Raw genomic sequence first — 144179 nt, 5'->3', positions numbered from 1 at the left:
ACAAAAAAAATTCTTTAAAAAGAACCAAATAAACGTCTCCGCAGCCCCCACACCCAAATTAACTTCTTGTTTAGATTGAAAGGTTAAAGACATGGCAGGACACTCTTGATGAGTTCTAAGAAGGTCACAACCTCAAGGCCACAGTAAGCTCATAATGTTTGACCTAGGAATTCCTTCCTAAATAGTTTTATCTTCCTAAATCAAGGAAAAGGAATCATCCACAAGGTGTTAAATTCTTGGCCTTTTATGGAGAAGGATAGCTTGGATAAATTCTGCATTCAGTTACTTTTACATTAAATGGGATTTACTGGGAAGGAATGAGAGAATCTTGACTGGTGGGGAATAAACTGAGTAATTTTTATAGTGGTTTAAACAATGCCAAGTACTTTATGACCAAATAGCTGAAGAACAGCATTGTATAGCTCCTTAATTACCCTCACTTTTTCTTCCATTCTTGTTGGGCAAAAGGAGAAAACATTAGCTAATAATTCATTTCACAAGAACAAATGTGATTGCACTGACTCATTAGGGCTTGTGGCCAGATATGTGTGAATGCTGAGTGCCTTGAGTTGGAGATAGTAGAGAACGAAGGGAAATCAAGAATGGACATGTGATGAATTAACTGCAACTTTGTATCTTTATTTTTTCCAGATTAAAACTACTGTGAATCAGTTTGTTTTAATGAAAAGCACAATAACATATGGAGAAATAAGATGGATTTTCTCTTACCTAGATTAGTTTGAACAATAAATTAGTTATTAATAGCCTGTTAGCATGATACTGTTATCTGAGGCACTATAAATAAGAATTATATAATAGATTCAGGAAGTTAAAATCTCAAAAAGGTATTACTGCTGTGCCCTCAGTTTCAACAATAGTGCCTCACTTAGAGTATGTGTTCAGGAAATACTTGTTAAGTGGGTTCTGCCGCAGAGGAAACAACTGCAATATTTCTCAATACATACACATTTTAACAAGAGAGACAGAAAGCAGTATTATCTGGAAAAACCAAAGAATTCTTGCTAAGACTGTTATATGAAAACTTTTCAAAAATGAAATGTCCCATGATTCATCCCTATGAATCACTAAGCATATATAGTCCCTTCCAATGTCTTATTGGGTGCAACTGGAAACCCAACTAAGCTGAGAAACTAAGATGTCTCCTAGCATTGTAGAGAGAGACTGTTGCTTATCCAAGAAGAAGAAATGCATAATATGGCATTCTGATACCTAAAAAGGTGAGAGAGAACAGACCTTTCTAGAAATCCAAAAAGTAATATCCAGTATTATCTGTGGTGCCCTATACCTGTATTATTCTGTTCATTGGGGTTCCTATGAATCATTGGACATGTATAGTTCCTTGCAATGTCTTCTTGGGTGCAACTGGAAACCCAACTAAGCTGAGAAACTAAATATTATGCATGTCTACAGATAGCAAAACTGAGAGCAAAGCATATATTTAATTTGGTATAGGATGAATAAACAAAGTGATTTGTCGATGTGTTTTATAAAGTGTTTTGTTTATCTTGATACATGGTAGATGCATCTAGGACCCACGTCTTTATCTCATAGGATGAAAAGATTGGTTGTGTTATGTACAACAGAGCTGCAAGTCAATCTGTCTCTCCATCACATAGCTCAACAAACCCATCCCATGAGAGCCAATTGGATACCCACCAGAACACCCTATGCATCTCCATACATTATGCCAACTCCATACACTATGCCAAGAGGATCTCCATGTACCTGGAAATGAATTCTCCTCTACAGTGGCTATCTTTGATATAGCTTCCAGGTGGATTACTCTCAGCAGTGGTACTGAGGCAGAACTGGAGAGTCCTTCCTCTCTAGCTTCTGACTGTAACCCTGGCTGGGACCAGGAATCTTTAGGGCAGAATTAAATAGGAATAGACACTTGGCCCCAAGCCAGCTACATAAGTGCTGGATGTTCCTGGTTGATGTAGAATTAGTTGGTAAACATAAGGAACACAGCCCTACCATGAACTCTGAGATCTTAATTTGGCTGTAGAGAGGAGATAATGGTATGCTATCTTGTATTCCAAGCCCACTTGGGATATGAAGAAGGAAATTCTCCATGTCTACATATTTTAAATTCATCTGGAACAAGGCAACACCTAACTAAATAATTGGCACTCTAAGAAAACTGTACATGACTTGAAAAGGCTGATTTTTTTTTCAACCGGGAAAGTATTATAAAGAATTTGTTAGTCTACATGAATAAGACTTAATATTAATAAAAGACATATTGTGTGCTAGACACTTTCCTGTGTTCTTTGTAGAGACCCACTGAATCATTACTATATCCCTACAAGATAGATACTGTCATATGCCTTCAGAAACTGAGACAAAGAGAGGCCAAATTTGCTCAAGGACATTATTAATTGATAAGGCCAAGATTTAAATCCAAATAGTAAGTTGCATACCTTTGCTCTTAACCATTAAGCTAAGTCATATTTCTAGATTACAGTGTCTCCAAGGGATATCCCACAAAAGTATAGAAAAACAAAACCACCTCAAACCAATGACAGTTGTGAGTTAAACCTTACATTTTGTGTAATTATACTTGGTACATATGAAACATACTGTGTTTTATTTAACTTGTGGTTGCAAATGTTTGGTTGGTTAAAGTATCATTTAATAACTCTGAGGTTTGATGATGCTTTCATTTCTTGAAAAGACATAGTATGTGTTGATTTGATAACAGTATTTATTCTATAAAATCTGTATCCAAATATCTTGAGGAAGTCATTAAAAAATATACTCCTTCAAAACAAACTAGATAAAAGATGCAATAATCTCTAGTTTGCTCCATGCTTTCTAAACCTAGCTTTCTAAACTCAGTGGCTTTAAAATCCCTTGGCCTGGTTCATCAACAGCTAGGTACCCAACTCCAAAACCAATTCTGGTCACAAGAAGAGGATTACAGCAGAAGCTGGATAAAAGATGTCCCCTGGCGGCCAGGCGCGGTGGCTCACGCTTGTAATCCCAGCACTTTGGGAGGCCAAGGCGGGCGGATCACGAGGTCAGGAGATCCAGACCACGGTGAAACCCCGTCTCTACTAAAAATACAAAAAAAAATTAGCCGGGCGTGGTGGTGGGCGCCTGTAGTCCCAGCTACTTGGAGAGGCTGAGGCAGGAGAATGGCATGAACCCGGGAGGCGGAGCTTGCAGTGAGCCGAGATTGCGCCACTGCACTCCAGCCTGGGCGACAGAGCGAGACTCTGTCTCAAAAAAAAAAAAAAAAAAAAGATGTCCCCTGGCATTGTATAGAGATCGTTGCGAAGGGCTCCATTCTGTGCTTTTATCCGCTTCTTTAGTAACTGTTTCCTACCAAGCAAAACTCTTTATACTCTGCCTCTTTAGTGAATCACTATCCTATCTTAAAGCTCCATCTCTGGTGAATGAAGCTCTTACTTATTTCTGTAGTTTCTTTTTGATTAGGTTGCTGCTATTTTATAGTTGCATCATTATGCAAAGAGGACAGGAGTTAGAGTTAGAAGTACACTGTTGGTAGGAGTGTAAATTCGTTCAACCATTGTGGAAGACAGTGTGGTGATTCCTCAAGGATCTAGAACCAGAAATACCATTTGACCCAGTAATCCCATTACTGGGTATGTACCCAAAGGATTATAAATCATGCTACTATAAAGACACATGCACACGTATGTTTATTGCAGTGCTATTCACAATAGCACATACTTGGAACCAACCCAAATGCCCATCAATGATAGACTGGATAAAGAAAATGTGGCACATATACACCACGGAATACTATGCAGCCATAAAAAAGGATGAGTTCATGTCCTTTGCAGGGACATGGATGAAGCTGGAAACCATCATTCTCAGCAAACTAACATAGAACAGAAAACCAAACACTACATGTTCTCACTCATAAGTGAGAGTTGAACAATGAGAACATGTGGACACAGGGAGGGGAACATCACACACTGGGGCCTGTCGGGGGGTGGGGGGCTAGGGGAGGGAAAGCATCAGGAGAAATACGTAATGTAGATGATGCATTGATGGGTGCAGCAAACCACCATGGCACGTGTATACCTATGTAACAAACCTGCATGTTCTGCACGTGAATCCCAGAACTTAAAGTATAATAATAAAAAAAGAAGTCCTGGAATGAGCTCCTAGATTTGATAGTTGCTAGCTGAGTAAACTGTAGTGAGTTACTTAACCTCCCTTACTTTTAGTTCCTACACCTGCAAGATAGTAGTGCTCATAAAAATGGACTTGGTAGCTCTGAGTAAACTACTAGTACCTTCAGATTAGAAGTTGCATCTGATGCATTTTTGTGTCCCTAGCAGCCAGTCCATATAGTCAGTGTTCCTAAGTGAGTGTATGCTGGGTTCGTACAGGAGAGAATAAACAAATAATCTTCATCTTGGTGTTGTGGTTCTTCCTAAAACAAAGTTCCAGACTTCCTCAGTCTGGCATCTCCTGTTGGCTCCCAATTCCTGATTTACCCTGACATGTAAAGGTAAATCAGTATTGCTAAAAGTTTTTGGAGCTGGATTCCATCTCACCAGGTAGTATGCAGAACTGAAGACCTGATTTGATATTTTCTGTCTGTTTTATTTTTTTCTCCTGCATTATCCCCTACTTTTAAAACAAGCAAAGCTCAAATCATCATCATAAAAATTAAATTCTGCTCTGATGGACAGCTTTGTTTCTTTTGCATTAAAGAGTCAGCCACCACTAAAACCTCTAAGGCAATCTTCCGGGCAAATGCTGATGGTTGTACTGAAATACATGAGCAAACAGGCTCGGAGATGGGCTGATAGTTTCCTTACTAGAGTCACATTGCATTATGAGTTGGCAAAAAGTTAGGTCAGACACGGCCAACACCTGGAAAAGTCACAGAAGCATCCAAATACTGTCGTATATGGCAGAAAACCAAAGTCTGGAACTGAATTCCCCCCATACTATGCACTCCAACAACGCACAGTTGGAGAAGGAGACAGCAGCCCTCATTACGCTTGCGAGTGCATCCTCGGGAAACATGGCACCAATGTAGCATCAAGACAGAGATGAAAATCCATGTCTCCTAAGCTGGCGTGTCCATGCGATTACCTTAATGCATCCCAGATTTGAACCCATCATTGATGTTCCCGTTAGTTACTGGACTGATTCCACTAGTGCCACCAAAGCACCATTCTCCAAGTCAAATGGCAGTGTCAAATCTCCACCAGCAGGCCTTGGAGTGTGTCCAGCTTTCAGATGTTGAGGCAAATCTAATCAAATGACAGCACTTTGGGGAAATGCTTTGTCAGCAGAATGGATGAAAAGGCAATTCTACAAGATTTTATGATAATCTACAGAGGGTAAAAAGGACAGAGAGTGATAGAGCAAGATATTGCAACTCCAGCAAATACTTACTGAGCCACTGCCTGTGTCTGTCATTGTTCTCAGCGATATTGGGCTTCAAAACATGACAGTGCACAACCTTTGCCTTCAAGGAGACTGCAACATAGAAGGGAACTGCTTCTATAGGAGATGAAGAGGAAAGACCACTTAAGAACTTTGAGGTTAAAAGAACTAGATGAAAATCACAGCTCTGACTCTTACTTGCTTACGTTATGAGGCAAATTATTTAAATTTCTAAGCTTCTGTTTCCTCCTGTATGTAATAATAATAATAATAATAAAAGCATACTCTTTAGTAGACAGAAAAGAGAAAACTTGTTTGCTATATGGATTAAAAATAAAACTGGGTTAAGCGAACTCCAAATGGATGGGTAGAGTAAATGTATAGTTAATAGCAAATTGTAACCTTAGAAGAAAAAAGTAAGAGACTATCTTTATGATCAAGAGTGCACATCCTCCACATGTACTCCAGAACTTAAAATAAAAGAATACAGAAGAAAGTTTTTTCAACATAACTCCAAAAAAAACATAAACCACAAGGTGAAAATGTTATGACAACATTGCAATTAAGGGTATCAATTTAATAAGAGTCAACAAAGAAAAATTGGCATATGAATAATTAAAAAAAGGTACTGAATAGGCAGATGACAGATTGAGATAAGATATTGGCAAAATTGGACATCATCAAGGTACAAATACCTAGAATTCACTAGAAATGTCCACATATTAACAAGAAAAATACAGAAAGCTCAATAGAAAGCAGACAAAATACGTGAACAAACTACTCTCAGAAGGAGAAACCTCAGTGGCAGTAAGTATTGAAAGAACACTCAAACATATTTGTAATTAGAGAAAGTAAATTAAAACAATGAGCCATCATTTGAAATGCATCATATTGTCAAAAATTAGAAAACTGGATCCTGCTACATGTAGGAGAGTATGTGAGAAAACGGGATCCTTGTGCACCATCGGTAGGTGGAAGGCTCATTTAGCTATTCTGCAGCTGCTTAGTCAAATAAAGTACAATTGTACATGGTGACCCAGCAAACCCACTCCTAGGTGTATTTCCCAGATAAATTCTCATATAGGACTCTAAAGGGATATATTCACTTCAATGTTGTTTCTGCTAGTGGAACTGGAAGTTATCTACCCTCCTCCACTGAAAAGGGTGAATGGACACAATGAAACAGTGCTCAGATATTAGAATCTATTACAATATTACACTCATTATATTAGCTATCAGAATATTACATGCATCAACATGGAGATATCTTCTTTTTTTTTTTTTTTTTTTTTTTTTGAGATGGATTTTTGCTCTTGTTGCCCAGGCTGGAGTGCAATGGCATGATCTTGGCTGACTGCAACCTCTGCCTCCCAGGTTCAAGGGATTCTCCTGCCTCAGCCTCCTGAGTAGCTGGAATTACAGGTGCCCACCACCATGCCTGGCCAATTTTTTTGTATTTTTACTAGAGACGGGGTTTCACCATGTTGGCCAGGCTGGTCTCGAACTACTAACCTCAGGTGATCCATCCACCTTGGCCTCCCAAAGTGTTGGGATCACAGGTGTGAGCCACTGCGCTCAGCCAACATGGAGATATCTTAAAGGCAAAGGGCTGAAGATATGAGAAACAGAATGATATCTACAGCTGAACGTCTTTCATGTAAACCCATATGAAACAACAGTACCTCCTTTTAATAATGACCCAAAACTCAAGAACACAAACATGTTGTGATGGTTATATACCCCTTTTATTTATCTTTGTATCTCTAGAACCTAACACAGTAGTTGGTGCCCGATACATATTTGCTGAGCAAATCCATAATTCAATGCAGAGAACAAAGATAGGGGACATTCAAAGAGATTCCATACCTCTGAGTGGATGTGACAGCAGACATCATTTGCAAATAAGATATGTTTCTCAGAACAGGGGACAGAGCCAGTTGATGGGGAAGGTCTACACGTTCAGCTCCATATCTTTTGACTTTTAGGTACAAATAATGAGCCAGTAGTCCACCTAAGTCTACTACTCAGAAGGAATTTAGAGTTGGGTCTCAGCTGCCAATAGATGATAGTTTTAGAAGTAAAAGGAAGAGAATAAAGTAGCAGGTAGAGGGGCAATGGGACCAATGGTAATGCTGGTGTAATATGAAAACAGTACAAGAAGGGAATGATGTGTGGTTAAAGGACATAAGAACTAATCACTAGAGGGGAAAAGATTATTTAATCTTCTCTGTGGATGGAAGAGTGAGTTGAAGTGATATGAGAGGGACACAGTAGTAACCTCTTACTACTGTATATAGAGGCAAAACTCCTAAATAACCCAAGCCATTTGTTTCAAACTGCTTGCCTTATTGTTTGTTTTAACTATTGAGGAGCAAAATTAAAACTGGCATATTTGGGAAAAGAAAGGGAGAATGAGCAGAAAGGTCAGAAATCAAATTAAAAATAAGAATAACAATCTCTATCCCCAAATCCATAGATGGAATTATCTAGAGGAGCCTTCTGAGGCCTGATAAATCCCCAAACAACTTTAATTTAAAATATCCTGAGAACTGCTGTTCTTACTTTATTCCCTAGGTTCCGATCTGCTATCAGCCAGTCAGAAAGGTATCCAAGATAAAGACAAATTTAAGATTTACTATTATTGAGCCCAATTCTCCTGTTCTAGCTCCACAGGGTGCAACAAGTGTTTCTCCCAAAGTAGTAAAAAGAAAAAAAGAAATTCTTCCACTTGTGCCCTTGTAGGAGACCCCACATTTCAGAAAGCCTCAGCAAAATTCATAGCTTTGCTCCCAGGCAGGTTTATCCCACATGACATATTGGCCACGTCAAAGAACTGCACCTCTCAGACACTTAGAATTCATGCCTACTAAATATTCCTAACATGCTATTTGCTGGATTTAAGATTATTATTAAGGTGGTCATCCCAATAATTTAGCCACAAAAAAGGTTTGAAGAAAAGAGATGTTTTGCTAGAGATGTTACGAGGAAAGAATATAGAGTGCTTAGGAACTGATTCGATTTGGGGGGAACATTGCGATCTCAAATTCAAAAATGTGTGAAGGAGAATAATAATTAAATGACAGAAAGTATGACAGACTGAAGGAAGAGGAAAAGAACTCATTGTTATTTAGGAAAGGGGTGATGGCAGATGTCCCCTCATTATCATCAGACAAACAGAAAGGTTCATGCTTTGCCCAAATTCATGTGCATTGAAGCATTTGAAGAATTTTATGAACTATCATCAAATAATAGGAAAGTATGAAGAAGCACACATATCAGTTCCTGTCTACATGAGAGAAGCTTTACAATCATTGTTTAAAACTAATGCTAGATTTATAATGAATGGGCTGGGAAGATGAACTCCTCTTGCTTCAAATTCCAGCCGTAGTCTGTACAGGGATGTGAGAAAGAAGTACTACGTAAGAGTGTTTCTGAGCATCAGGTAATAAAAAGCTCTAATGTCACATCTGAGTTTCACTGTAGCTAAAAAAATGGACATCATTGGGTGGATGGCCCTCTAATGGGCTATATCTTTCAAGCACTAGGGGATCCGGGTATTAAACTGAAAAGAGGAAGATGAACAGTCACTTATGGGAACTGGTGTTGTCATGCCCCTCACTACAAACTATTGATATGCCCAGTACTGCAAACCACTAGTATACCTGAGGAGAGAGAATCAATAAAGATGATACTGTTATTAGAAAAAAGAAATTTTTAACTATGATCATAGCCTGGGTTTTTCTCTGAGAATTTAAAGTTGTCCATGAGATTAATGTGTACGTGTGCATGTAACGTATTTCGTGTGGTTTTGATACAACAGTCACTTGTTGAACATCAGGGACAAGAAGAGACAAAGCTGTACTTCAGCTGACAGAAGAGGGATGCAGTTTGAAGGTAAAAGCACACAACAGACTCTGGTTTCATTCTATACCCACTAAAGCCATCTTTGAGTAACTTTCTGCTGAGGTCTATATGGGCCTGTAAATTAGTCAAGTGGGGATCGTAGGATAAAGCCCTATAGGTAGAGGGTGGAGAGTAAAAATGGACACTATGAAGGTTGATGACAGGCCTGACTATACTAGTGCAGATTTATGAAAGGCCAGTAAAGAGAAAATGGGTGTGGCCCGACCCACAGCATTCATCTACTGAGGTCAGCACAGAAGTAGCATAATTGAGACAAGCAGGGATTCCAAAGGTCCCCATGGTAATCAGCAGTGTCAGAGTACATGGGATCCAAGGGGAGCTGGTAGGCTCCAATAGGAGCAAGTTGACTTGGGGAAAAAAAAATCTCCATAGATGGCAATTCAGGAGAAGTGAAAGGACTCCTGTTTTACCAAAACATACGAGGGTGAAATGGCTTTTGAGTATATATGTTAGGGGGGAAAGGATAAAGACACTGATAGTTGATTTGTTCCCTTTTAGTGCAACATACACTTGAACATTTTTTTTGAGACGGAGTCTTGCTCTGTAGCCCAGGCTAGAGTGCAGTGGCAGGATCTCGGCTCACTGCAACCTCCGCCTCCCGGGTTCAAGCAATTCTCTTGCCTCAGCCTCCCGAGTACCTGGGATTACAGGTGCCCGCCACCGTGCCTGGCTAATTTTTGTATTTTTAGTAGAGATGGGGTTTCACCATCTTGGCCAGGCTGGTCTCAAACTCCTGACCTCATGATCCACCCGCCTTGGCCTCCCAAAGTGCTGTGATTACAGGCGTGAGCCACTGCGCCCGGCCCACACTTGAACATTCTTGAATGATACACCCTGACACCGCTGGAATTTTCCCAATTTAAAACTACTTTCACAGCAAATTATATCACTTCCATAGATGTATTGTAGATACTAGCAACTTCATCTGGATGTTTTGAACATTAAATAAGATGATGTATCCTATAGGTATAGACATGGCAGTTTGAACAGGCTCCGTCATCACTAGCTAAGAGACCGCTTCCATATGTTAGCCCCATTGCAAGCAATTTTTAAAATAGTTTACCAAAAACTTCATAAATTTTGAGTGACTGTAGGCTTTCAAGGTGGATTATGGTATTAATTAAGGTAGGCTGGGTTATGTTATGGTGACAACTCCCACATTTCAATGACTTCACACAATATATGATATTCTTGTTCATGCAAAGTTTGCTACAGGATAGTTGCTCCAGAGTGGCTCTCTTCCATAGGAAGACTCAGCAGTCTAAGCTACTTTGATCTGTTCATCCTGCAGTCTCAATACAGGCCTCTTCCATAACCACTAGCTAGAGGAAAGGAGAGAGGGGATGTCACACTGGTGATTAAATGCTTTGAGCAGGAAGGACACACATCTCTTTCTGTTCTTAATCAATTGGCCAGAGGAATTCAGACCAACTACAAAGGGAATAGGTAGTCTTCCACGTGTCTGGCAAGAGAACAGAATATTGGAGAGCAGAGTAATCCATAACCTGTCTATCAAATCCATAAAAAGACTAAACCATGGTAACATTCAGCCCATCAATGAAAACAGTATACACTGCTTGTTCTTTGGACTCCTAAAAGGTGAAAGCTATGCTCATTCTTATCCTTGAATCCTTCCCAAGCATTTGTGCAGAGCTGTATATTGAGAGTACTAAGTTTCTAGCTACTGTAGGCAGTGACTAGATAAGAAGATAACGAGGAATACTGAAATTGAGATGCAATTGATCTAATGATATTTAACAAATCTTTACATCTTGAGATAGGTAAATGCATACATAAGTTATTTGGATACGTAAATAGGATAAATAAATATAGGAATAAATAGATTAGTTTTTGACCTGAGATTTTAGTGAGTCAAACTGATACTAATAATTTAAAACACACAATCACAGATTTTACTATTAGGAAGAATTTTTTCACTGTCAAACTTTCCTGAAACAAATTGGATAGGCTTGAAAAATAGGACGTGGTCCACCCTTAAAGTAGCCACATATATTCTATGACAACTCAACAAGAAGCTGCCAATGAAAATCAAATTTTAGGTCAGCAGCAGTATGGCAGAAAGGAGGGGCAGGGAGCTGGACTATAATGCTAGGTGTCTTTAGAGTATATTCCTGAAATATTTCTGTAAAAGCTCATACCACGCAAATAATTAAAAGCAAAAACTTCATAAAACCTTAAATTACCCATCTCTATTATTTGTTCTACATTATACGAGAATTCAGTTGTTAAAGTAGAAATAAATTTAAGATAAAATGCATTGATATCAATTGTTTTTCTTCTTAGGAATTTTCTAAGCACTTGGCATCTTTCCAATAAGATATACTAGGTTAACACACCATTGATGTATATTTAAGAAACTTTTATGTACCATCAGCGTATTTAAGATCCTTCCATTCTTGTTCGTATTTGGAGAGATGAGGGAGTAACTTCCATATGCTGAGAACGCCAACCAAATTAATGATTCCGAAATCATATAAACTACTGCCATATCACAATTTGAGTAAGACAAAATCCAAAGCAGTTTAGGTAACATAAAATACTGAATAATCATGAAAATTAGTGGATTGTGAAATGAATTACCACCTACCGTCACCGATGAAGCTGGCCCAAGACTCTCCACTTTATTAAAGAAGGCATAAAGTATATGAGAGTGAAAGAATTTACAATGCCTGAAGCTCAAAATACACCCACTCAATTGTTTTCTTGCTGCTGTTTGCAAACTATTACAACAGAATATAATCTATTTTACTGGTCATTTGAGTTTTTGCAGCAAATAAATCCCTACACATTGCTTCCTGCCCAGCTTTGCCCTTTCATCATTTAAATCATGCAGCTTGGATTTGGACTGACTCATAATCTGAAGCTCCTGGATATTTAAATCTTATCACTGATGTCACGTTAGGTTTCCAGACAGTTGGCTAAATTAATTCTATTCACCTCATTCTCCATCTCTCCAACTGAATCAGTGTGGTATCTGTGGAGAAGAATCTCCTGCACCTTACTGTGCTCATTTTCCAAATAGTACTGAGCTAAAAAGCAACTAGTTATATGCTATGCTCTGGTGGATCCCAGATAATATGAAAAAATTCTAATATTACAAGTCCAGAATACAGGATATCACGTAAACCTATTAAATACTGAATGAAAGCATGAATACCTGCTCTTCAATGGGGGTGAGGGTCCACCACTCAGGATTACATGTATACAGGTTAATTGTCTCAGTAAGATTGCTTTCGGCCATGAGCAACAGAATGCTCATCCAAGAGTATTGAACAACAGCGCATTTAATTATCTCACGTGAAAGAAACTTTCAAATAGGTAGAAGGGGGTGATAAGCAGTGGCTCCACACAGCAGAATGCTGGGTTGATTTCTCTCTCATTTTCCTCCTCTCATAATGCAAGATGTCTGCAGAAGCTTCCAATATCACATCCTTATAGCAATGATTCAAGTGGGAAGAAATAAGAGGGTGGGAAAAAGGGTTCTTCTTCCCTGTTTCTCTTCTAACAGGAAGGAAGCCCAAGCTGATATCCTCTCACATCTTATTGATCAGAACTGCGTCTATGACCACCCATAGGGCATGGTGGACTGGGAACATACCTACTATTTTCAACCATTGAAGGCACTGTCCCCAGTAAGAAAGATGGGAGACAAGATGGCTGCTGAGGTGCAACCAACAGTGTCCAACACAAAACGTACCCGCTTTCAAACATAAGGGAAGTCACAGGGATCAAAGCCTTAATTGCCCTAGTGATGTCCGTGATAACTACATTCTTCACTGTTATTTTCCTTATGGAGACATAGATGGGGGTAAGGTGATGTCATTTTTCTTATCTATCTAGAAATCTAGTGGACTATGGTATCCATGAACTGAGATCATTTATCAGAGCTGTTATGGCTTCTTAGCCATATTTTAAAAATTGATTACCAGGAAGATATCCTGTTAGGGAATAGCTTTTAAAATGAGTTCACTGAGCACCAACAGCACTGACCCCTCCCCACCAAGAAAATAGATATAAAGCTTAAAATCAAAAGAGAAAATCATATTCCTAAAAATAGTACCAAAATCAATGTGCAGAGGAGATAGCACGTATGAGCAGGAGAGGGGCTACAGAAGAAAATGGTGTTTTGTGGTCATATGATCAAGGCAATAAAGAAAGTAGAGTGAAAATAAAAAGTCTTCTGAGAGGAAGAAGGAAGCTTTTGGAGCAAAGGAGTTAGGCCCTGAGAAATCAACAGGGAACATATGCCATGTCAGCCTCAGGCCCACCCATAGGAAAGAAGCAGATGTGAATGTCACCTAAAAGGCAAACTGGATTAGAATCCTTCACATGCACCAGTAGGGAGACAGTTACCATCCACTCCAAAGAGCAGCAGCCTATGTCATTGCCTCTCTATGTTGGGCAGACAGACTAGGATCCTGCGATTGGCCCCTGTAATTTCTGCCCCTTGGTATTCCCACCCCATATGATCCTCTCTCCTGGAGTGTGGGTGGGACCTATGACTTGCTTCTGGCCAACTGAAAATGGCAAAGGTGAAAAGATTTTGCAGAGGTAATTAGGCTCCCAATCAGCTGGTTTTGAAACCAAACGGGAGACTACCCTGCGTGGTCCTGACTTAAATGGATAAAAGCCTTTGAAAGAAACAGTGGCCCTCCTTGAATGAAAGACTCTCCTTGTTGGCTTCATAAAGTAAGAGGCCATAGAGAAGACCATATTGCCTGGAACTATAGGTGGCCTCTGGAAACTGTGATCAGCCTTCTAGCCATGGATAGTAAAAAGCTGTCCCCCCACCCCCCGCCCCATTATACAGCCACCAAGTAATCAATTCTGCCAACAACCCAAAGTACTTTGAAGGGGATTGCTCCCCAAGTTGAGCCTCCAGATGAAGCACAGCACAAACAAAATCTTGATTACAGCCTTGTAAGACCCTAAGCAGAGGACCCAGTTAAGCTATGCTCAGACTCCTGACCTATAGAAACTATATGATTAAAAATAATGTGTTGTTTTAAGCTGCTAAGTTTGTGTAATTTGTTTTACAGCAATAGAAATCTAACGCATTATGTTTACTACCCTGGTATCTCCCCTCTACCATTAACATCTTATTTTTACACTGAAGATCTTTTAGTTACTACCAAATGCTTTGCATGTTTCTCAAAAACAAGCAGGTCATTATTTTAATAGTTAAAATATAGGCTGGAGAGCAAATAGTTGTGAAGAGTAGCAGAGAGGACAGAGCTTCAGTTAGTAATAATAGCTAGGGCCAGCCGTGGTGGCTCACACCTGTAATCCCAGTGCTTTGGGAGGCTAAAGTGGGAGGATCACTTGAGGACAGAAGTTTAAGACCAGCCTGGGCAACATAGCAAGATCTCATCCATACACAAAATTACAAATATTAGTTGGGCATGGTGGTGCAGGCTGAGGCAGGAGGATTGCTTGAGCCCAGGAGTTCAAGGTTGCAGTGAGCTGTGATCGTGCCACTGCACTCCATCCTGGGCAACAGACTGAGACTCTGTCTCTAAAAGATAATACTAGTACCAATAATAGTAATAGCTAACATTTATTGAGCATTTGCTATATACTTTGAGCATTTATACTATTCTAGTTTTTATATACATATTTGAATTCACTAAAATAAGGCTGGTACCTCTAACTTCATGTGTACAGATAAAGAAACTTGGATAAAAAGAGTATGAGAAACTTGTCTAAGTTTACTCAACTAGAAATTTGTAAAGCTAATTTGTTTGAGTTGAGGTACTATGCTCCAGAGCCTGTATTCTTAGCCACCATGACTTATTCCCTCCCTCTCAATACAAATATATGGTCATGCATTAGCCACACCTAATAAAGACATCACTCAATCCCTAATTATATGTGCATCATTGATAAATTGCCGTCAGGAATAGACCTCCATAGTCATTTTGCTCTGATGAACCATTCTCGAGCTGACTGCTTCCCTTCGCATGGCATCTCACTCTCACTCCACACCCACTGAACTCTGCAGAACACGCCAGTAGAATACAACTTAAGACATTATATTTTTAAAACTGCAGAATGCATGAACTACTGTCTATGTATGAATCTGAGACTAGCTAGAGAATTCCATGCTATATGAAAAAAGCATAGATGCACTAGTTGGGTGTTGGTAAATTAGCCACCTAATGTCTCTGGACTTCAGATATATAATCTGTAAAATGGGAATAAGAGTATCACAAGGGTGTTGTGAGCACCAAACGAAAAAAGTGTGGAAAAGAGATTTATAAACTAAAATTCTGCACCCATGGATATGCTTAGCTTATCATCAGAGGAATGAGTGCACATTGCTTTCACCGTATTGCACAGAATAATTCTGAAGGAATGAAAGTTGGAGGCCCTTGAGAAGGCTTCTTAGCATAAGAATTTTATATTTAAGATTGAGTTGATAAATAAGAAAAGAGTACTGCTCTCCTACCAAATATCAGCAATGTTTCACTCTGGTCATAGTGCAGACACAATGTTGAAGTTAAAATTTGGGGTTTGTTCCTTCGGGACGACTCTGTCATTTTTTGACCTGTTAGGTTTCAGGATATGTTTCAAAGCAAGAAGAAAAATTATATTTTGAGGTGACTGTAACTACCTTTTCTGTTGCTGAGATTGCATGTATTGTATCTATTTAACCCCTATAAAGGGGGCATGAAATAAAGGGATCATGGGTGTATCATGAGAGCCTTTTCCAAAAGGCAACATTTATTTTGAAGTGTTTGGATTGCCGAGACAAAGATTTCTCTCCAATGTACAATTCATCAACCTCCTTACTCACTGTAAAATCAATCTGTTCTGTTTGTATGACATAAACAACAAGTCATTTCTCAGGAATGAGGCAGACCATATGTGAAGGTGTTTCAGAAAAGCACAACAGGGAATACGCCAATCAAAGAAGCATCTGCATTTTATTTCAATGTCAAATCACATGTGTGTTATAAAAAGGAAAGTGTATCAGTTTTATTAAAGAATAACCTTCCTGTTGTGATGTGTATAGTTAACCTATACCTCCCCTAAGCAGTACAGTCAGGTCAGCCACATAAACAACTGTCCGAGAACACAAAAGGAGCTCAGCCTGTGTGGTCAGCAATGTGCATTTTGCAAACATCTGGGCATATGCCTATTCCCTACCTTTGTAGCCGGGAGGAGACTTGCCACAGAGGTAATTCCATCATATGCATTTTCCCCCAAATCAGCACTCCCATCAATGCACTGATAAATATCAAAGCAGCTTGAAATTGATAGAAAGAGGAAACTATGAGAAGACTAGCAGACTTCTAGGGAGAATCTACTTTTTATGATTGGGACTGAATTGAAATGGAAAGGAAGTGGGTTCTGGTGTCATTTCCACTTCTTATTAGCTGGATGACCTAAGGCAAGTCACTTAGCTTCTGTAGGTCACAGCTTTATACTTGTATAAACTGACAGGGCTGAACCAAATAATCCCAAAACCTCTTTCTGCTCTACAAATATGTGATTCTCTGGTTGCTTACCCACGAAGTTACATTTGAATACTAATGGAAATATTTTAAGATTGTCTTGTTACTAACCTTCTCCCCATTTAGGAGTTAGGTACCTCTGAAAACTATGTTAACTTCTTTAAACCACTGGAGTGACATCTACTGTTTTGAAACAGTCTTCAGTGCAATTTCCAGTGGTACTTAACACATAATCTGGCTTACTTCTTTGGAGAAATCACTGTACAAAGATTAAGGTACTGCATTAGGAAACAGGGAACCCAATTCACTCCACAGGGAATGGATTCTTAGCTCTGTTTACACAGGCAAATGAGTGGCTATTTGCATAATTAACTGAATGGACACTGTAAACATTCTCCCTGAAGTCCTTTCACTCATAGAAAATAATAATTAAAGCTTCCCAGTGGACAGTATCTTTTATGACCTGAAATGCATATATATACACACACATATATGCCATTTATCTCTATATACTCATGTCTAATATATAATTTTTAGGATTCAACTGTTCATTTTCTTTTCTGTAGGACAGAATATACATGTGTCACCTACAAAGTATCAGTAGGGCTCATACAGCTACTGGTTTCAAGCAGGCTAGAAATTATAAATGTTAATAAGAGGTAATAGAGGAAGTATAACTAGCAAATCAATAGCCTTGGCCATAGGGAGCATTAAACCGAAATCACTGCAGCTTAGTACGTGGGAGAGAAGAAGGAATCTCTAGTTCTAAGTAATAGAATATAAAATTCCAGGGAAGGATTTGGGTGGCCTGGTTCATATCACATGCCAACCCCTGGGCCAATCACAGTGGTCATAGGAACATAACATATATCACGCCCAACCCCATGGGGTATGGGTAAGGTGAAGGGAGATCTGTTATCAGAAAAGAGGGGAAGCAAAGGCACTTTTGGGAAAGAAACATGTCCACCAAGAAGAAATGAGAGCCACCACAGACAATCTGACTCAGAACATCTAAAGTCATCCTCAAATTTTGTACCACTGACCTTTTCTCCAGAACTTTCTTCTGGAAATACCAATATTTCTTATTTTACCCTAACTTTTGTATATTACATCAACAAACATGTATTCAGTGTTTGCAATTTATAAAAGTATTGAGGAATATCTTGGGCAGTTCATATCTTCCAACGCATAAGCAAAAGATAGTCAACCTGTCATACAGGAATATATCTCCAAGTAAAAATGTAAACATCTTGTGAATAGAGGTCTTGCAGCTGAGAAAAAAGGCAGTCATGATGCAGACTCTCTCAGGGACTATCCCAAAGATTGTCACCTAAGATTACCTGACCCTGCTGGCAGCTGACCGACTAGAGTGAGATGTGTAGGAACAGGGATGTCATTAGGGGCAACTCAGCTGAATATCTTTTTGGTTGAGAAAAAAAGTACGATTGTCTTAAAATTATGTTTCAGAAGCCATTTTTAAAAAATTATTGGCAGCTACAAATGAAATAAACTTGCATTTGCTTAACTAAGAGTCCTATACATCAAAAATATGTATTAGAACCTCCTGAAGCTTTCACAGTCTACCAAATTCACCAACATTGGCATATACAAATGAGTGCTGGAGGAAAAGGGAGGAGTGAGTTGGGGGTAGGAGATAGAGCATATCAGACAGAAAGAAAGAAAACATACACATTTAAACTTGCTGCACTGCAGCAAATGCTTCCCACCCGACGTCAAATAATATCTTTGAAGCTGGGTAGTACAGTATTCTGTGTTAAATGCATTTTATGGGGATTTGGAGAGGATTTAGGTAAAGGCTGCCCCAATAAATGATTTACCAGCTCTAATAAAACATCAAGGAAATTGTTCAGATTGTATCTCAAACCATTTAAAACAGACATTTATAGAGGTTTCAGCAGCCTCCATATATCCCATATTACCCTTTTTTTTAATGGTTCAAGAGAAGGGAGAGATTGGAAGTCAATAAATAGGTATAATAGCCAAGGGGGCTGGGAGAGAGAGAGAAGTGATCACGTATTTCTCCTTCTATTCGCTCATTCGGTAAGTATTTGCTGGTCATATTATGTACCAGGTACCCTAAAGCTAGGACGTGGTGACCCAGGAGTGACCAGATAAGGGGGATTCCTGCCTACAGCTTCTGTTTAGTCAGAGGAAACAGAAATGAACAAATCAATGAAATAAACAGGAAAGATTATTTTATATTGGGGTTAAGTACTTTAAAGGAAACCAACAAGGGGATGAAAAAGCAAATTGCCAAAATAGAGGTGGGTCCCACTTTGCACAGAGAGTCAGGAAAGGCTTCTATGGGAGATAAAGTGGATGCTGCAACCTCCAATTACATCGATAGGAACAGGCAGAACATGCTAGATAAAGTAGAAAGGTGCTGATGTCATCAAGCATTCAGTGTGTCTGAAGAACAGAAAGAAAGGCAGATACAGAAAGTGATAAATCATCTCAGAGTGACCTATGCCCTGTATTTTAACACTTGGAAAATGTATTTCCTTAAAATGTATTATTAATAATGTTAATAATAATTGCCTTTATTAAAAATCTATGTGTTTTAGTTGCTGTAAGAATATCTTCTGTACCTTATCTCTCAACTTTCACAATATCCATCAAATCCCAAAACACAGATATTATTATTCTAGTTTGACACAGGAGAAGGCAGCCTTAGAGAGCTCAGACAAATTGTTCATGATTACACAGCAGTGGCAGAACTGGAATTCATACTCAGGTTCATCTATCTACAGAGCCTACACCTTTTTGTTTCCTTTAACTTGTTTTGTTCAGCAAATATTTGAACCCTATGCGAGGAACTGTGCATACAGAAATGAATGAAGCAAAATGTTGTGGACTGTTTCTAAAGATGGCCACACAGTATCTTCCATTCCAACATGCCCCTTTGCAATATCACCTTTCCACTCCTGCATCAGGAGGGAAGTCTATTCCTTCTCTTGCTAGCCTTGAGACTTATTTTGACGAAAAGAAGAGCTTTCCATTATGTCTTGCCTGAATTTCCAGCCCTCAGAATTGTGAGCAAAAAAAAAATGGTTCTTTCAAGAAACGAAGCCTTGAAAGGGGTTTAGTGATTTAGCATGAACAAAATGCATAAGGAGCTCAGCCTGGAGAGGGAAACAAGCATACAAATATCTTTTTTTTAAATTTTATTATTATTATACTTTAAGTTTTAGGGTACATGTGCACAATGTGCAGGTTTGTTACATATGTATCCATGTGCCATGTTGGTGTGCTGCACCCATTAACTCGTCATTTAGCATTAGGTATATCTCCTAATGCTGTCCCTCCCCCCTTCCCCCACCCCACAACAGTCCTCAGTGTGTGATGTTCCCCTTCCTGTGTCCATGTGTTCTCATTGTTCAATTCCCACCTATGAGTGAGAACATGCAGGGTTTGGTTTTTTGTCCTTGCGATAGTTTACTGAGAATGATGCTTTCCAGCTTCATCCATGTCCCTACAAAGGACATGAATTCATCATTTTTTATGGCTGCATAGCATTCCATGGTATATATGTGCCACATTTTCTTAATCCAGTCTATCATTGTTGGACATTTGGGTTGCTTCCAAGTCTTTGCTATTGTGAGTAGTGCCGCAATAAACATACGCGTGCATGTGTCTTTATAATAGCATGATTTATAATCCTTTGGGTATATACCCAGTAATGGGATGGCTGGGTAAAATGGTATTTCTAGTTCTAGATCCCTGAGGAATCACCACACTGACTTCCACAATGGGTGAACTAGTTTACAGCCCCACCAGCAGTGTAAAAGTGTTCCTATTTCTCCATATCCTACAGACAAACAGAGAGCCAAATCATGAGTGAACTCCCACTCACTATTGCTTCAAAGAGAATAAAATACCTAGGAATCCAACTTACAAGGGATGTGAAGGACCTCTTCAAGGAGAACTACAAACCACTGCTCAATGAAATAAAAGAGGATACAAACAAATGGAAGAACATTCCACGCTCATGGGTTGGAAGAATCAATATCATGAAAATGGCCATACTGCCCAAGGTAATTTATAGATTCGATGCCATCCCCATCAAGCTACCAATGACTTTCTTCACAGAATTGGAAAAAACTACTTTAAAGTTCATATGGAACCAAAAAAGAGCCCGCATTGCCAAGTCAATCCTAAGCCAAAAGAACAAAGCTGGAGGCATCACGCTACCTGACTTCAAACTACACTACCAGGCTACGGTAACCAAAACAGCATGGTACTGGTACCAAAACAGTGATATAGATCTATGGAACAGACCAGAGCCCTCAGAAATAACGCTGCATATCTACAACTATCTGATCTTTGACAAACCTGACAAAAACAAGAAATGGGGAAAGGATTCCCTATTTAATAAATGGTGCTGGGAAAACTGGCTAGCCATATGTAGAAAGCTGAAACTGGATCCCTTCCTTACACCTTATACAAAAATTAATTCAAGATGGATTAAAGACTTAAATCTTAGAACTAAAACCATAAAAACCCTAGAAGAAAACCTAGGCAATACCATTCAGGACATAGGTGTGGGCAAGGACTTCATGTCTAAAACACCAAAAGCAATGGCAACAGAAGCCAAAATTGACAAATGGGATCTAATTAAACTAAAGAGCTTCTGCACAGCAAAAGAAACTACCATCAGGGTGAACAGGCAACCTACAGAATAGGAGAAAATTTTTGCAACCTACTCATCTGACAAAGGGCTAATATCCAGCATCTACAATGAACTCAAACAAATTTACAAGAAAACAAACAACCCCATCAAAAAGTGGGTGAAGGATATGAACAGACACTTCTCAAAAGAAGACATTTATGCAGCCAAAAAACACACAAAAAAATGTTCATCATCACTGGCCATCAGAGAAATGCAAATCAAAACCACAATGAGATACCATCTCACACCAGTTAGAATGGCGATCATTAAAAAGTCAGGAAACAACAAATATCTTTAAAATAATGTGAGTGTTCCCATATTTATTGCAGCATTATTCACAATAGCCAAGATACACAAGCATCCTACATGTCCATTGATGGATGAAAGGATAAAAAACACAGTATATATAAAGACAACTGAAATACTATTCAGCCTTACAAGAGAAGAAAGTTCTGTTATTTGTGACAACACAGATGAACATGAAGGACACTATGTTAAGTGAAATAAACTAGGCACAGAAAGAGAAGTATTGCATGATCTTATTTATATGTGGAATCTAAAAAGTTGAGCCTACAGAAGCAGAGAGTAGAAGGATGATTACCAGAGGCTGAGGAATGGGGAGGTTGGAATGTTGTACGTCAAAGGATACAAAATTTCAGTTGGACAAGAAGAATAAGTGCAAGAGTTCTATGGTACAAGATGGTGACTGCAATTAATAGCAATATATTGTATACTTGAAAATTACTAAGAGAGTGTTCCCATAAGAAAAACATAATTATGGCAGGAAATGCATATGTTAAATACTTTGACTTAACAATCACAAAAAGTATACATAATTCAAAACATCATGTTATACACCATAAATATATACATTATTTACTTGTCAATTAGAAAATAAATGACTTTTAAAATTTAAAAGTAGTGTGAGTGGCATCATGAGAGAGCAGCAGAGAAGCATTTAAGTCAGTGTTGAGCAGAGGTGGACAAACTTTTTTGGGAAAGATCCAAATAGTAAATAATTTAGGTTTTGTGGGCCACACTTTGTCTCAAGGAGGTAATTCTGCCATTGCAGAGGAAAACAGCCAAAGACAATATATAACCAAATGAATGTGTCTGAGTTCCAATTAAACTTTATTTACAAACGCAGAGGGAGAACAGGATTTGGCCCCAGGAGCTGTAATTGCCAGCATCTGGCCTTCTTAGAGCATCAGAGGAAGCCAACTGAAGGCATAGTGCCTGAGAGTAGCATCTTAAAGGATCAATCAGAAACTGAAGCTCTGAGATCCTGGGAAACCCTTCAGCCTTTTAACTTAACACATAAGATAATAACCACATTGTGGCACTGCATTTTCTAGACTCTGAAAGGTCATTCCCGAAGGGCAACAGGGAGCTGAGTTATCAGAGAAGACCTGGAAAACAGGGGAAATGGAAGAGCTGGGAGCCTGAGGGCTTAATGAAGCTTTTCCTCCAGCCCTGGTGAACACCGAATAAGAATTAAGAACTTAGCATATGACTCACTAGAAGCTCCAGCCCTCCCACTGCATTAGTCTGTTCCCACATTGCTACAAATATACTACCCAAGACTGGGTAATTTATAAAGGAAAGAGATTTAATTGACTCACAGTTCAGCATGGCCAGGGAGGCTTCAGGAAACTTACAACCAGGACAGAAGGGGAAGCAAACGCGTCCTTCTTCACAGGGTGGCAAAAAGGAGAACGAATGAGTGCTCAGTGAAGGGGGAACCCCCTTAGAAAAACACCAGATCTCATGAGAACTCACTCACTATCAGGAGGACAGGAAGGGGGAAACTGCCCCCATGATTCAATTACCTCCAGCTGGTCCCTCCCACAACACATGGGGATTATGGGAACTACAATTCAAGACGAGATTTGGATGGGGACACAGCCAAACCATATCACTCATCTACATACATCAAAGTAAGCACCTAAAACCTCCGTTCTAGAAGTTATATTACTGAATCTAATCTAACAAGTATGCCGCTACTCCCCTTAGGGACTACCACAGAGTTTCTGAAGAATAGGGAGCATGTCTTTTTCTCACTAGCAAATAGCATCTCTTGTACATGTTTTCTTTCTAGGAGAGCCATGCGTGTTTCTTGTCTTTGAGCTCTGTAGCTTCCCTTTATGCCTGATGCTTCTCAGTCACAGACCTGCTTCTCTTAATCTGGAAAACAACTCACTCTTTAGCCTGAATACCACACTCTGGCAGCATCAGGAAAAGCATTGGTGAAAGCATTTAGAGTTCTAAGTTAAGAACAATGGGAGTTCTAAGTTAAGACCAATGGGAGTTCTAAAAAATGTGACTGGGCACAGGAAATTTGAGCTGATACCATGTTTTCAGATGGTGGTTCCAGCATGGAAGAGTGAAAGCAAATTCTGAGAACCAAATCAGATAAATGCCCAGTGGAAAAAGAATTTCAGGAATAGATCTTGGGGTGGACAGGGAGGCCATGGGTAGGTATGAATGACTTTGACTAGGTACCATCTCTTCTTTCCCAGGTCACTCCTTGTGTCACATGGCCAGTCATTCTTCCTCACCACCACTGAGGGACACCACCATTGCAAAATTCTGTACTCCATACCTGAGAAGATCCATTGCTCACTCTTTTATGCTTTTTTTTTTTATGTTTGTTATGAAACGGGAAAGGTTCCCTTGTCCCCTTGCAGGGCATGTCCCCTTCTCCTTACCTCTGAGAAGATCCATTGCTCACTCTTTTATGCTTTATGTTCGTTATGAAACAGGAAAGGTTCCTTTGTCCCCTTGCAGGGCATGCAATGGGGGTGTGGCTTGCTTCTTCAGTGCCCCACTGCTCAAACCTCTAGGGGACCATATAGATGGGCAGGCTTTGGGGCTCTGACCCCACGGCAGTGTCTAGGGGTGAATGTTTATAGCTAAAGCCCCAGTGGGCATGTATTACAGAGTGCTCTTTTAGTTTAGCTTCCATAGGCAGCTTGTGTTAATCAGCTCAATTAGACCGTCTTCTTTGTCGCAAGGACAGAGGACTTTCTGTATCCCAGGTCCTTGCCTTGGTGTGCTGGAAGAATCAGATCAAACCTAGGTTTGGAGAATAAATGCAAAGTTTTATTGAGTGGAGGTAGCTCTCAGCAGATGGAAGAAGCCAGAAAGGGATGGAGTGGAAAAGATCTCCCCTGGAGTAAGGCAGCCCGGGCTCTCCTCCAACTGCCCCAGCCAAACTCTGTGCCATTCTGCCAGTCAGTGGCCTGCCAGCCTGTTGCTGCCTGTCAGTGTGTCCCTCTCGACATCCAGCCACCCATGTGTTCCTCTGCTGATGTGCTCCTCTCTACATCCAGCCACCTGTGTGTCTGCCTGCTAGGGTCTTGGGGTTTTTATAGGCACAGGATGTTGGTGTGGCAGGCCAGGGTGAAAATGCAACATTTGGGCAGGAAAACAAAAATGCCTGTCCTCACCTAGGTCCATGGGCACAGGCCTAGGGGTGGAGCCCTAGCCGGGAACCACACCCTTGCCTGCTTCTGTATCATTTAAAGGGACCATGCCCTTCCCTTCCCAGCACTTCTCTTCCATATCAGTTATATGCACATTCACGGAAACAGATACACCCATAAACACATCACCAAGTAGAGAGAGCAGTAATTATGACTTGCTTAGATCTTAAGTGAACTAAGGGATCCAGCATGTGTCAAACCCAACTATCCCCCTAATTCCATCTCTGGACTCTGCCTACACCAATTTGTTACCATTTCTCTATTACAATCTTCTCCCCAAGACTTGGCTCAAACTTTTTTTGAGAACCCTTCTCCATTCTCTAGTAAATTTAGCCATCATCTTCTCTGTGTGTGCATGTTGCACTTTGAGCGATTTTTAAAAATACCATCATCAGATTACACTGATGTTTTTAAACATTAATATTCCTCATTGGACTATGAACTTTCTCAAGTCAGAGTACACAGTCTATAGCCTACAATAGGAATGCAATCAATATTCTGAATAAACAAATAATAAAATAATAATTCTTGTTGGAGTCAATAAATTTAAATTGGAAAATGAAAAGAAAGGATATAGTGACTCACCAAACAGAAAATCGGTGTTCCTCCAGTTCCTCCAAGTAAGATATGTCCTGTGAATAATCTTCAGCTTCTCCAATTCTCCGAACAGTTCATTTTCCTTTCACAGAATGATCCGTCAGGCTATCTCCCTTGTCAAAGAAATTAACAAATATGAAAAAAATGAAGTATTTTATTAATAGCAGATAGAAAGTTCACCTTGTTTCAGAGACATTTTCCCCAGAATGACTTATAGAATCGTTGATCATAAAGAAGCATCGTTAGGCATGGGTTTTGCATTGAAATTATTGTTTTATGCTCCAGATACCCTCACCAAATTTTTATCTCTGTAATGGCAGAGACCATGACATGTTCACTTTTGTATTATTTCACGTGGGAAAGCTTATGTAAATGTTGTCAGAATGGAAAGACAAACATAATGATGGTCACAGTGTTTGTACTGAATCAGGACTTCTGGATGCAAGTGAAATAAATGCAACTTGAACTAGCTCTCAACAGAGTAATTTGAAAGCAGGTTTGAACAAGTCTATGGAGAAGGCAGAGAGAAGGAAATTCTGCTGAATTTCAAGAACACAAGAATCAAGGACTTGAAGGCTACCAGGACTCTCTTTGCCTCTGTACTGTGCTCTGGCAGGTTACTTCATTCTAGCATTGTCACCAATAACTCCTGAGTCCCCCCGCCTGCGATTCTCAACAGCATCCATTTAAGCACAGGAATTGCATAATGTCTACGGAGCTCCTTACTGGAACTTGAGAAAATTATGTAACCTGTGATGATGGGTTCAGAAGGCAGACTGAGCCCCGTGGCTCAACTAAGGTTCTTGGGGCCCTGCTACGGCGGGGAATAGGGAGGGGGAGCAGCTAACCTAGCAGGGCTCTTCCTCCCTCTCCCACCATAAAAGCTCGGTTTTTACCTGTTGTATTTATTGGGGTCTTTTACTATAAATGATACTGACATGGTTGGGATGTTATGTAATCCCCAGTGTTGAAGGTGGGGCATAGTAGGAGGTGCTAGGATCAAGGTGGTGGATCCCTCATGGCTGGCTTGGTGCTGTCCTCAAGATAGTGAGATCTGGTTGGTTAAAAGTGTGTGGCACCTCTCCCGTCTCTCTCATGGTCCTGCTCTCACCATCTGATGTGCCGGCTCCCACTTTGCTTTCTGCCGTGACTGTAAGGTTCCTGAGGTCCTCACCAGAAGCACATGCTGCAGCTATGCGGATACAGCCTGCACAAGCATGAGCCAATTAAGCCTCTTTCCTTTATAAATTCCCCAGACTCAGGTATTTCTTTATATCAACGCAAGAATGGCCTAACCCACATGCTGATAAGGAGTTTGAAAATCATTAGTCTAGAGAAGTAGAAAATCAGGCATGACTTGCATTTGTAAGATAGTTTTGTTAAAACTCCTCTTCCTTTTTCTTTAGAGCCTTGTCAAATGTTTTAAATGATTATTTGTAAGAGGTCAGTTGGTTGAAATTCCCTGATATTAGTCCATACAAGTTTTAGCACAACTTCGTAGTTGGAATAGCTTGAAATCACAAAATGTTGCTTTGGGCTGGCAGGTTGTTGTAGCCAAGAAAACCTAAGCATGAAACTTGGGTGAATTAGATGTGTCATCAAATCCCCAGTGAACTCAACAAGTCTCATTTCTTTTACTGTGAAATCAATCAATTTGATTACCTTAAGAACAAAATCCAGTTACGACAGGTATCCATTTAAAGTAAGTGCCTTTCATTGTGGTCCTTTTTATCCTTTTTAGCTTCTATAACATACAAGTATTTTTGAGTAGACTATTCAGTGTTGATATTTTTAATTACTCCATCCCTAAGTAAATTAAAGAGTACCAAGATTATTGAAAAAATACGAGATCTTTGAATTGTCCCAACTAAATATATTTGCTTGGCACACCTTGCCAGGTTGCTGAAAGAAAGCCTTTGTAACTATTTAAAATTTTAGTTTGATGGCATTTCCTTATGAATTGCTTAGATACTTTATTCAATCTCATTCAGTAGAAGGTTGAAATGGCTACCAAGAACTGTACCATAAATTTGGTTTACCCACCAAAGCCGCTGATTTGATAAAGTAGAGGTTGTTCATGACACAGTGCATAAATTGCTTTCTTTTTGGTTTCTCTATGAATATCTACATAGTTTCTTCAAACTAAATTCATAGCAGAAATTGGATGTAGCATATTTCTTTGTCTTCCACAGCACTTAACATGGTTATAAAGCATATAGTAGATCTCAAGAAATAGCAATTAGAGGCCATTTTATTAAGTACTCACATTATAATAACAACAGTTGACATTACCTCTAGTTGCCAAGTCATAAAGAAAAACACCCGTGAATACTAAACATTGCAAACATTTCTTGAACTTTTATTTTCCTTTAAGAAATATCTAAATTAATGCACTAAAAATTCCTTCAGATGGATTTTTGGGAAGACATAAAGTCATGGTAACTAGTTCATCTCCAAAGAACTGATCAAAAAGGGAAAAAATACAAAGAAATAACTTCTGATTCCAAAACAAAAGGTAAGTGTGTGCAGAGAAACTCCCAGGTAAGTACCAGGGTGTATGAAGCCTGTTCACATGGAAGCGCTTTCATAATCTAAACAGTCTTCCAAGCACAAATGTATATCTTAAATATATGCCTGAAAAACAATGCCTGAGCCATATTGTCAACACTCAGAAGACAGAAAATAGATTTTCTGCCTCATTACAACTATAAATTCTGTCTGTATTCTGAACCCTAAGAACATCATCATTAATTTTTTTCAACAGCAATGTCTTTAAAGAGATTAATATCTATACTTTAAAATAGAAATTGGTGGTATCAACTTATTCCAAAACATCGCATTGTATATGTTGTGTGTATTGTCACTCATATACCGACCTGCCACAGAAATCAAAAGCAAATCTTTAAATGTAAGTTGCTAAAACTTAGAATCTGACTTTCAAACTCATAGACTAAAAATCTGGTTTGTGAATATTGGTGGTCAAATACAACATCGGTCATGAAACAATGAATGAACATTCTTCCAACACAATGCAAATTGAGAGGTGAAAGTATTTTAAGGAATTTTGAAAATCTAAAATATCTAGTGCTATAGCAAAAAGGGTAGTCAGTTGGTGATCAGAAGACACATTCAAGTCTTTTTACTACTTTGTGAACTCACATGGATTATTTAAAGTCCATGAATTGAAGTTTTACATTTGAAGAATAGAGATAAGACACTCATGAAGATAAACATATATATTACATTAGATATATTATACATATATAATTTGTGTAACAATTTACACACATATATAATTTATGTATGTATATAATTCTTACAGGAGGTGTGAGAATAGCATGTAAAATGCTTTACAATACTAAGGATATAAGTATTGTCTAGTACCATATCCTATACAGCATAGGTGATCAATTGAATATTGAACACCCTTCCATTTCTTGTGCAGTTATTACGGCATTTCTTTGCAGCTGCTATGGAGAAAATGTTATAGGAGCCAAGTCTCAAAGTTAGCTGAGCCGACGACATATAACCCTATTTAATTGTGTCCTTTGGTAGGTAGCAAAGCTCAGGGTTCCTATATTGCCTAGGTTAGAAACTTTAAAATTAGTTGAGGATCCAGAGTGTTCTGCCCCTTTGCCATAATTCCTTTCATGAGCCAATCAGTTTACAGAGAAGGATGAGGGCCACGAACTGATGAGAGGATAAGTCTGTGAGTGCAGAGAGAGCTGGCAGTTCACAGGCAGTAATACCAGGGCACTGGAAAAGTATTACAGTGTCAGCACAGTTAAGCTCCACTTAGCAGCGTTTCTTCTCCAAATCCCTCACAGGGTTTTTGTGTGGGTCTTTGGGGAGAATTGTTCACCTGCTCATCTGGCCAGATGAAGGGCAAGGGGATTGTTTTCATCAAAAGAGAAAGCCTTAGAAGGAGGAAATGGTGAATAAAGGGCTGAATCCAGAGGATTACAAATGCTTTTGAACTGCCCTGGGAAGATCAGAAGTGAGCAGCCGTGGAAGTTTTAATGCTGGCCTAAGTGAGGCTCACCATTTTTTAAGAAGGCAGGGGAGGAAAGCTTGCGGTGGAAACGCTCTCATAAGAGGCTTGTGTTAATAAGATCACAGAATTGCAAGTCATAGATAACAACAACAAATACCAGGTGTGCCTGAACTATCAAAGCAAATAAATATGACATCATGTTCATTTCCATCAGTGCTATTATCATCATCCAAAAACAATCATAGCTCCTAATTAGATTCAGCCTAAATCCTGAGACCATCCAGCAGGAATACTCTTTCCCCTTTCTTTAACTCATGCCTCATGTGTTCACCAGAGAATTTTACAGGACAGACTTCCATTAATGTACCCAGGGGAAAACAAGTCATCCCTGGCTAGGTAGCTCAGGATATGCTAGAGAGACCCCTCAAGTACTGACTCCCTTGGGCTTCTGTTTCTGCCCACTGGAAGATGACTAGCATCTCTGGCCACTTGGCATCACACATGTAAACTGTTCTCTGATCATTTACATTTGAAAAACCGATGCTTCACATTTGACGTGCAACACTAACCGTATTTTCCCACAGCCACACAGCCATTTTATGAACTGCCTAGGTTAGCTTTTTTTTTTTTTTTTTTTTTGAGATGGAGTCTCGCTCTGTCCCCCAGGCTGGAGTGCAGTGGCGCGATGTCGGCTCACTGCAAGCTCCGCCTCCCAGGTTGACGCCATTCTCCTGCCTCAGCCTCCCAAGTAGCTGGGACTACAGGCGCCCACCCCTACGCCCGGCTAATTTTTTGTATTTTTAGTAGAGACGGGGTTTCACTGTGGTCTCGATCTCCTGACCTCATGATCTGCCCGCCTTGGCCTCCCAAAGTGCTGGGATTACAGGTGTAAGCCACCGCGACCGGCCTTGGTTAGAATTTTTTAAATTTAGTTGAAGATCCAAGTTAATTCCTGATACTATAAGAACATGAGAAAAAATAAAATGCTTAAATTGGAGTGTGGAGTCTCAGACTGAGACTGTTTATTGTCAAGAGGGTGGTATTTCTATGCTTAGAAGGTGGTATAAATGCCCTTACCCGTAACACTTGGTTGCTTATAACTTGGATGTGTCCTGGCTCTGTCATCCTACAGCACTGACGCGGCTGAGATGCAGTCCCAATATGCACATGCTGCCTCTGAAAGCCATTCAGCGTGAAGACACCTTCCCAATGTGCCTGGACCCCAGGGAAGAAGTTACTTTCCCAAGCAATTACTTCATTAAGTTTTAGAACAAAATATTAAAAATAAAATCAAAAGAGAACTCCTTGATTGAACATGTAAACTCAGAAAATATGGGGAAGAGTTTTAGTTTTTTAGAGTGAACATATTCATTCTCACCTTACCTGCTTTAGCCTTGCTTCTAATCCCAAAGTTTAAGGTCAACTACTGGCATGATAATTTTACAAAAATAATTAAAAGGCTAGTATTAGACCCCTAATATCGTAGAAGTCCCACAAACATCTTTTTTCATTAGTTTCCCACTGAGTATATGTAAAAGGACCTGAATACATAATATGTACTAAAAGAATGTAATATTGCTTCACCCATTTTTTACTTGCTAGAAGACTGCCCCATGGTTTCCATACCCTAGACCTGAAATTAAGATTATAAAAATCAAGAAGTAGAAAACATACCTAGCTAACAAAAGAAAAAGATACATAACTTATGTTTTTCCATGATTGCTACAAATACGGATTCTAGAGCCAGACGGTCTGGGTTCAAAACCCAGTTACATACTTTAATTAGCAATATAATTTTGGTTAATTTACTTCATTTTCCCATGCTTCATTTTTTCTCATCTCTAAGTTGGGGATAATGATGATAATACCAATATCTATCCCATTAATTCTCAGTGAGAATAAAATGAGTCATTTTTGTTGTAGACTGAGAAAATTTGCCAGCACCTAGTAATGTCCTAATTCTCAGTAAATGGTACCTCTCATTGTTGCAGATTTCACTAAACTTTTCATTTCAGAGCTTTTATCTTTAATACAGCCTGTTATATAGAAGATCTGCAATATAAAAAGTCTGCAATATAGAAACTATCACAATTGTACATGCTGTAAGTAGTCACCTGAACATTAAAAACACAGTCATTTATTTGATTAAATGATGGCCCACAATTTAGAGGTTAAAGAAGAACAGATTTACTTTAATGTCAGTAGTGACAGCAAGATGTGAAAGATGGCTCTGTAGAACTATATGCATTTAGCCAGGAAGGTATAAAATTAAGATAATGATTCAGATAACTTGTACACAAAGGGGCCATGTTGTAGGGACAGTCCGGGTTCTTTTACCTCAATTTTCTAGCAAAGCTAAATTTTTTAAATACTTAAAATTCGAAGTCACCTGGTCTAGGCAGATACAGATTTTTAAAATGTTAAGTATCTAAAAACCGGATCCAGTAATACAAGTAACATTAATTTGGCCAATGTTTTGGAAATCCAGGCTACTTAATTTATATAAGTTTACCAAGATAGTTTCTATACAGACTTCATGGCAGCCATGATCGTGCCAAATAAATCACTGAAACACAGCACAATCAGCACATTTTCTAATCGTCCTGCACAAACTGAAAAGAGTCTTGTAGACTGATTAATTTAACTAAAGTCTTCAATAGCTTAAAGAAGTCTGATTCCAATGTTATAAAAATTTATTGGCATTGCTGATTTCTCAATCGTCAGCCGCTTTACCACATCCCACACTTCAAAACCTGCTTTGAAGACCAAATTACTTTCTACCTGGAAATACATTTTAAGAAATCATAGTTTATAATCAGGGGCTGCTGTTTTCGAGGTCTTTCCACAGCCAACTTCTACAGCCTTCATCTTACCTGAGACTGTAGTTCATCGTCTTCTTTTAAGAGATTGGGATCATAGTCCATAAAACAGGGACCGATTTTTTTTAGGAATGCTCCCTAGGGTTAAAAACAAAAAGGTGGAAAAAAATACATGACACATTTTCACTTCAGAGGATGTGTAAGCTTACGCTGCTGAAATCAAAGAGCTTATATATGCCTTGACAAATGGGGGTAGAAGAAAGAATTCTAAAACGAAGGCCCTAAGCTGTGCTAGGTCCCTGGTTTTAATTCAGCCAGTGTATGAACTTCAAGTAGAACTCTACCCTCAGACAACACGGGATGTAATTTACAAGCAGTAGCTGTGTCTGGCCTACTTTCCTACCTCATCTGGGTAGGATTCTCTATCATCAGCTATGTTTCTGGGATCACATTTTCAAGAAAGCCTTCCTGCACCTTGTATCAATGGTCCAATATGAAACTCTGAGATTACAGAGATTTGGTCCCTGCCTGCAACCAGTGCTTCTCACCTTACTTACTCTCCCAGGAAACTGACTCATAAGTTTTGCAAGATAATATTAAAAAACAAAAAAGAGAACTCCTTAATTGAACATGTAAGCCCAGAAAATAGAGTTTTAGGTACCTTTGGCATATCTTGTGTGATTTGTTCTATATCAAGGTTTCTCAGCTGCGGCGCTATTGACATCTTGGGCTGGTTAATTCTGTGTTGTGGAGGCTGCCCTGTGCTTTTGTTTAGCAGCATCCCTGGCCTCTACCTTCTCAATGCCAGCAGCACCCTCTACCTAGCCCCCAACCACTAGTTGTGGCAACCAAAAATGTCTCTAGACTTTGCCAAATGTCCCTTGGGACAAAACATGGCCAGTTGAGAGCACTGTTCTAGACTGCAAACTCCTTAAGAGAGAAGGTGTCTTTTCACCCTTGCTTTTCCTATAGTGTCTTGCACAGTATTTCCGAACCAATCAGACGTTGCTTAAAGGAAAATAAATAAATAAATGGCAATAGCACTTATAAGCAGGCATTCCTACAGCTTTATGCCTCCGAAGTCATTGTGTTGACCACTCATTTCAGTGACCCATATGGCAAGGTCTATCCCCAGGGTCTTGTGACAAATATCCTGGCCCAGAAGATGCTGGTGTTTGGAGTGCCTCAGGAAAGCCACAGCTTTGATGTGGGGGTTGACCTGACAGTTTTTTTTTCAAAACAGATAGTGTGTGTTGTGAGCAGTCAAAGCCTTGTTTTCTGTCCCCCTTTCTCTCTCCAGGAATTGAATGGTGTCATCCCCTGTCTTTTGAAATTGCCCTTGTAGACTTTTTTTTTTTTTTTGAGACAGAGTCTTGCTCTGTTGCTCAGGCTGGAGTGCAGTGGCACAATGATCTCAGCTCACTGCAACTTCCACCTCCTGGGTTCAAGCAATTCTCCTGCCTCAACCTCCCGAGTTGCTGGGATTACAGGTATGCGCTACCACACCCGGCTAATTTTTTTGTATTTTTAGTAGAGAGGGGTTTTGCCATGCTGCCCAGGCTGGTCTCGAACTCCTGACCTCAGGCAATCCGCCTGCCTCGGCCTCCCAAAGTGCTAGGATTACAGGTATAAGCCACAGCACCTGGCCCCTTGTAGACATTTCACAATGAGATTTAAGAAGCGTAAGATTCTGAGGACATAGACTGTATGTCTGCATGCTTCAGAAATCTTTTCCTCCCAAAGGGTGACCCCGCCAGCTTCTTGCTCCCCAGTCTAGGTCTGTGTGGCTCAAGCATTTTGGAAAGTGATGGTTTCACTGTGTTTCTTGACACCGCCTCCAGTGTACTGCGCCAAGATAAAGGCAGATACTGAGAAATATCCTTCTTCATGGAAATTCAGATGGGTCAGGTGCGTCTTATTTGAAACACCTGATACTTCAGTCACATAGACCCCTGGAAGAGCTCCCTTTCTCTGGGTCTAAAACAGCATTTGTTGGTAGTGAGATTGTTATGGTCAAAATGATAATAAGAAAGGGAGGAGAAGGAAAAGTAGTGTAGAAAACATTTTTAGTTAGGTTTTAAATATATTATTTAAATATAAAATTTTGATAATAGTAATTTATATTAATCATAAATTAATTACATATTAAATTTATTAAATTAATCATTATAATGACTATATGTTTGCATATAAAACATTATATCTAAACATATATAAAACATACATAAACATGTTAAAACAAATATATAATTATATATTGCATATAATATGTAATTATAATCTAATGATTAATTTAATATTTATATATAATTGACATATATTATTATAATTATAATGGATTTAATGGTTACATTAAACATTATTTAAATACTATAATATTTATATATTTAGTATATATTTTTAATGTATTATTCTTTTTAAAGCCTTATAATTTAAATTCTTAGTGTATAATTTCTAGCTGGAATAACAAATATAAATATGAAATAATAATAGAATGCATTTTTTAGTATTTTCTAAGAACTTTGTATATATTATTTTGTTTACGTCTCACACACACACACACACACACACAACTGTTAAAATAGTTACCATTCCCCCATTTGATAAATTTGGAAATTGAGACTCAGATCAAAGAGCTTCCCTCAAATTAGACAGTCAATTAGAGGAAAATGTGAAATTTAATCCCAGTTCTTTTTGACCACAAAGCCCATGCATTTCATCCTTCTGCTGTATCCTACTTGAGAAGCCACACCACATTTTCTACTTATACACACATTTAAACATTGGACACATTTTATTACTGCTGGAATGAATTACCACAGACTTAGTGACTTAAAACAACATCTTTTTATAGTCTCACATTTTTTGTGGCTCAGCTGGGCATAGCAAGGCTCAGCTGGTTTCTCTACTTAAGTCTCACAAGGCCAAAATTCAATGTGTGAGCCAGGGCTGCAGTTCTCATCTGGGTCTTGGAGTCTTCTTCAGGCTTACTGAAGGTTGGCAGAATTCATTCTCTTCTCATAATTTCCATGGAATCCTCATGGCCTTCAAGTCAACAGCAACTGGTTGCATCCTTTCCATGCCTGAATCTCTCTCTAAGCTTTTTTTCTGGCACCAGCATAAGAATGTTCTCTACTTTTAAAGGTTCATATGATTAAGTTCAGCCAGATAATCTCTCTCCTGATGTGTAAACATTCTGGAGATTAGATCTTGGACGTCCTTGGAAGACCATCTTAGAAATCTTCTTACTAGAAATAATTCCTAATTTAACAGGACTTACATCCTTATATGTTAATAAAATGTAGTGATGGTGTGCATGTTAAGGCAATAAAGTCTCTGTCAAAGACAGAAACTCCTAAAAGTCTTTAATATTTTCTTGGTTCTCATGTAAAATGTTCTTTGCTTTAAAACAGACCTTCCTATTTATAAAAACATATATAGCAATACATGCATATTAGACAATTATTTATATATGCTATGTAATAACTGTATGTGTCATATAATTATCATGTTATATAAATGTATCTATAATATTTTACCAAAGTATGATCGCATCATGTATGTTATTTGCATCCTTCTTTACACGTAACATATTGTGTTTTTTCCTGGCTATTAAATATTCCCCAATGTATAATTTTTAATTACTGCATAGTAATACATAATATGGTTTTATTTAACCAACCCCCTTTGCTTAATATTTATATCATGTTGTACATATTTTACAAAATTTTATTGTCCTTCTGTGCTTATTTCCTTAAAATGAGTATTAAGGGTCAGGGATACTAAATCAAATGCTTAAGGTTTTTGTCTTTGCTCTATAAAATGAATTATCAAAGTTTATATTGTAACCAGCCAATGCAGGAACGTGTCTAATTATCCACCTGCTTGCCAAAACTTGTCTGCTTAGTAGACAAAATAATAAATCTCATTGTGGTTTTAATGTGAAATCCTAGAAATCTAATAAATTTGAGTATTTTTATGTTTGCTGAGCATTTATGTAGATTTCCTTCCACGCCGTTCCCCCCAATTTTTCAGCTGGAATATTTAATATTTTCTTTGTAATTTTTATCTTTCCATATTAAAGATATTAACTCTGCCTAACATGATGGTTCAAAATATTTTTCTTAGTTTGCAGTGTGTCTTTTAATTTCTTTGAGAGTTGTGTGTATATTTATAAGATATAATTTTCAGTCTCATATAGTCGTGTGTATCAATGTTTTCTTTCATTGTTTCTCCTTTTACTTATAAGCTTACAAAACCTTTTCACACTAAATAGTCAAACCATACATACACAAAATATAAATAAACAAATAACTTGTGGGGTCCTTGTATGATTTTCTTGCGTGCTTTCCCACTGCCAGGTGAGTAGCCATGGCACCTGGGGTCTGAGCCAACACCTCAGGCTCAGACATGCAAAACACAACTGACCCTCCTTGCTGTCCGAGGGCACTATCTCTTTTCACGACTTTGCTATTCTCCTTCCACCCAGACTCAAAATTCTCTGTCTTCCATGAATTTTTCTACTCTATTGTCATCCACATCTAATGCTTTGTCACATTATCTTCTACCTTATTCAGTAGTTTAATGGCCATTTCTTCCTCCCTTTCGCCATAACCCTAGCTTGAGCCTTCATTGCTTCCTACCTCTGCAGGTACAGGCAGACGGGGGATGAGGGGAGAGAAAGAGAGACATTCAACTGAGATAAATTCATGGCATATGCTTTTTTTTGCAAATTTTAATTTTCCATTCAATAAGAAATTATGGTCATCTCTACAAGTCATAAAATATGCATCCACCTTTTTTAAAATGACCTTTTTCTTCTTGATCCCCCTTCAGGCCTTCCATCCATAGTTCCCTAAATCCTTTTCAATTTACCTGCCCCATATAATCAGACACACACACACACACACACACACACGAACATACGGACATGTACATTTATAGTGGTACTTATCACTGCACAAAAAGGAGATTATATATAATCTCTTTTTTATAATATTTTTATATAATATAATATTTTTGTATATAAAATAAAATGGATTATATGGGGCAGGTGAATTGAAGAGGAGTTAGGGAACTATGGATGGAAGGCCTGAAGTGGGATCAAGAAGAAAAAGGCCATTTTAAGAAAAAAGGTGGAAAGAAATTGATTTTCTTATATGTTGCTTGTCAAAATGTATTTTTAAAAGTTTTTTGAAAAGCAGACTAGTAACATCTATTAGCATTTACAATAAGCAACTATTTGACTCAGGAATTCCACCCAAAAAACTAGAAGCTGGGGAGCTAAGATACAGGAAGACTATTGGGAGTTCACTGCAAACTCCCTTCATACAAGCTCTCACCTTGTCAACCAAACCCTACATGGTGTTTAGAGGACAGGGTAAGGGCCACCTCACTCCTTGCAGCTTCTACAAGCTCACATCAAATGAGGATGTCCCTGGCAATTCTGTTACTACACACCCTGCATTTCCCCTGGCTAACTCCAGAAAACCAGAATCCAACTGATATTTTTTTAATCAAATTGTTGTTACACTTAATATACAATAAAATGTACATATTTTAAATGTACAATTAAATGGGTTTGACAAATGGATAATTCCATGTAACTCCCAACACAAATAAAATCTAAAACATTTTTTGCATCACACTAAAAAATTCTCCTTTACCCTTTATACACACAAACACACACACTCCTAGCCAACAGTGATCTGATCCCCAGCATGATAAATTAGAATTCTGCTACAATATCTCACATAGATATAATAATGCAGTATTGCCTCTCTTGGTTCTGGCTTCTTTCACTCAGAACAGTAGCTTGAGATTCGTCTGTGTTATTGCTTGTATGGGAAGTTCATTACTCTATTGATGAGTAGTATTCCCTTTAACGAATGAACTATTTATCGATTCTTCATATTTAAGTGTTTCAAAGTTTTGACTCTGAGTATGGCTGTTATGAAAATTCATATCCAAATACTCTTGTAAGAAAATGTTTTCATTTCTCCTGGGCAAACACATAGGAGCGGAATTGCTGGGTCATTTGATAAATATGCCAGCAAAGAAAAAGAGTTTTCATTTCACGAATTTTCAATTTCTGCCATTCAGTGTATATTTAGGACTGTATGTCTTCCTACTGATTCGTCCCCTTGCTTTATCTTTGTCTTGAAGTCTACTATTAGATTTCTAACATTAGATATTAATGTAGCCACACCAGCTTTCTTACATCCAGTGTTTCCATGACATACATTTTTTAGTCCTTTCACTTTCAACTTATTTCTGTCTTTAAATTTATAGAACATCTGTTGTAGACAGCATAGAGTTGAGTCTTGCTTTTAAATCCACATTAGCAATCCCTGCTTTTTAATTTATTTAATCTTGAATATTTCATGTAATTATTGATATGATTGTGTGTAGACATCTTGCTATTTGTGCTTTGTCTCTTTGGGTTTTTTGTTCTGTTGACCCATTCCTGCCTTATTTTGGGTGACTCATTTATGTTTTTAGTCTTTCATCTTGTTTCCTGTATTATTTTCTTGGCTATAGTTTTTAGGTTGGTACTGTTTGCTTTAGGACTAATAGCATGCATCCTAAAATTATCCCACAATATTTGCAGTCAATGTTATCGACTGCCACACTTCATACCTGACAGTGCACATTACCCACTTCATACCTCTCACTACACAGTATACAACAGTATAATTCCAGTTCCCACTCCCTCATCCTTTGAGCAACTGTCGTATCTTTTATCTACACATGCCTTATAACCCTATCTTACAATGCCATTTTATTCAAAAAGTAGACTACATTTTAAGAAAATTATTAGAAAACTTAGTGTTTCATATTTACACATATACTGCAATTCTGATATCCCCCCATTCCCCTGTATAGATCATTTTGTATTATTTTCTTTCAGCTTAAAGAACACTTTTAACTTCTTTATAGTGCTGATCTGCTGGGGAAAAATTATTTCAGCTTTCCTTCATCTGAAAGTGTCTTTATTTCACCCTCCACTTTTACAGGATTCTTTTGCTAGATACAGATTTGTGAATTGACATTCTTTGTCCTCAGTTTAAAATATATCATTATATTGACTTCTTGTCTCTATTTTTTCTGACAATGTCAACAATTTCTCACATTATTGTTTCCTTGTCTATAACATGTTTTTTTTCCTTCTTTCTACTTTCAGGATTTTCACTTTAATTTGGATCTTCAGCAGTTGACTATGATATCCCTAAGTATGGTTTCCTTTGTATTTACTCTTCTGGGGTTCAGTGAGAGTATTCAAGCTACAAGTCAAAATATTTCCTCAAATTTGGAAAATTTTCAGTCATCACTTTTTAATGCATAGTTTCTCCCATTTTATTATACTTTTCTTTCTAGGATTCCTATTACTGACATATATGTCAAACTATGTGATGTTGCCTCATAAGTCTCTGAGTCTCTCTTCATTTTTCTCCCACCTTTTTCTTTTCTTCACTTCTGATTAGTTAATTTCTATTGTTCTGTGTTCAAGTTCACTGATTTTTTCTTCTGCCATTCTAATTTGCTATTAAGGCTATGCAATAAATTTCTCATTTAATTCTTGGATTTTCAGTTTTGTGTTTGGTTACTATTTTATAATTTCCATATTGCTACTGAGACACCCTATCTATTCACTGATGAAGGCCATGAGTGAAAAGTATTTTCTTTAAATTTGTGAACATATTTGCAATGGATATTTTAATATTTTTCCATGCTAAATTTAATGTCTGAATCATTTTGGTGTTATTTTTATCCACTTTTTTCCTTGCCTAAGGCTTATATTTTCTCATTTCTTTGCACGTCTAGTAACTGTAGATTGTATAACGGGCATTGGAGAAGACTCTGGATTCCCTTATCTTCCTCTGAAAGGTGTTGATTTTTTTTCTAGCAGGCAGTACAATTTTTGGCTGATTCCTTTAAACTCCTGTAGTCTTGAATTTACATTTTGTTATAGCAGGTCTGAAAAACAACAAACAAACAAACAAACAAACAAACCCAAGGGTTTCCAAGCCACCGAGCCACTCTTTCTTGACAAAGCTCAACCTCTAAGCTCTACATCTCTGCTTACAGTGTCAGGGCTTGTTTTGGGCTTTCTTTGGGCGGGTGTAGAGTAAGCTACCTTAGAGCGTGCTCTGTATGTCTAATATACAGACACTTGGTATCCTAATTTTCTGACCAAACTGATAATGAGGTATTAACATGCGTCTTCTCGTTGCGCATGAACTCCCCCTCTGTTTGAATTCTAGTATGTCTGTTCTTCTCTCAGGTCTACGGGAGCCTCTAGCAAGTAGCCACTTAGCAAAGCCTTGGTATGCCTTACTATGGTTAAATACAGCATAACCCGCAACCAAGAACCCAGGAGGGAAGTTTTTATACTGACATCTTCCTGCTTTCTGTTCTACTTTGCAGATTGCAGCTGTTTCAGCTGCAATGGTTTCCTGAGCTCAGTGGGAATTTCTCTGCTTGGACTCCATTCTACTGCTCTACAGTCAGGATACTGCACCCAGGTAGAGGGCCACTGTTCACCACACAGGGTTTGCTTATCAGTTTCTCTTCTTTCAGGGATCACAGTCATGCCTTCTGATGGCAGTGCTCCAATGCAGTTGCTCCATATATTCTTTCCATTGTAATGGTTGATTATAGCAGAAGAGCTAGCATGGAACCAATTATTCTACCACAGCTAAAATTGCAGGTTGTAATATTGTTTAATTTTTTAATTAGAAAGTAGAAATGAATATAAGAATTTGTCATGAACTAACTAGCACCCATGTTATATGCTAGTAATGCAAATATTGGTTAATTACTTTGAAAGTCCACTTTAAATCCACTTTATTTTATGGAACTATTATTCTATTTAACTATCAGATCCTTGTATATTGAGAAAAAGATTAAATGTTTACAAGTAACATTAACCTTCTGATGCCTTGGGAACGTGTCAGCTGGTATCACCCAGAAAAAATAAATGGAAGTCATATTTTTAATAACACATGCGGTGCACAAGGAAAACACTTGTCAAAACTGTATAATGTTACAACACCCTATCTCTGTATAAATGCATACGTTTATAAAAGTGTATTTTCCCTGTGTTGTGCTAATCTTTTTTACTTGGCATGTTTTTAATGGTTTTTCCAAATGACCTTTGTAAAATTAATCAAGGATCTGACACTGTCCTTTGGAGAAATATGAAGAAAGAATGCTGCTTATAATAACTTTTGCATGAAAAACCAGTCAGAAAATGACAAAACAGAGAAAACATTAATACTGAAAAAAAAAAAATAAAGCTTGAAAGTGGAGCCAACTGAAAAATGTTGCCATTTTGTCAAAAATATTTTTATGGGTATCTGAAAATCCATTTTCCTTTTATTTTCTATACCATGTCTTTATTACTTGAGATCAGATAGATTTCTCAATACAATTTTCTACGTAAAATATACCACAATTTTTCAAGAGCTCTAATAGTGAGAAGCATCTCAAATTAAAGATGAATAAAATCTACAGAAAATATATGTAAAAATATATGAATACAAAGAACTCAGAAAAATGCTTGCAATTAGACAAGATGAAAATTTAAAAAGAAATTAAATTTAGTTGTAATCCATTCCCTATTCTTTTCTTTGAGAAAATTACTACTGAAGTGAGGGATTCCACCCCCCGTAATTTAAATGTTAAGCTGCCAGATGTGTGTCTCATGCTTGAAGAGTCGAAGCTTTGCATTATTTAGCATATTAAGAATCACAGAATTTTAAAAAGGGCTCCTTTATTGCCTCGAGGTTCTAATTAAGTAAACCTTAGCCTGGTACATTTAAAACTTGGAATACATGAGAATTTGCTCTTTTTTCCCATAGTCAAGTCACATCTATATAATAAATATGGAAAATCTTTAAAATGATATAATTTTTCTTTTGCTTGAGGAATTAAACCTATCTATTATTTTAAGAAGTTTTTAATAGAGGCCAGCAATCTAAAAGACAACTAAGGATTCAAAATACTTTCTAATCATTACGAGTTGCTTTTCTTATTTATACCCACGAATATGTGTTTCATAAACGCAGTTTCATGCTATCAATCTTTCTTCTTCCTTACTCTCTGCTTCTACCGTGGTCCCAACCGTTCCATTCTCGTGAGACAAAGGCAATTCTAAGAAGCAACAAGAAGGTCATTGTTTTGGGGATCGATATTATGCTTTTCTGTGTTTGTGTGTGTCCATCTGTGTTAAATATCTGATCACACAGCACAAATTAGGTGCCCTTTCAGCAGTTTATGGAAAGAGTTTCAGTAGCTAACCTGAAAACTATAATCAAATAGAAGTTCTGGAGGCACACAGCATTCATAAATCATACCCTTAAATACAGTTATTTTTGCCATTTTAGAAAATGTCAAAGGTGTCAACTCTGTCCAAATATACCGCTTAACAGAGACTATTTTAGTAAATTGACTTGAAATGCATTCAGCTAACTGACAGAAGCACATAATCTAGTTCACAGTACAAATGAACAGTTTAAAGGCCAAAATAAGCACCAAACTACAAATTCTCAATAACTAACATGTTGCAATGACCATGGTTGTAACCACAGAACAAAATCTTAGTATTAAGGAGTTTATCTACATGAGAAACCAATGCTTAACATTTTTTAAATGAAATGTGACTTTTAAAAATCTAGTTTCCAGTTAAGAAAAAAATGTTCTAACCACATTCAAAACTATAGCCAAGTATCAAATTGGGATATTAACAGTGAATAACCTAGAAATTACCCAAATGCAGGTAATGAGTTGATAACATTCTCAGCTAGTTGCACGGTTTGAACCTATGAATAGCTCATGGATGCTGCCAACATAAGTAGATAAATGTTTGTCGTAATGGCAAGAAACAAGAAATTCTCTTTTCATCTTGGGAAGTACAAATGAACAAATTGATCTTCAAAAATGTAACTGTCGACAAAGGGCAAGTTTTATAAAAATGGAGCTTAGGTTTGGCCAGAATTATTCTCTCCAAAGCCTAGGATGTTTACTAAAAGGCAGGATTACCTAATATTTTATGAACTGGTTTTCTAGAAATGTGAAGAAACTTAGTGGTTTAATATTTGGGGACATTTTAATATAGTTGGCAGCAGGAATGCCAGAAAACCATCCCTACATTCACTCTGTCCAAAACACTGACTGGCTGAGTGGTTTGGATTGATCTTTCCACATTGGTCCATAGCCCAGGTCACACTTTGGTGCTACTTATGAATTCCAGCAGTTTTTTGATTGAGAATAATGCATTATATTTATAAAATATTTTCCAGTTGATAAAAATGTTTGCATATTTTACTTATTTAATTTATTTTGATTAACTTTATTGCCTGTAAATATTTTTGTCATCATCCCAATCTAGTAGCTGTGATCCCGGCTCACTGCAAGCTCCGCCTCCCAGGTTCACACCATTCTCCTGCCTCAGCCTCCTGAATAGCTGGGACTACATGGGCCTGCCACCACACCCGGCTAATTTTTTGTATTTTTAGTAGAGACAGGGTTTCACCGTGTTAGCCAGAATGGTCTTGATCTCCTGACCTCGTGATCCACCCGCCTCGGCCTTCCAAAGCGCTGGGATTACAGGCATGAGCCATCGCGCCCGGCCTGCATTCTTAAGATAGAAATAGTTTCCTACATGTATATCTTACCTAATAAAATATGATTATAACGTAAGAGCAGGAATATACTTCATTATTCTTCTAAAGAATAATCTTTAAATGTCATCCATTTCTGCCATACTTAAGGTTCTATCCTTTTATGAAAGTCAGCTTCTTTTTTTCTGATTCTCAAAAATATTAAACTCTCCATCTTAAGCACAATAAAAGAATGCAGAAATGTTTTTTTTTTTTAATTTTCTTTATTTTTATTTTTATTTTTATTTTTTTATTATACTTTAGGGTTTTAGGGTACATGTGCACAATGTGCAGGTTTGTTACATATGTATCCATGTGCCATGTTGATTTCCTGCACCCATTAACTCGTCATTTAGCATTAGGTGTATCTCCTAATGCTGTCCCTCCCCCCTCCCCCCACCTCACAACAGTCCCCGGAGAGTGATGTTCCCCTTCCTGTGTCCATGAGTTCTCATTGTTCAATTCCCACCTATGAGTGAGAACATGCGGTGTTTGGTTTTTTGTCCTTGCGATAGTTTACTGAGAATGATGTTAATATGCTGCTCATGAGCTTTCCCCGGTTATCATCAATTAACACTTTCACTGAACTTAGAACATCCAAAGCTATTTGGAAAAATACATTATTTTACCCATTACTAAGTTCCTATTGCTAAGAGAAAATTACACATAGAGATAGAGGGAGTCATTTCACCACAGTGAAACAGAGTGTAGACACATGCAATTGTGTCTACCATTATGAGAGTCAACTCACTAAAACAATGACGATTTTGTGAGCACCTACCATGCATACAAAACTTTACAAAAATGTAATACAAACATATGATATAACCTCTGAGTCTTTGTTTCTTCACTGAGAAAGGGGAGATATCAGGCCCTGACATTATATAATATTAGTAAATTACTAATATTTACTAATATATTATGTAATAATATTAATTTATAATATAGAATAATAGTAGTAATTTATTAATATTATAATAGTAATTTACTATTATATAATTATATCATCAATGTTAATAATTATTATTATTGTATGTTATTGATACTATACAATACTATAAATTATTAATATGATTGCATATTATATTAGTAAATATTAGTAATTTACCAATATTTTATAATGTCAAGGCCTGTTATCTCGCCTTTAAAGTTGAGAAACAAAGACTCAGAGATTAAGGAACTTGACACAGGGCATTAAATGAGAGTCAAAATCTCAGTTTAAGTCTCTGCCTCCCATATTCAGGTTCCATTCCTCCATTGAATCTGGACTCATCTGAGTTCTATCTGTCTATCCTTCCTTGCACATCTCCCACAGGCGACTGAGATAAGGGCTACAGGGTGATGCTTTTAAAGTAAAAACAGCACAAAAAAGAATAAAAACAGAAATGTGAATCAACAATCCACTGCAGACTTTATTATTCATACTAGACAGAAGAAACATGGATAATAAAACCCTGCAGAAAGTAATAGTAACAGCTAACGTTGTTGCGTTCATACTGTGTACCAGGCTTTACAACTTTCAAAATCTCAAGTTAACTACTAATTTTAAACTCTACTTCACAAATCTACTTTAAAACACTTCAGTGAGTAACAAGATTTACCAATTTAAAACTTCCTTCCTTCCTTGAAGATTATGCTAAGTGAAATAAGCCAAGTACTGCATGATTCCATTTATATGAGGGACCTATAGTAGCAAATTCATAGAGGCAGAAAGCAGCATAGAGCTTATGGAGGCTAGGAGCGGGAGAATGGGGAGTTGTTTAATAGGTACAGAGTTTCAATTTTGAAAGATGAAAAGAAATTCTGGAGATGAATGATGGCAAATCCACTTAACAGTACCGAACTGTGCACTAAAAAATGGTTGAAATGGTAAATATTATGTTATCTATATTTTACCACAATTACTATTTTTTTAACTTCTGTAATCCCTCAATCCCTCAATAAAATGCTAAGAAACTTTTAAAATGATGAAAGGCCCTTAGTAAAAACAAATAACAAAAAATAATAGGAGGGCTTCCAGGTGGAAAAAGATGGCACAAACTCAATTCTGCTTTGTTTTCCTCACTAATTACAAAATAAGCCCTGGAATTAATCCAAGAGGCCATCAAAGGAGAATTCCAAAAGGTGTGAAGGGGTAGGCAAAGTAATTAGAGACCCCAGGACTGGGGCAACAACTTCGGGCAGGGCATCTTAAACTCCATCACCAACAGAGGACCCCACTCTGGCCTGACATTTCCTGACCTTACCCTATCAGCAGAGAGTGGGCCAGGTTGGCATGTTCATCCCTTCATCAAAGGGAATTTGCCAGGACAACACCAGGTGAGTCCCACAGCAACTGTAAGACTTCTCTACTTCCTTGCCTCCAGGGAAAGCATTCTCCTTCCCTACTACTTCAGAATTCCTCCCCCACTGAGAGGTAACAGGTAGCCAAATGATGGCCTATTCCAAGTGCCTGACACAGGAAGCCTCTTTTTTTTTTTTTTTTTTTTTTTTTTTTAATTATACTCTAAGTTCTGGGATACATGTGCAGAACGTGCAGGTTTGTTATATAGGTATACACGTGCCATGGTTTGCGGCACCCATCAACCCCTAATCTACATTAGGTATTTCTCCTAATGCTATCCCTCCCCCAGCCCCCCACCCTGCCGACAGACCCTGGGATGTGATGTTCCATTCCCACAGGAAGCGTCTTATCAGCCTGAGGCCAGAGACTGCCTTCCCTAATCCAGAGGCACCAGGTGGCCACACCCAGGGAAACTCTGTCCTCTTAGGCATCACCAGCAGAGGCCAGTGGGAGCCCTAGAAGCACAAGTTGAATCATAGAGCCCAAAATAGCACAACGTTGTTCAGTTACTGAAAAAAAAAAAAAAATCAGCCACAAATTCTATATACAGTGAGTGTCCTTCAGGAATGAAGAAATAAACATTCTAAGATGAAAGGAAACTAAAAGAATGTGCCACTAACAGAGCTACCCTTAAAAAACGGTTAATGAAAGTTTCTCAAACAGAAAGGAAATGATAAACAGAGAAATCTTGGAGCATCTGGAAGACAAAAAGCAAAATAAAAGAGGCATCAAATGTTATGATATACAGTATTCTATGCTGTCCCTCATGAGTTTCATAAATCATATTTGATAATGAGAATGAAAATTATAACACTAATCACTCAAGACAATGCTTAAAAGTAGAGAAGGTAAAGAAACTGAAATGGAAGTAAGGTATCTACAATTGATTCAAAGTGGTAAAATGTTGACATCAGGCAACTGTGATAAGTCACAAGCATATACAGTTACACCTGGAGCAACCACTATGAAAGCTACAAAAACAGATATCCTCAAAAACTATAAATAAATCAAGATGGAATTCTAACAAGTGTTAAAGCATTGCACAAGAAGGCAAGTAGAAAAACAAACTAAGACACAAGCAAAACAATGAGAAAACAAACATTAATTAGTTCAATGAAACAGGTAGATCAGAAGTAGAAAAAATGGGAAAATATATACCACCATGCCAGCATTAATTTTTAAAAAGCAGGATTGACTATATTGATATCAGATAAAATAGACTTCAAAGCAAAAAAATTACCAGAGAGAGTATTATATAATAATTAAATTATCAATCTATAGGTAAGACACAACAATCTTAAATACTTATATACAAATAGCGAAGCTTCAAAAATGAGTGAAGTAAAAACTGATATTGATGAAAGAAGAATAGAAAAATTACAAATTCTAGTTAAGGATTTCAACATTCCCCTTTCACCAAATGACAGAGGTACTAGACAAAAAAACTAGCAATAATATAGAAGATTTGAACAACACAATCATCAAACATAATATGAGAAAGAGATTAATAGATACACACATATACATACACATATGTAAAGCACTTCACTCAAGAGCAGCAAATGTACATTTTTTCAAGTCCCCATGAATTATTCACAAATGTCATACCTGCACTATAAAACAAACTTCATTTAATTTAAAAGAATTAAAATCATACCGAATGTGCCCCATGACCATAATTAAATTGAACTAGCATTCCATAACACAAAGACAAGAGAAAACTTTTTAAACTCCTGGAAATTAAACAATATACTTCTAAGAAATCTGTAGGTCAAAAAAGAAAGTCTCAAAGAAAATAAAAATAGATTTAGAACTAAATAAAATGAACATGCAACATATCAACTTTTTTTTTTTTTTTTTTTTTTTTTTGAGACAGTCTCACTCTGTTGCCAGGCTGGAGTGCAGTGGCACAATCTCGGCTCACTTCAACCTCCCCCTCCTAGGTTCAAGCGATTCTCCTGCAACATGTGAACTTTAATGGGATGTAGCTAAAGCAATGTTGAGAAAAATTCATAGCACTAAATGCTTACATCAGAAAAGAGGAAAATCAATAATCTATGGCCTCACCTCAAGAACCTAGGAAAAGAGCAAAATGAATCCAAAGCAAGTACGAGAAAGAAAATAATAGTTATAAGAACAAAAACCAATGAGATTGCAAACAGGAAAAAAAATAAAGTCAATGAAACTTAAAGGTGATTCTTCAAAAAAATCAATAAGACTGATAAATTTCCAGCAAGAGTGACAAAGATAAAAAGAAAGAAGATACAAATCACCAACATCAGGAATAAAATGGGATATCATTATAGATACTGCAGCCATTATGAAATAAAAGAATATCTTGAGAAGTTTTATGCTCTTACACTCAACAACTCAGAAGAAATGGACCAATTCCTCAAATACTCCAAACTACCAACATTTCACCAACATGAAATAGATAACCTGAATAGTCCTGTAACTATTAAATACATTGAATTTGTAATGTTAAAACCCTACATCCAGATAGTTTCCCTAGACAATTCTACCGAACAATTACAGAAGAGTAAACATGAATTTTACACAATCTTTTCTAGAAAATATAGGAGGGAACAATTCCTAACTCATGTTATGAGGCTGTTATAACCCTGACACCAAAATCCGACAAAGAGAGGACATAACGAGCAAAACCACAGATCGATATCTCCCAGAAGATTAGACACAAAACTCCTCAACAAAATATTACCAAATTGAATTCAACAAGGTATAAAAATAATGACATACTAAGACCAAGTGGGATTTCTTCCAAGTATAAAAGAAGATGGATCAATTATTTGAATCCACCGTATCAACAGCCTGAAGAAGATAAATCATAGGATTATATCTATTAAAACATAGTGAAATTTGATAAAAATCCAAAATCCGTGTATGATAACAGGAATAGAAGGTAACCATTAACATCTCAAGTTAATAAAAAGCATCTCCAAAAAACTTACAGCTATTGTATGTTGTGCTAAAAAACTGAATGCTTTCCTCCGAAGATCAAGACTAAGACAAGTACATCTACATGCACTCCTGCTATTCAACACAGTATTGGAACTTCCAACAACTACGATCAGGCAAGAAGAAGAAGTAAAAGATACACAGGTTAGAAAGAAAAAATAAATACATCTATTGCTATTGGCAGATGATGTGATTGCCTACATAGAAAATTTCAAGGAATCTAGCCAAGAACTTCATAGGACCAATACGTGACTTCAGCAAGGCTGCAGGATACAAAATCAACACACAAAAACCAATCACAGCTCTATATACTAGCAATAAACCTGTGGAAAACAAAATAAAAAAACCAATACCATTTACAGTTGTTCCACTGATAATGAAATACTTAGGAATAAGCTTAACAGAACATGTACAGGATCTTTGTGCTCAAAATTGCAAAATTCTGATGAGAGAGATCATACGAGATCCAAATAAATGGAAGGACATATCATGTTCATGGATTGGAAGGTTCAACATAGTAGACACTGCTTCTCCCTAAATTATTTTGTAAATTTAATGAAAGTCCTACCAAAATCCCATTGTGTTTTTCAAAAATAGATACAGAGAAGCTTTTTCAAAAATGTAAATGGAAAGGCACAGGTTTTAGAACAGTTAAAGAAATCTTGAAAAAGAAAAATAAATGGGAGAAATTATCAGATATCAAGCTTCACTCCATATAGCTACAATAAATCAAGCCTGTGTGATATCGGCATAGGTACAGACACATAATGAAGAGAAGACAATAGAGAAGCTAGAAATAATTCCACAAAAATATGCCCAACTGCTGGTTTTTAAGAAAGATGAAAGAGTAATTCAATAGCAGAAAGGCAGCCTTTCAACAAATGGTGCTGGAGGAATTTGGCATCCAAAGGAAAAATAAATTGACTAAAACCTCCGTAGCTACATTAAAAATAACTCAAAATTGATTTTCATTTACGGAAAAAAATAAGAGAAAATCTTTAGGATCTAGGGTGAGGCAAAAAGTTCTTAGATTGACCCCTAAAGCATTATCCATAAAATGAGAAATTGATAAACTGGACTTAATTAAAATTAAACATCTTTGCTCTGTGAAAGACCCTGTTAAGAGGATGAAAAGGCAAGTGACAGATTGGGAGAAAATAATTGCAAACTACATAATCAACAACTATAGGTTTTAACCAGTATGACAGGTGTTACGGAGAATAAAAAAAGTACTAAGATGATGAATTCCTGGTCTTCCCAACAACCAGTTCACCACACTTGGTTAAAACTTTATTTCATGAATATTAGCCCCACGCATGACACCTGATACCTGAAAATCTGAGAAAGAAAATAAAATATGTTTTATTGAAAGCCTAGGTGAAGGTAGAAGAATGTACTATTCATTATGGTCCAAAAGAAAATATTTTAATGCCAGTGAAGATGCATTTGCTGACAAAAAAAAAAAATGTATGTCATTCTAACTACAGAGAAACTAACTAATAAGAATCTGTTTGGAGAGAAAGCATGAATTAGAATAAAGGAAAAAAATTCATGTTTTAGGTTTCTGTACTGTTTTTCACTAAATTATGCTTTCACAACCTTTTCGTCTTAACTATGAGAACCGCTGGTATCTTTAAGACTAGTTTCTTAATTCCCATACCTTTATTTCTAAGCAGACGTGCTGTAAGATTTTTTTTTTTTTTTTTTTTTTTTTTTTTACGGAAGCTTCTATTAGGTTGGTGCAAAGGTAATGGCGGTAATTATCATTGAAAGTAATGGCAAAAACCGCCATTACCTTTGCACCAACATAATACCTTACAAGAATCTACATGCTCAAGATTCTGAGGAAATAATTAAGGTCCTACGCCCATTTCACTAATTACAGCAAATTATCTCAACGACAACAAAAAAATAGCTATGGCTTTGCAAATGAAGGTGGGTCAAACGTTTGGCTTCTAGTAATAAACTACTCAAGGACAATGTGTTATATATTAGTGATACAAAGAATGAACTTCTCACATGCATGATTGCCAGGGTACCACCATTCAAGAACAGACTTGTTTCTCTAAAATAATGATTATAATTTCAAAAGAGAGGCTGATTTTTCTCCTACCTCATGCCAAAGGATGCCAAATTTAACACATTCAAAATCCTAGTTTTCTAATTTGGATTTCCTATTGCATATGATTCCTCCAATCATATTGAGTGGATCATTCTGGACCCAATAGTGTCTCTTTCTGCCAATCTTGATTTCAATTATTTCCACATTGAACAAAGTCAACTGCATGCTTCTAAGTCAGATACTGGAAGAGGGAGAAGTCGGTCATACCATTCAAGTGTCTAAAGCCAGCCGCATGTTTAGAAAGCGTTAATGAGCCCATTTATTTGTGCAAGGTCTCACAATTTCACTTATTTTTCACTCCCTCTTGTAGTTTCATCAGTTTGAAAAGGACAGTACTGAGCCAAAGGAGATGCTACCTGCTATGAACGTACAGAAGAGTCCATAATAAAACCCACTATATAAACTGAAGCAATTGTGAAGCCAAGTCAGATAGGCTGCTACTTTGCCATGTCTAAAGAGTAAATTCTCACCAGCCAATCATGGTTTCTTTCATCATAACTCACGTGTTAGTAAAAATTGACTGAAAGTACATTTTATTCCCGCAGTTCCTTATTTCCAACTTACTCGGACTGTGCATTTAGCTATGAATACTTCTGGGAATGTCCAGATTGAATAGTGAGACCAAAGTTAAGTGTGTCTTGTCATAGCTCCACATTAACTCTTCCCTCCTAAACTGCTGCTCCCGAGGCCAGTTAGAAGTGCTCTGATTTTCCCAACCTGTTAGGTCAATTGCAGTGGATCAAATTGAGTCAAGAACTACAATATTCTTTGTGGTCAATATTCACTTCTGCATTATCCTTTTGCAAAGACATTTGTCTAATTCTGAGGCATTGAATATCCACAGATTAAATGAGAGAAATTGGCCAAAGAAAAATAGATTATCATGAATAGTTCATTCTTGTGAATGATTGCTGATTATACATGGCATGCTTGCATTTGTTAACATATCCACCACAATAGATTAAAGAACACATATACACACACATTCACAAAATGGGATTAGGGCTGTGGGAGGGCAGGGAGAAAGTAAGTGTTCATTTTCCCTGCTTTAAAGAGTGCACTCAGAAAAGTATGTATTCTGAAAAAGGGTATCAAGCATGAAGAAGAAGAGGAGGAGGAGGAGGAAGCAGAAGAGGAAGAAGAAAGAAGAAGAAGAGGAGGAGGAGGAGAAGTAGGAGGAGGAGGAGAAGAAGAAGAAGAAGAAAAAGTACTTTTGAAAATGACTTCATTGGTGGCTGCCAAAAAATTAATCATTTGACTTTTGAAATGGTCTATGTTGACTCACGGGAAAAAATGGCAAACCTGTTTGAATAATAATACAATCCAATTGCCCTCTTATGTTTTCTTACTGCACTGTTTAACTGCACAAATACAGAGGATAAATGGATGATTGTGATGAATATATAAGACCAAATAACATGTTGAGAATGTAAAATGTCCTGAAAACACAAGCTGCAATCTGATGTTGTTGATCTAATCCACACACACTTCGTAATTGGAAACATATCTCACACACCAATGTATTGGAGTAGATCAGGAAACAGATATTTGTAAATGTTCCTCAAACCTCGATTTGGATTATTCACATGTGACAACTTCATTTTTATTGCCTCTTCCACTTAAAAAAAAAGAAAAGTTTAAAAGATAGCATTAAGAAAAACTCAGAATGTTTTGGTGCCTTCCAAATAAACAGATTTTTGGTCTTCGTTCATGAGAGGAAACAATGCAGCAAAGATTCGAACCTGCTGGAAACGTTTTAAGCCCGTCTCGTCTCTCTGTCCCCCAGATCTTTTCAGCACACCCTCCTCCCTTTTTTCTTAGCGTCAAACTGGTTCTCTACTTCCTTTACATCAGTGGGAACACTTCCCTTCTGGGTGTCAGAATCTCTCAGAGGGGTCAGGGGCTGCCCTGCAGAGGAAATGACCAGCTGTGAAATGTAAAAGAACAATTCCTTCCACATGTTCCTTTGCTCCCAGAGCAGGCAGGAGTTGTCAGCTAGCATCACTTTGGAACCAGGCAGGCCTCTGCCTCATAGTCCTGTCAAAACTAATTTACAATTAAAGACCTGCATGACTGTTTAAAGCTTTTTCAATTCCAGCAGTTTTCAGAAATGACTTTGAGACTGAAGTGGATCAAACAAAAAACCATTCTTGTAATGAGCTGTGAAGGATGGTGAAGAATCTCACAAAATAAGCCAAAGATTAAAACAAATTATAATAATGTTTTAAAAGAAATCTGTTAATGGTACAAATACTCACTACACCTCCAATTAATATTTGTGTGAAATTTTCCCAGCTAGGCCAGGCAGGTGCAGTGGCTCACGCCTGTAATCCCAGCACTTTGGGGGGCCGAGGCGGGCAGATCAAGAGGTCAGGAGATCGAGACCATCTTGGCCAACATGGTAAAACTCTGTCTCTACTGAAAATACAAAAATTAGCTGGACGTGGTGGCGTGTGCCTGTAGTCCCAGCTACTCGGAGGCTGAGGCAGGAGAATCACTTGAACCCAGGAGGCAGAGGTTTCAGTGAGCTGAGATTGCACCACTGCACTCCAGAGTAGCAACAGAGTAAGACTCTGTCTCAAAAACAAAAAAGAAATTTTCCCAGCTAAGCCCCAATTTAGGAAGTTTAATGTTGCAGCTATTGGAAGTCATATTCAGTTTGCAAATGAAGTTACAAGGTTACAACTTCATGGCCAAGAAGGAAGGGAAGGGAAGGGAAGGGGAGGGGAGGGGAGGGGAGGGGAGGGGAGAAGGGAGGGAGGCAGGGAGGAGGGAGAGATGGAGGATGGAAGGAAGGAAGGAAGGAAGGAAGGAAGGAAGGAAGGAAGGAAGGAAGAATTGATTTACCCTGAGCAATGGAAGCTTTAAAAAAGATTTAAATTGCTTTAAAATATTTTGAGCATTTCTGTGAATTAAAATATTTTGATGCACTTCCATATCTTAAATAAAGGCATTTAAAAATTGCAGGTAATTAGCTTTTTATGCAGATTAATCACTTTGAAACATACTGTGGTTCCCTGAGGCTCAATTTTACACTGAGATAAAGGACTTAGATCCACCTATGCTACTTGAAAACCAAGACATTCAAGACAAAAAATGCCATAGTTGAAGTCTAAAAATTGCCTCAACATTTCACCAAATGGTGATTCTGTAATGGCAATTTCACATTCTTAAAAGCTTGGATATATTTTATAGAAGTACTCATTCCTTAAGAGCTATCTGAAAATAATTAGAGATACACATGATAGAAAATTATTTGAGACAGCTTCTCCACAAACTCAGCTCCAGCTGTCAAAAGCAAAGTCATATGTGCTGTTTTCAAATGCCAGATTAATGACTCTTCCATAGAAAAAAGGAAACAATTGACTGGCAAAGTATTAACTGAAAATATGTGTCTCTGGTTTGGGATCGTTAATCGTGTCTGAGAACAACTTGCTTCCCTTATCTTACACATGTGGGAATGGTGGCCTCAGCCCTTCAGGGAACATGATATGGAGACTTGGCTAAAACTGACCACAGATACAGAACCATTCAAAGTCACACAGTAGGTCTCTTACTGTCTGAGCATACCAACTAAGCTCTGCTGTCCAATTTGTCCATGGCTTCCTGTTCCTGAGCTTCAGTATGGAGGGACTTCATCTACTTCCATCTGTGCCTCTATGGCTCCCACTGCAGCTATAATTAATTTGTCATCTTTTCATTCTTCCTCTACCTTATGGCTTACAGGTATACTGGCTTATGTCTATCATATCTATAACAGTATATATTAGGCAGAGCCCACTCACCAGGTCACCAAATAAGTCACTGACATTGAACCACTGGTATATGGCCAATCGATTTTTGACAAAACTGCAAAGGCAATTCAACGATAAATGAAGAGTGTTTTCAACAAATGTTGTTGGAACAATTAGACATTCATATGTGAAAATAAATGAAACCTTTAACCTTAACTTCACCCTTTACTCAAAAACTAACTCCAAATGAATCATTGGATTAAATGTAGAGTGCAAAACTATAGAACTTTCCAAATAAAATGCAAGAGAAAATCTTGTGAACTGGACTGTAGGCAAAGGGTTCAAAGACATGACCTCAAAAGTACAATCCATTTAAAAAATTATGAATTGAACATCAAAATTCAAAACATTTGCTATGTGAAAGACAATATTAAGAAAATAAAAAGATAAACTTCATACAGAAAGCATTTACAAAAATGTATCTGTATCCAGAATGGATAAGAACTCTCAAAATTCAACAGTGAAAAACAAATAAATAAACCATTCAATTAAAATAATGGGCATAAGACTTGAACTGATACTTTACTAAAGAGGATATATGGCAAATAAGTACATTAGTCAGGAAAGAATCTAAATTGAAATCATGAGATGCCACTACACACAAATTAGAAGGACTTTTAAAAGACTGACAATACTAAGTGCTGATAAGCATGCAGAGCAACTGAAACTCCCATTTGCTGGTGAAAATGTAAAATGATACAGTCACTTTGTAAAACAGGCAGTTTCTAAAAAGTTAAATATACACATACAATACAATCTAGCAATCGCACTCGTAGGTATGTATTCTGAATAAGTAAATACTATATTCACACAAAAACTTGCCTATGCGCATGTATAGCAACTCTTCATAACTGCCAAAAATTGAAGCAATGTAAATGTCCTTGAGTTAGGAAACAGACAAACTGTGGTACATCCATATAAAGGGGTACCACTCAACAATGACTGGGAATGAACTGTTAATATGCGCAATTACTTGTATGACTCTCAGTGGTACTATGTTGAGTAAAAGAAGCCAGTCTCAACCAGTATGCATACAGGTTGCATACTGCATGACAATTTAAAAAGTCAAAACTGTAACGACAACTATGCCAATTTTGGAAAGACAAAACTACAGTGATGACAAACAGATCAGTGAGTGCCAGGGATTAGGACGGGTGGAGGGAAGGAGGTGCCTGTAAAACACAGCACACAGGAGTTTTTTTGAAGGGTTGGGGAATGGCAATGAAATATTTCTTTATTCTTATGGTGGTGGTGATTACGCAAATCTGTATTTGTACATAGAATTGTATACTCTTTAAAAAAGTCAATTTTATTGTATTTTAATTTAAAAAATGCAATAAATAAACAGCCTACTTGACTGCTTTCCATAGAAAAGAGTTCTGATCCTAGTTGGTACTCAGAGCTATATTCATTTATTCATTCTGCAAATGTTTACTGAGAAGCTATGATTTGGGACATCATAGATTTATGTATCTTGTAGGCCCTGGGATACATAAATAAGCAAAACAAAGACTACTGTCCTGCAATTGTAATCTCTCTAAGAATAATTTTTTAAGACTTAAACCAGTAAGTGGAAGTGGGAATAGATAGAGCTGGTGCCTTCAGAAGCAGCTCTAGGCAACTGTATTTTCATTTTTATCCTGGTAATCTGAAGCAAAGTGAGGTTCACAGACCAGTGCCATATGCATCACATGGGACCTACAGAATTAATGCCCACCTCAAACTTGATGAATTAGAATTTTCCATTTCGCAAGATCTCCAGGTGATTTCTATGCACATCAGGTCTGATTAGTGCTCCAACAGTTTATCTTACTGCTGTGACCACTCTCTTCCTTCTTGAGACTTAAAGATCGCTGGCCTCCACAATGTCTGACCTCCTAGTTCTGCTTTTTCAGAGTGTTCTTTTGCAATTCCCTGCATCTTTTCTTTTACCTGTCCCTTCAATTAAGAATGTCCTACTCTTAGGTCTACTCTTTTCTTCCTTGGTAAACTCATTCATTCCTGTGGCTTTAGCCTGAATATCAGGATGACATCCATATGTTACTTCTGAGCTTTAAATTCATCTTTTCAACTCCAAGCAAGTCATTGTCTTCTTAATTTCCCCTAACACCTTAAATTCAGTTTGTCCAAAAGTAACTGGTTAACTTTTATCTGATACCTGCTCCTTTGGGTTTCTTATCTCCAATAAGGGCAACGCTATTTTCCTGGAAACCTGGGATACAAATAGTCTTGCCTACGAGTTTCTTTGCTTATGACACAACTTTGCTTATGACACAAAGTGTCATCTTTGCTTATGACACAACTTTGCTTATGACACAACTCTTCACTTTCCAAGTCCTGTTAATGCAATTTTATCATGTCTCTTGATTGCATCCCACAGCAGTGTTCTACCTCAGGTCCTTACCATCTCTTCTCCAAGCTAATGTAATGTCCTTCTTACTGGATTTCATGCCCTAAAATGATCCTTGCCCAAATCCATCCCAAGTTGTACACTGGAGCCCAGTGGTTCCTTATAGTTCTTCAAAGACACCTTATAGTTCGTGACTTCTTAACTTACCTGCTGGTTTTCCTTTTACCCCCAGATAATTCCCAACTATGCTTGCCTTTTGAACTCTAAACTATCCTTCTAGCCCCAGAACAAGATTGTGAAACTAACACATATGTCCCCAGATCACATCAGTACAGGATTAAAAAGGGGGTTATATGAAAAGTTCAGACCAATTTCAACTGACTTCAAAAGCCCACTCATTTATTTGCAGGAGTCCACCTGCATACTCACATGAGCCCACGAACCACTAATTTCCATCCATATATACTCCCCTGCAGTGGCTCCGTAACACTCTGAATTACAACGTTGCCACACAAGGAACACAGTAGAGCCGTTGCCTCTTATTCATGGTGGATAAGTTCCAGGATCCCCATTGGGTATCTGAAACTGCACATAGTACCAAACTCTGTCTATACTATACGTTTTCCTATCCATACATACCCATGATAAAGCTTAATTTATAAATTAGTCACAGTGAGAAATTAACAACCATAACTAATAATAAAATACAACAATTATAACAGTATGTTGTAATAAAAGTTATGTGAATGTGGTCTCTCTCTTTCTCAAAATATATTACTGTACTATACTATTTTTGGACCACAGTTGACCACAGGTAACTGAAACCTCGGAAATTGAAACCTTGGGTAAGGGAAGACCACTGTATTTGTATATAGCACGCCTAATTGTCTCAGAGGAGAGTATATACTATAATATACAGTTCTGTGTCTGACAGAATTTCAATGAAATGGTTCTCTTTTAGCAGTTTGGGGAGTGTTTCCAAGCACTCCTCCCTCTCCCTGGGAATTCCACTGTGAGATGACTGGGCTGAAGAACAAATGTGATTCCTAGACATCACACATTTCCCACAATCGCCCCTCTCACCTAACAACTGAGTCTCTATGTAGCCAATTGCATCTGCTTCAATTCTTCTCCAAGTTTGAATTCTCTCTGAGAAGGCTTGCAGACCCCTTATGTAAACAGAGTGCTGGTGGGCCTTCTCGTCACCTCTTGAATATGTGGACACATGCATATCTCATGGTGGAGCAGGCTTGGGCTCAAGTAAGCCCTTGAAGGCCAAGGACTGGGTGTTGCTTTGATTTATAATTCTATAGCATTTGGCAGCATGATTCGTTCTCGTGGTTGCACAACAAAATTCTGAATTGAATTCGGCATCACAAAACAAATATAGATCCTGCCAGAGAACATTGCTCATGCAATGTAGGCACATTCAAAACAAAATTATCAAATGTGTGAAATATTTGCCTAGACTGACTCCTAAAAAGTAAAACAACCCAAAAGATGGCGATAATCCAAAAGTTATATCATGAGTCTCTTCTTCTGGCCTTTCACAAATACTTTCCAGCCTCTGACATCCACCTATTTGCAAGGCTGACCACCACTTAAAACATCAACCATAGGATTAAGTCTGGAATCCTGCAGTATGTGTATGTGAGTGCACATGTGTGTGCTTGTGTGTGCACACACATATGTGCCTGCAAATGAGCATTAAGGTCACTTTTTCATGATTCTAGGACAGTAGTTGACTCGACAGATTACATATGGAGCCTATCAATGTGGACAGCTTGTGAAAGATCATAAACATATTTTTCATACAGAAATGTTGCAGCCATAAACACACCACGTGGTCATCCCTTCCCTAAGCTTCGCTCCTTTAATTGTAAATAGCCAGAAAGTCATCAAGCCAGAGTTTAATAAACTTTTAATTTGAAATGAATTACCACATGTTGTGTTTGTTTACCCATTATTAAATCTCTTAGCAACATATCAGTGGCAGAAACAGCATACTGTATCACAGCCCTGATATATTAGAAAACAAACCCATGGGGGATATTAACTGCTAATAATATGCTTCCAAGAAAAATAAATAAATATAAGCAACAGTAAAGCCATGTATTTGAAGAGATTTTTGTGTTCCGTTTTTCTATAAATTTGTTTAGAATAAGAGCAGAAGATGCCTCTGCAGTCCTTGAATGTGAGGCTTGAATAAGTCTCCACGCTCAGAGCAGAGCAAATGAATAATCTTTTTCTTTCTAAAGCATTTTCCTAAACAGAAAACATTCTTCCTCTCGTGATATACAGTATTCTTGGATTGAACATGCTGGTATTCATGTTTTCTGGAGTGCTACCTATCCTCCTTTTAGGGGAACTGGGGGCAGCATTCTAGAAGTCAAGTTTATAGCTCAGTGCAGTAGATGTGGAAAATATAGCCCACATTACCCTGAGGAAAAACTAGAAAGCAAAAATGGTCTAAGAGTAATTGGCTGTCATCTTCTGCTTAGTATCCTGACACTAGGTTAAAACGTCAGTGACACTGACAGTTTATTAGTTAAGTCAAACTCACTTTCCCAAAAGTTAAAAATTCTAAAGTAAGAATATTTAGCTCCATATTTAATCCAAAAACACTGGGAAAGAAAAAGAAAAAAAACCCTACTTTGCAAATACATGTATTTTACAGTGTCTCATGTGGCGGCTTTACAGTTGACTTTTGAACTTGATATTTAAGCAAAAAAAAAAAAAAAATCTATGGTTTTCTAGGGTTTTATCTAATGAAATCATAATCATTCCTTTTGTATTTTGTGAATTATTAATTTTATCTTAGGAAGATTATCTTCAACCATCAGCAAGGGCTTCGTCCTTTCCTTCCCTTTCTGTGCCTTAGATTCCCAGGTTACACAGATGATATGCTAATGTTAAAGTAATTTGTTTTCACAGAACAAGGGCATCGCAGGCCCTCAGGTTGGAAGGCCTGACTAATCTAATTCCACATACAGGAATGGTATAAAAGTGATTCTCCTGCAGAGACAACTGAATGAGAATTACCCACAGTGTCCATGAACATCCTCCACATAACTGCCCCACAAAGGAATTCGGAATGAGGCTAAATCTGACACTGGCTGGTCTGTGCTTTGGGAACCCATCCCCCCTTTTCTTGAGACAGGGTCTCACTTTGTCACTCAGACTGGAGTGCAGTGATGTGATCTCAGCTCACTGCAGCCTCGACTTCCTGGGTTCAGGCAATCCTCCTGACTCAGCCCAAGTAGCTGGGACTACAAGCATGCACCACCAAACCTGGCAAATTTTTGTATTTTTTGTAGAGACAGGGTTTTGCCATGTTGCCCAGGCTGGTCTTGAACTCCTGGGCTCAAGTGATCTGCCCACCTCGGCCTCCCAAGGGGCCCCTTTTATGACACTCTCTGCTCTTTTTCAGACTGCCAGGGCCTTAGGCTTATTTTATGCCCCACCTCTTAGCTTCCTTTTATCCACACTAAGTACACTGACACACTCATTGATACCTACCTTGGATATTTGTATTTAAAATTTAAAAATTAAAGCCTTGAACCTATTAAATTTCAACATAAAAAATGCTTAAGGCCAGGCACAGTGGCTCACGCCTGTAATCCCAGCAATTTGGGAGGCCGAGGCGGGCGGATCACCTGAGGTCAGGAGTTCAAGACCAGCCTGACCAACATGGAGAAACCCCATCTCTACTAAAAATACAAAATTAGCTGGGTATGGTGGTGCGCACCTGTAATCCCAGCTACTCAGGAGGCTGAGGCAGGAGAATCGCTTAAACCCAGGAGCTAGAGGTTGCAGTGAGCCGAGATTGCGCCATTGCACTCCAGCCTAGGCAACAAGAGCGAAACTCTGTCTCAAAAAAAAATTTTTTAAATAAAAAATTAATGCTTAGGCCAGGCGCGGTGGCTCACGCTTGTAATCCCAGCACTTTGGGAGGCCGAGGTGGGCAGATCACGAGGTCAGGAGATCGAGACCACAGTGAAACCCTGTCTCTACTAAAAATACAAAAAAAAATTAGCCAGGCGTGGTGGTGGGCGCCTGTAGTCCCAGCTACTCGGAGAGGCTGAGGCAGGAGAATGGCGTGAACCCGGGAGGCGGAGCTTGCAGTGAGCCGAGATTGTGCCACTGCACTCCAGCCTGGGCGACAGAGCGAGACTCTGTCTCAAAAATAAATAAATAAATAAATAAATAAATAAAAAATAAATGCTTAAAGCCAGCTTCAAGTTGTGCATTTTGAGGACCACTAGCTCCACACTTTACCCACCAAAACCAGACCATGTTGTCAGTCATTTCTTACCTTCTCTGGCCGCAAATCCTTGTTCTAGCATGTGAGAAACAATACACTTTGGTCAAGTTGCTTTATAACTGTGATGATTGTTACATAGCTTCAGCATATATCTGATTTCTAATTTATCTTTAGAAATATTTGTCTAAAGCCAGTGACATAATTTGATATATATGTATTCTGTGTATAAAATTTCAACATATCTCCAGGTACGCATCACTCTATAAACTGATATTTAGTTGTCTGGAGGTGGAGGTGGTGGTATCTCAGTTGTGATATGATATTGGCTTACTCACAAGAAAGGAGATCAGGTGTGAATACGGAAGCCCAGGCCTCATAGTAGACCTGCCCTTAGGAAAGCAGGGGTTACTAATACTTTAGCCTGGCAGAGAGCTGTACTTGGTCCAAGAAGGCATAATCTCTAAGGGACTTGGGGAACTCTAGTAACAACTTGAGAAATATTTATCGCCCTCTATGAAGCTGATAGACAGAAGAAGACAGGAAGACAGATGTCACCTGGGAGGTAGAATCGTGTAGGCGTTGTGTCTGGCCATTATGGCTCCATGTAGGGATCCGTCATTCTTCTCCTGAAATATTGCCGTTTCCCTGATCTGTGTTCTCAACTCAACACGCCTATCCCTCTACACATTCCTTCTGATTAAACTCAACCACTGGACCGGGTGCGGTGGCTCACGCCTGTAATCCCAGCACTTTGGGAGGCCGAGGTGGGCGAATCATGAGGTCAGGAGATCGAGACCATCCTGGCTAACACGGTGAAACCCCATTTCTACTAAAAATACAAAAACAAAATTAGCCGGGTGTGGTGGTGGGCGCCTGTAGTCCCAGCTACTCGGGAGGCTGAGGCAGGAGAATGGCATGAACCCAGGAGGCGGAGCTTACAGTGAGCAGAGATCACATCAATAGACTCCAGCCGGGGTGACAGAGCGAGATTCCATCTCAAAAAAAACAAAAACAAAAACAAAAACAAAAACAACAACAAAAAAACTCAACCACTTACCAGTTTCAGCTACAGTCTCTGTGTTCACATGGCCCTAATGAACATGTACTCCCTCCCTCCCTCCATCTCCCTTCTGAGCTTCACGACCATTTCCCAATGATCTCTTGAACTTCTTTTTTTTCTTTTTTTTTTTTTTTGAGATGGAGTCTCACTCTATCACCCAGGCTGCAGTGCAGTGGTGCAATCTCAGCTCACTGCAACCTCCACCTCCTGGGTTCAAGCGATTCTCATGCCTCAGTCTCCTGAGTAGCTGGGATTACAGTCACCCGCCACCACGCCTGGCTCATTTTTTTGTATTTTTAGCAGAGATGGGGTTTCATCATGTTGGCCAGGCTGGTCTCAAACTCCTGAGCTCAAGTGATCCACCCGCCTCGGCCTCCCAAAGTGATGGAATTACAGGTGTGAGTCACCACACCCAGCCCCCTTCACCATTTTTATTTGGATATAATATAGAAATATCAAACCCTGTAGATCCAAAATCAAGCTCCTGGTTTTCCTCTACTCTTATTCCTCTTCCTATAATTCCTGTTATCTGCTGGTTGATATCCATATCTATTGTGTTCAAAGTTTAGGAATCAACTTTTGTTATCCTCCACCATCCATATTCAATCACTCAACAACATCATGTTTATGGCCATTCTATTGCACCTCTTTAACACTTTATGAATGTTCATTCTCTTCTCTAACTTTATTATCTCTGCCCTAATTGAGGCCCTCATCTTTTGCTTGGACTACTCTAAGCTTTTCCGACCTGTTCTGGTTTTAGACATGCTCTGCTCAAATAAATCCTCCTAAAATTTATCAGAGTGATCTATCTAAAGTTGAAATGGAAATACATCACTCCCCTTTATAATGGCTACCCACTTAATACTGATTTCACTGATTTCTGATCTGCCACAAGAGACATAAAAAGGCAGTGGAAAAATGGTAAAGAAAAGGTATTACTACCCTAGAGTCTTATACATGGCTAAATGATCTATCAAAAGTGAGGGAAAATAATAAAGACTCTTTCAGACACACAATGACTAAGAGAGATCCAAACTCTAAACGAATTACTAGAGATTTATTTCAGCAAGAAGAAAAATGGAGCCAGAGTGAAGACATGCTATCTTAAAAATACAATGAAGCACCAATGTGTCATTAAATTAATTTTCTATTAAGAGTAAAAAATACTAACTGTTGAGTTTAATAAAAAAGTGAAACTGAAACCATAGCCAACAATAGCAATAGGAAGAGGAGGTGTTTTCAATGGGCAAGGCATGCTAAAAGTCCTTGCCACATCCAGGAAAGAATGGAAATATGGACCAAGCTTAGAACTTTAGAGATGTTTTATAGTTAAATATGTAAGTGAGAAATTAAGGATAACATTTAAAGTAATGGACAAAATCTGTAGATTATACAGACAGAAGGGTATAAGCAAATTAATTTTTTTAAAAAGTAAAGAAATAGGATGGTAAATTTAAAGTACAAAATTAGATGCCATCAACAAGTACAAATATAATAATAATAAGAGTAATTTCCAAAACTTTAAACTTACCTATTTAAATGGCACATGTTATCTACTTGTCTTTTCTTCTATTTTTAATTAGTATATGTGAGTTTTACATATTTTGGAAGTACATGTATATTTTGATACCTCCCTACAATGGCTAATGATCAAATTGGGGTACTAAGGATATCCATCAACTCAACCATTTATCTTTTCTCTGTGTTATGAATATTACAAATCTGATATTCCAGCTATTTTGAAACATACAATAAATTATTGTTAACTATAATTTTCCTACTGTACTATCAAATACTAATATTTATTCCTTCTATCTAAAACTGTATTTTTGTACCCCTTAACTTGTCTTGAATAGAAAATAAAATCCAGATTTATGCTACTAACTGATACATGCCCAAACTGTACTACAGATAAATGTTACAATTTAAAAATAAGGTGTGGCATAATAATGTGTGCCATGAAAATACTAAAAAATAATAATTCAGGTGGGTAGTATTCATACCAGATGAAATAGAACATAAATTCAAAAGTATTAACAGACAAACAGAAGTAGAAAAGAATTATAACATCCTCCAAAGTATAGCAATTATAAACGTGTATGCACTTAACAGATTTAAAATATATAAAGTATTACCTGACAAAATTACAGGAAGGAATGGATAGATCCACGAAATTAAAGTATCTAAGACTAGAATCCAGGCAATAGTATTTCTAAAACTTCCCACAGAATTCTAGTGTGCAATCAGATTTATCTTAGGATGGCACTATTTCCAGAATGAATAGACAGGTACATATTCATATAAACGTTATTTTATTAACAGCATACCTACACTGCCCCAACACAATATTTCAGCAAAACATTGTAACGGAATTAGATAAGAAGAAAAAATGCCAGGTAATTCTACTCAAAGTAAATAGGAAACAGGAAGACTGTTACTGATTTTAAGGACGAAATTACATGGGCTTCCTGGGAACACCCAATTTAATAGTTCTATCAGTTAGGTAAGTAGATAGGTAGACAGACAGACAGATACATTACATAGATATAAAGAAAACTTCAAATATGAAGGGGAAGAACAATTTATGGCATTATATGACACAAACAACCTGGAAAAACATCATCGGGAAGAATAAATTTGGCTACAAACAACGCACTACAAATGTGCTGGAATCCTTATCCTTTTTGCATCCCTAGAGGAAGCAATGCCCAACGCACAATAGAAGCTCAGTAAACATTTTTTTTTTTTTTTTTTTTTGAGATAAGGTCTTGCTCTGTTGCTCAGGCTGGAGTGCAGTGGCACGATCTCAGCTCTCTGCAATCTCCGCCTCCTGCGTTCAAGCGATTCTCCTGCCTCAGCCTTTCAAGTAGCTGAGATTACAGGTGCGCGCCACCAAGCCCGGCTAGTTTTCGTATTTTTTTAGTAGAGATGAGGTTTCACCATGTTGGCCAGGCTGGTCTTGAACTCCTGGCATCATGTGACCCGCTGTGATAAGGAAAATTACCAGAGCTCCATCCCCATGTTGATGAGATGAAGCTGCACACTCCACTCCAGCAGTGACAGATTGTGAACTGAGACTTGGGTGGCAGCTCTGGTCCATTCACAACACAGAAGATTTTATTAAGTGCTCTTTAAATTTCCCACTAATTCTATAATTTTATTCCTTGTTTCTAAATATCTATTTAATCTGCATCATCAGAAATAAGCATTAAGATGTAATAACTTTTACCATTCTATGCTACTTTACTCATTAAATTTTCCAATGGCATGAAAGGAAGCTGAAGGCTAGAAAGAAGCAGCTTTAGAAAACATTTTAATGCCTTGCCACTTAAAAAATCATATCACAAACCTGAAAATAGAGATTGCACAGCCAGTGGTCCAAGTCCAGGCAAATCAAATCTTCAACTTTCCTAAAGTTGCTGAGTTTCTGGTCATAATGTCCTCGGAGAAGGGGACACTTAAATTTTCCCTCCACTGTATCAAAGTTGTTATCACACAACGGGAACACTGCCCAGCCCACAGCCCGGTCCAGGCAAATGTATGTTCCACGAAGGAGAAAGAGTTCAAACAACAAAGCCATGCCAGGGCTCACATTTTTCTTTTGAGGGAGCACCTATGAAAAATATTAAGAAAAGAGAAGATTGGGACGCTTGTGGTTTTAGAAACACGTTACATTCAGTGATGCCTATAGACAATCTAGAATTAAGTAAAACGTTGGTCTATACTCCTGTGGTTTACCCTTGAAAACTCACTATTGGATATATTTACATAAACAATCTTCCAGCCCCAGGTAATTGAGCAACCATGAAAATGTGACCTACACAAATTTGACCCTGCCAGTTAAAGATTCTAAACTTTATAGGTTTTAGAAATCAAGTTTGCAATATGTTCACTCACATAGTAGTCTGTGTCTTCATTCCTCTTTGATTGAGCTGGTACCTCTACTGTATAACTATTTCTATCTTCCATAATAGTTATTGTTTTGAATGCCTGCCATTCATTTTTGTGTCATTCACTTACCCAGCACAACTGCATTGCACAGAACAAATGCTTTTTAAAAAGTGATTAAACAAATTATCGCAAATTATCCTACCCATGATGATAACTTGAATTATTATTCCAAAGTCCACCTCTGGAAGAAAAAATAGAGTCCTATTTAATTTTGTGATTTTTCTGTTTATTTCAGTTGACACTATAATGCACACGCTGTATAAGCAAGTTGTCAGTGCTAAACAAATAGAACTGAGTGTAAAGATGGGTGAAATAATCAGAATGACCAAGCCGCTGATCAAGTCCCCAGATGTAGAGATAGAGCTTATTCCATGACCTTAAAACAAAATATAGAGAAAGGCAAGACATAAATAATCTTTTTAACAAAATGGGTTATAGCCTTGGATTTCTTTTTAGAATTTTGTGTGGATAATTACAAGTAGACAAAGATTGGGACTTAGACTATTTTTAAACAATATATTTAACCAAAAGTGTGTAGGTATATTGTATATGATTTTTATAAATATTCCAAGACTTAGTTTAGGTATAAAATGAAACAGAGGCATCTGTTGAAAAATGCCCTAACCCTGTGGCAGCTGCTATTAAACCATTAACAGGATCAGGTTTTATTTAAACCAGATTTATCTTTCCTTTTACAACAGCCTATGAGAAAGCTAAAAACATTAGGCACAAATTACTGACAAAAGAGAACCTTATTCAAGCTGTACTTTTCATTTGGCTAGTTGGCTGTGAGTAACCTTTGTGATACGAGAATAAAAGTTAAATCAGGAGAAGGAGAAGAAATGGAGTCAGAATCCTGTTTTGGGCCATCATTTAAAAATCAAGTTGAACTGATGCTATTGACAATAATTTCATCTATTTTTAGCCCTGCATTTAGAAGTGAAAACTAGAGCCCCTGCTACACTAAACTCCTATATATTCAGCTATACATTCAAAGCAGACGGAATTAAGAATTTGTCCAGTACTGACCCAATTCTATCATTAATTTTGTTGCAGTCTTAGGAAGTCACTTCTCTTTTTTTATATGTAAGTTTCCATGCACTTGAGTTCTCTCATCAATAAAAAACAAAGCTATAAATATCTTCTTCTAAAAGTTAATGTAATTATCCACTTAGTAAATACAAAAATTCTTAGTAAATATGAAATGTGCCTTTTTAAAATTTATTTCTTCTAGGACCATCCCAACCACTTCTAAGATGACTTAGTAATAGTTCATTTTAATAAACAGAAAAATCACATAGTCAAGGTTAAAATACATCTGTAAACATGCAAAACAGCAGCATCTTTTTTTTCTGAGTGTATGAGAAATAGTTCAAAGCTATCAAGCACAATAATTAACACCATGTAGTCCTGTGTCAACTCAAGAGGAACTTCATCTCAACGCGTTCTACAAGATGGAGGAGTCACACACAACTACCCTGACAGCCCCTAAAATAGTTAAGCATGTGAACCAGACCAAACCTAGTCACCGATACTGAGAAGGAAAATAAAAGCCATAAATTATTAAATAAAGGAAATGACTTTATCTGATAACAGTTATAGCTATTTGTTGGTGCCTTTCCTTTGCTGCATATTGTAGGAGAAATCTTCTTCCCTGCAATGTGTAGCCTGTAATTCATTCCTTTCCTCTTTGGCAAGAAAGACCACTAAATTTCAGTGTACTTTGCAGAGGATCCTTTTCACAAATCTGAGTACTTCCATAGCTATCCTATGATGTGACATTCCCATAAGGATTTTTCAGTAGCTCTGTAGTTAAATACCATATGTTAAGAAAAATACATGTGTTGGTCTCCCCCAGCTATCAATGCCCTCCGTCATGAGAGTCCTGGTAGGTGGCGATCATAATAGCCTTAGAGTCCCTTTATTTAATGAGTGCCATGAAGAACACCTCTGTGATGCTGCTCTTCTCCCTCCTCCCACCCTCCACCCTCAAGTACTGGGCTGAATACCTGAGTGATGAAATAATCTGTACAACAAACCCCCACGACACGAGTTTACCTATGTAACAAATCTTCACATGAAGCCCAAACCTAAAATAAAAGTTAAAAGAGAAGAGTACCCCTTTGGAAGGAAGAGCTGCTACAAAGCTGAATTCCACTGCATAGCATAAGAGTGATGCATTTGATCTTCCGCATTGCAAAAGGTACATGTGAAAGGTGAATGGAGAAAAAATGGAATCCAAGAAGCAAACGGGAATTTTGAAGTCTTACTGTTGAATGAAGGATTGGAAAAGAAAGCAAAATTCCTTACACTTTAAAAATGTATTCTCTTTGAAGCAATTGTGAATGGGAGTTCACTCATGATTTGGCTCTCTGTTTGTCTGTTATTGGTGTACAAGAATGCTTGTGATTTTTGTACATTAATTTTGTATCCTGAGACTTTGCTGAAGTTGCTAATCAGCTTAAGGAGATTTTGGGCTGAGACAATGGGGTTTTCTAGATATACAATCATGTCATCTGCAAACAGGGACAATTTGACTTCCTCTTTTCCTAATTGAATACCCTTTATTTCCTTCTCCTGCCTGATTGCTCTGGCCAGAACTTCCAGCACTATGTTGAATAGGAGCGGTGAGAGAGGGCATCCCTGTCTTGTGCCAGTTTTCAGAGGGAATGCTTCCAGTTTTTGCCCATTCAGTATGATATTGGCTGTGGGTTTGTTGTAGATAGCTCTTATTATTTTGAGATACGTCCCATCAATACCTAATTTATTGAGAGTTTTTAGCATGAAGGGTTGTTGAATTTTGTCAAAGGCCTTTTCTGCATCTATTGAGATAATCATGTGGTTTTTGTCTTTGGTTCTGTTTATATGCTGGATTACATTTATTGATTTGCGTATGTTGAACCAGCCTTGCATCCCAGGGATGAAGCCCACTTGATCATGGTGTATAAGCTTTTTGATGTGCTGCTGGATTCGGTTTGCCAGTATTTTATTGAGGATTTTTGCATCAATGTTCATCAAGGATATTGGTCTGAAATTCTCTTTTTTGGTTATGTCTCTGCCAGGTTTTGGTATCAGGACGATGCTGGCTTCGTAAAATGTGTTAGGGAGGATTCCCTCTTTTTCTATCGATTGGAATAGTTTCAGAAGGAATGGTACCAGTTCCTCCTTGTACCTCTGGTAGAATTCAGCTGTGAATCCATCAGGTCCTGGACCCTTTTTGGTTGGTAAGCTATTGATTATTGCCACAATTTCAGAACCTGTTATTGGTCTATTCAGAGATTCAACTTCTTCCTGGTTTAGTCTTGGGAGGGTGTATTTGTCGAGGAATTTATCCATTTCTTCTAGATTTTCTAGTTTATTTGCATAGAGGTGTTTGTAGTATTCTCTGATGGTAGATTGTATTTCTGTGGGATCGGTGGTGATATCCCCTTTTTCGTTTTTTATTGCATCTATTTGATTCTTCTCTCTTTTCTTCTTTATTAGTCTTGCTAGGAATCCAACTTACAAGGGATGTGAAGGACCTCTTCAAGGAGAACTACAAACCACTGCTCAATGAAATAAAAGAGGATACAAACAAATGGAAGAACATCCCATGCTCATGGGTTGGAAGAATCAATATCGTGAAAATGGCCATACTGCCCAAGGTAATTTATAGATTCAATGCCATCCCCATCAAGCTACCAATGACTTTCTTCACAGAATTGGAAAAAACTACTTTAAAGTTCATATGGAACCAAAAAAGAGCCCGCATCGCCAAGTCAATCCTAAGCCAAAAGAACAAAGCTGGAGGCATCACGCTACCTGACTTTAAACTATACTACAAGGCTACAGTAACCAAAACAGCATGGTACTGGTACCACAACAGAGACATAGATCAATGGAACAGAACAGAGCCCTCAGAAATGATGCCGCATAGCTACAACTATCTGATCTTTGACAAACCTGACAAAAACAAGAAATGGGGAAAGGATTCCCTATTTAATAAATGGTGCTGGGAAAACTGGCTAGCCATATGTAGAAAGCTGCAACTGGATCCCTTCCTTACACCTTATACAAAAATTAATTCAAGATGGATTAAAGACTTATATGTTAGACCTAAAACCATTAAAATCCTACAAGAAAACCTAGGCAATACCATTCAGGACATAGGCGTGGGCAAGGACTTCATGTCTAAAACACCAAAAGCAATGGCAACAAAAGCCAAAATCGACAAATGGGATCTCATTAAACTAAAGAGCTTCTGCACAGCAAAAGAAACTATCATCAGAGTGAACAGGCAACCTACGCAATGGGAGAAAATTTTTGCAACCTACTCATCTGACAAAGGGCTAATATCCAGAATCTACAATGAACTCAAACAAATTTACAAGAAAAAAACAAACAACCCCATCAAAAAATGGGCAGAGGACATGAACAGACACTTCTCAAAAGAAGACATTTATGCAGCCAAAAAACACATGAAGAAATGCTCCTCATCACTGGCCATCAGAGAAATGCAAATCAAAACCACAGTGAGATACCATCTCACACCAGTTAGAATGGCCATCATTAAAAAATCAGGAAACAACAGGTGCTGGAGAGGATGTGGAGAAATAGGAACACTTTTACACTGTTGGTGGGACTGTAAACTAGTTCAACCATTGTGGAAGTCAGTGTGGCGATTCCTCAGGGATCTAGAACTAGAAATACCATTTGACCCAGCCATCCCATTACTGGGTATATACCCAAAGGACTATAAATCATGCTGCTATAAAGACACATGCACACGTATGTTTATTGCGGCACTATTCACAATAGCAAAGAGTTGGAACCAACCCAAATGTCCAACAACGATAGACTGGATTAAGAAAATGTGGCACATATACACCATGGAATACTATGCAGCCATAAAAAATGATGAGTTCGTGTCCTTTGTAGGGACATGGATGAAACTGGAAACCATCATTCTCAGTAAACTATCGCAAGGACAAAAAACCAAACACCGCATGTTCTCACTCATAGGTGGGAATTGAACAATGAGAACTCATGGACACAGGAAGGGGAACATCACGCTCCGGGGACTGTTGTGGGGTGGGGGGAGGGGGGAGGGACAGCATTAGGAGATACACCTAATGCTAAATGACGAGTTAATGGGTGCAGGAAATCAACATGGCACATGGATACATATGTAACAAACCTGCACATTGTGCACATGTACCCTAAAACCCTAAAGTATAATAAAAATAAATAAATAAATAAATAAATAAATAAATAAATAAATAAATAAAAATGTAAAGGATACACTTTTAAATTACTTTTTGGTATACTTTTAAATTAAAACAATCCAGAGAGGACTAGAGTAAATGATGCAAAAATTATAAACATGCATATTCACAAAACATTGTTCATTTATCTGCACTTTCTGATTTTTGTAATGATTATTATCTTTACAGAAAAGAAGTACATTAAGTGATTTCAAAATCAGAGAGCCTTCAAGGTCCTGCTTCTGATTATGATGGAGACGATCAAAAGTAACCAACACTTCCATCATAAAAAGGAAAAATAATTATATTTTTAACCCATTGGGAGACTGAGGACACAGAAATTTAGGGGAAACTAAATCTCACAGAGGGATAAATGCTTCCTATATGAACTAGGATAGAGGCATCTTTAATGCCAGGAAACAGGTGAGGAAGCAGAACAGTCACTGGGTAGACTACTTTGTAGGGGAAAGAGAAACTGGCTGAACCTCTTGAGTTAACAATCATGGGCTCTATGGAATATTGAAAACACATAAGCTTCAGACAAAGAGCGAGTTCTCACTACTTACCAATTCTCAACCTTGGGACTTTTAACAAGTGCTCAGCAGCATGTGGGCAATTGAGTCTAGATAGGGAGCAAAAAGAGATTTTCAGTGGCACAGAAATCCTGGGACGGTGCTGGAGAGCAGAGTAGAATGTCAGTTACATTGTGCATGGATAAGCAAGCCCAGCTGGAAGGAGGGACCTTTTACAGCTTAAAGCTTTTGAAACTGGTAGTAAATTAAAACTAACTAAAGCTATAAACCCAACCCCAACTTAGCTCAATTCCTGATTTGATCAGAGAGATCAGCCTTTGTGCAGGAGAAATATTTTCCACTCCAGTCTCTGTAATTGGCTTATATACAATATCTGGCATATAATACACAACCGTGAGGCATTCATAGAAGGAGGAAAATGTGATGCATGAACAAAAGAAAACCAATCAATGAAACTGACCCACAAATGGCCAGATGTTGGAATTAACTAAGACTATAAATAATCATTATAAATAGGACCCAAAATTAGAGGAAAAGATAGAAATAACTGGTAAACCGCCCAAGGACGGTGTGTCAGACAAGGAGAATGGGAACTAAACTCAAGGATATCTTCCAAGTCTGATATTCTATGAGGAATAGGGATAGTCAACACGGCAAAACAGTATACTTAATCTGCATTAGAAATAACAAAATTTTCTCTTTGAGGCAGACAATTCTGATTACCTGAGTGGGAATTAAAGCCACAGAATAGAGTCATCTAGGTTATCCCCTGAAAGTTTCATAGAACCATTACTGTTTTTTCCATTCTCTCAGTCCAGAAAAATAAATAGGTAAATCAGCTCTAATCTCCAGTCTTTCTGCTATAGGATAAGAAAAAGTAGCTATTCTTAGAAACTTATCGTGGCCTAGGGATCAAGAACACAGAGTAGTAACAACTACAACTGTCATTGCTTCTGAACAGAAGAGAGAGAGTCTTACTTCCTATACCATGGGAAAACCAGCATTCTCATGTCAAATCTAGTAGTTCCAGGTTCCTGTTTTAGGAAATTTATTTTTTGGGTTCCTTAATTTTAAAAATTGGTATCAACAGTTAACACTCATTCCCTAAGTGCAAGACACTTTTTAAAAGCACTTTATCCTTATTAACTCAATAGCCACCTAATCCTATAAAGTAGATTCTATAGACTCAATTTTACAAATAACATAACTGAGGGAAGGCCCAAGGTCATACAAAACAGATGTGGAGGGTACAGCTGGGATGTGATTTTAGTCAATCTGCACCATAGCCAGTCACGCTAAGCTTCCTGAATGTAGGAGGGGCCAACTAGGGACAACCCACCTTGGATTCACGGTGAGAGACCTCAAGGTCATTCTGCTCTATCCTATTTACCACTCTTCATGATTCCCACAAACTGGGAAGCTGGGGCTCCTCTTCCAGATATTTCTCTGTTTCTAGCCAGTTCTCTCCTAAATTGCTTGGTTTGAGTTCAGGTAACCAAAACAGACATATTGCCTATCAAGAAAAAGCATTTTTACTCCAATAAAATCCTACTATCAGGGATTCTTAAAGAATAAGTCTTTCTAAAGGGCTAAGATTACCAGTTAGCTTACAAATGAATAATTCTGAATAAAAATTCTCCTTAAATGAAGGGCACGATTCTCAAACCTAAAGTCCCTGAATCTAATTTTACAATTTCTCAACAATGAATTTAATTATTTGAGAAGCACCAACAATCATACTGTGATGTTTTTAAGACCCTAAACTCTCAGCCTCAGAAACTTAGTTTGTAAAAGAATTACCCATGAGTGATTATTGAAAGTGTAGACTTCCCAGACCTCATGCTTACCTTGAATCAGTGAGTCTGGTGTGGGGCTTGGTACTCTGAATTTTAACGAGAATGTGAGGTAATTGTGAATCAGATGGTCCTTCAGCCCACACTTTCCTGAGAATCACCACCCAGTATGGACACAAAGATAAGCAAGCCAGGTTTGTGAATCCTTGATCATATGTTGGATCCTCTACTGCTTACAACAACTACATTTCTGCCTAAAATCTAATTGAGTCATACCTGAATAATTACTGGTTAAGCAATATGACCTTTCCACCATTTTCAATCAAACATGACTGAAATCAAGAGAAAATATATGGTATGTCATCTCATTATATTGCAATTTCATTATCTGACCTCAACCTCAATATGTCATAACTCATCTCTTCACATGCTACTCAGATGTTCAACTACGAATATTTCACTCTAGAGAGATGGAAAAAATCTAATTGAATATTTTAATTTAGAAAGTTCAGTTCTGGGATTCTCCTCCTCTCTCTCACTTTTTTTTTTGACTGTGAAAACAAAAAGTCAAATTTTCTTTTTAGTTTCTCCTTGTTAGGCAAAAGATAGATCGTTCCCTTCATTGTCCCTGAGAGTTGAACACATTGGGGAAAAATTGGGCACAGCCCATTACTTTTACAAACTCCAGTGAGTGAGCCTCAGTGCACAAAAAGATGGCATTTCTGAACATCTGCAGCCTGATTAGATCAAAGACCAACAAATTAACCACAAATGGCTTTACAAGGAGCATGGAAATATATCATTTGGAAAGGAGAAAACTTTTGGCAATAATTGCTCATCAACGTTTTCCCTTTGGGCAGCCCACATTGCACCAAAGATATCTAGCAATGAAGTTAATGCCTGTGCAGCATTTTATATCTTACAAAGCTCTTATATGCACATTATCACATTTGATCTGCACATCAACCTTGTAACATTGTCGACATTAGCCCATTTTACAGGTGATTGAAAAAAATGATTTAGGAAAGTAATGACTTGCTCATGTTTCTCCAGCTACTGAATTGAGTTGACTATATCAAAACCCCCCATCTCTGACTTTAGTGTTTCCCTGCAATCATTCATGCACATTTATTAAATCTCTATTTTGCATTTAGACACCACTTTTGGCACTGAGGATACAAATAATTGAGTGAGACAAAAAGCTTTCTACTCTGAGTATAGTCTGATAGGAAAGAGAATACACAATAAACAAATATATATGAGACCTTATCAGTAGTGATAAATGTTTAGGTTGTCACAATTGATACTGAAATAATGAAAATAAATAGCAATGGACTAGAAAATGACTAGAGGAAGGGGCTATTCTGTTAAGAAACTCTTGCCTAAGGAAGCAACCCTTACCCTGAGAACTGCCATGTCAAGGTGTGAGAGAAAACCCTACTAGGCAAGAAGCAGTAATGAATTCAGTGGCCCTGCAGCAAGAAATGGGCTCAGTGTGTTCAGAGAACGATGGTGAGGCTGAACTAAAATACACAAGCCAAAAACTAGAATGCAATGAAAGTAGATAATGGGACAGAGGCCAGATCATATACTCTTCGAAGGCCCAGGTAAGGCATTTTGGATCTTATTATAGATGCAGTGAAGATCTAAATGCAATGGAAAATCTTGAACAGAGGCTGGATATGACCTGATTTGCAGTTTGCTAAATTGACCTTTATTGGTCCCAGAGTTTAGTGATTTTGTCTGAACATAAATCTGCTTTTTGCCACCACCATAAGCTTTGAGAGCCTCATCAGTTCAAAGTCATTGACTATTGCTTTATATATGTACGAGGCAGATGATAGGAAAAGATAGCCAGGCCCATCCTTTGCAATTAACAGGCAGTGTGACCTTGGAAAAATTCTTTGCCCTACTCAGTCCTTCGTGACTTCACTCAGTGTTCATAGGAGAATTAATGCCTTAAAAGTAATTGTAAAGCATTTTGTATAGATGTCGAAATATTAAAGCATATTCCCTCTGAATGTGAGTGAGTTCAAATATAGAAGCAAGTTCCTCCTCTTTAGAGAATTCAAAATGATTTGATTGTTGAATTGCATGCCAAGTGAACAAGAACTACTATTTTGTAACTAGGGCATTCTTAACTCTGAATACATTGGATGTGAACAGATGTAGAGAACAGACACAAAGGACAAAGATGGATTTATGGCATTATAAAAGCATTCCCAATAAAATTAAAAATGTGAATATGCATGAAACACCAAAAATGTTTTAAAGTAAAAAAAAATTCAACTAAAAGGCAGTCAATAGTTGTTTCTTTTACAACCTCAACTTGACTCTGTAAGTCTTAGAATTGTTTATTTTGAAAATATTTATTAAGACAGATGCCTTTCTAGTTGCTGATGATACAGAAGTTAACAAAACACCAAAGTCCCTACTCTCAGGAATCTTACATTCTGGTGCTGCCAAGTATTCTTAAGATTGAATGACCACCTGTCAATGTCATGCAATGTGACAGCCTCTTTTCTGAATGTTAATTTACTAGATAATAGAGAGCCTATCCTTTGAGAGGCAGAAAGCAGAGACTGGAAAGAGAGAGAAGGTTGGCTTTAGAAGTAGAAACAAGTCTTATAGAAATACAAAGAAAAAGGATAGGAATTGGTGGGTAATTTGCAGATATGAAAAACTAATATATCAGCGATTGCTGCTTCCTTTAGGGCATGTTGTGAACCTTGACGTTTGGACTGAGGAATCATTCACATGTGGACTTAAGTTCAGCTTCAAACATCTGAGCAAGGGTCTCATCTCTAAAACCTCAGTTTTTCTCACCTGCAAAATGGGTTTAACAATGAATTTGGTTGTGTGATGTTAGCATGGATAGTATACATTAAGTGCATAGTGATGTAATTGGCACACTACATATACTCAGTAAATGGTACTCTCCCACTCCTCCCAGAGAATAAGTGATACAGTAACTTTCTGTACCCATTGCCTTGAAACCTCTCACATCACCCAGCAGCAAGTAATGTAGACAAAAGTACACCAGATTTAGTGTAAACTGAGTTTTCTCAAAGGAGAGAATTAAAAAAGGATTGACTGAGACTTTTTTAAGAAATGTTTTGAAAGACTGTAGAAAGTTAACATACAGAGGAAGGCAGAGAACATTGTACATGAAGGACTATTGATAAAGATAAAAATAACTATAGCTGCCAGTTATTTCCTACATGCAATCTACTATGCTAAAGAGCTGATACATCACATTATTTAATGCTCATAAAATCCCTATGAATTAGACATTAGATTCCCATTTCACAAATGAGAAAACTGAGGCCAGGGATATTTTAAATTATTTTCCTAAAGTATTGATTGCTAGTAAGTAGCAGAACCAGGATTCCAACTCTGGTCAGCCTCACTCTAAAGATGTGCTCTTAATTACTACACTTTGGGTTAAGTTTTCATTTGTTTTCGTGGGGTCAAGGGGCAAGAGAGTGGGGTGTCCCTTTGCTTGACCGGAGACACACATGTGCAGTAGCAGTTGGAAGCAAGTTGGGGGTTGAGTTGGGAGAGGCCATGGCTGGAAGTAGGATGCCCCATGACTGCCCATGTCATTGAGGAAGGGCCACTGGCCATCAAGAGTCTCACAAGTCCGAGGTCCCCTTAACCAGCAGAAGTGACCCTTTTAAGAACTAACACAAAGGGACTTCTTCCAACTGATATAATGAAAAACTGTCTAAAGATGCACAGTATAATATACTCCAGAGCTCTCCATTATTAATGGTAATAACCAATAATCAATAAAAGCAATCATGTGCCAGTCTAGCTTTACTAAGACTGCTCCTTCCTATGAGCTATTAAAATCATTTCAATTCTTAGATATTAAATGTCACACAGAAAATAACCTCTTGCAAAATGTTGGGTTCATCATATTTTAAGAATTAATACTTTAGGTCATTTTAATCAGTTTCTGATATATGCACTTTTCAGGAAGCACCTCAGGGAAGAACATGGTGGCCATGACTAATAATGACAAGAATATGAACTATATTCTTCATATACACATTGGACTTGGAGCATTACCGAAGTACTTGACCATCTTAAGTATTTAGGAAGCTTTAAATAAAAAATAAATTTGCCTATTTCACTGAAAGTGAGCATCCTTTTTTCAGGCATAAAACTTCAAACTTATTAATTTTATGGCTATATTTTAACGTGAGTGCCAGTCCCAGCTAGATGACTATATGATAAGTGTTTTAAAATTTCAAGAAAAGGCACTAAATTTTTCATAGTATTTGTGTTTCATTCTCAGTGTAATAAAAATATGCCACCCTTTTAATAATGAATAATAGATTCTCAGTTTGATTTACATGCATGGATTAAATGTCATGTTTGAAAAGTTGCTATTTTATTCATATTGGATTTCCCTCCAGTAAAACAAAATGGTACCCATCTACTACTGTAATAAAGACACCTTGCCACACTGATATATACATATTAACTGGCTGGTATACTTTTAAAAAATTCTATAGATCCACAAAATAGTTTAACAGCACAGGAGGTTTCAGTAAGATTTTCTCTGAGGTACTTATGTGTACCCTACAATTATCCAAAACCTCCATTAATGTGGCTAACTGAAAAGAACAGGGGAGCCAGGCACCCCTCCTATCACAGATTAAGCTCATTTCAGTGATGCCAGAATCACATGTTGATTTCTAAAGGTTGAAGTCTTTTGTGACTCCTCCTTTCTTACCAGATAATAAAGAACAATTTATTGTCACCAGTTTTTCATAAGCCCCTCCTGTATTTGTGTGAAAGGGCTGCCATAACAAAGTACTATACACTGGGTGCCTTGAGCAACAAAAATCTGTGTTCTAAAAATTCTAGAAACTAGAATTCCAAGCTCAAGTTGTTGGCAAGGGGTTTCTCCTGAGGCCTCTGTCCTTGGCTTGCCGATGGCCATCTTGTTCCTGTCTGCTCACACGGGCTTCCCTCTGTGTGCATCTGTGTCCTAATCTCCTCTTCTTCTACGGGCACCATTCATATTGGATTAGGGCAAAGAAAAGCAAATTTTCCTTTCTACCTGGGTCTAAAAACTTCACTAGTTTTAGAAAGGAAGGATTTAAAATATCAAAATATAAATATTGTTCATTCACAGCAGCTCATCTATCCTTTCAAACAATATAATCACGGACATGATATGAAGGGGAAGAATAACGACATTCTTTAGTTAACCAAAACTTCATTGAAGGTGTATATTTGAGTTTTGTTTATGGTTTTTTAAAGCTGGTTTGTTTTAAGTTAAACATTATTTTAGTCCTTCAGCATGTCAGGCACTGAGCTGAATTATAACATTTACTCTGACCTAGTACCCTACTGGTGGTAATATCATAAGATTAAGGAGACGGAGCTTATCGTGATGACTATTTTGCAGTTGAAGTAGGGGAGGCACAGGCAGATTGAGAAACTGCTGTAACTCACATTGCTAAGTTGGTTTTAGAGCCAGAATTCTAGTCAGGTTATAAAACACACACTGAATCACCATTCTGCCTTATCTTGGCCTACAGTGTTTAGTCCTTTCGTTTAAATATACAAAAATAAACTCCTATGATAGCATTCCCAAAAGATTTTATTAGTAATTAAATTGATTTTATTCTCTTTGTCCAAAGAAAAAGCCTCATCTGATCACAAATAATTAAACAACAGAACTTCTTGAAAGTTAGAGACGAATAAACGTCCATATTCTGTCATAAGGAAGCCTGGGTGGCCACATTCTGTTCTCTGAGATCTCTGTTCCAGTAACTTCTTTGCTATGGCGTGTGCTTTAATACCATCCATATGATGGCATCTGTTTACTTCTTCCTTAAGGAATCCTCAAGATTGCATAATTTAGTGTAAGCAAAATCATTTTTTGCCTTTAAACTAGCAGTCATTAAATTTCATCATTCACACACTGACATGTGATCCAAAAAAACAGATGTACTTATCAAATAAAATGGGGTTAAGTACCATCGAAATTAAATATTTTTTTTTCCTTTGGCTGACACAGGCACTCAATCCAAGACATGATTTTATTTTCTTTGTGGTGTGGGATGATGTGAAAAATGAAATCTGTAAACCTAAATTGAAGGAAATCATAGTCTTAATGGAATCACTAAAGAAATTATTCCAGAATTATATATCCTTCCAGAAATAACAACCCTGTAATGTCAGCAAATTTGGAGTCAGCCTGGGTTACCTACTGCATACAGCAGGCTCTCGTCATGTTCATTAAATCTGCCTGAGGCTTAGCCAAACTTGAGTACATGACCTTTACGAGTTTTAAAAAATTCATTAATCAATGTTCTTTGCCTGAATTTTGCTGTTTTTGCTTCTTTAACCTATTATTTGTATCATTGTTTTAGGTTGGCCAATCCTCACACCCATCGAAAATGAGAACTGCAAGCATAACAGTTCTAGCTGATAATTAACAGAAGGTTCTTTCAGCTCAGATACCATTGTCAAAGTTCAATAATGATATTGCAAAATGTCACCAAAAAGCATAATGATGTGAGAAAATCAGTTATAAGAAAATAATCATCACAGTTCTTAATTTGTATCTGACTTTACATTTTAAAAAATGATTTAACACATTTCTCTCTCAATCTTCTGTACTGGTCTAAAAATTCTGTATTTATCCACATCAATGGATAAGTAACCAAATACAATTGAAGCCAGAGAAAGATCTTTCACCAAACTCTCAAAGGATCTGTGTAATTTTCTCATAACAGTATTTTCCTATAGTACTATTTTTAAAGCTATTTATCTTGCAAATTATAAGCAAGACAGATTCTCACACGTATTCGAATGGTTTAAAACTATGGTTTCCAAACTGTGGCATATTTGTCTTGTGAAAACTAAAGATGCCATAGCCACAACTTTTTGACTTAACTTTGAGTTTTCATTAAGTTAATTAGTTGAATAAACAATCATTTAATTATGCAAATTATCTGATCATTTTTTTCTTTCATTTGTTATTCAAGGTCTCTTAATTGCCTTATATTTATTAAAATAGAATAGAAAAGGCATGTATTTTATATTCCTTTGTAAAATTACAAAACATTTCAAATACAGAAATTAAAAAAAAATACAAAGGTGCTATCCATTTCTGCCTTTTTCCTTGTAATTGAAAGACATCCTTTGTAAGTTCTTTCAGCATTCCATTGAGGGTATACTTGTTATGTGTCGGATGGTGTGCCTCAACAGAAGATATGTGGAATACCTAACCGCCAGGACCTCAGAATGTGACCTCTTTGGGAGACGGAATCTTTTAGGATTTAACCAAGTTGAGATGAGGTCATTGGGGTGGACTCTAACCCAGTATAACTGGTGTCCATATAAAAAAGAGAAACTTGAACACAAAGACAGAAAAGCACAGAGGGAAGATGAAGTGAAGACACACAGGGAGAAGGACTGGAGTGATGGATCTGCAAACCAAGGAGTGCCAGGGGCTCCCAGAAGCTAGGAGAGAGGCACGTGCAGGCCCTTCCCTCGAAGCCCCAGAGGGAGCATGGCTCTGCCAGCACCTTGATGTCAGGCTTTTGGCTTCCAGAACCATGAGACAATAAATTTCTGCTGTTTTAAGCCACCAAGTTTGTGGTATTTTCTGATAGCAAACCTAGGAAACAAATAGAGTATCCTTAGTCAAAAATGTATTCATTTGCGACACCTCTGACCCACTCTTGAATAATAGGTTAGGTGAGTACATTTTTTTTCTTTATCAACTTTGTCTCAGAATTTTGAATATATTTTTCTATTGTCTTCAGTCCTCTACTGTTGCTGTCTGAAGTTTCACTAGAATGTGTACAGAAGTGGACTGATTTTACTTTGTCCGCCTCAGAATTTCTGTTCCCTTAACCTGAGAGTTCATGTCTTCCAAAGAGTCCGGGAAATTAATAAATTACTGTTAATCCCTTCATATCTTTCCCTCGTTCTAGCTAGTCTTGGTTCTGGAAATTGTATAATATGTATGTTAGACCTTCTCTGTAATCTTTGCAAATCGCTACGAATCACTCTTCACTTCACTTTTTTCATCTCTTAGAGATGTAGGCTAGGAAGTTTCCTCAGATCTGGCTTCCAGTTCAGAAGTTCTTTGTTCAGAGGGTCAAATCTCTATGATAAATCTTTTTAATTTTAAACACTATATATTTTCTATTATAGAAATTCTATTGTCGATTATTAGGAGACACAGTATTTTAAATGAAACATAGAGAAAGATAAACTTTTTATTTCTCCAAAAAAGATTTTTTTTCTTTTATCTCCGTCTAGTGCACACATTTTTTGTCTATCTATCCCTTTTAGACATATTTTGAGTATCCAAAACTTAAGGAAAAGGCTCTTTCAACACCCTATACCTAAAAGGCCCAAAGCCTCATCTCCTGAAAGGTCATTAAAATCCAATGTTTGAGGTGAAGGAAGCCCTAAGTACCCCGATTGGATCATTACACATTGTGTGCATATATCAAAATATCACGTGTACCCCCAAAACATATACAAATATTATGTATCAATTAAAAATAAGTACATAAAAATAAAAAGGTAAAAAATGCAAACCAAGAACGAATCCAAACCTTTAGATCAACAAGACTGATTATATGTTTTCCCCTCTCCCAGGCAGCAACAGCCCCAGTTTACTCATTTTCCTTTCTAGTTTTTAATTTCCTCTTCATTGCTGGTACCCAAGGAGATCCCATTCATTCTTGAGTGTTTATGAATTTAAAACTCTTTTGGTTATATCTTATCTAGAATTTCCAGGTGCTGATAGAACAAAATCAGAAAATAAAATATGACTTTTGGCTCCTGATCCTGGCAGGTTGGGAAAATAAGATAACCTCAACACTTACGTCATCATCCTGCCAGAACTGAAAGTCACAAGGCTTATTTTGGGGCATTTTTCTTCCCAGAGATCTAAGCCTATCTGTTGTTAATGAATATCATCAACAAAGGAGGCAATGTTTTCTATTTGAAATAGTTCCAGGTTAAATGTCAGAAGACAAGTAGGCTCCAAATGTCTCTGCCAAAGAATTATTCAAAATCTTTTTAGCAAGATACTCAAAGCAAATGTGCCTAAGCTTAGAGTCTATAATTTAACTTGATTTAATATGATTCTTACAGTAACTCAAATAAGGGAGTTGCTATTACTTCATTTTACATGAGGCGACTGAGGTAGAGACAAATTAACTCACCGTATTTGACCAGCCCCACCTTACAATACTGGAAGACCAACATTACGATGTAGAGTTATTTGGATCCAAGCGATAGTATCTGGAAGTGGTGCTTTGGTGTCTGGAGTAGTACGCCTTTGGGCTTACTCATATATCCACTGCTTTCCTCAGGAGCCATCTCAAATACTTGTAAGTAACCCTTTCACTTAACCTTCATGTGTTTGCCTCCTAGCCCAGCCTGATGCCAAAGGAAAGCCACCCTTGATGCCCTAACACTGTAATCTCATTCCAAGATCCATTAAAAATGTAACCTTACAGGTGTATACAGTGATTTTCCTCCACACACTCAGTACTTCTCCTGGAATGAAGCCCTGCCCATTCATTTGGGTAGTGCTTCTCAACTCTTTCTTTCGGCACAGGAATAGATAACCATCTCTCTCCAACTAGTATTCATAAGATGCTCTGCACTCTCAGACAACATTATGGAAGCCAATTTCTCCAACTCACAGACTGAGAAAAGATAAACCTGTCTTAGACTTGTATTTAAAATGTAATGAAATAAATATCTTAAATGTCCCTATATCATTTACATACACAGTGCACATGTATGTGTTCGGTGACTGTATTCCTGTTATTACAAAATTACATTGCTTTAAAATTTACTGTTTTAACTGTCTCCCACAAACTGCCAGCAGAGTGACTGGCAGGCAGAATTGTGTGGTTAATGAAAAAACTTGATGTTATTGGGCAGAGCCCATTGGAATGAATAGGACTTTGAGCAACAGCACTTTTACTCTGAAAGCAAAAAGCCTCAGTTGACTTCTCTTTCCTGTCAAGTTCTGGATGTTCTGGTGCTTTTGTTGTGCTTGTTTTCACCCTGAATTTTGTACATTTCTTATATACACTGAATGTGAAATAGCCCAGTGTATTTCTTTGGGGATCCAGGATTTTGCTAGGTGATACCAAGGGATGGATGTAATTCAGTGACATTTTGTCAGGCTGTTAAAGAGTAAATTTTCCTTGACTGTGGCAGGAGGTAATTATTTTTTGTTTGTTTGTTTGGTTCTGACACAGGGGAAAAAATTTGGGGGCTGCTATTTCAAATAGTCCAAGATACTTTCTGTTCTGTTTGGCAGGAAGGGAAAACACATTTTATTATTGGAGCGATTGCCAGCCTTCACTTTTCCCTACAGACTTGATGCAGTTTTTAACACTCTGAACATTTTTTTCAACTTTTATCTTAAGTTCCGGAGTTCATGTGCAGGATGTGCAGGTTTGTTACACAGGTAAACATGTGCCATGGTGGTTTGCTGCACACATCAACCCATCACCTAGGTATTAAGCCCAGCGTATATTAGCTATTCTTCCTGGTGTTCTCCCTCTCCCCACACCCCCGACAGGTCCTAGTGTGTATTGTTCCCCACAATGTGTCTATGTGTTCTCCTCATTCAGCTCCCACTTATAAGTGAGAACATGCGGTGTTTGGCTTTCTGTTCCTGCGTTAGTTTGCTGAGGATAATGGCTTTCAGCTAGATCCATGTCCCTGTAAAGGACATGATCTTGTTCCTTTTTATAGCTGCATAGTATTCCATAGTGTATATATACCACGTTTTATTTATCCAGTCTACCATTGATGGGCATTTAGGCTGATTCCATGTCTTCATTATTGTGAATAGTGCTGCAGTGAACATGCATGTGCATGTATCTTTGTAACTGAATGATTTATATTCCTTTGGGTATATACCCAGTAATGGGATTCCTGGGTCAAATGGTAGTTCTGCTTCTAGGTTTTTGAACATCTTGCAAGCTCAATCTCTTAGTGGTTCTATCCCCTCCCCCTGAAGATGTCTGTGATGCACTTCTTAATCCCGTGATCCCTCCTGGCATTTTATCTGTAGTGCACCCTGTTACAATCACTCAACAGCTCACGTGGAATGTCTTCTGTCTACCAAACATATTAATAGATGTGGCTTACACTCTAATGGTCCTACAGAATGGACATCTAAACAAATAATAATAATAAAAACATTCTATATTGCCTTTTGATGTAAATAGTTATTTATGCAGATGGCTCTCAAAAGCAAGCTCTTTGATATTTTTTGTAGCCCAGCTCCGTGCTTTAAAATTTTAGGTAGTTGACTAAAATCCACCAAAATAATGTAACTGCCCATTAGGCTGACTGGACCCTTTCTAGAAAATTATTAATGAAAATTCTTAGCTACCACCACATTCCTGAAATTTCTTTGAGACCAATGGTGAGGACCAAGTCCTCAGTTCTGGGGCTGACCAATACCTGATGCCTTTGTGGTACCTGTCCTCAGATTCTGGTTCTGACAGTAAATAGGCTCCCCAGGGGAAAAATCATCTTCACAACCAATTGAGACTAACAACCCTCACCTATACTCCAGTATTCTTAACAAGGCCTTTAGGATCCTTTATTGAAGAAAAAAAATTATTAACCTATATTGTTCTCAACAAAAGTTTAATTTGAAGGTTATCTGATGCTGGCAAGGTTGCAGGGAACATGAATGCTTATAGACTGTTGGTGGGAGTGTAAATTTGTTCAGCCTCTGTGGAAAGCAGTGTGGCAATTCCTCAAAAAATTGAAATCGGAATTACCATTCAACCCAGCAGTACCATTACTGGGCATATACCCAAAGGAATATAAGTCATTCTACCATAAAGACACATGCACGTGTATATTTATTGCACCACTATTCACAATAGCAAAGACTTGGAATCAACCTAAATACCCATCAATAGCAGACTGGATAAAGAAAATGTGGTACATACACCATGAAATACTATGCAGCCATAAAAAAGAATGAGGCCATGTCCTTTGCAGCAAAATGGATGGAGATGGAGGCCATCATCCTACGTAAACTAACAGCAGGAACAGAAAACCAAATAACACACGTTCTTGTTTATAAGTGAAAGTTAAAAAACAAGAACACATGCTGACAAAGAGGGGAACAATAGACACCGGGGCTTTCTTGAGGGTGGAGGGTGGGAGGAGGGAGAAGATAAGGAAAAAATATCTTAGTATGCTTAGTATATGGGTGATAAAATAATATGTACACACCAAACTCCCATGATACACATTTACCTGTATAACAAACTCCCTATGATACCCCTGAACCTTAAATAAAGGAAAAAAAAAAAGGTTATTTGAAATATACACATTTATCGTATCAATTTAAGAAAAATTCCAACAGGTAAGAATTTTTAGGCTTCACTAACGAAGGGACACCATAATTATAACAATAATAATACAAGAAGATTCTGAATTCTTACTGCGTATTGGCACTGTGAATTTCTGCAAGCGTCAGCTCAGTCATTTTTCACATGCTTCATGGTAGGCAGGTATTGTTATAGCCATTTCACAGATAAGCCAGCTGAGGCTGGCCTAGTTCTGGGTGAATCTTATCAGAGGTGTCTTTTCCTTTAAGAAGAATTTTTTCCCAGAAAGAGTTTTAATGCCCGTTTCAAAGAAAGGGCTGGCATCCCTACTAGTTCTCCAAACTGTCTGAAGCTTGAAGTGGATATGGATTAGGGTTAAACTGTGATAAGATTCAAGATCTGCTACCCCAAAATATTAAGCAGGAAAGCCACTCTCACCTTCCCCTCACCGCTCTTCCTTGAGGCAAGTCATAAAACCTAGAAAGTTCACTTTCCTCACACTTCTCCCCGCAAGTAGGTCATAAGATCCTCATGTGAGAAGTACCCTTCCCACACCCAGAGGAAAGAAACTGAACACAGACCATCCAAGAAGGATCTGAACAAATAGCCCTTGCTAAGTTCCCCCACTTTATTACCATTAGATCATACTTTTTTGTCCTTGAATTGTATTTCACCGTGATTGTCCACTCTTCATCAAACCTAAGTATAAAAATACACAAGCTTATCTACTTCTTTGGATCTTCATTTATAAAGGCTCCCATGTCACATAAAACTTCCATTATAAAAATATGATGCTTTTCTCTTATTAGTCTGTCTTTTGTTATAGGGACTTGAGCCATGCCTCCTGTGGTGGGTCTGGAAAGAGATCTTTTCCTGCCCCAGAGCTGCAGCATTCACTAAACGTCTACATAGCATCTGGCCTTTTTGTTTATTTGTTTTGATTGCTGTTTTTAACCCCTATCAACTTCTAAACAACAAAATGGTCATCTGGGACTTCACATTTATTATTCAATGGAGTGGCTTCTATGGACATTATATACTTTTTCCATTTCTTACAATTCACTAGGAAGTTTACTGTTCAGTTAAAAAAAAAAGTAGTAGCCACTGTCCTCAAGGGTCTTAGATATCTAGAAAGCCAAGGTGGTGAGAAATGAGGGTTGAAATCTGTTTCTTTCTCACACATTGGAGGTAAATAATGGCAGCATAGGTTTGTTGTTTATAGATCTTTGCAAAATTGTTCATTTTTACAGCTTCATTTTTCACTTACACTTTTTTACATGGTCATTCAGTAGCCAGAATAAACACAATACATTGTCTGAAAAATATGTTCATGTGAAGAGCTTATTACCATCCTTAGTGAAATACCACAAAATAAAATTAATGAAAAGAATATCTTTTAACACAAGACCCAAGGGAAAATGAGGAAAGAAGGCACACTCCTATTTTAAAGAAAAATTATTTTCTTCTTAAATATCACATATTTATCATTTTTTTTTAAGAAATCGATGTTAATAGTGTAACAGGCAATTCTAAATTTGTGAACAGTCTGTGCCATACCTAGCATCCAAGCCATCTGCATGAGATGAGCCCCTCTTCTTCATTTTCTCTCGGGCTGGAGCTCCCTGGGAGGCACAATCTGTCCAGTCTGACATCCCAAAGAATCCCTTCCCTGTTTCTCCAGGTAACTTGATGCTCTCTGACCCACCCCTAACACTTCTCACCATCCGTTTTAATCCCTGCATCCAAGATCACTTTCTAATCGTACCCACCGCTTCCTTTCCTAGTACTGTCTCCTCTACAATTCCTTTGCATGGCAAACACACTCCCCTATATCCATCATATATTTCCTGAACAGTCCCACCAATGATCTTCTTACCTACGATCTGGTTCTCACCTCAAATCAGTGACCCTCACTTCCTCCACGCATGCACATGCATTACTTACAAAGTACACGTCAGTGAACTTGCACAATCTGAAAAGGGGGAAAATTATACCAAGAAGCCATAAAGTATGTTCTTGATATATAAAAATGGCCTTTCCATTTTACACAGGATTTAGGGTGTCTATCTATGGCCCATACAATGCTTGGCACATAATGGGCGATTACTGGGAATTTGCTGAATGAATGAATTTAGGCCTGCATTAAATCCTTTATGTTTATTACACAAAGTGTTTTATCTAAAGTGACATGAACAAAGATAGAAGGTGGAGGTAGATAGGAAGAGTGGAGAAACTGAGTAAAAGGAAGAGGCTAGATGTAGACAGGCTACTTACCACATAAAGGTTTTCGTGGAAATACAGCCCCACGTCATAAAAGTTTCCATTGTGCCTGACGGAGTGTGTTCTGGTGTTCAGTTGCTCCGTTTGCCACCACTGCAAGACACAGCCTCCCAGTCGACCAAGCAGGGACACTGTGAGGACATAAGAGCCTGGAGGAGCCTTGTCTTTAAGGCCCCTCAGGCATCTGATCTGGACTTGCAGAGGCTGAGGTGGTTGAGACTGCTCATTCTCCACAAAAGGTGGGGTTCTTGAATTACGCAGGAACTGGGCAAAACCACACAATTAGCAACAATGGGCTTCTCGGGGGAAGAAAAGTAGACAATTATTTTTATCCAACCTGTAATTGTCAGGTATTAGCAATGATAACAGATGAGGACACAAGATATATAATTAGGAGGTCAAAATGCAAACCTGCCATTGATGGGAGGGAAAGTTTAGCCCTTTTTTCAGCATGGTATGTTAATGATCTGTGACATCAGAAACCATTCATCTATTATAGTAAGATAGAATTAACAGGAAACCAACACTTCTAAAAACCACACAGCATGCCTTCTAAGATATCTGGGTTGGGTGAACGTGGGCAGTAAGCTTCAAATTTGGAGTTTGAAAGGTGACAGTCCTGACTTTAACACTAACCACTGCCCATAATGCCACGTTGATAAGCAGAGTGCAAAACAGGTCAGACTAACACCTCACTTGATCTGATACTTCCAGAGTCTCAACATGATGTCAACTTGCCTCACAGGCTTCAAAGGAGAGTCAAAAATGGCAGGGGGAGGGGGTGGTGGGATAGTATCTGTACGTGCTGCTTCCTGAAATTTAGCATGAATTGTGTGTGACTGAGAGACGTGACTCAGGAATATTTTACAGGGCATTTGAATTTCATTTTGCACCTACAGCTGAGAGAAGCAGGTCATTTTCATTTTTAATAAGTGCTGAAAACTTTATAAACACTGATAAGATTTTTAGTGGACTATTTTTTCAGAATAAACAAAAACTAAACTATGATTATTATTAATAATAACTCAAATGTGGTGAAGTCATGTTTTCTATACTTACAAGTCCCTAATATTTTTCAGAATTATTTGACTTCAAAGGATCCTGTAACCTTGTACTTTAGGCAAAAATAATGTCCTTTTGGAAGCAAGTTACTACTGTCTTGGCAACCCAAGTTAGTAGCGCCACCAGTTAATCTGCAGCCAACAGTAAGCATTTTGTAATTATACCTAGACTTTAGTTTGTGGGAGATAATATATATTTCCATATAGATAGTATGCTTCTGGAATTAAATTACAGTTAAATAAACAGTGAAACTTGTTCAGCTTTCTTTGTTTTTTTTCACACAAATCATACTTAAAAACTAATCAGAATAACAATTATTTTTGGCATAATTAGAAAATCTTAATTAACAATAAAGACTTAACCTTAATATTTTGGTTTCCAAAAATATTTTAAAAATTAACACCATGTGAATAAATAAGACAATCTTTTTAAACCTCAAGGCAGGATTACTGATGCAGGCAGAGTGAGTTATTAAACACATTCTAAATTAAACGCCTCTATGAATTTTATACTGAAATATATTGTGATAGTTTTGCATGCCAAATGTGACATTTTGTATTTCAGATTCATCTTCCGCAGTAATTTTGAAAATGTCATACAAACAAAGATTTTGTCATTTACCAGTGGAATTACTATGCATGGCTGCTTAGCCATCTCTTCGCTGGTTCTTGTGGTTGTTTCAAGTCAGCAAGCCATAAAAAATCTTTATCTCTCTGAAACACAGCAATTTGGAAGATAATCGAATGGTGACTAGGGGGCAGAAATGCCAGTCTGAGGAATTACACCACAATATCTCTTGCATTCACAACCTTCCTCAAAGCGAGTGTCAGCCAAGTAGGGAAAGGAGACAGAAGATTCATCAAATCTCAAGCCTCGTCTCATTTGCATGGTGACAGGCCTGTCTCATTGTCTAGTGGGACGGAGCCTGGCCTTACTGACAACCTGTTTTGAGGAATTTTAGTAGCTTTGTCGAGTTTTTAGCCATTCTATTTCATCATAGAATTCTCATCTATATACATATATATATATATATATATATGTATATGTATGTATATATATTTATTAAGACCTGCTAAAGTTTCTCGAAAGAGTCCTACAGGAGAAAAAGCGCAGCAGGCAGCTGGGTCAATACAATTGATCTCATCATTTAACATTTTGCATCACAGAAAAAGTCAGTGGCAAGAGCCTCACCTTCCAGCGGGGTCCTGCTGCTCCCTTTGAGTCATTAGTTACTTCTGTGAGGGTACCAAGCTGGGCTGCACTGTCCTTTTTACAAACATTTAGGTCTGCAATGAATGGTTGACTTGGGAGTTCTGCAGCAGTTAAAAGAAAGAAGGAAGATAAAAGAAAGAGAAATTGACAGTGGAGTGTAACAAAAAGGTTTGCCTTTAGACTCACAACACAGTTTGACGTTTTCCTTAAACATTTTGTCAGATTAGCTAGAAAGTATGTAAACACCACATTACAAGTGCTGTAGTTGATTCAAGTCGAGGAGGTGAGTGGCTTCTGAGGTGTGGCCCTATAGAAGATGAGTGGCTTTTAAGAGATGTGGCCCTATAAAACATAAGACCCACTGCATCGGCCACTGACCTCTCAAGATGTCACTTGCTTCAGAAATCATCAGAAGATCCAATATTTGATAACACTTTTTGCCACTTCATTTCCTATCCTCTCTCCCTTCAATAGACTGTTAGGGAAACTTTGAGAAAAAAAAATCCATTACATAGATGATTAGCTGATATAACATAAAGTTTTTCTTTTTTTAATGCAGTGCTTAGAGATCAAGATCTATTTTGACTCTCGAAATGTTCCCTAGGCTTTTTTCCTCCTATTAACATTTACTGACTGCATCTCGAGGTTCTATTTTATTGTTGACTCCTTTTTATTGTTGTTGTCAGCTTCTCCAATCCTGAGAGTGTTCTTCTGCCTTCCCAAATTCATTCGAATTAAGAAGGATCCGCATCTCACTTCTCCTGACTTAAGCTTAATTCCATCAGCAGGGCCATCTGTGACAACGACTGTACCCTCAGCAGAGGAATAGCCTTTTTGGGTCTCATTGCTGATTTAGTTGCCTGTGATACAAGTGATTTCCCTTAATTTGGTTAGAGTTACACTGACACAAGGGTTCATTAGGACACCCATTTGCTGGCAATTCAATTTCAAATTAAATACACTTTGTTGTAAATTTTATTACTTTTAAACTACTGTATCTATTGTCTTTAATAGCCCTATTATACAGTTATGAAGGTAAACAGATTTCAGTAGCAGACATCAAACATTTTATGTTAACTACAGTGAGATGATTTCCTCAGTTTCTTTCTTTGTTCCTTTAGCAAGAATTGTAAAGCACTTGGAAATGTTCTAAACACTTAATCTAAATAATTAGACACTAAATTCATATTATAATCCTAAAGATAAAAAGAAAAAACACAGTCCCTGGTTAGAATCTCAGTTCTTTGTAATTAAAGATTTTCTAAAAATACCTTCCTTAAAGTGAAAAACGAGCACAATGCACATTGAAAGGTTAAGTCACAGCTGTAACCTGATACCAGGTACTCAGAGACAAGTCCAGGGATGTGTGTCTCCTTGGAGCAGCCATATTCTAGGTCAGGAACCAGATCTAGGCATCAATTCACTTTTGCATTAGGTCCTAAGGCATGTTATTATTCTTGTTTTCTCTCTTCTAGAGCACATCTTAATTTTATAACTGTGTATGTGTTTGTGCATTATTTAAAAATGTTTTAATTATATTTAAAAACACCACCACCACCCACAAAAAAAAATCACCCATTAACCTACAGCCCAGAAATAACCACTGGAAAAATACTGGCTTCTATTCTTTATAGCTGAGTTTAGCAAAGCATACTTTTTAAAAAATTTTTTCTTTACATAATGAGACTGATGCTATGAATAATACTACCTTTTAACATGTATTTTTTGCTTTGTATGTTACGGACATTTGCCATGAGAGTATTATTTTTTTCTTACTAACATACAATTTTTAGGTATTATCTAGTATTCTAGGTGTCTACCATAATTTATTTAAATGATCCCTTATCGTTGGATATTTAGGTTAGTTCCTATTTTCACGATTGAATGTTAGCCTGTAATGAACTCTCTCACATATAAAGTCTTATAGGTATCTTAGTATCAAGTCCTATCATTGGAAATGCTCGGCATAGGAGGCATGCTGTTCTCCATCTCACTCATCTCTGCCTTGAGCTACCTAATCATTGAAGCGATGCCTTAGTGATACATAATCCTGTCTGCAAAGCCTATTCTCTCAGACAGTAGATAATTCTCACAGGGAGACAGGTCCAACTCCAGGTGATATCTTATTTGCACTGCTGCTAGGGTTAGAAGTTAAAGAAAATGTCTATGAGTAAGCAGCACTAATGTACTCCTAACCTGGCACTACGGACATTTTGAATCAGATAATTCTTTGTTGCAGGACTGTCTGGCACATTGTAGAATGCTCAGCAGGATTCCTCGTCTCTACCGACTAGATCCCACTAACATCTCTCCAGTCCAAGTCCTAATAATCAAAAATGTCTCCAGACATCGCCAAATGTTCCCTGGGGGCAACATTGATCCCTGCTGAGACCTACTGGTATACAATACTAACTAGTATTTATTGAATGCTGCATGCTCAAGGCACTCTCTCAAATACATCGCATTTCTTATCTTATTTAACCCTTAAAATAATCCGATATGGTATTCTTATTTCTGATTAACTGATGAGAAACGGATGCTGAGGGATGCTGACTACCTTCTTGGCATTCTTATTTCTGATTAACTGATGAGAAATGGATGCTGAGGGATGCTGACTACTATCATAAGGGTAGAAGCTAGGATTCAAAGTGAGACCATCCAACTTGAGAACTGTCCTTCACCCTACAGCCTGCTGCTTCTGCGTCTTCTATACATGAATGCAGGTGGGGCGGTTGCCAGATCCAAACCTGAAAAGTTCCGGCACTGAACCAAGGATTTTGATATTTTCTAGGAGATAAATAAGATATGACTCTCAGCTACATTACCATTCCTATAATGCCTCATTCCCAAATATCATATAGATGAAGGGGCCCAGATATATCCCAGGATGAAATGGGGTCATGCTTTCCAAAAACCTGACCCTTCAGGTGACGTGAACTAGGAGGTCTCTATCATCTATAATTGGCCCATACTTAATCAGTAGCAAAATATATGTACAAAATAAATAAAATGCATTAAATCTAACATTAAGGGACATACTTCTCAAATGTTTTACCAGTCTTTAAAAGTGACATAGGAATGTATTCGTTGAGTCCTTCCCCTTCGAATTTCAAATCCTGCATGAAAGAAAATAGATATAAAATTAAGTGAATTCAAAACACACTTGAAACATCTATGTAAAAGTTGGATTTTCTGATATCAGCTATGCTGACCCTCAAAATTAAGCTCCCCAGAGACAAATAAGAACATGGGAATTATACCTTTAAAAATCACCTTATTATAGTATCTGATTTTTCTTACTTACCTAGTTACTTTTCAGCCAGAAAGGCAGAGGGAATAGTAAACAACATAATAAAAATATGATTAATACTTAGATTCCAGGACAGCTTTCTCTGTCTTTTCCTACTTTTATTTTCCCCTCTCTTTCTCACATTCACACACATGTTCCACAGTGGCATGGTTTTAGATCATGTAAATGGACATATGGCTAGATGTGTAAGATGCTAAAGATGTTAATGATAATTTTATTCATGTAATTTATTATTCAATCCAGGGCATTTGGGGGAAAGGGGAAGAAACAATTATATATGCTAGGATAACAGGCATAAACTTGCACTATGCAAACTATAATGTATAAAACTATTAATAATACTATTAATAATAATCCTGTAGGGTTACATACAAGCAAATATCAACATATTCAGTGAAGGTGAATAATGGGGGTGGGAGTACAGAGACAGAGAGCACGCACTCAACATGTAAGCAGCAGTCTTCAATAACCTAATGTCAAAATGACACACCATGAATTCTGCTGTGTGCTTTGGTCACACAGATCAATGCTGGTTCAACATAAGAGGGACTGATACAGGAGACTGAGATCACTGGTTCATAGCAGTTATGAAATCCAGACAAGGAAATGTCAAAGGTTCTTTGATGAAGTCTCAAGGCCTGAGAATAATTCTCTACAGCTCTTGAGTCTACCTTCTGTACTCTTGGTTCTGTCATCTGAATCTTTCTTTTTTCATGAAAGGTAACACATTTTTGAAGCTAAGTCATTTTCTTAACCTGCTTTCTGCCATAGAATTTAAAAGTCCAAAGACCTCTTTTCTTCTTGTTTTCTCTGTGACCCTTTTAGTCCAAATAGGTGATTTTTCTGCTTATATAATTCTTTTAAAAACTTTGTGGGTCTCCTATGAATCTTATTGGAGTCTACTATATTAGACAAAAGTCAAATTTATAAATCTTTTCAAAAGAAGACAAGTCTTGGGGCTCCCACCGACAGGATGAAGGGCAATGCCCTTAAGCTCCCTAAAAATCCTACTGCTTGATTGAGAGGAACTGTAAGGCAACCCTTCATCTCTGTAGAGTGCCTTGAGTCTCAGTGAATACAATTCTGAGGCACCACCTTTGATATTTCTGAGGTCTGTGGTGCTCTCAGCTTCATCCATGAACCATATTTTCCTGGCATGTGATCTTTGCTCAGAAGCCATTTCTTCCTTTGAGCATTGTTTGCTATCTTGGGAGGCTGAGAATTCTTAAAACCATAAAGTCATGACTCATTTTGTTTATCAGTCCTTTCTTCAGTTTCTCTCTCTCCTCTCACATTTTGCTATAAGCATCAAGAAGAAACCAGGCAGCACTTGAGATTCTGTGGTCAGGGATCTCTTTAGCTAGATCATCTGGTTTATTAGGCACATTTTCTACTTTTCACATAACTGCAAACAGCAGTGTTACTAAACACTATGACACTCCACAAAAAAGATTTCCTCTCTTCCATTTCCCAATGAGATTTTCCTCACTTTCTTACAAGCCCTCATGCCATTTCTTGAAGACTGTAAGCTTTCTAGACACATCTTCTTCAAGTGCTAGAAGCCTAACACTCTCCTCAAAACCCACTGTGCAGCTTCAGTGTCACCCTCATGTTTTAGGTTCTGTTATGGCAACGCTCCACCTCCAGGTACCAAAATCTGCATTAGTAATTTATCACTTTATAAAACATTTCTCCAAAAATTAGACAGTTAAAACAACAAATGTTTACTATCTCACACAATTTCTGGAGGTCAGAAATTCAAAAGCCACTTAGCTGTGTTTTCCTGGCTCAGGGTCTCTCATGAATCTGCAATCAAGCTATCAGCTCGGTGGGAAGCCAGGTCAGGGGTCAAATGAGGCTGCAGAATCTGTTTCCTGGCTGAGTCACATGTTTGTTGGAAGGCCTCAGTTTGTGGCTTACTATTGGCTAGAGGCTTTGGTTCCTTATCACGTGGGCCTCTCTACAGTTTACTCACAGGATGACAGCTTACTACCCCACAGCAAAAGATAAAATAGGTTGAATAGAAAGCTCTACACATATCCACGAAAAAGGGCTAACACATTTTCTGAGATAGGAAAGATAGGGTAAGTAATGAACAGGGTTTTGAGAGGCAAAATTTAAGCACCCCAATTGGACATGTTAAATTTGAGGTGTTTTTGAGATACTCAAATGAAGTGGTAAGTAGGAATGAGACACAAGGTTCTAGGAGGAAAGATCAGAGCCTTTGGCTATCACCAGCAAGAATTAGGTGTTGGAAATTAATGAAATCACCCTGTAAGACACCTTTAAGCACATTTGTATGCATTATATTATTTATCTATTTGTCTGTGTTACGTTATTTAATCCCCACAAAAACCCAATGATATATATGCTTTAGTGTCATAATTATTTCATACGTAAGTAAATGGAGGCTTACAGACCTTAAGGCATTTGCCCAAGGTTACAGTACATGGTAGAAACTAGAGTTGACTCTCTGAGATTCAGCTCTTACTCAGTGTGACTGGTCTTTCATGTAGTCATTTATTGCCTTCCTAGAAGATACATTCACAGGGTAACAGGTTTTTTGTGTTTTTTTTTTTTTTTCACTTACTTGACCCCCATATATTTTCTATGACTAGGTCATAACAAGTCCTCTTGTGAAAACAATTAAAGGTTAAATCAGTGGATGTATATGGCCCTTTGGAAACAAATAGAAAGGGCTAGATGGTAAAATCTTATTAAATCTTATGTCATTTCCCTTTGTACCATTTTCCAAAAAGGATCAAACAGAGCAAGCACGGTTTACAAAGAGAATGAACTCCTTCACCAAGCCAACTATGTGTAACTCTTCTCAAGTATTTGAGAAGCATCAATTCTTAGTGAACTAACTAAAATGTATCTCTTCATTAAAGAAGATTTTATCACAAACTTTATTATGTAATAATTATTTCATGCAGCTTTCGTCATAGTTCTGCTTTTATATAAAAGTAATTCTTCTGTTATATAAAAATTTACTTTGGAATACTTTGCAGCCTGGACTTTCCACCAGATCCTATCAATCTAAATAAGTGATGGTTGACTGTAACTAGGGAATATAAAGGAAACAATTTGGCAAAAATTACCAGTAAATATTGCTGATCAACCAGAAATTAAGATAGTAATGTTCTACTTATTCATGTAACATCTAAACAAAATTCAAAAGATTCCTGGCTATCACTGAAGAAGTTAAATATTGTTTTCCAAAATTACCTGTCTAGATTTCTCCAGCCTGGATTACCTTTTCTAACAGCAATATGAAGAAATGACACGGAGAGTGCAAGATTGTTCCAGAGGATTCTTTCTTCAAAAGAGACAAAACAATCCCTCCAAATGTTGCCAGATTTCCCATAAATAGCTATAAATCCTATTTTTGTTTGCTTAACTCTCTTTTGGACAACCAGCAAAAGTCATCAAAGAACAGATTAAGTTCTACAAACTGGGTGGTTGCTATTTTTCATTTTATCTGCTATTGAATATTTCACTTGGATATTAATATTCATACTCATGATCTTCTTGCTTGTGGTAATGGCTAGTATGGGGAGAGGAAAAAAATAAAGGACATAATTCTAGCAAATATTCACTGACTACCTCTAATGTGCCAGGCATTAATCTAAGGACTTTATATGCACCAATCCACAGAATCCTCACATTAACCTTTCAGGTAGATACTATTATTATCTCCATTTTACAAGTGAGGAAACGGCAAAAGCAAGGGGACTTCAGGCCTAGAAGGTTGACCTCCAGAGCACTGTACCTAACCCCTATATTAATGAGTTCTGAGTTTCATATTCTGATTATATTTTAGATAATATGAACCAACTCTATTCAAAAACAATGGTTTGTGTGCAAACATACAGGAAATCATTCCCACACTGCAATTACTTATTTAGAAATAAAAATAACCTAAACCCTATATGGAAAATTGTCTCTTTGTTGGAATTCCTATCAAATTTATTAAGCCTCAGTAAATATCAAAACAGTAATATTAAAATTGTCTTTTAATTCAATGTCAATTCTTTAATTTTCTTGTTAAAACTAAAAACATGCATGAACCATGCTACCAAGCAATGTAAACAACATATTTCAGTAAAATATTATATAACAATATACGAGATTCTCAATTTCTATGTAGAAATGCTCTCCTTTGTCATTTAAACTTTTTTATTTTTTCATTTAAATATTTTAATTTTCTCTCCATTTTCAAAAAAATCACACATTTAAGTACACAGGTAATAGGAACTTTTATACTTATCAATCCAATATATATCAAGGATACACATGTGTGGTATAATTAATAACTACTACAATGATTGAAAATGTGTATACATGATTGAAATAAAAATCCAAAGTTTATATCACAGGCAAGGCTAGATTGTTTCCTTTGAAGGGTAAAACCTTATGAAATAATTCCCCTTAAATATAGCCTCTGTGTTATATGGTTAACAACACTCATAAAGTAACTTAGATTGAAGAGTTTATCTGATAAGCATCAAGCTAAAGAATAAATTGCAATAAAGCCTTGGAAAAACTTAAATAGTTGCATTCCCACCAGATGAAAGGAAGTATGTTTACCTAAATCCATAAGAATGTTCAGGACACTTATGCCCATGGGCGTTTTTCATTCCTAGATGTTTGGAGTCTGGCCTGGAGAAGGAGAAGGAAAAGTTCTAATTGTCAAAAGCTTTTGAAAGGAGGTTAACTGAAAGAAAGTTTGTCTAAAATAGAGTGTTATTGACTGGAGAAATAGCTCAGGACATGGTGAGAATTGAAAACTTCAGGACTTTTTTCTAAGTTCTAAAAAGCTACAGCAATGCCTTAATTTAAAACAGCTACAAGCAATTTAATAATATGCATCAGAATTAAAACTGAAGAAGGATTAAACATGGCTGTGTAGATACAGTTGGAATTTGCTTCTTCCACAGAGAGGAAAATATGGAGTTCCTTCACACTTTCAACAGATCTTTTGAGAGAAAACATTGAAATGTAACAGAGAGGAGACAGCAGACACTGTGGTTGAAAAAGGAGGAAGCAGCACTGCCTGCTTGGTGCTGCCTGGCATCAGGACCAGACCCCAGACCCAGACTGGATCCAATAAAGGAGCAAGTGAAGGAACCTCAGGATACCACATTCCTGCCACAGACTCCTGAGATCCTAGTTACAAGTGTTCCCACAACCTGCAGACTTTTGGACTGGCAGGGGGAACTACCTGGAGAATATGTAGAGGCATTATTTGAACACCTGCAGAGCCCAAAAGGCTTCAGTATGCTGGGCAACTGTAGCAAAAGGTGACTCTGGGCACCTACTCTCCAAGGCTCTGCATCCTGCCCTGGGTAACTGAAGCTTTTGCTGTCTGTCCAGCTGGGAGAGAGTGGGGACTGGGATGATCACCCACCCAAGACAGGCCTGGCTGCCACTGCCGTGGGACCTAGGTTTATCTGAACTGCATGCCCGCATGCCTGCCAGGCCCTCACAAGACTGCCTGCCTGGCCATTCCCAGAGGAGTAGAGGTATGGTAGCCCCACGGCATAGCCTCCATCACACTGCCTGGGTGGTTTGTTGGCAGCCTGGGAGGAATTTACTCTCCAAATCACAGCCAATGTTTGACCCTGAGGAGCCAAAGGACAAACTACTGGCACAGTTCCAGTTCCCCAGGACCCAACCACACCACCTATGGGTATGGGGAAGAGATTTGTGAACTGTCTCAAGGTGGGGAGGAGCTCCCACTGTCAAAGTACAGAGAGGAGTGTGTAGTGGTGCTCCCTTCACAAAACTGGACTAGGAAGGATGTGGCCTGAAAGCTGCAGTTTCTGCCACAGGAAGCCTTGAGGTTGGGATGCGCTTGGAATGGTGCGGTTATCTGGGTGCAGACAGCTTGGAACTAGCAAGTCAGGCCTGTTGCCAGTGACAGAGACCCACCTGCGTAGAGGTGTCAGAGCAGAGCTGAACAGGCCCTATGGCCCCCTACCTTCTGAGCTGAAAACCATGGCCATCCCTCTTTCCCTGACAGGTGCAGGCAGAGTGCCTCAATCCCTCCCTGGAGGGTTGTCCCAGTGGCCTGAGGACTTCCCCAAGAACCCTGCAAGAGTGCAGCACTCAGAGAGCCTGGTAACAGGCTTCCACAATCCAGCTCCACCTAGCTAGCCCTGCCTAGCTTTGCCCCCTCCAGCCCCTTGGCAGCAGAGTGCAGAACGAGAACCCTAAGATCCCCATGTCTCGTCCATTGCCAGGGACACCCTGGTATTGCTCTCATCAACAAAGGCCAAGTAAAAATCCCAGTCATCACTGCAACTGCATCTCACCTACAGGCCCCACTTAATGGCATGGATGCCAAACTGCATGACTCATCACAACTTCTGCTGACATCACTGTACAGCGCTCAGCCAGCTCTTACCTGTAAGTGCCACCTCCTGGCCTGAAGGTTGCACTGCCCAACGCAATTCAATTTCTGCTGACAGAAGTGCACACCGCTGGGGAATGAGATAAGTCTCTTGAGACCTCCACTTACTCACTGCTGAGAAAACCACTATACTAAGGATGTCTATAACCAAGGAATTCATACAGTGCCTTAGCCTGCTAAAAGCACATAGAAGCAAAACCAAAAGGCCCTATGCAACATATGGAGCAGTAATAGCCTCAAGAGGGGAAGAAAAAAATATCCCACCCAAATATAGGTAAATCCAAAAGTAAGAACTGACCTACAGAGAAGGAACCAGCACAAGAACTCCAGCACCATGAAGAAACAAAATGTGACATCCCCAAAGTGCCACTCTAGCTCTCTAGCAATGGATCCTAACCAAAATGAAAACTTTGAAATGACAGGTAAAAAACTCAAGATACAAATTGCAAAGAAGTTCAGTAAAATCCTAGAGAAAGTTAAAAAGTAATACAAAGAAGCACCAAAATAAACCAGGAATTGAAAGACACGCTAGATATGTTTTTTAAAAAACAACACAATTTCTGGAAATGAAAAATTTACTGAAGGAATTTCAAAACACAGTTGAAACCTTTAATAATAGATTATACCAACCAGAAGAAAGCATTTCAGAGCTTGAAGAACAGTCTTTCTAATTAACCCAGACAGACAAAATAAAGAAAAAAGAATGTTGAAAGAAAAACAAAGGTTTTAAGAAATACAAGATTATCGAGAGCAACCAAATGTGACTTATAGGCATTCCTGAGGAAAAGAAGAAAAAGAAAGCAACTTGGAAAATATGTTTGAGATAATAATTCAGAAAAATTTCCCTGATTGTGCTACAGATGTAGACACCCAGAAACAAGAAATTCAGAGAATACTTTAAGACACTATACAAAATGAATGTCACAAAAGCATATAGACATCAGACTATCCAAGGTCAAAATAAAAGAGCAAATCTTAAAGGCAGCTAAACGTAAGTGTCAAATAATCTGTAAAGAGACACTCACAAGACCAACAGTGAACTTCTCAGCAGAAACCTTACAAGCCAGAAGAGGATGGGGGCCTATTTTTAGCCTTGTTAAGGAGAAAAACTGCCAGCCAAGAATTTTATATCCTGCCAAACCTTCATAAATAAGCAAAACATAATAGAATTCATCACCACTGGACCAGCTCTCTAAGAAATGCTCAAAGGAGTTTTAAACATAAAAATGAAATAATGATACTCACCATCAAGAAAAAGCACATGTAAATAGAAAGATGACAAATCCTATAAAACAATTACAAAATTGAGACTCCAAGGAAACTCACTAACAATACTATGACAGAAACAAAGTCTCACATATCAATATTCATGTTGAACATAAATAGCCTAAAAACTGCACTTAAAAGATACAGGCTAGCACACTGAATCAAAAAAGATCCAACCATCTACTGCCTACAACAGACACTTACAAATTCAAAGTAAAGAGGTGGAAAAAGACACATCACATAAACGGAAAACAAAAGCAAGCAGAAATAGCTATTTTTACATCAGATAAAAACAGACTAAACCAACAACAGTTAAAAAAAAGATAAAGAAGGGCATTATATAGTGATAAAGGGTTCAATACGATAAGATTTAACTATCCTAAATATACATGCACCCAACAACAATCACTGAAATTCATAAAACAAATACTACTAGACCTAAGAAAAGAGGTTGGCACTGAAGTGCTAGTGGAGGACTTCAGCACTCCACAGTGTGCAACAAAAAGTCAACAAGGAAACTCTGGACTTCAGCTGGACTCTAGACCTAGTAGACATTTACTGAACATTCTAACCAATGACTCCAGAATACACACTTTTCTCATCTGCATGTGGAACATTCTCCAAATCAATCATATGCTTGGCCATAAAACAATGCTAAATTTTAAAAAAATATCAAAAGCATCTCCGGTATCTTCCCAGGCCATAGTAGAGTAAAATTAGAAATCAATACTAAGAGGAACCATCAAAATTTACACAAGGCTTGAGGTGATGGATATCCCATTTACCCTGTTGTGGTTATTACACATTGCATGCCTGTATCAAAATATCTCACATACTCTATAAATATATACACCTACTATGTACACATAAAGCTTTAAAAACTAAAAAAAAACTACATAAGTTCGTGAAAACTAATAACTTGACTTCATTTTACCAATTTTGCTGGAGAGGTTGACATGCAAATTCAATAAACTCAGAGAACCCTTGTGAGATACTACATAAGATGACCATCCTCAAGACACATTGTCATCAGATTCTCCAAGATCAATATAAAAGGAAAAGATCTTTAAAGCAGCCAGAGAGAAGGGACAGGTTATTTACAAAGAAAACCCCATCAGGCAAACAGTAGACATTTCAGCAGAAACCTTACAAGCCAGAAGAGATCTGGGGGCCCATTTGTAGCATCCTTACAGAGAATAAATTCCAGAAAAGAATTTCATATCCCACCAAACACTCTTAAGCAAAGAAGTAAATTGCTTTTCAGGCAATCGAACATTAAGGAAATTTCTTGCCACTAGACCTGCCTTATGAGAGATCCTAAAGGGAGTGCTAAACATGGAAATGGTAGAATGATATTTGCCACCAAAAATACCACACTAAAATACATAGTTCATTGACGCTATAACACAACTATACAATCAAGTTTATATAACGTAAGCTAACAACACGATGACAGGATCAAATCCTCACATATCAATATTGGCCATCAATGTAAACAGGCTAAATGTCCCACTTAAAACTCAGAGTGGAAAACTGGATAAAAAGAAAGACCCAACTGCATGCTGCCTTCAAAAGACCCACCTCACTAGTAATGACACCCATATGCTCAAAGTAAAGGGATGAAGAAAGATCTATCAGGCAAATGGAAAACAAAAAAGGAGAAAGATTGCTATTCTCCTCTTAGATAAAACAGACTTTAAATCAACAGTGATCAAAAAGGACAAAGTAGGACATTCAAAATGAAAAGGGTTCAATTCAACAAGAGGACTTAACAATGCTAAATATATATATGCTCCCAACATTGGAGCACTTAGATTCATAAAACAAGTTCTTAGAGATCTAGGAAGAGATTTACATAACCACACAATAATAATGTGAGTCTTCAACACCCCAATGACAGCAGAAGACAGATCATTGACACAGAAATTTAACAAAGACATTCTGGACTTCAACTTAACAGTTGACCAATTGAACCTAATGGATATCTACAGAACACTCCACCCAGCAACAACAAAATGTACATACTTCTCATCCACAAACAGCCCATACTTTAAGATCAACCACGTGCTCAGCTATAAAGCAAGTCTGAACAAATTTTAAAAGAATGAAATTATACCAACCACATTCTTAGACTATAGTGCAATAAAAATAGAAATCAGTACCAAGAGGATCTCTCAGTACCATACAATACATGGAGGTTAAACAATCTGCTCCTGATTGACTTTTGGGTAAACGACAAAATGAAGGCAAAAATAAAAAAAAAATTCGATGAAACTATTGAAAACAGAGACCACAACATACTAAAATCTTTGAGACACAGCTAAAGCAGTGCTAAGAGGAAAGATTATAGCACTAAGTGCCTACATCTAGAAGTTAGAAAGACGTCAAATTAGCAACTTGATCTGGCACCTAGAGGAACTTGAAAAACGTGAGTAAACCAACCCAAAAGCTAGCAAAAGGAAAGAAATAGCTAAAAATCAGATCTAAACTGAATGAAATTGAGATGTGAGAATCTATACAAAAGATCAACGAAACCAAAAGTTTTGTTGAAATTTGAAAGAATAAACAAGATTGATAGACCACTATTAATATAAAGAAAAAAGAGAGGATCCAAATAAACACAATCAGAAATGACAAAAGTGACATCACCATCAGCCCCAACAGAAATACGAAAAATCCTGAGACTATTATGAATACCTCTATGAACACAAACTAGAAAACCTAGAAGAAATAAAAAAATTTCTTGAAACACACAACCTCCCAAGATTGAACCAGGAATAAATTAAAATTCTGAACAGACTAATAACGAGTTCAGAAATTGCATCAGTAACAAAAAGCCCACTAACAGAAAAAAAACCTGGGACCAGATGTATCCACAGCTGAATTGTACCAGAGGTACAAAGAAGAGCTAATACCAATCTTTCTGAAATTGTTACAAAAAAAATCAAAGAGAAGGGACTCCTCCCTAACTCATTCTATGAAGCCAGCATCACTTTGATTCCAAAACCTGACAAGGCAAAAAAAAAAAAAAAAAAAAAAAAAAAAAAAACTTTAGGCCAATATCCTTGATGACCATAGACACAAAAATCCTCAAGAAAATACTAGCAAACTAATAGTACCATATCTAAACTACTAGGGGCTTATCTAAAAGTTAATTCATCACCATTAAGTAAGCTTTATTCCTGGGATGCAAGGTTGATTCAACATATGTAAATCAACAAACGTGATTCACCACATAATTAAAAACAAAAACCACATGATCATCTCAACAGATGCAGAAAAGGCTTTTGATAAAATTTGAAATCCCTTCATGTTAAAAAAAAACGCTCAAAAAATTAGACATTGAAGGAACATTCTTCAAAATAGTAACAGCCATCTATGAAAATCCACAGCCAACATCATACTGAATGGGCAAAAGCTGAGAACATTCCCATTAAGAACTGGAAAAAGAAAAGGATGATCATTCTCTCCACTCTTAATCAATATAGTAATGGAAGTCCTAGCTGAAGAAATCAAGAAAGAGAAGGAAATAAAAGGCATCTAAATAGAAAGAGGGGAAATTATACTATCTCTCTCCACAGATAATAGGTTACACCTAGAAAACCTCACAGACACTGCCAAAAGCCTTCTAGAACTGATAAATGACTTCAGCAAAGTTTCAAGATAAAAAGCAATGTATAAAAATCAGTAGCATTTCTATAGACCAGTAACATTCAAGCTGAGAGCCAAATCAAGAATGCAATCCCATTTACAATAGCTGGAGAAATAATAAAATACCTAAGAATACAGTTAACCAAGGAGGTGAAAGATCTCTACAATGAGAATTACAAAACACTGCTGAAAGAATTCAGAGAAGCACAAACAAATGAAAAACATCCCATGCTCATGAATAGGAAAAATCAACATTCTTAAAATGGCCATACTGTTCAAAGCAATTCAAAAATGTAAGGCTACTCCTATCAAACTACCAATGCCATTTTTCACAGAATTAGAAAAAAACTATTATAAAATTTATATGGAACCAAAAAAGAGCCTGAATAGCCAAGGCAAGCCTAAGCAAAAGGAATAAAGCTGGAGGCATTACACTATCCAACTTCAAACCATACCACAAGGCTACAGTAACAAAAACAGCATGGTACTAATAGAAAAACAGAAACATAGACCTATGGAACAAGAAAGAGAACCCAGAAATAAAGCTGCACACCTACAACCACCCGATCTTTGACAAAGTCAACAAAAAAAGCAATGAGATAAGGATTCCCTTTTCAACACATTTTGCCAGGATAACTGGCTAGCCATATGTAAAAGATTGAAACTGGACCCCTACCTTTCACCATAAACAAAAATTAACTCAAGATGAATTAAATATTTAAATGTAAGACCTCAAATTATAAGAATCACAGAAGAAATCTAGGAAACACCATTCTGGACATTGGCCTTGGGAAAGAATGGGAAGAATGACTAAGTCCTCAGAAACAATTGCAACAAAAATTGACAAGTGGAACCTAATTAAACTAAAGAGTTTCTGCACAACAAAATAAGTTTTAATTTTTACAGAAAACCTACAGAGTGGAGGAAAATACTCACAAAGTATGCATGCAATAAAGGTCTAATATCCAGAATCTATAAGGAAGTCAAACAATCGAACAAGCAGAAAACAAAAAATTGTTAAAAAGTGGGCAAAAGATATGAACATATACTTCCAAAAGGAGACATACAAGTAGCCAACAAACATGTGAAAAATGCACATCACTAATCATCAGAGAAATGCAAATTAAAACCACAATGAGATACCATCTCACACCAGTCAGAAAGGTTATTATTAAAAATTCAAAAAAACAACAGATGTCGGTGAGATTGAAGAAAAATTGGAACACATACACTGTGGTGGGAATGTAAATTAGTTCATTCACAGTGGAAAGTAGTGTACCCATATGTTTATCACATCTCTGTTCACAATAGTAACGTCATGGAATCAACCTAAGTGTCCACTAATGAATGACTGAATAAACAAAATGTGTATATACTCATGGAACACTGCGCAGCCATAACAATGAAATCACGTCCTTTGCAACAACATAGATAGAGCTGGAGGTCACTATCTTAAGTGAAATAACTCATAAACAGAAAATCAAATACCTCATGCTTTCACTTATAAGTGGGAGCTAAATGATGGGTACACATAGACACAAAGATGGAAATAATGGACACTGAGGACTCCAAAACGGGGAAGGGTAGGAAGGGGTGAGGGTTAAAAGAATTACCTATTAAAAAAAAAAAAAGAAAACTCATCCAAAAAATCCTGCCACAAAGAAGAAGAAGAAAAAAAAAGAATTACCTATTGGGTAAAATGTTCACTATTTGAGTGATGGGTACACTAGAAGTCAAAATCTCACCAATACTCAATATATCTATGTAACAAATCTGCATGTGTATCTACTAAATCTAAAAGCAAAGCAAAACAAAAAGGATGTTCAAGTACTGTAAACATCGTATTTTTTTCCTCATACCCCAGAGCAAGGAGTGAAGACTATTACAATCAATGAAGAAACCCCAAAATTCTTTCTCCATACATAGATCACTCTTGATGAGCTTGACACACTGTGATATGTAATACTTGTCACACATTGGCTCCAGTGCTATTTTGTCTTGTATTATTTTTAATCTGCTACTTGAAAAGACAAAAAGCATCACAACTTCCAAAGAGAAACAAAATGGAAGTCTGTCATCTTCAAATATAGAAGTGAAAATCATGTTTTTAAGTTTTCATAACGAAACAATGAAAGTATCTCGAATTTGTCTTTTCGTTCTATATTACCTTCTACTTGACACTAATAAAAGTCATATCCCTCACCCCGAGAAGAATGGGTTTTCCCTGGGTACAGAGGAAACTAGGTGGAAAAGACAGGTTGGGAAGGCATGTGATGTGATTCTAAGAAATGTAAAATCAAATATGAAACAAATATTCAGGCACAGAGTAGGGAAGATATGAGACCTAAGGAATAATATATCACTTTACAAATTAGTAAAAGTTTTCATTAGTGACAAATTCCTTGAATCTATTTAATTTTAAAGCTTTCAAATAGCCACTCTACTGAGTTGCGCCTTTGAGCCAGGGAAAAAAAAGAATGTATTTCTGACATCAAATATCACATTATGCTTTGTATCTTTCAACTAAAGTGGCTACTAATGATCTCATGCTATTAAGACTCTTTCTACACATACCCTGTTTTCTAGTAGAAATTGTATTTTAGAGAAAACAAAATAAAAGATTCAAAAATAAATAATTGCTTTCAGGAGGTAGCAGTGGGACACCTTTTTCTGTAAAATGCCTCTGGTACATCTGACCCAGTTAATATGTCAGGCTGACTTACAGGCCAGAACATGTGAAGTATGGTCCTGATTGGATTCTGATTCGGACAAACACGTAATCAGGCAGTAAAGGAGATTTTGGAAATAATTGGTGAAATTAGTATATAGGATATAGATGAAATTACTATTGTTATTGACTTTGTTGATGTTATTTTGGCAATGTTCTCATTTATAATGCATAATGAATTATAAACTGTTTTAGCTGACTCTGCATGCCTCTTACAAATACCGTCATAGGCATTCATGAGCTCCCCCTCCTAAGAGGCATGTCTACTGAGAGGTCCAGTAGTTTCTCATGGAGTAGCTGCCATTAGAAAACTCCCCTTAGTAAGGTTAGCTGGACACCATACTGACCTCCTTCAGAGGCCACTGCTAGAACTTGTCAGGGGAACTGTATCTGCGAGAAGTTGTTTACATATTTTATTTCTGCCTTAACCTTTTAAAATATTTTAAAATGAGTTTGAAATTGTCAGAGTGGAATGTTGAGTCAAGGAATCCCAACAACATTCCTTCATGTTTATTACTCTGAAGTTCTGCATCATTACTCCAGACTTGGGCTCTGTTTTCATATTTCTCCAAGGTATCCTGTTGCATTAACTCTCTTTACTGAGTTGACCAAAAGAGAAAAATGTAGCTGGAAACCTATTAGTGCACTTAGAACATTTTTTAAAATAAAAATTTCCAGAAGAACTAGACACCAGAGTCTCCTACGCATGCTCTTCAATTGAATCCTCTTCATAGATGTTACCTTCTTGCAAAATAAATGGAAAATTAAACAGACATAAAATACTTGTCTCCATGATTCCAGTGATACTTTCAAAGTTCTTTAACATCTTAGCAAATTTGTTAAATCTGTGAAGCCTTATTGAACAGTAAAATGAGATGGAGCATAGCTAATAATTTTGTTACCTAAACTAGAAAAATAATATAAAACATTCAATGCTTCAAATTATTTTCAGAAAACTTCTATGATCCTGTAATATTCTACATGAAATATAATTTTTTAAAAACCCTGAAAACAATTCTAAAATACGAATTATTCACTACATTGTGAAAATTTTCTTCTTTCATATTCACAAAATCTCAAAACTGGCTCTGTGAATGTCAGCCTACACCAATTACCTTAGGAGTAATGAAGCCAAGAGAAGGTTGTAGCAACATGAAAGTAAAATGACCAAAAAGCCATTTACCAGGTATTTTTTCTACTAAGAAAAAAAATTATACTTGTGGAGTGAAGCTACTCACTAAAAATGAGAAAAGTCATTTGGGGGGGATTTCTTTAATATTTTTAATTTTCCTCTAGAATTATTATGTATGTGGGGATTTTCAAACATAAGGTTTATTAATTTATTGCACTCTATTTGTATCTCCCTTTGTATTGAGGTTTTTTAAATCTTAAATCTTTCTTAATATTTTATGTTACATTTTAAGAGAATTCTTCCAAGAAAGACGCTGATCTTCATCAGAAGGAGCAGGTTGTAGCCCAACTTAGATGTAATACCTTTTGAGAGTTTCACATGGGGCAAGGAGACTTGTTGGAAAGCTTCAAGTGTGGAGCACTTTCAAATGAAATAATAGAACTAAAACACACAGCAAGCTCAACAGAGGAATGGAAAGGTTCTTCAAAATCATAGATGGAGATAGTTTCGAAGTTATTTTATAGAACCAGGTAAAATTCTAAAAGACTTTATGATTTTAAAAAAATATAAAAGAAATATATGTTTATTTGTTTCTTCCTTAACAGTAAATTAACATATATATGTTTATTGATTATGTTTTTCCTTTAACGTTAAGATATATTTCTAAGCTCCTGAAATATAGGGGATACAAAAAAATCCCTTTTCCATAAGAAAACTATGATAAAGGTAATGTAAAAAAATACATTTTTTTCCTCTCCAAATTTTACTTTAGGTTTAAGGGGCAAAACGCATTTAACAAAGTACAGTGCAGTGTAGAATCAAAGGCAATATGAGTAGAAGTTAATAGATTAAACAGGAACTTCCTGACTAATAAGGATCCTGGATTATTATTATATGATTTAATAGCTATTTTTAAAATTATTTTAGCATGCTTTATTGGATAGGCTCTTTATACTTAATAGTAATGGTAACATTATATAATATGAATTCTTATCCTCATTTTTTTGATGAAAAAACTAATACCCTGAGACCTTAATTGAATTGTCTGAGGCCACAGACATTGTAAGATATAAAGTCTATATGAATCTGTTACTGTCTGTCTCCGAAATCCAAGTTCATTCCACTGCACCATGATGCTTCCCCTGAAACATAATTACCTGGGCAGGAAACATCTGCGAGAAGCTATTTAAAGTTTCTAACCAAGGCAATGAAAATAATGAGAGATATGCCTTAGACACAAATTCTGGAATAGATTGGAGCAAAAAGAACAAAATCAGGGAGCTTGGCTAAAATAGTCTTAAAGTAGCTTATGCTTGTTACCTTTTTCCTGGTAGGCACTGAACTCCTTTGGTAAGGGATATTTCATTAATATTTGTACAGTTAACATTTACAGTGTTCAGCAATAAAAAAGATTTTTAAATGTAAAATAATGTATTTACGCTAAATTATAATTTTTCCTTTAATCACCTGGGGAAAACCTGGAAAGATCAAATGTGTGTATATACCTATAGATATATATGTATATATACATATCATATATATGTACATATATATACACATAATGCATTCTTTTGGTTTCAACTCCATATATAATAATCCCATTTGATGTAGAACCACAGACTCAAATTTGTCTTTAACATTTTTGTGACATAAGAAAGGCAGGTATCATTCCTGTTATATATATGTATATATCTATAGGTATATATATCTATATGGAAATGTGTATATATTTATATATATATATATATATCCCTTTTAATTAAGATTTCTAGCAGAAAATAAATATAATATATATTCTCTGAGGCCATTTCAGGGGGACTCCAAATGACACGTTCATGGGCTTTCACTTAGACTTCATACCCTTTCTTCCTTCACGGCTCAGCCCACCATTCCCTCATTCTTAAAATGTCTGCTTCTACATTACTAGTTCTCACCATTCATCGCCCAGTCCCTCAAAAATGATATATTAATGACAAAAATGATGGTACCCCAAATTATTAGAAATTTTCGTAGGTAGCTACAACCATTACACATACCAAAGGAAGATGTGGAATCGCATTCCGGAGAGAAGGAAGAAAGAAAAGAGAACGCAAGATATTGGAGTATGTTCCACAAAAAAAGCTTAAAATCTACTGCAATGACAGATTTAATTCTTACAAAAAACTACAAGACAGCTATACTGGAATATATATTTTAGAGGTGCCCACTCCTCCCTTACAGATCCCTTACACTTAGGAAACTGAGGCCATTCAGAGGGCTAGGACATGTGGTCCAGGCCCCCACCGACTAGTGTAATCTCAAGTTGGAGGATTTCTAGTGTAATCACAGTGAGAATTTCCAGAATTGAACACATGACTTCTGATGTCCAGTCAAATGGAAGTACAGGATATTTGAAACATAAATGAGAATAAGGAAATCACATGTGAATTTTAGCAACCTAAAGCATTCATTTGTTCATTCATTTACGATTTCATTGTCTGTCTACCGTTTGACAATGCACTGGGTGCTAAGCAAAGATGGAATATAAACTTGAGACAAATAAGCCGACTGAAACTGGCCCTGAGGAGAATTTCAAAAGGTCCTAGATGACTAATGTTATAATTTCTCTTAACTTCAGGAGGGCAATCATTACATGGGGCATCTACCCTATAAAAAAATAAGTCAACACTGGATGCAATAGTATGCCTTAGTTCTATATCTCTGACCTTATTGTATTTCTGCTTTGTCATTTCTCCCTGGTTTTATATACCTAATTTTAAGCTTTCATCAGTCATTTCATAAAAAGAAAATACATTCCAAAATGTACTACGTATTTTTGACTGTCCGTCAAACTACCTTTAGTTTCCACTTAATTAATGTTTCTCTAGGACATTGTAGGAGGTTTTATTCCAATTTATGTAATTATGAAGGGCTACCCATTAATTTATTATATAGTCTTCTGTTTTCCCATCAACCCTCACATTTCCTCAAACTTTACATACTTGGGGAAGTGTATTTGAATAAACTCAAATGAAGGTATTAAAGCAAAATTAGCATGTAAAGTGCACTGTAATGCATTCTTTTGGTTTCAACTCCATATATAATAATCCCATTCGATGTAGAACCACAGACTCAAATTTGTCTTTAACATTTTTGTGACATAAGAAAGGCAGGTATCATTCCTGTTATTTTATAGATATAAATACTGAACTCCAGAGGGATGAGTTTGCTTGAGATCACACAATTGGAACATAATGTAGCAGGATTCCCAACAAGTAGAGTATGCTATTTTAAAACTTGATAATTTTTTTTTCATGTTCTCATTACATGGCAGAAAGTCCATTTGTCTGGTTTACATTTTTGGAAACAATAGGCTTTAATTACTTCAACTATTTTACCTAAAAAATAATTGAACAATTGCTTTCTTATTTTCCTTGTGAGTTCACATCCTTCTCAGATCTAGAAATATTAGGGCAGCCTCTTAAGACCAAATATCCTTCTAGGAACCAAATCTATGGTGCCTCTGCTGTCTTAGCCATACCAGGTGGTATACTGAGAATGAATAAAGATGAAACAATAATACTCATCCAACCCAATAGGTCACTCAAGAGCTAAAATTCACAACTCCTCTGTATACATGTTTCATTTTAAAATTAACTCATTAACTCAATTTATGTAATATTCTAAATCTTTTGTTATCATTTCAACAATGTTCACAGAATCTTCATTGGGAGTAGATTCAATCTCAAGAAACTATTCTTTGCTCATTCCTAAGAAGCAACTCCTCATCCATTCAAGTTTGACCATGAGATTGCAGCAATACAGCAACTTCGATTTTTTTTTTTTCTTTTGGTTGAGTCTCGCTCTGTCACCCAGGCTGGAGTGCTGTGGCGTGATCTCGGCCCACTGCAACCTCCGCCTCCCAGGTTCAAGCGATTCTCCTGCCTCAGCCTCCCGAGTAGCTGGGATTATGGACATGCACCACCACACCCAGCTAATTTTTTGTATTATTAGTAGAGATGGGGTTTCATCATATTGGCCAGGCTGGTCTTGAACTCCTGACCCCAGGTGATCCACCGGCCTTGGCCTCCCAAAGTGCAGGGATTACAGGCGTGAGCCACTGTGCCAGGCTGATGATTCCAATTTGGAAAGAAGTTGTGCTGTGGGTAAAATGCAGTAAAATAGCACCATATGCTACAGAGAAATCTTTTGTGAAAAGAAGAGTCATTTAATGCGGCAAGTGATTGTTGCCTTATCTTAAGAAATTGCCACAGCCACCTCAGCCTTTGCAACAAACCACTGCGATCAGTCAGCAGCTGTAACCTTGAGACAACCCTACACTAGCAAAAAGATGACCACTTGCTGAAGGCTCAGATGATCATTAGCATTGTTTAGTAATACAGTATTTTTAAATTTTAAAAAATTAACTCATTACTAAAATAACAAAGCCAATAAATAGTGTTTTCTAGTTAAACTATATGTCTCATAAGTGCATAAAGATATAAAATAAAGCAAAATTTAAAGAAGTGTAAAAAGCACCTTATCTCAAGTCCTCTGCTGCTGTGTTGTTGCTGCCATGTCCTTGACTTTTTTCTCTACTCTTAGAATTCTCTACATTTTCTTTTACCTACACTACCTCCAGGTGTTAATCTGGCCTAGATTGTCCAAACTCTTCTGGCAAACTCTTCAAATCAGCAAAGCTTCCTCCTGCTGCCTGAACTACATTAATGATAGACTATGAGATTTCTTTCTGTTTTTACTCAACCCTCGCCATATAGCTAGGCTCAGAAAAAAAAAAAAGCCTCCAACTACTTTTCTGTAACATTTTTTTAATTCATTACCTCTTTCACAACGGAAACAGAAATTAAAAATAGAAAAATTATTTTTCTGTCATCTGCCTTCCATCACAGCTCTCCTAAATATGTCTTCAAACTTAAATGATTTCCTTCCAATCAAAGAAAAGTCTCCTTAATAATAATACATAGGCTGCCTCCAGATGCTTTATCATGCTGCAACGAGTTCTTGATTTAGGATATCATAACCTGATTTGAACTCACACTCCTTTCTTTCTACTTTTTTGAGTTTTTATTACATGCCAGACACTGCTAGTTTCTTAGATAGTGAATAGAAAAAACAAAGTTCGCCTTTTAGGAGTCTGTTATTTATGGGAGACTAATCTACAGGCAAACAGATAATAGCTAAAGTGGAGGTTTCTACAAAGGTCATTTAGAACCAAAGGGAATAACTATTTGAGTTTTACTGGGGAAAATAATCAAGGAAACCAACTCAGAAAAAAAGGAACAATATGTCAATGTCAATAAGACTTATTCCAGCCAGGCACGGTGGTTCATGCCTATAATTCCAGCACTTTGGGAGGCCAAGGCAGGTGGATCACTTGAGGTCAGGAGTTCAAGACCAGCCTGGCCAACATAGTGAAACTCCGTCTCTACAAAAAAAAAAAAAAAAAAAAAAATTAGCTGGACACAGTGCTGCACACGTGTAATCCCAGCTACTCTGGAGGCTAAGGCAGGAGAATCACTTGAACCCGGGAGGCAGAGGTTGCAGTGAGCCAAAATGGCACCACTGCTCTCCAGGCTGGGTGACAGAGTGAGACTCCATCTCGAGAAAAAAAAAAAGATTTACTCCTAAAACTATGGGAATATCTATAACATGATAGATTGGATAGTGGCTAGAGTATGAAAGGCAAAAGGCAGAAAAGTAGGAGGTCAAGTTAGAAAAATCGAGAAGGATTAGAAAACAAAATACCTTGAATGTATTTCTACTTAGTTTTAACTTTTACCTTTCATTCTTTCAAAAATATTGAGCATTTCTTATGTGCTAAGCACTATAGATGAAGGGTAAACAACTATAGGTTTTAGTCAAAGGAGCAGCCTGCAAACGTCCACTTTAGAAAGATTTCCTAGCAGCAGTGTGGAGGACTGAGCACACTGCAAAGAGATGGCAGGGAAAGTATAGCCACAGTGAGATGTGGTGGGGCTAGAAATTTAGAGATGTGGCAAGGGGCTGGAGAGGAAGAGTGAGATTAGAGAAATGCATAGGAGGTGAATGAATAGGACTAGTATTGATTTGGTTAAGAAAAAGTAGAAACTGAGGATGACTTAGAAGTCATCTGACCTGGAGCTTTCTAGTTTGGATAACCACATAGATAATGGTGTAATTTTCAATGCTATAAAGAATTCAAGAAGAGAAAGTTTGAGGTGGAAGGAGGAAAGAAAAAGAGAAAGATCCAGTGGTGGTATCTTGAAGGCAGTTTAATATGCAGCCCTGGAGGGCAGGGCAGAGATCTTGGTTGGAGATATAAACTTTGTCTTTAGTTGAAAGCTGAAGCTCTTGAATGTGGATGAGATGACCTGTAGTAAATGTATAGAGCATGAAAAGAAAGAGTTCCATGAAAAATGACATTTTAAAGATAGATGGAAAAGAAGGACCTATAAATATAAAAGAAGCCATAAAACCAAGTAATAAAACAGTTTTAGAAAAGTAGAACATGTCTAATTTTTAAGGCGATAGGTCAAATAAAATACATATTGAAAAGTGATTAATTTGGCAATTGGAGGTCATAAAAACAGGAACAGTATAGGAGGTTGCCATAGTAGAAACTAAATACCAATGTGTTGAGAAAAGACTAAGAGAGAAAGAAATAGAGAATGCAAGGGGATACTATTCTTTCTAGCTTGCTTAGGAAGTATGGTGGGGATGCTGGAGGAAGGATAAAGATTTATGGTCATACAGAGAAAAGACTGCATGGCCAAGGAAGAGTTGTCATTGTTTTTGTTTCTTTCTTTTCAAATTAAGGATGAATTGGAATAAAAGTATGGTAAAGAAAAATATTCAATGAGAAGGATAGTTTGAAGATACAGGCGAGGGAGACTTTCACTGCTACTTAAGACAGAAAAAGTCTCAAGAAAATGTTTCTCTCACACCAAAAATAAAACAATACTAGACAACCTACAAAATCATGGGTTTTTAAAAGCCTGTTTGAGAGCTGAAGCCATAAAGAAACATAGATAAAAATCCAGAAGTGATAATTCTCTCCTAGGAGAAAAGAAATCTACAGATGCTTCCATCCTTGACAGAGCAGTAGAAGCAGGCAGAAATTGTGAGAAGGACACAACTGAATATCTATCTGATTTTCTAAGGCCAGGAATGGGCTGGCATGAAGATTTATAAGCTCAAGATCCTCCATACAAAAGAAGAAGAAGAGAGAAAAAAGGGGAAGAAGGAAGAGGAAGAGGAGAAAGAGAAGGATGAGAAGGAGGAGGAGGAGGAAAAGAAGGAGGAGGAGAAGGACAGAAGGACGAGGAGGAGAAGGACAGAAGGACGAGGAGGAGGAGGACGAAGAAGAAGGAGAAGGGGAGGAGGAGGAGGAGGCGGCAGCAGCGGCAGCCAGGCGCAGTGGCTCACGCCTGTAATCCCAGCACTTTGGGAGGCCGAGGTGGGTGGATCATGAGGTCAGGTGTTCAAGACCAGCCTGGCCAACATAGTGAAACCCCATCTCTACTAAAAATACAAAAATTAGCTGGGCATGGTGGTGGGCAACTGTAATCCCAGTTACTCTAGAGGCTGAGGCAGGAGAATCGCGTGAAACTGCAAGGCAGAGGTTGCAGTGAGCTGAGATCCTGCCACTGAGCTTCAGCCTGGGCAAAAAGAGTGATACTCCATCTCAAAAAAAAAAAAAAAAAAGAGAGAAAAAGAAAAAAGAAGAGGAAGAAGAAGAGGAGGAGGAGGAAGAGGAGGAGGAGGAAGATAAGGAAGAGGAAGAGAAGGAGGAGAAAGAGTCTTCACCTACCCACCAGTTATTTTCTATGAGCCTTCACTAAGTGTTCATAAGAAAGATTAGGTGCAGGGCAAGAAAGCTAAGAGAAACTACCCATGCCCAAGGCACAAAGCACAGGACCTACTAAATACTGAGGGCAGAGCAGGAGAATGAGAAATATCACAGTATATTCTGGATCCTATACTGAGTGATTGGGGAAGAGACAGAAATTCTAAGAGAGATCACTTACCCTACATTGCAAATACACAGAAACTGCTGAAGGATTAGGGCAGGAAAACTGAGACAAACCTTCTAGACACTGAAATCACAAGCTCCACTCAAGGGAAGGTTTTGATCTCAGCATCAGATATTTTGAGGAGAGTGGTGAGTTGAATCTACCTAATGTAACGATAAAACCCAGAAACAGGTGATTGAATGCTTACAGATTGAAACAAATTTGCTACTAATAACATGGCAGATGAAGGGATATACCTTTTTGTGGCATACGTATTATTTCAGTTTCTATTGTTCACTTAGTGTTTCAGCCTTCAATTTTAAAAGTTACAGATGAAAAGAACAAAGAAAATGTGATACATTGTCAAGATAGGAAGCAATCAATAGAATCAGACTGACAGATGAATAAGATGCTGAAATTATCAGATAAGAACATTAAAATAACTATGAAAAACAAGTTAAAAGACCATGTTGAAAAAGGTAAACAACCTTCATGAGCAGATAATGAAGCTTACAGAAAAGAGCCAAATGAATATTCCAAAAGTAAAAGTGCACATAGATCATGAAATAAGATAGTGATAGACTGTATAATGGGCCTTAAAACAAGTTCTAATAAATTTCAAATAAATAATATAATACAGAGTATATTCTCTAATCCCAACTGTAGTAAACTAGAAATAAACAACAAAAAGATATCTAGTAAAATTCCCCATATATTTGGAAATTCAAGAGCATATCTCTCAAAAACCCACAGGTCAAAAAAGAAATTTACAATACAATAAAGTAAATGATAATTAAAGCATAACATGTCTAAATTAATAGAAAAATAAGTACTTAGAAGAAAAAATATAGTTTTAAAATCTACATTGGGGATAGAGAGGAGATATAAAATCAGTGTCGTATGTTTCTACCTTGAATATTTTTAAAAATAAAGCAAATTAACTTCAAAGTAAGCAGAAGACAAGTGTAGGAAAGAGTCTTACTCTGTTTTTGATGTTTGACTGCTGAAAGCTTTCAAGCCTACCCCTTTTGTCTCCCCTGTTACACCTCAGGTAGGCAAGACAATAAGAAACTCAGGCATCCCCTCCCTTGGTGCCAATGGGAAGTTCAAATTATGCAAGCACTTGTCGCACATGGAAAATTTTACCCAAACTCCACTCCCTACTTACAACAAAAGCCAATCCAGTCTCCTTTTCTGTATTAGTCTGTTCTCACATTGCTATAAAGAACTACCTGAGACTGGGTAATTTATAAAGAAAAAAGATTTAATTGGCTCACACAGTTCCACAGGCTGTACAGGAAGCATGACTGGGGAGGCCTCAGGAAACTTACAATCATGGTGGAAGGTGAAAAGGAAGAAGGCATGTCTTCCATGGCTGGAGCAGGAAGAAGAGAGAAGGGGGGAGTGCTGCAAATCATTAAACAACCAGATCTTGTGAGAATTTACTCACTATCATGAGAATAGCACCAAAAGTGAAGCCTGCCCCCATAATCAAATCACTTTCCAGCAGGCCCCTCCTCCAACATTGGGGATTACAATTCAACATGAGATTTGGGTGGGGACACAAAGCCAAACCATATCATTCTGCCCTGCCCCCTCCCATTCTGCCCTGCCCCCTCCCAAATCTCATTGCAAAAGACAATCAACCCTTCTTAACAGTCTCCCAGTCTTAACTCATTTCAGCATTAACTTAAAAGTCTAATTCCAAAGTCTAATCTGAGACAAGGCAAGTCCCTTTCACCTGTGAGCCTGTAAAATCAAAAACTAGTTACTTCCAAAATACAATGGGGGTATAGGCATTGACTAAATACTCCCAATACAAAGGGGAGAAATACAGGCCCCATGCAAACCCAAAACCCAGCAGAGCTATCATTAAATCTTAAAGCTCCAAAATAATCTTTGACTCCATGCCTCACATCCAGGCAACACTGATGCAAGGGGTGGGCTCCCAACACCTTGAGCAGCTCCTCCTCTGTGACTTTGCAGGGTACATCCCCTACAGCTGCTTTCATGGCCTGACATTGAGTGCTTGTGGCTTTTCCAGGTGCATGATGCAAACTGTTCATGGGTTCAAGTTACTGTAACATGTAACTTGTTACATTCTGGGGTCTGGAGGACAGTGGCCTTCTTCTTACAGCTACACTAAGCAGTGCCCCAGAGAGGACTCTGTGTGGGGGCTCCAACATCACATTTCCCCTCTGCACTGCCCTAGTAGACGTTCTCCATGAGGGATCCATCCATGCAGCAGACTTCTGCCTGGACATCCAGGCATTTTCACACATCCTCTGAAATCTAGGTGGAGGCTTTCCCGCTGCACACCTGCAGGCTTAACACTACACGGACGGTCCCAAAACTTATGGCTTACACCTTCTGAAGCAACAGCCCGAGCTGTACCTTGGCCCTTTTTAAGCACACCTGGAGCTGAAGCAGCCTTAATGCAGGTTGCCATGTCCTCAGGTTGCCACAGCAGCAAGGTCCTGGCCCTAGTCCACAAAACCATTCTTCTCTCCTAGGCCTCCAGGCTTGTGATATGAGGGGCTGCCACAAGTCTCTGAAAAGCCTTAGAGGCATTTTCCTCATTACTTTGACTATCAACGTTTGGCTCCTCTTTACACATGCAAATTTCTGTAGCCACCTTGAATACTCCCCAGAAAATAGACTTTTCTTTTCTACCACTTGGTTGGGCTGCAAATTTTCCAAACTTTTACACTCTGCTTCCCTTTTGTATATATGTTCCAGTTTCAGATCATCTCTTTTCTCACACATAACAAATGTGACCTGGCTCCAGTTTGCAATAAGTTCCTCAACTTCATCTGAGACCTCCTCAGCCTGAATTTCATTATCCATATCACTATCAGCACTTTGATCACAACAGTTTAACAGGTCACTATGAAGTTCCAAACTTTCCCTCACCCTGTTGTCTTCTGAATCCTCCAAACTGGTCCAGCTTCTGCCCAGTTCCAAAGCTGCTTCCACATTTTCAGGTATAGGTATTGCAATGCCCCACTCCTAAGTACCAATTTTCTGTATTAGTTCGTTCTTGCATTGCAGTAAAGAACTACCTGAGATTGGGTAATTTATAAAGAAAAGAGGTTTGATTTGCTCATTGTTTCATAGCTGTACAGGAAGCATGGCTGGGGAAGCCTCAGAAAACTAATAATCATGGCAGAAGGCAAAAAGGAAGGAGGCATGCCTTACATGGCCGGAGAAGGAGGAAGGCGGAGGGGGGGTGCCACACACTTTTAAACAACCAGATCTTGTGAGAACTCATTCACTATCATGAGAACAGCAAGGGAGAAGTCTGCCCCCATGATCCAGTCACCTCCCACCAACATTGGGGATTACAACTTGACATGAGATTTGGCAGAGACACAAATCTAAACCATGTCACCTTCCTTCTCTCTCAAGCCATTTTTGGATGTGCTTGTGAGCCTGTCCTCTCTCCCCAGAAAGCCTTATTACGTGAATAATAAAAGTTTTCATACCCCTTGGTGTGTGTATGTGGCATCACGCAGTCTCAATATCTGAAGTAAATCTGGGTGGCACGTTTCTACTGTACATCCACCAAGTGGCACAACAGCAAATAATGAAGACAAGGGCAGAAATTAATTAAATAGAAAATGAAGAGACAATAGACAAAATCAAAACAGTTTTAAAAGTTATTGAAAATATTATGAAGAAAAAAAAAAAAGAATGGGCCAGGTGTGGTGGCTCCCACCTGTAATCCCAGCACTTTGGGAGGCCGAAGTGGGAGGATCACCTGTCAGGAGTTCAAGACCAGCCTGGCTAGCATGGTGAAACCCCATCTTTACTAAAAATTCAAAAATTAGCCAGGTGTGGTGGCATGTGCCTGTAATCCCAGTTACTAGGGAGGCTGAGGTAGGAGAATCGCTTGAACCCAAGAGGTGGGGATTGCAGTGAGCCAAGATCATGCCACTGCACTCCAGCCAGGGATACAGAATAAGACTCCATCTCAAAAAAAAAAAAGAAAATAAAACAAAACAAAAAAGAATGAATAACAGGTTTAGAATGGCACAAGAGGAAAATGGGGAATTTGAAAAGTGGTGGAGAGTTATGAAACAGATTAAGAAAGGCTGAATTTGTTTCAGGATCAGGGATACTTCTTCCATTGGAAAAGCTTCCTTGCTTTTCTTTTCTCTCTATAAATGTTTTACAATATAATATACACATTGAGTCAAAATAACTTTAATTAATTATACAGTGCTTCATAGATATAATCATAGTATTTAAATCATCGGTCCCTGACCACAGAGGGCGTCAAATTCCCTTCCAACAACTCTTTCAGCTACTACCAAAGAGCCATTTCAGAGTCACCTACAAGGCTGTTCAACCTATACTCCCCTAATATTCTTAAGTTGACCATTCTGTCACTCCTACACTGGCAGGAACCTCTTACAAGGGGAGAATCAGTGCAATAGCGACCATCTATTAACAGTGCCAGAAAGCCTGTTCCCGCACCTTTACATGCATGTTAGGTGGTTTTAACACTCAAAAAAATTCTAAGAAATACTGATGTAAAAGATAATTAACCCAAAAAGAAAGAAATCCACACCAAGAAATAATTATATTACCCATAACATAGATTTGGGGGTTACCTGCTATGTTTTTAATAACAATTGTATTTAAGTATAAGGTAGTATCATTGAAATTTTAGAACTGAAAAGAATCTTACTAATGATCAAATTCTGCCCTCTATGCAAATGTGAAAAGCAAAGCTCAGATTGCTTGCATATTTTGCCCAACTAACATGCAGTTCGTCAGAGCTTTGGGACCCAGAACTCAGATCTCTTAACCCCTGGAGGTAGAGTTTTCATCCCCTAGATCATGTTTACTTTTCAAAATAAAAAAAGGTTGACTCGCACCAACTACAATTAGAATATTTTACTTGTGATTTTATGCTGCCACAAATAATGGAATTGAAACCAAATAAACACTAAATTAACTAAAGAACTGAAAAATAAGATATTTATCCATGTAATTGGCAGCTAAGCACTGCTGGAACTCATATGGTCCATCAAAAGAGAGCTTTTGGCAGGCTGAAGGGAAGATATCAACTTTTTTTCACCTTCTGTAAGGTAACACTGAGTATAAATATGCCAAATCTTTACTTAATAGGACACATGCAAAGCTTTAACTCATGAGCTGCTACCTTCTTATTTTCATTTTCTGGCTTTCCACCAAAGGAATGCGTGGAAGACGGCTATTAGAGTCATTTGCTCTGCCTGGGGGCTAATTACTCTATTTGGTTCATTTTTGAAAATACTATGTTTCATCCAAGGGCAAAAAATTGATGAAGACTTGTTTCAGGTTTGCTTATGTAATTTTGTACAGATTAAATTAGTTAATCAGAAATTATGCTAGCTACAAGAGATCAGTTGGTTTCTAAATCTACAGTAGAAAATTGCTTTTTAAAAAATAATTTGAATGGCACGCTGCTTAAATCTATTTTAGTCAATTCTCTCAGATGTGAGACTTAAGTTTTAATGACCCTAAAGGAAAACTATGAGGAATGAAAGAATTCACAGATAAAAGATTGGAAAGAGTATTCATGTGTGACCCCCTAGAACAAAATGCTACAGGATCAAAGAATGGTGATATGGTTTGGCTCTATGCCCTCACCCAAATCTCATCTTGTAGCTCCTATAATTCCCACATGTTGTGGGAGATAGAGGGTTGGAGATGACTGAATCATGGGGGGTGGGTCTTTCCCTGCTGCTGTTATGATAGTGAAAGGGTCTCGTGAGATCTGATGGTTTAAAAAAAACAAGAGTTTCTCTGCACAAGCTCTCTGCCTGCTGCTATTCACCTAAGATGTGACTTGCTCCTCCTTGCCTTCTGCCATGATTGTGAGACCTCCCGAGCCATGTGGAACTATAAGTCCAATAAACCTCTTTCTTTTGTAAATTGCCCACTCTCCAGTATGTCTTTATCAGCAGCGTGAAAATGGACTAATACAAATGGGATACGTGAAACTGAAGAGTCAAGGAAAGAGGTAAGGGGCACCTGGGGATTCCAGGTGAAATATCAGGAGACAATAACAACCTCTAAGCTTCAATTTCTTCATCTGAAATGACAGCATCATTATATTCATCTCCCATGTTTTTATGCAAAAAAAAGTAATGAAGTGACATGAAAATTCCTGTCCCGATATCTGGCACATGATAGGTACTCAATAAATTTAAGCTCAAGTAAATTAAATATTATGGTTTATCTATCTACCTCTCATATATAATCTTGTCAGTGAGAATTTTTTATGACTCCCCAGAGTCTGAGAAGCAGAGACTCTCACAGCACTGTTTGCACTATGTTGAGAAAATGGCTGATAATTATGTGTTTGAGCCTGCAGGTGCCTTAAAAAGTCGTTCATTACATCATTTTAAAAAAAACTTTCAGAAACCAGGAATAGAGGCACTAGAGCAGTGGTTCTCAATTCTTGATGTGTACTGGAGCTTCTAAAAAATACTGATGCCCAGGTCCCACTTCTCTGTCCCACTCAGAAATGGACTTAATTCATCCCCAGATAATTCTAATGTTCTGTCAACAGTGAGCCCTGGAGAATTAGATGGTCTAAGCTAACAGACATTCCAAAATAAATTAATATATGGTAATCAAAACAAAAGTGTTTATGTTTACTTTTAATTGTGAGCAAGATCAAACATATAAAAATACAAGAGAATTATATAAAGATATCACTATATACCATTATCTAAATGTAATAATTAAACTTGACCATATTTGTGCTATAGATTGACAGATATTAAAAAGCTGAAAAAGCTTCAAATAAATCAGAGACTTTAACATTTAACCATGAAATATTGCAGTATCCATCTCTTATAAAGGAGGCATTTTCTTCAAAGCCATAATATTGTTATCACACCTCAAAATTTAGTACTTATGGGTTTTTTTAATTTTTTAAATGTTATTTTAAGTTCCAGGATGCATGTGCAGAATGTGTAGGTTTGTTACATAGGTATACATGTGCCATGGTGGTTTGCTGCACCGATGAACGCATCATCTAGGTTTGGTTTGGTTTGGTTGGTTTGTTTGTGAGACGGAGTCTCACTCTGTCAGCAGGCTGGAGGGCAGGGGTGTGATCTCGGCTCACTGCACTCTCCACCTCCCAAGTTCAAGTGATTCTCCTGCCTCAGCCTCCTGAATAGCTGGGATTACAGGTGGCCACCACCACACCTGGCTAGCTTTTGTATTTTACTAGAGATGGGGTTTCACCATGTTGTCCAGGATGGTCTTGATCTCCTGACCTTGTGATCCGCCTGCCTCGGCCTCCCAAAGTGCTAAGATTACAGGCGTGACATCATCTCAGTTTTAAGCCCCACATAAGCCCCACATCCCCGCATTCTCTCCCCTTGTCCCTACCCCACCCCACACACACACACTGGCCCCGTTGTGTTGTTCCCCTCCCTGCGTTCGTGTGTTCTCATTCTTCAACTCCCACTTATGAGTGAGAATATGTGCTACCTGGCTTTCTATTCCAGTGTTAGTTTGCTGAGAACGATGGTTTCCAGCTTCATCCATGTCCCTGTAAAGGATATGATCTCATTCTTTTTTATGCCTGCATAGTATTCCATGGAATATATGTGCCACATTTTCTTTATCCAGTCTCTCATTGATAGGCATGTGGGTTGGTTCCAAGTCTTTGCTATTGTAAATAGTGCTGCAGTATACACTCGTGTGCAGGTGTTTTTATACTAGAATGATTTATAATCCTTTGGGTGTAAACCCAGTAATGGGATTGCTGTATCAAATAGTATTTCTGGTTCTAGATCCTTGAGGAATCACCACACTGTCTTCACAATGATTGAGCTAATTTACACTCCCACCAACAGTGTAAAAACATTCTTATTTCCCCACAGCCTCACTAGCATCTATTGTTTCCTGACTTTTCAATAATCACCATTCTGACTGGCATGAGATGGTATCTCATTGTGGTTTTGATTTGCATTTCTCTAATGATCAGTGATGATGAGCTTTTTTTCATAAGTTTGTTGGCTGCATAAATGTCTTCTTTGCAGAAGGGTCTGTTCATATCCTTTATCCACTTTTCGATGGGGTTGTTCTTTTTTTCTTGTAAATTTGTTTAAGTTCTTTGTAGATTCTGGATATTAGACCTTTGTCAGATGGATAGATTACAAAAATTTTCTCCCTTTCTCTCGGTTGCCTGTTTATTATGATGCTAGTTTCTTTTGCTGTGCAGAAGCTCAATTAGTTGAATTAGATCATGTTTGTCAATTTTGGCTTTTGTTGCAATTGCTTTTGCTGTTTTAGTCATGAAGTCTTTGCCCATGCCTATGTCCTGATCTTGGGCAAACCTGACAAAAACAAGCAATGGGGAAAGGATTCCCTATTCAATAAATGGTGCTGGGAAAACTGGCTAGCCATATGCAGAAAACTGAAACTGGACCCCTTCCTTATACATTATACAAAAATTACCTCAAGGTGGATTAAAGACTTAAATGTAAAATCAAAAACCGTACTTATGTTTTTTAAAGATTTTATTATATATTTTAGAGCAGTTTTAGTTTCATAGAAAAATTGAACAGATAATACAGGGAGTTCCCATATAGTCCCTACCAATCCCCGCCCCTCAGCATTCCCCACTATCAACATTCTACACCAGACTGGTACATTTGTTAAGGTTAATGAACCTACACTGACACATCATTATCACTCAATGTCCGTAGTCTACATTACAGTGTCCATTCTTGGGGTTGTACATTCTATGGATATGAACAAATGTATAATAACCCATACCCAACACAGTATTATTCAAAGTACTTTCACTGCACTGAAAAATCGTCTGTGCTCCACCTGTTCATTCCTCCCTCCCCCCAACCCCGGGCAAATGCTGATCTTTTTACTGTCTCCATCGTTTTGCCTTTTCTGGAATGTCATATAATTGGAATCATAAATTATGTAGATTTTTTTATATTAAATTTTTTTCAGTGCTAAATAATATTCCACTGTCTTGATGCATTAATATTATACCACAGTTTATTTGTTCATTCACCTATCAATGGGCATCTTGATTGCCTCCAAGTTTTGGCACTTATGAATAAAGCTGCTATAAACATCTATGCTGAAGTTTTTCCATAAACATAAATGCTAAATTCATTTAAATAAATACCAAGCGGTATAATAGCTCTATCATATGATAAGAGTATGTTTAATTTGTAAGAAATTGCCAGCATATCTTCCAAAGTAGCTGTACCATTTTGAATTCCTACCAGCAATGAATGACAATTCCTGTTGCTTCTCATTCTCACCAGCATTTGGTATTGTCAGTGTTACACTGGATTTTCACCATTCTAATAGGTGTATGGTGGTATCTCAGTGTCATTTTAATTTGCATTTCCCTAATCATATATGATATTGAACATCTTTTCACATACCCATCTGGTTATTTGTTTTCTTATTGTTGAGTTTTAAGAGTTCTTTTTATGTTTTGGATAACAGTCCTTCATCAGATACATCTTGTGCAAATATTTTCTCCCAGTCTGTGGCTTGTCTTCTCATTCTCTTGAGTATTTTGCAGAGCAGATTTTGTTTTAATGAAGTCCAGTTTAGCAGTTATTTGTTTCGCAGACTGCGCCTTTGGTGTTGTATCTCAAAAATCATCATCATACTTAAGGTCATCTAGATTTTCTCCCATGTTATCTTCCAGAAGAGTTATAGTTTTGCGTTTTACATTTATGTTTATAATGCATTCTTCAGTTAATTTTGGAGATGAGCCCAAAGTCTGTGTCTAGATTCATTTTTTTTGTTTTTTGCATGTGGATGGTGTCCAGTTGTCTTACCACCATTTGTTGAAATACATATACATTTCTTTCACTGCATTGCCTCTGCTCCTTTGTCAAAAAAGTCAATTGACTATATTCGTGTGGATCTATTTTGGGGCTCCCTATTCTGTTTCACTGATCAGTTTGTGTATTCTGTCACCAATATCACACTGTCTTGATTATTGTGGCAGCATTAATTTGTTTTCTATATTTTATAATCCCTTTTCATATTCAAGAGTTTTCCTAATTATTCAAAAAAAGTCCTTGAAGAAAATTGTTATTGGTTTTCTTGAGATAATTATTGGTGGGCCAATGTTAAGAACCTATTAAAGAAAACTTACAAAAGAAGAATGACAATAAATTCCAAAACTTTCATAAATATATTCCACTCCGTAGGAGTCCTAAAGATAGACTGAATAAATTTAGCCAACCATATAAAAAGATCTTGATGAAATAACCACTCCGGTGATAATTTTAAAAAAATAAATCAATATGTGGTAAGGATAATCAGGGCTTCTCTATATTACGTTTGCAATTTCCTGTCAATTAAATCTAAACTCCTGCCTCATGTATTGTAGATCTTATATTGTCATCTCATTTACAATTAGTACATTCTAAATACATATTGAGTTTAGGAATTCGTGTTCTTGGCAGGATAGCACTTTTTGCATAATATCTCAAATCTTTGTGATAATTAAATACATTACCAAACATAAAGCACTTAAAACAATGCCTGGCACATAGTAAGTGCTACAGAAGTATTAACTACTATTATAAGACAGGAAGAGGTCTTTAATATGTATAAGAATATCTCAGTAGATGCAGAAAAGACCTTTAACAGAATTCAACAGCGCTTCATGCTACAAACTCTCAATAAATTAGGTATTGATGGGACATATCTCAAAATAATAAGAGCTATTTATGACAAACCCACAACCAATATCATACTGAATGGGCAAAAACTGGAAGCATTCCCGTTGAAAACTGTCACAAGACAGGGATGCCCTCTCTCACCACTCCTACTCAACATAGTGTTGGAAGTTCTCGCCAGGGCAATCAGGCAGGAGAAAGAAATAGAGTATTCAATTACGAAAAGAGGAAGTCAAATTGTCCCTGTTTGCAGATGACATGATTGTATATTTAGAAAACCCCATCGTCTCACCCTGAAATCTCCTTAAGCTGATAAGCAACTTCGGCAAACTCTCAGGATACAAAATCAATGTGCAAAAATCACAAGCATTCTTATACACCAATAACAAACAGAGAGCCAAATTATGAGTGAACTCCCATTCACAATGGCTTCAAAGAGAATAAAATACCTAGGAATCCAACTTACAAGGGATGTGAAAGACCTCTTCAAGTAGAACTACAAACCACTGCTCAATGAAATAAAAGAGGACAGAAACAAATAGAAGAACATTCCATGCTCTTGGATAGGAAGAATCAATATTGTGAAAATGGCCATACTGCCCAAAGTAATTTATAGATTCAATGCCATCCCCATCAAGCTATCAATGACTTTCTTCACAGAATGGAAAAAAACTACTTTAAAGTTCATATGAAACCAAAAAAGAGCCCGCATTGCCAAGACAATCCTAAGCCGAAAGAAAAAAGCTGGAAGCATCATGCTACCTGACTTCAAACTATACTACAAGGCTACAGTAACCAAAACAGCATAGTACTGGTACCAAAACAGAGATATAGACCAATGGAACAGAACAGAGCCCTCAGAAATAATACCACACATCTATAAGCACCTGATCTTTGACAAACCTGACAAAAACAAGAAATGGGGAAAGGATTCCCTATTTGATAAATGGTGCTGGGAAAACTAGCTAGCCATATGTAGAAAGCTGAAACTAGATCTCTTCCTTACACCTTATGCAAAAATTAATTCAAGATGGATTAAAGACTTACATCTTAGACCTAAAACCATAAAAACTCTAGAAGAAAACCTAGGCAATACCATTCAGGACATAGGCATGGGCAAGGACTTCATGTCTAAAACACCAAAAGCAATGGCAACAAAAGCCAAAATTGACAAATGGGATCTAATTAAACTAAAGAGCTTCTGCACAGGAAAAGAAACTACCATCAGAGTGAACAGGCAACCTACAGAATGGGAGAAAATTTCTGCAATCTACTCATCTGACAAAGGGCTAATATCCGGAATCTACAAAGAACGCAAACAAACTTACAAGAAAAAAATAAACAACCCCATCAAAAAGTGGGCAAAGGATATGAACAGACACTTCTCAAAAGAAGACATTTATGCAGCCAAAAGACACATGAAAAAATGCTCATCATCACTGGCCATCAGAGAAATGCAAATCAAAACCACAATGAGATACCATCTCACACCAGTTAGAATGGCGATCATTAAAAAGTCAGGAAGCAACAGATGCTGGAAAGGATGTGGAGAAATAGGAACACTTTTACACTGTTGGTGGGACTGTAAACTAGTTCAACCATTGTGGAAGACAGCGTGGCGATTCCTCAAGGATCTAGAATTAGAAAATTTGACCCAGCCATCCCATTACTGGGTATATACCCAAAGGATTATAAATCATGCTGCCATAAACACACATGCACATGTATGCTTATTGTGGCACTATTCACAATAGCAAAGACTTGGTATCAACCCAAATGTCCATCAATGATAGACTGAATTAAGAAAATGTGGCACATATACACCATGGAATACTATGCAGCCATAAAAAAGGATGAATTCATGTCCTTTGTAGGGACATGGATGAAGCTGGAAACCGTCATTCTCAGCAAACTGTCGCAAGGACAAAAAAACCAAACACCGCATGTTCTCACTCACAGGTGGGAATTGAACAATGAGAACACTAGTACACAGGAAGTGGAACATCACACACTGGGGCCTGTCCTGGGGTGGGACAGCATTAGGAGATATACCTAATATAAATGACGAGTTAATGGGTGCAGCACACCAACATGGCACAGGTATACATATGTAACAAACCTGCACGTTGTACACATGTACCCTAGAACTTAAAGTATAATAAAAAAAAGAATATCTTAGAGGGTTCATGTTAAATCATACATTCTAGGGCTCCTATCACTACTGAGATTATGAGACAGTAAATATGTGTTTATACTCAGGAACATGCATTTTAATTAGCACCTCAGTTATTCTGAGAGAGGTTGACATTTAACTAGAAGTGGCACTGGACTTCATCTGAGGAACACCAGATATAATAATAGGAGAGCCATGATATACCACAAAAACAAAACAGTATGAGAAACGAAAATCCTCCGCCAAATAACAAAGAGATCAATGGGCAATCTTGAAGACCTACTACATACAAAACTGTTACTTATATACTAGGATATGGGGAATGGGGACAAAGACACAAAGTAAAGTTCTCTCTCTCTCTCATTCTGTGTGTGTGTGTGTGTGTATATGTGTATGTATGTGTGTGTCTGTGCGTGTGTGTGTGTATGTGTGTGTGTGTGTGCATGAGCAAACAATGTAATCTCTGCCCTTACAGACTCTGTCACTCCACAGGGGTCTCTAGGCATTAACCTTTGAAACCTTAAGTAACCATAACCGAGTAAAGGGGTAATGAAAAATAATCATTTAAAAAATAAATTTTTATTTTTCTAATAAACCTCACGATGAGTTATTTCCTTACATACTTGTTTGGAAAAGTATGTACTTTGCTATCTTCTGACTGTCATTTCTGACTGGAGCTGAGCTGGCTTTTGAAAAAATAATAATAACAATATTGTGGGGTCTATGCTCTTAACCTATATTCACATGGAAATTGCAGCGAAGTAGAGTACAATATCTCTTTTACAATGTTCTCCAAAATCAATGGATGACTGGGCAGATTTATGTTTAACTGACTAAACACATATAGATGTGGAGATATAGATAGATAAATAGATAGAGAGATAGGTATAGAGCCATATAGATACATGCTTATATATATATATATATATATACATGTAATTACTTTTGCCTTTTCTTCTATTGGTAATTAAATTATTTCATAGGAAATGTACACTATTTCTTCACATAAAAGATACAAAAAAAAAGAAGTTCTTAGGGAAATGTCCCAATATTGATTCTAATGAGAAGTTGTAAACAGCTCTTCATTACTAAACAGAAGAAATAATTAAAAATAAAAAATAAATGAAAATGTTTTTTAAAGCAGCATTGTTTCTGATCATAGTTTTCCTGAAATTTCTGAGAAGCTACTGGTTTATATTAAGCACTGTTCATCTTTCCCCTAATTATCTCCGGTTTTTACATCATATTTCTGATTCTGACATCACATCATTGAGCGACCTTGGCAGAGTTTCTTGCAAACACCTCAGTTTCTCTGTTTAAAAATAAAGGTAGTAATTCTTGACACTGTTATATTTCACGGGAGGTATTTCAAAAATTAATGAGCCACAAAAACTCTGAGCTGCTCTGATCAAAGGCACTGTATAACTACAAAGGCTTGTTATTATTTACCAGTAGCTCCTTTTTATTGTGCCACTAATGAACATTGTGGTCAGCAATAACTTATTAGAGAAAAAAAGAAAAGTGAAAGTTAAAGAGGCTGTTTCTCTTCATATTAAAATATAATTCTTGTTAATATTAATTGGTGTTATGCAGACATTTTGAAAATTGGCTTCCTGCAGCCTACCAGAATCTGTTGTAGAATTCTATAAATATACTCAACATCCTGGGTTAGAGGATTGAGCATACTGGGAGTTTTCCTTGGATTTGTGCAAATTCTACATGGAACTCACATTTTAACAGACATGGAGACGAGACACAGCATCAAAGCATTTGCAGTGAGATTATTTTCTCAAATATCTCCTTTTTTATTTTTCATGATCCTCAGGCAATTTTACTGACAAATTCGCTCTCTCATATATTCAGACATAGACACACAAACAGACACACATACACACACACACATTTCACCTCATTTTTCTTTGAGAATGAAGTTAATCAAAACTACTATTTAGAGAAGCTAAGAATTGAATCATTGGTTTTGTTGAAAATTTTCGATCAGGGGAATGAAAATTTATTCTCTGTTTCTTCTCAAACTATTTTCCATCATACCATCATATACTCTGGCACATTAAACACTCAATGTGAGCAATCCAAATAGTAGCAATGGTAAATATTCAGTACATGTTTGAAAATAGTTCACCTTTTCCAAATTGATAAATGAAACAGAATCATTATGGTACAAATCAGCTTTCAAATGATTGAAACAATTTATAAATATTAGTGATAAAATAAGTAGTTTTATTTTACTTTGTCCTTCCTAAAAGTGCATGTCAAAATCTTCTTCCAGGAATATTCAGAAGCACTTTAGGTCTTTGATAGCAAGTAGTACAACTTCACAAGGTTTTGGCAGTTCACCCGTCTCTGAGCAGTACTCTTTCTCAGCCTCAGGCTTCTTTCCTATCCAAAGCTCTAACTTAAAATAAACAAAGCACCCAGCAACTAGAAGCACTTCAGCTGAAATGCTTGTGAAATAAGTACATCATTCAGTACTCAGGGTAAATAAATTTTTCATGAGCTAAGATCTACGTAGAAAAGTTTTCACTAAAATCTAGTGTTTTTTAAGGAAAAGTGCTACGGACTGAATTTTGCTCCTCCAAAATTCATATGTTGAAGCCCTAACCTCCAATGCAATGGTGTTTGGAGATGAGGCTTTTGGGAGATAATTAGGTTTAGATGAGATCATGAGGGTTTGTCTTTATGAGAAGAGACACCACAGAACTTGCTCCCTTTCTCTTCCCACCACATGAAGATAGCCATCTACCCGCAACAAAGAGAGCCCTCACCAGAAACTCACCATGCAGGTACCCTGATCTTGGACTTCCAGCCTCCAGAACTATCGGTTAAGCCCTCAGTCTTTGGAATTTTGTTATGATAGCCCAAGGTGATGAACACAAAGAGCAATATCAACAATGTCATAATAACAATATAGAGACTGGTGGTTCACTTTGTTGAGTTATAACATTTGAGAACTCTAAGTGAATTTATAACTTTGCAAAGATATAAGTATGTAAGTAAATGGCTCATATTTTCTGCAATTATTTCTTTATTCAGTACATTAGATATCAAACACTTGATACATAACAATAAATATTTGCAATTATTTCTGCAAAATGACAGTAAGATATGACCAGCTAGACTTTATATAGAAGCAATGTGTTTTTTTAAATGTGGCGAATATTTTGGGAATGATAGTCTTTTTTTAAAGTAGGGGAATGTATACAAGGTATAAACTCAATGGTAGGTAAGGAAAGGAGGTGAGTCAAAATTTTTTAATGATCTGTATTTTCGAAAATAAAGGAATGGAGAAGTGGTATCAGCAAATGATGAAACAGAAATTATCTGGCTTCATGCCCCCAACAGAAATCCATCTAGCAACTATCCACAGGCAAGAATACCACCATGAATATCCCAGAACTCAGGTATAAGGCTGAGACATCCCCTTAGACTGCAGAACCAAGAAAGCCACAATCAAATGGCAAAAGAAATGGTTCTTTTTGGCCGCGCCACTACTCCCCAAGGCTGGCACAGCACTACATACAGAGAATTTCTCTGGATTCACAGTTTTATTATTATTATTATTATATTTTAAGTTCTAGGGTACATGTGCACAACATGCAGGTTTGTTACATAGGTATACATGTGCCATGTTGGTTTGCTGCACCCATCAACTCATCATTTACATTAGGTATTTCTCCTAATGCTATCCCTCCCCAAGCTCCCCACCCCCAAACAGGCCCTGGTATGTGATGTTCCCCTCCCTGTGTCCATGTGTTCTCATTGTTCAACTCACACTTATGAGTGAGAATATGCAGTGTTTGGTTTTCTGTCCTTGGAATATTTTGTTGAGAATGATGGTTTCCAGCTTCATCCATGTCCCTGCAAAGGACATGAACTCATCCTTTTTAATGGCTGCATAGTATTCCATGGTGTTTATGTGCCACATTTTCTTTATCCAGTCTATTATTGATGGACATTTGGGTTGGTTCCAAGTCTTTGCTATTGTGAATAGTGCTGTAATAAACATACGTGTGCATGTGTCTTTATAGTAGCATGATTTATAATCCTTTGGATCTATACCCAGTAATGGGATTGCTGGGTCGAATGGTATTTCTTGTTCTAGATACATGAAGAATTGCCACACTGTCGTCCACAGTGGTTGAACTAATTTACACTCCCACCAACAGTGTAAAAGCATTCCTATTTCTCCACATCCTCTCCAGCATCTGTTGTTTCCTGACTTTTTAATGATCGCCATTCTAACTGGTGTGTGGTCTCACAGTTTCTACAGAAAGAACTGTGTCTTATCCATGGGATGAGTCAAAGTGAGCCTCCTGCAAAGTGACCCTTTGTAAAAGCCATGTAAAACATTGAGAGTACTGTCAGGGACAGACCACCTGGAAGCAAAGAGCAAGGGTGGGTCTCACGATGACCAGCATGCAGATTTTGATGGCTGCTCTGCATTCCAGCCAATGGAGGCACCACACCAGAGAAAACAGCCAACAGCATCACGTTGGAAGAAACAAGGTCCATAGATCTAACGAGCTTGAATTCCTAGCCAGCTTCCTTATGCAACCTGGCTAATCTTGCTAAGTCTTCCCCAGGTCAAAGGGCAACTTTTGGTCTTTTTCTCTCTTTTCCAGCATCTACCCCTGTCCAAACCTTCCCAAGCAGTGGAGAGATGATCCAACTAAGTCTTAGTGGTCTTGTTAAGTCTTTTCCAAGTCAAGAGGCAACTGCAGGTTAGTGAGTACTCTTGGAAATATTATAGAATCTGTCCCCCTGCCCCCATTTCCCAGCTGCTGGGTGATAACTGCATCAAACCTCAGTACTCTGTTTAAGCCTCTCCTAGTTCTGGAGGCAAGTCCAAGTCCATATATATCTGTGGAGCACAGCCTGTGACCCTACTCACTCTGTGTGGCCAAGCAGCAACCCCAGAGTCCTCATGTAGACTCAAAGCCCGTCCCAAAGCCTGGCCCAACTATGGATTACAAACAGCAGTACTAGCCAGCCAAGGAAAATGACCTGATCAGAGAAGATTGCAGAGCCTAGCTAGTAGTCTCACCTAACTACAAAGCACAGCATTCAGTACCATTCAACCTCAGAGTAGATAAAGCAACCCAGACCAACTTGAGAACCCAACACTAAGGTCTGACTGAGAATTTACCAGCTGGCACATCTAGAATCCTATGCTAGACTAAATACTAAAGGTCTATCACCATTAAAGAATACCTGCAAAGGCCAAAGAGGTGGCTATCTCCTCAAATGTACATTCATCAAAATATAAATAAAAGGATTATAAAAAAACAGTGAATTATGACATCACCAATATAAACTAGTAAAGTTGCAGTAACTGAAACCAGCTTTGTAAAATTATGACAGTAGAGAAATCTGACATAACTGACTCCATATTGCTTCTAGCACCACAGGTTGGCTATCTTTGCTCTTTATAGGCATAGGCAAGCTAATTTTGGGAGAAACTTTGTTTACAGGTTAAATGATAATAGCCCTTCTCCAAAACTTAACTGTTGTTCTGAAACTAATGAAAGGCCACCAAGTGACAAGGATGCAAGGGGCTTGAATTCTAAATAATTACCAGCCATTGTTCCAGAGGTCATAAGATTTGCAACTTCACCAACTACTCTTGCATATAACATCACTATTGTAGAAGCTAAGATTGGCCTTTTGAGATATCTTCTCAGGTTTTTGCATTTCTGACAATCAAACGACCTCACTTGGACCTACCAACCAGTCCTGTGGCCCCCTCCCAGGAACTGACTTTTGCACAAGAGGACAGCAATGATTCCCTATCATTTCATCTCTAACTCAACCAATCAGCATATCCCCTACCCTAGCCTCCTGACCACCAAACTAACTTTGAGAAACCCCTAACCTATGAGACTTTGGGAAGAGTGATTTGAGTAATAACTCCATCTTCCATGTGGCGTGGCCACCCTTGCATCAGTTAAACTCTTTATTGCAGTGCCTTAGTCTCAGTGAGTCAATTTTGTTTGTGCAGTGGGCAGGAAAAACCCATAGTGTGGTTATATAATGAATCCAGAAAAAAGTGAAGATCCATGAAATGACTAACAAAGAAGTTCAGAGAACTAACTACCAAAAAATACAAATACAAAATTAAATAAAATTTGGAAAACAATTCATAGACAAAATAAGAAGTTTAATGAATATAAACAATTTTAAAAATTTGAAATCTTAGAGGTAAAGAATACAATAATTAAACTGAAACATTCAATAGAAAACTTCAACAGCTGACTTTATCAAGCATTGATGCTTTCTTGAATCAGTGAGCTCAAAGACAGGACATTTGAAATTATCCAATTAGTGAGGTAAAAAGAAAAGAAGTATTAAAAAGAATAAGGAAGGCATAAAAGAATTACGAGACATCATCAAGTAATTAACCTTTGCATAAGAATTCCTGAAGGAAGAAAGAGAGAAAAGGGCCTTGAAAACATTTAAGAAAATAATGGCAGAAAAATTCCCAAATGTGGGGAAAGAAGACAACATACAGATACTAAAAACCCAGAGGTTTCCAATCAAATTCAATCCAGGAGGAGTTTCCAACACACATAATAATACAATTATCAAAAATCAAAGACAAAGAAATGTATCTCACATTCAACAATGGATAAGATCATCTAGACAGAAAAGTAATATATAAAAAATTGGACTTGAATTACACTTTAGACCAAATGGATCTAGCAGATATATATAGAACATTTGATCCAATAGCAGCAGAATATACATTTTTCTCAAGTACACAGAAAACATTCTCAGGATAGATCAAACGTTTGGTCACAAAACAAATTTTAACGAACTTAGGAGCAGTGAAATCATATCAAGTATCTTTTCGGATCACAATGGCATAAAACTAGAAATCAGTAACAGAAGAAATCTTAAAAAATACACAAATATGTGGAAATTAAACAACATGTTCTTAAACAAGCAATGGATCACAGCAAAAATCAAAAAGGAAATTAAAAAATATCTTGAGAAAAAAGAAAGTGGAAACAAAACATACCAAAAGTTATGAAATGCAGCAAAAGCTGTCCTAAGGGGGAAATTTATAGTGTAAACACCTACATCAAAAAAAGAAGATTACAAATAAACAATCTAATGTTACATTTTAAGAAATTGGGGTAAAAACAACAAACTAAGCCCAAAGTTGGCAGATCAAAGGAAATAACAAAGGTCAGAGCAGAATTAAATAAAATAGATACTAGAAAACAATTTTTAAAAATCAACCAAACTGAGTTGGTTTTTTGAAAAGATAAACAAAATCAACAAACCCTTAAGCTAGACTAGTGAAAAAAGAGAAGATTCAAATAAATGAGATCAGAAGGAAAGAAGAGACACTACAAGTTATATCACATAAATACAAAGAATTATTTATAATTACTACAAATAATTATACACCAAGAAGTTGGATAACCTAGAAGAAATCAATAAACTCCTAAACACATGCAATCTACTAAAACTGAATCATGAAGAAATAAAAACATCTGAAAGACCAATAACTACTAAAGAGGTTGAATCAGTAATAATAAGTCTCCTATCAAAGAAAAACCCTGGACTGATGGCTTCATTGTTGAATTCTACCAAACATTTGAAGAAATAATACCTACTCTTCTCAAACTTTTCCAAAAAACTGAAGTAGAGAAAATACTTGCAAACTCATTTTCTGAGGCTAATATAACCCTAATATGAAAGCCAGACAAGTACATTACAAGAAAAGACAATTATAGGCCAATATCCCTGATTAACATAGATGCAAAAATCCTCAACAAAATAGTAGTAAACTGAATTCACTAACACATTAAAACAATTTTTCACCATGATCGAGTGGGATTTATCCCTGGAATGCAAGAATGGTCCAACATACACAAATCAATAAATGTGATACACCATATTAACAAAATGAAGGATAAAAACCATATGATTATCTCATTAGATGCAGAAAAACCTTTTTAAAATATTAACGCCCTTTTATGGTTAAAAATCCTGAACAGATAAGTATAAAGTGAATGTAATTCAAGACAATAAAGCCCATATATGATAAACCTATAACTAGCATTATTCCAGAGACAAAAAGCTAAAAGCTTTTCTTCTAAGATCAAAGATAAGACAAGGATGCCCACTCTCACCACTTCTTTTCTACATAGCACTGGAAGTCCTAGCCAGAAGAATTAAATAGCAGAAAGAAATAAAACGCATCTTAATAGGAAAAGAAGAAGTAAAATTATCTCTATTTGCTGATGTTATATATAGGAAACCCTAAAGACTCCACCAAAAAACTGTCAGAACTGACAAACAATTTCAGGAAACTTGCAAGATATAAAAACAACATATGAAAATCAGTTGTCCTTCTACATGCTAATAATGACCTATCAAAAAAGAAATTAGAAAACAATTCCATTTACAATAGCAACAAAAAATTAAATACTTGGGCATAAATTTAACCAAAGATGCAAAGACATGCATACTGAAACCTACAAAAAACTGACGAAAGTAATTAAAGAAAACATGAACAAATGGAAAGATATACCATGTTTATTGACATAAAGAATATTGAAAAAATGTCTATACTACCCAAAGTAATATACAGATTCAATGCAATCCATATCAAAATTCTAATGTCATCTGGGTGTGGTGGTGCATGGCTGTAGTCCCAGCTATCTGGGAGGCTGAGGTGGGAGGATCACTAGAGCTCAGGAAGTTGAGGCTGCAGTGAGCCAAGATTGCACCACAGTACTTCAGCCTTGGCACCAGAGCAAGACTGTCTCAAAAAAAAAAAAAAATCAATGTCATTTTTCATAGAAATAGAAACTGTTCATGGAACCACAAAAGACTTCAAATAGCCAGATAATTTTGAGCAAAAAACAAAACAAAAAAAGGATCAATACCTCCAAGATGGACAAATAGGAACAGCACCAGTCTACAGCTCACAGTGTGAGCAATGCAGAAGACGGGTGATTTCTGCATTTCCAACTGAGATACCAGGTTCATCTCACTGAGGCTTGTTGGACAGTGGGTGCAGAACAGTAGGTGCAGCCCACCGAGCATGAGCCGAAGGCAGGGCAAGGCATCACCTCACCCGGGAAGCACAAAGGGTCAGGGAATTCCCTTTCCTAGCCAAGGGAAGCTGTGACAGACGGCACCTGGAAAATCGGGTCATTTCCACCCTAATACTGCACTTTTCCAATGGTCTTAGCAAACAGCAAATCAGGAGATTATATCCCATGCCTGGCTTGGAGGGTCCCACACCCACAGAGCCTCCCTCATTGCTAGCACAGCAGTCTGAGATCGAATTGCAAGGCAGCAGCGAGGCTGGGGCAGGGGCACCAGCCATTGCTGATGCTTGAGTAGGTAAACAAAGTGGCCTGGAAGCTCGAACTGGGTGGAGCCCACCGCAGCTCAAGGAGGCCTGCCTGCCTCTGTAGACTCCACCTCTGGGGGCAGGGCATAGCCGAACAAAAGGCAGCAGAAACCTCTGCAGACTTAAATGTCCCTGTCGGACAGCTTTGAAGAGAGTACTGGTTCTCCCAGCACGGAGTTTGAGATTTGAGAACGGACAGACTGCCTCCTCAAGTGGGTCCCTGACCCTTGAGTAGCCTAACTGGGAGGCACCCCCCAGTAGGGGCAGACCGACACCTCACACGACCGGGTACCCCTCTGAGATGAAGCTTCCAGAGGAACAATCAGGCAGCAACATTTGCTGTTCAGCAATATTCGCTGTTCTGCAGCCTCCGCTGCTGATACCCAGGCAAACAGGGTCTGGAGTGGACCTCTAGCAAACTCCAGCAGACCTGCAACTGAGGGTCATGACTGTTAGAAGGAAAACTAACAAACAGAAAGGACATCCACACCAAAACCCCATCTGTATGTCACCATCATCAAAGACCAAAGGTAGACAAAACCACAAAAATGGGGAAAAAAACAGAGCAGAAAAGCTGAAAATTCTAAAAATCAGAGCACCTCACTCCCTCCAATGGAACATAGCTCCTCGCCAGCAACGGAAGAAAGCTGGATGGACAATGACTTTGATGAGTTGAGAGAAGAAGCCTTCAGATGATCAAACTTCTCTGAGCTAAAGGAGGAAGTTTGAACCCATCGCAAAGAAGCTAAAAACCTTGAAAAAAGATTAGATGAATGGCTAACTAGAATAACCAGTATACAGAAGTCCTTAAATGACCTGATGGAGCTGAAAACCATGGCACGAGAACTACGTGATGAATATACAAGCTTCAACAGCCGATTCGATCAACTGGAAGAAAGGGTATCAGTGATTGAAGATCAAATGAATGAAATGAAGTGAGATGAGAAGTTTAGAGAAAAAAGAGTAAAAAGAAATGAACAAAGCCTCCAAGAAATATGGGACTATGTGAAAAGACCAAATCTACGTCTGATTGGTGTACCTGAAAGTGACGGGGAGAGTGGAACCAAGTTGGAAAACACTCGGCAGGATATTATCCAGGAGAACTTCACCAACTTAGCAAGGCAGGCCACCATTCAAATTCAGGAAATACAGAGAATTCCACAAAGATACACCTCGAGAAGAGCAACTCCAAGACACATAATTGTCAGATTCACCAAGGTTGAAATGAAGGAAAAAATGTTAAGGGCAGCTAGCGAGAAAAGTCGGGTTACCCACAAAGGGAAGCCCATCAGACTAACAGCTGATCTCTCGGCAGAAACTCTACAAGCCAGAAGAGAGTGGGGGACAACATTCAACATTCTTAAAGAAAAGAATTTTCAACCCAGAATTTCATATCCAGCCAAACTAAGCTTCATAAGTGAAGAAAAAATAAAATCCTTTACAGAAAAGCAAATGCTGAGAGGTTTTGTCATCACCAGGCCTGCCCTACAACAGCTCCTGAAGGAAGCACTAAACATGGAAAGGAACAACCAGTACCAGCCACTGCAAAAACATGCCAAATTGTAAAGATAATCAAAGGTAGGAAGAAACTGCATCAACTAACGAGCAAAATAACCAGCTAACATCATAATGACACGATCAAATTCACATATAACAATATTAACCTTAAATGTAAATGGGCTAAATGCTCCAATTAAAAGACACAAACTGGCAAATTGGATAAGGAGTCACGACCCATCAGTGTGCTGTATTCAGGAGACCTATCTCACATGCAGAGACACACATAGGCTCAAAATAAAGGGATGGAGGAAGATCTACCAAGCAAATGGAAAACAAAAAAAGGCAGAGGTTGCAATCCTAGTCTCTGATAAAACAGACTTTAAACCAATAAAGATCGAAAGAGACAAAGAAGGCCATTACATAATGGTAAAGGGATCAATTCAACAAGAAGAGCTAATTATCCTAAATATATATGCACCCAATACAGGAGCACCCAGATTCATAAAGCAAGTCCTTAGACACCTACGAAGAGACTTAGACTCCCACACAATAATAATGGGAGACTTTAACACCCCACTGTCAACATTAGACAGATCAACGAGACAGAAAGTTAAAAAGGATATCCAGGAATTTAACTCAGCTCTGCACCAAGCAGACCTAATAGACATCTACAGAACTCTCCACCCCAAATCAACAGAATATACATTCTTCTCAGCACCACATCACACTTATTCCAAAATTGACCACATAGTTGGAAGTAAAGCACTCCTCGGCAAATGTAAAAGAACAGAAATTATAACAAACTCTCTCAGACCACAGTGCAATCAATCTAGCACTCAGGATGAAGAAACTCACTCAAAACCACTGGACTACATGAAAACTGAACAACCTGCTCCTGAATGACTACTGGCTACATAACAAAATGAAGGCAGAAATAAAGATGTTCTTTGAAACCAGTGAGAACAAAGACACAACATACCCGAATCTCTGGGATGCATTTAAAGCAGTGTGTAGAGGGAAATTTATAGCACTAAATGCCCACAAGAGAAAGCAGAAAAGATCTAAAATTGACACCCTAACATCACAATTAATAGAACCAGAGAAGCAAGAGCAAACACATTCAAAAGCTAGCAGAAGGCAAGAAATAACTAAGATCAGAGCAGAACTGAAGGAGATAGACACACAAAAAAACCTTCAAAAAATCAATGAATCCAGGAGCTGGGTTTTGAAAAAATCAACAAAATTGATAGACTGCTAGCAAGACTAATAGAGAAGAAAAGAGAGAAGAATCAAATAGATGCAATAAAAAATGATAAAGGGGATATCACCACCAATCCCACAGAAATACAAACTACCATCAGAGAATACTATGAACACCTCTACGCAAATAAACTAGAAAATCTAGAAGAAATGGATAAATTCCTCGACACATACACCCTCCCAAGACTAAACCAGGAAGAAGTTGAATCCCTGAATAGACCAATAACAGGCTCTGAAATTGAGGCAATAATTAACAGCCTACCAACCAAAAAAAGTCCAGGACCAGACAGATTCACAGCTGAATTCTACCAGAGGTACAAGGAGGAGCTGGTACCATTCCTTCTGAAACTATTCCAATCAATAGAAAAAGACAGAATCCTCCCTAATTCATTTTATGAGGCCAGCATAATCATGATGCCAAAGTCTTGCAGAGACAACAACAAAAAAAGAGAATTTTAGACCAATATCCTTGATGAACATTGATGCAAAAATCCTCAATAAAATACTGGCAAACCAAATCCAGCAGCATCTCAAAAAGCTTATCCACCATGATCAAGTGGGCTTCATCCCTGGGATGCAAGTCTGGTTCAACATACGCAAATCAATAAATGTAATCCAGCATATAAACAGAACCAATGAGAAAAACCACATGATTATCTCAATAGAGGCAGAAAAGGCCTTTAACAAAATTCAACAGCGCTTCATGCTAAAAACTCTCAATAAATTAGGTATTGATGGGACATATCTCAAAATAATAAGAGCTATTTATGACAAACCCATAGCCAATATCATACTGAATGGGCAAAAACTGGAAGCATTCCCTTTGAAAACCAGCACAACACAGGGGTGCCCTCTCTCACCACTCCTATTCAACATAGTGTTGGAAGTTCTGGCCAGGGCAATCAGGCAGGAGAAAGAAATAAAGCGTATTCAATTAGGAAAAGAGGAAGTCAAATTGTCCCTGTTTGCAGATGACATGATTGTATATTTAGAAAACCCCATCGTCTCACCCTGAAATCTCCTTAAGCTGATAAGGAACTTCAGCAAAGTCTCAGGATACAAAATCAATGTGCAAAAATCACAAGCATTCTTATACATCAATAAAAGACAAACAGAGTGCCAAATCATGAGTGAACTCCCATTCACAACTGCTTCAAAGAGAACAAAATACCTAGAATCCAACTGACAAGGGATGTGAAGGACCTCTTCAAGGAGAACTACAAACCACTGCTCAAAGAAATAAAAGAGGACACAAACAAATGGAAG

The sequence above is a fragment of the Symphalangus syndactylus genome, chromosome 23 (assembly GCF_028878055.3).
Source record: "Symphalangus syndactylus isolate Jambi chromosome 23, NHGRI_mSymSyn1-v2.1_pri, whole genome shotgun sequence".
Classification (NCBI taxonomy): Eukaryota; Metazoa; Chordata; class Mammalia; order Primates; family Hylobatidae; genus Symphalangus; species Symphalangus syndactylus.
The sequence above is the reverse complement of the archived record's forward strand: the minus strand, read 5'-3'. Positions refer to the sequence as shown.